Source organism: Salmo trutta, chromosome 7, assembly GCF_901001165.1.
Source record: "Salmo trutta chromosome 7, fSalTru1.1, whole genome shotgun sequence".
Classification (NCBI taxonomy): domain Eukaryota; kingdom Metazoa; phylum Chordata; class Actinopteri; order Salmoniformes; family Salmonidae; genus Salmo; species Salmo trutta.
Window position 1 is genome coordinate 43,076,749 of NC_042963.1, and position 120,763 is coordinate 43,197,511.

The window sequence follows — 120,763 nt, forward strand, 5'->3', positions numbered from 1 at the left end:
CTGTTACTCAGGCCCAGAAGCTAGGATATGCATATAATTGGTAGTATTGGATAGAAAACACTCTAAAGTTTCCAAAACTGTTAAAATAATGTCTGTGAGTATAACAGATATGGAAGGCAAAAACCCGAGGAGAATCCTTCCGGAATTTGTTTGTTTGAGCTCAGCACTCATTGAAATGACTGTATGGGAAAATCAATGGAATACCTCCCAGATTGCAGTTCCTAAAGCTTCCAGTGGATGTCAACAGTCTTTAGAAAGAGTTTCAGGCTTGTTTTTTGAAAAATGAGCTAGAATTTGTAGTTTTTCTAGGTGGCTCCCATTTTGGCTGTAGTATTGTGGCACGCGTGGATGAGGGCGCGCACTTCGTTATTTATCTCCGGTAATGAACATACTATTCTCCGTCTTAAATGTTATAGTTTATTTATGCATTGTGGACAAAGTTAATTGTTGTTTGGACAAAGTTAATTGGTAACTTTTGGGATTCATTTGTATGCATTTTGAACAAGGGAAACCGGTGGATTACTGAATGAAGCGCGCCAACTAAACTGACTTTTTGGGGGTATAAAGAAGGACTTTATTTAACAAAACAACCATTTGTTATGTAGCTGGGACCCTTGGGATTGCAAACACAGTAAGATCTTCAAAGGTAAGGGATTTATTTTATAGCTATTTCTGACTTTCGTGATGCCTCTGCTTGTTTGGAAAATGTTTAATGCTTTTGTATGCGGGGCGCTGTCCTTAGATAATCGCATGGTATGCTTTCGGCGTAAAGCCTTTTTGAAATCTGATAAAGCGGCTGGATTAACAAGAATATACGTTTTTAAACGATGTAAGACACTTGTATTTTCATGAATGTTTTGTATTTTGAATTTCGCACTCTGCAATTTCACCGGATGTTGGCGAGTCGCCTGATCCGCAAGAATTAACAGCCTTTATATCTATTATCGACATGTTTGCGCAGAAGCGAACCTATAGGCATTCAGTGTGTGACAGGTTGGTGATTCTGAAAGGACCACCACTGTAATACCAGCACACTCATTTAGGAGAGTGCACTTTTTGTAAAACACAAAGGGCCAGTAGTGAAGTGGAGGGTATACGCAGGTATAAACCGTATACCCACTATTTTTTCACTGGGCATTCCGTATAGTTAAGCAATAAGGCACGAGGGGGTGTGGTATATGGCCAATATACCACGACTAAGGGCTGTTCTTAGGTACCACGCAAAGTGCCTCAGAACAGCCCTTAGCCCGTGGTATATTGGCCATATATCACAAACCCCAGAGGTGCCTTATTGCTATTATAAACTAGTTACCAACATAATTATAGAACAGTAAAAATAAATGTTTTGTCATACCTGTGGTACAGGTCTGATATACCACAGCTGTCAGCATTCAGGGCTAGAACCACCCAGTTTATAATCACTTCTTAATCCCTACTGATGTGTACCAAAGAAGTGTAGTGGAGGTATACGACTTATTAATTATTTAGTACAATAGAGAAATCAAGCACAATATAGCCTATACAATCGCAAAGCACATTAAATATATTAACCTCTAGGGGACACCTTCAAGATATCAATCCCGTTAACGGGATTCTTTGACAACATCCGGCGAAATGTAACGTTAAACATTCTTGAAAATACAAGTGTCTTACACCATTCAAAAGATTAGAATCTTGGTAATCAAACTCCGTTGTCCGATTTAAAATAGCTAATACAGAGGAAAAAATGGCATGCTTTTCTTTGAGAAGAGCGAACAACAACAACAAACTTTTTCCACCATGACAGGTATGACACATTCACATCCGACGGTAAAAATATGACTTACATTCTGATATCTTGCTCTTATTTCTCATCCTGGGGGTCCCAGTGATCAAATTAAGTGCCGTTTTCTTTGATAAAATCAATTTTTATAGCCTAACACGAAACATTTTGTAAACCGCTTGTGTCGTGAATTCCGTATCTAACAACTTTTGACGAAGCATTCGATGTAATTACACACACTAAACATACGTTTATCTAGTCATGGTTGGTTTCATTGCAATCCTCTGGATGTTTGTAACACAGCCAAACTTAATGGTTCTTTTTGTAGGGCATATTGACCGAAAGGAACTGATTTGAAGACATCGAGCAATGACGTCATTGCGCACCAATAATATTAGCGATGTTTCGTTGATTGACTGTATTTCTGTCCAATGGTCACTGACCTTCTTGAAATCTAGCTTGGTAGATAGCCAATGAGCTGAGGTAAACACCAGTATGTGATGGTTATGGGTTGGAACACCAGCCCTTGTCAGTAAACGCACGCGTAACGAACTTCATTCGCCACTGAAGATCAGACTTGTTGAAGGCACACGCCATTACGTACAGTTGTATTTTGTGAAGAGTAGTTTCAGGGATTGTATAGAAAACATTATGGCGAATAAATCTGGAAAAGCGAAGTCGAAGGCTAAGTATACAAATTTGCAAAACATTTTAGAAGAAATAGATAGGGAGAGTGAGACAGAATATTTACTTGATGATGAATCTTTGAGTGACCATAGCTTTGATTCGGAGGCTGAGGAAATGTTTCTGCAAGGAGAGGACATTCTTCTGGACTGGTAGGTGCTAATGCCGTTGTTTGAAATCTAAATCATTTGATATTTTTGGGCGAAATATATTTTTTGGTGGAATTTATAGAAATATAATCAGTAATGAAATGTGTAACACACTGTATTTCCAACGTACACATTGGCAATACATAGTGTGTGTATGACCCATAACCTGTGTGTTTGTTTGGGTGGATGTGTGTATGTATGTATTCAATTTTTTATAAAAATGGACTGGAGTAGAACAGCAAACACACACATGGCCACTGTTGGGGGAGGGCAGGCAGGCCCACAACAATGGCCGTAGTTGAATGGAACAGCACTTCACCATAGTGACTCTGCTCTATATAATACATATCTGTTTATTTTATGTGATGATACAAGGCTCATACATAACAAATATTTTTTAAATGTTTTCACTCACAGTGGTTGCGACTCCGACTGGGAGCCCCCGGTGCCAAGGTGCCCATCCCCCGATGAAGCTGGTTCATCCAGCCAGACAACTGCTATCTCCGGCGCCACACCTACCCCCGGCTGGCCATCTAGAGGTGGGAAGACGTCAAAGAAGCGGAGGAAGGGAAGCGTGGAGAGGTAGATGGGCGTTGGCACAGAGAGGTAGATGGGCGTTGGCACTCTGTGCTGGAGGAGGATGTAGATCAAATTCCACCAGTATTTTGGCCGAAAAGGCAGCCAGGGCCGCAACTAGACATTACAGCGAAGTACAGCCCCCTTCAACTATTTCAGCTGTTTTTCACCCTGTCAGTTATTGATTCACTTGTATCTAACACCAACAAGTATGGAGCAAAAAAGCAAGCAGGCAAGAAAGATGCATGGAAGCCCATTTTCATGCAACACCTTTTCTGCTTCCTTTCGATTGTCATTTACATGGGGCTGGTGAAGCTGAAATCCCTCAAGGCTTACTGGAAAACAGCCCCGCTCTATCAACTGCCTTTCCCCCCCCCACTGTCATGTCCTGTAAAAGGTTTTTATCTATCTTACGGGCGCTTCACATCAGTGACCCTAAAGTTGATGAGGCCAATGACAAGAGGAGAGGCACCGCAAGGTTTGATAGGCTCTGTAAAATTAAACCTCTCTACCCCAGCATGGTTGAGGCCTGCAAGACTTATTCTCAGCCCGCCCAGAACTTGTCAATAGATGAGGATGGTAGCCTCAAAGGCCAGAATCGGTCTAAAACAATACATGCGGAACAAACCAACAAAATGGGGATACAAGCTGTTTGTTTTGGCCGATTCTGTGTGTGCGTACACCTGCAATTTTTTTGTTTATGGGGGGGAAAGCAGTTTTGCGACCAGTAAGGGACTAAGTTATGATTCTGTCATGGAGCTGTTGGATTTTAAACTTCTGGGGAGTGGCTTCAAACTCTTTGTCAACAATTTTTACACAAGCCCTACCCTGTTCACAGACCTCAGGAAGCTGAATGTGTGGGCTTGTGGCACCATTCGTACCAACAGAGTGGGCTTTCCGAAGACGAAGGTAAACGACATGCCTAAGCGGGCTACGATGCGATGGATTCGTGAAGATGGCCTGCTCTTCGTGAAGTGGATGGATACCAGAGAGGTGGTGATGTGCAGTACTATCCACAAGTCCTTCAGTGGAGATCACGTCATCAGGCGTGTGAAGGGCGCTACTGGGACATGGACCACAAAAAATGTCCCCATTCCTGGTGCTATCAAGGACTACAACAAGGGCATGGGAGGTGTGGACCTTTCAGACGCACTGATAGGATATTAGAATGTTCTCCACAAGACCATGAAATGGTACAAGACATTGTTTTATCACTTCATCGACATTGCTGTGGTCAATTCCTTCATCCTCCAGAAGGAAATGGCTAAGAGCTGTGGACAGCCCCCCCATCTCCCAGCTAGCCTTCAGGGAGCAGCTCATCCAGGAGCTTGCTGGCTATAGCACAAAGTCCACTGCATCACCTTCTGCCCCCTCTACCTCTGCCCCCAGTGGTGCTCACATGCCAAAGTTCATAACTGCAGGCATGAATGTGCCTCGCGGCCAAAAGGGCACAGCATGAAGGCGTCGTTGTGTTCTTTGCCGCATGAAGTCGGCAGAGGACTGAGGGTCTACCACTGTTATTTTTTTAGTATATTTTTTTTTAATATATTTTTTCATCCTCTTTTGCATTTAGTGTAGTTATTTGCACAAAAAATGTACCTTTTTTGACACATTTTTTGACCAATATTTTTTGCACTTTTTTATTAAAAAAAGTGTTTGTTGGAATTGCATTTTGTTACTTTGTATATAGTTATTTGCACTATAAATGTACCTTTTTTTGACCAATATTTTCTGACCAATATGTTTTGCACTTTATAAAAAAAATGTGTTGTTGGAATTGCATTTTGTTATGTTTTTATATAGTTATTTGCATAAAAATGTATAAAAAATATAAAAAACTGCTACATTTTTATAAAAAGTGTTTTTTTGTGTGTTAGAATTGCATATTGTTATGTTGTATATAGTTATTGGCATAAAAATGAATCACTTCACCAATTCGGACACTTGGATACATTTGGGCAACTTGTGTGGGACACCTGGGTGACTTCATGCTAAATGTCATGTAGCTCACTCATTCCTGAAGTTATCAGTCTGAAACTTTGCACAACTACAGTTGCCCTCTTGTGTTCTCCAACTAAATTGTCCCCAGCATCCTATCTGACTGTTTGGCATTTGTTGTACATTGAAAGATGATGCTACAACAATCACAAAACAGAAAACGTATGCTCTTTCTTTCTCTTTTCTTCTACCAGATCTATTGTGTTATATTCTCCTACATTCAAATTAACATTGCCACAAACTTCAGAATGTTTCCATTCAAATGATACCAAGAATATGCATATCCTTGCTTCTGGGCCTGAGCTACAGGCAGTTAGATTAGGGTATGTCTTCAGGCAGAAATTGAGAAGAAGGGGGGGTAGGTAAAGACTTAAAACTCAGGATTCTGTGAAAGCCTATCCCATTGACAACGTGTGTCGATTTTAAGCTTCCTGGAGCAACCGGAAGTTGTTAAAAACACCCTAAAGGTGTTTTGATATAACCAACCTACAGATTGTGAAATTGGACTCTATGTAAACTGGAAACCATACATCCTGAGGCTGCATTGTAGCTGGGGATTTTAACAAAGCTAACCTGAGAACAAGACTTCCTAAATTCTATCAGCATATCGAATGCGCGACACGAGCTAGTAGCATTCTGGATCATAGCTACTCTAACTTCCGCAATGCATACAAAGCCCTCGCCAAATCTGACCATGAGTCCATTTTGTTGCTCCCAGCCTATAAACAGAAACTAAAACAGGAAACGCCCGTGCTCAGGTCTATCCAACGCTGGTCTGACCAATCGGATTCCACGTTTCAAGAATGCTTCGATCACATGGACTGGGATATGTTCCGGATAGCTTCAGACAACAACATTGATGTATACGCTGACTCGGTGAGCGAGTTTATTAGCAAGTGCATCAGAGATGTCATACCCACTTGACTTAAAACCTTTCCTAACCAGAAACCCTGGATTGATGGGAGCATTCGCGCAAAACTGAAAGCTCGAACCATCGCTTTTAATCATGGCAAGGCGACTGGAAACATGACTGAATACAAACAGTGCAGCTATTCCCTCCGCAATGCAATCCAACAAGCAAAGCGTCAGTGTAGAGACAAAGTAGAGTCAAAATTCAACGGCTCAAACATGCATGAGACCTATGTGGCAGGGTCTACAGTCAATCATGGATTACAAAAAGAAAACCAGCCCCGTTGCGGGCACCGACGTCTTGCTCCCAGACAGATTAAACAACTTTTTTGCTCGCTTTGAGGACAACACAGTGCCACTAACACAGCCCGCTATAAAAGCCTGTGGGCTCTCCTTCTCCGTGGCCAATGTGACTAAAACATTTAAACGTGTTATCCCTCGCAAAGCTGCCGGCCCAGACGGCATCCCTAGCCGCGTCCTCAGAGCATGCCCAGACCAGCTGGCTGGTTTGTTTACGGACATTATTATTTATTTATTTTGGTTTATCAATTCAACCATTTAAAAAAAAAACAAGTACACATAAAATTTGAAAAAGCCATACATGCACATGAATAAAATCATTGAGGATAACACATAATAAAGTCTGGGACTTATTTCCATTGTGGTCCTCTTGAGACAAGATGGCTATACAAGATCGAACACGGTATGGCAGTGAAATAATAAAACAAAAACATCTCTCCCATCATTCCATTTACATCATAGGGGTTATTCATTTGGGCACAGAAGACAGCAAACATTTTCACTTTATTTTTAAAGCTGCCCAGAGAGGATGTTGTTTTTATTGGCAGAGGCAACTCATTCCATTCTGAGGCTACAGTATACAGAAAGTACCTTTCCCAGCATTACTCCGGAACCTGTATAAGCACACATCCGCAACACCTGATCTGGTGCTGTGATTGTGTGCCTCCCTAACACGAGGAAAGTAATCAGTTAGATATCTAGGCGCAGGACCATAAATACTCCTGTAAACCAAACCTAGTCTAATCTGGGACACCCTAGCCTCAACAGGCAGCCAGTTAAGTTCCTGAAAGCAGCTCCTGCCTATGTGAGTACGTAGACTCACCTTCAATACTACCCCGATCAGCTTATTCTGGGCTATCTGGAGCTTCCCATTCATAAGTTTAGATAAGCCCCCAAACCAGCAAGTACTAGCATAGTCAAAATTGCATTGAATGAGGGCAGTAGCTAGCACTTTCATGGAGTCCTTATCAAGCAGCTTGGACTTTCTAGCCAAAAACTTAGTCCTGGCATTAACCTTCCCTAGCACTTTATTGGCCATGCTCACACCTCCCAAGCTTCCATCAAGGATACATCCCAAGTAGCTAACCGAGGTTTTAATAGTCAGCACCTCGCCCCACAATCCCATACTGATTTCAGACGATCTACTCAATTTAGGTCTGGATCCAAAAGTAATTGCTTCAGTTTTCCCTAAGTGCAGAGATAGCTTATTATCTCCAAGCCATTTGCTAATGTTAGTAAGCTCTGTGCTAAGTATACTCTCCAACATAGTTTTACTTTTGTGAGACACCATGTAGCAGTATTTATTAGAGAGGGGTAAAGATAAAGATTTTGTTGGGGCGCCAGGCAGGTATTAACCATGCCGAAAGGAAAAGAGTAGAATAGAGAGAGTACCACTACCAGACCCACACACATCAACAGAAGAGACTGCCTAGAGTGTAGCCTGTTTGCCAGATAGCCAGTGGAGAGAAAAGAGAAGACACACCATATAAACCCATGTCACAGCACAGGGGTAACCCCACCAATAATACCTCATACGATAATAATGGCAGAGCAATTGAACGGCAACTTCATAGAAACAATTTACAAAAAGAACCCAGTAATCAACAGAGGATTTGCAATAATCTGTATTACCTTCCAGTGGAGGAGTGCAGAGGGTATGAATGTGGGGGGTGTTCATAGGCAAAACAAAGGCCTTAAAAATGTCCACAATCTTCTCGGCCACATATCATTAGTACACCCCACCTCAATACAGTTCAAATAACAATCCACAACTTGCAAGCAACCTCCCTTTTAACTAAAATGTCAACCCAAATACTTCTGGCAGGGCAATAATAGTCCAGAACCAATGAACATCAACGGGAAGTGCATTTAAAAAATAGAAAGTCTGCTGCAGTGTAAAGCACTGGAACAATAGAGGGAAGAAAAAGAGAGAGAGAGCAAGAGAGATCTTAGCTGTGGTCTTCAGGCTTGCAGTTGTCCTGTCTGACCGTCCAATGGTTTGTATGTCAAAGCTTCGCAACAATGTTGCTACTAATCCATGCGATCCATAACCGGTACAGTCCCAAACTATAACAACCACGACCTAGAGCGGTCACACAGATGATTGAGTTAAATACTTTATAAACTACACACGCTGAAAATAAACAAGGACGTCTGCAGCATAGCACACACAATCAAACTGTCGCGCCAACCAAGAGCTCCTCCCAGAGAGCTTAAAGAGCCATCTTTATTTCCTCCTTCCTTACTGCTGATGCACTCTTAAAGTGGCAGCGCACGGTGAAGGCTCCGTGCAGGATTTCGCCACAACCAGAAGTGTAGAGTCATCCGCATAAAGAAAAAGACGGCAAGAACAAGCATCTTTCATATTGTTAATATACAATAAAAAGAGCAGAGGCCCAAGCACGCTCCCCTGCGGAACGCCACAACTCATTGGTTTTGCCTGAGACAGTGAACCATTAACCTCTACTACTTGCTCCCTTCCTGATAACTAAGCATACAGACTCAAATCTCTGGCCACTTTAATAAATGGACTTAACCTGTTAGGGCTAGGGGGCAGTATTTACACGGCCGGATAAAAAACGTACCCGATTTAATCTGGTTACTACTCCTACCCAGTAACTAGAATATGCATATAATTATTGGCTTTGGATAGAAAATCTAACTGTTTGCTAAGAGCTGATTGGTACCAATAAAGTCCGCTTTACCACTCTTGGGTAGCAGAATGCCTTTGGCTTCCTTCCAGGCCTGAGGACAAACGCCTTCCTCTAGAGTCTAGACTCAGATTAAAAATATGACAGATAGGAGTAGCCATAGAGTCAGCTACCATCCACAGTACCCTTCCATCTAAATTGTCATTATTGATCGATAACAATAATTCCACCTGTCCCTCATTATCTTTATAAAATTCTAACTGACAATGTTTTATTTCATTATTATTATACATGCGTACAAAGGCATTTCCAGCTTAAGTTTGCCCACTTTGCCAATGAAGTACGCATTAAGTTTAGTCACATCATTTCTCAATTTGCAGTCAGCCAGTCAGATGTGCAGCCAGACTTATTAGCCACTCCTTTTGCCCCGTCTCTTTCAACCATACAGTTTTTCAATTCCGCAATCAATGGAGCCTTAACAGTTCTAACAGTCAGTTTTTTAACAGGTACATGTTTATCAATAATTGGTAGAAGCAATTTCATAAAGTGCAACATCTGGATGTTCCTTATTAATCACATCAGACCAAAAAAATTGAAATATGGTGGACTGAAGATGGCAGACTGAACGTAGTTATGTAGAGCACCTCAAGATAAAAACGTAATCAATATCGGTAAGTTAGACTAAATATTAGCACTACACAATCTGGTGGGTGATAACCTTCAATCTGGATAATAACACAAAACAAATCTTAAGGCTAGAGAAATTTATCGACAAATATTACGAAAACAAGCAACACCCAAACATGATGGAGAGTAAGACAGGGGAACCTATTTCAAAACGAAAACGTGACTTCTACAAACACAGACAATTTAATATTTCCACCACTGGGAATGGTAAAGGTCAAAACCAATCTGTTAAAATCAATAAATGACAAACTGGGTATACTTGAATTAGTCAGTAAGGGTATAAAAGAGTTGAAGGCAAGCCTTGATATGAGTGATGAAAAAGCATTGACATTGGAGAAAGATACAAACAAGCTAAAAGGGACAGTCAATAATATTGAAACCGAAGTGAATGAACTTAAAAAGGAGAACACCGTTCTGAGAGAAACCTTACTTGACATACAGACTAGATCCATGAGAGAAAATCTGGTACTTACAGGTATCCAAGAGAAATAAGGAGAAGTTCCTGAATCTGTAGTTAGAGAGTTCCTCCTGACAGCGCTTCAGATTCCACGCGAAGCGATCGACAAAATCCAACTCGAACGTGTACACCGCTTCGGACAGAGGGCAGAGGTATGAACGCCCAATCGTTGCCAAATTTGCTTCCTTTAAAGATAAAATAATGGTTAAAAGCCTGGGTAAAAGACTTGCTGGGACCCAAATTGGCATGAATGACCAGTTCCCGAAGGAAATTGCAGAACGGTGTAAAGTTCTGTATCCAATTTAAGGAAAATAGATTAAAAGGGAAACGAGAAGCTCTCATCATCGATAACCAGTTGTTCAGAAACAAAGACAAACTATTTTAAAAATTACAAAGTTCTTATAGACGAGGAAAATAATGAAACAATTCTAGCCTGGTTATGGATTGTAATAATACAACAAAAATATAGCTATTCTATATATCTTCAAATATAACTAATTGGAACACAAAAACACTAATTCAACATGGTGAAGATAAAAACTCAGTAAACAGAAGGCACAGTATATGTGGATGGTGTGGTGTGTGTTTTTTTAATGTTTGGGAAAGTGTGGCGTTGAGCGAGAAAGGCAATGGTTGCATATCACAGAACCAATGTATTGCTGTGAGCGGGGTGTGAGGGAGCTTTCAATGTTGTTCAGATGATGGATATACTTTTTATAATGAATTATACATCTTATTTATTTATTGTCCTATCATGGTGGAACAGCGTTTTAAAATAAATGATACATTTCATTTATTTATTGTCATCATGGGGAACTACATTTTTTAAATAAATTATACATCTAATTTATTTATTTATGATCCTATATTGATGGAACGGTCCACAACCCTATACCCTAGACACCCACCTGAATGACCCAGATACTATGAGAAGTCCCTAACTGTTTTTTGGGCCTGCTGTAAGCGGTCTGTATGCAGCCAAAATGCGGTCAGAGACCTAGAGCAGCACTGCCCCCTCAAGATTCTGAGCCTGCTTGGCAGGGTTGGTCCTGCAAAGCCAAAGCCCCCTAAATTGAAAGCACAATAAACAAGGAAATTCTGAAAGCGCTAATGAGAAACTTGACGACAATGTACCTAGCCGGTGGGGATTCTGGTGGGGTGCCCCCACCCAGGCAGTGGCAGTGCTGGCAACACTAGCTGCAGTAACCCATGGGGAGAGCGTCACACACTGACATTCAGAGAGGGGGTATATTACCATGGCCCTGGTTACACAGAATCAAAAGTGTGACTTTATGGAGATGCTTGGGAATATGGTCAATACGGGGGACCGTGTTGTGGGTGTTTAAGGGGAAAGGGGTACATTTGACCTCCATCATCTAGGACGTGACAAATGTTAATAAAATCTCCCCATTTCTGCCCATTTTTTTTGCACAGTTTTGCAAAGTCTGCTGCCTCAGTGTCTTTAGATATTTTAGTCAGATGTTACTATGGAATACTGAAGTATAATTACAAGCATTTCATAAGTGTCAAAGGCTTTTATTGACAATTACACAAAATTGATGCAAAGAGTCAATATTTGCAGTGTTGACCCTTCTTTTTCAAGACCTCTGCAATCCGCCCTGGCATGCTGTCAATTAACTTCTGGGCCACATCCCGACTGATTTCAGCCCATTCTTGCATAATCAATGCTTAGAGTTTGTCAGAATTTGTGGGTTTTTGTTTGTCCACCCGCCTCTTGAGGATTGACCACAAGTTCTCAATGGGATTAAGGTCTGGGGAGTTTCCTGGCCATGGACCCAAAATATCGATGTTTTGTTCCCCGAGCCACTTAGTCATCACTTGTGCCTTATGGCAAGGTGCTCCATCATGCTGGAAAAGGCATTGTTTGTCACCAAACTGTTCCTGGATGGTTGGGAGAAGTTTCTCTCAGAGGATGTGTACCATTCTTTATTCATGGCTGTGTTCTTAGGAAAAATTGTGAGTGAGCCCACTCCCTTGGCTGAGAAGCAACCCCACACATGAATGGTCTCAGGATGCTTTACTGTTGGCATGAAACAGGACTGATGGTAGCGCTCACCTTGTCTTCTCCGGACAAGCTTTTTTTCCAGATGCCCCAAAAAATCGGAAAGGGGATTCAGAGAAAATTACTTTACCCCAGTCCTCAGTAGTCCAATCCCTGTACCTTTTGCAGAATATCAGTCTGTCCCTGATGTTTTTCCTGGAGAGAAGTGGCTTCTTTGCTGCCCTTCTTGACACCAGGCCATCCTACAAAAGTCTTCGCCTCACTGTGCATGCAGATGCACTCACACCTGCCTGCTGCCATTGCTGAGCAACTCTGTACTTGTGGTGCCCCGATCCCGCAGCTGAATCAACTTTAGGAGACGGTCCTGGCACTTGCTGGACTTTCTTGAGTGCCCTGACAGAGGAAGAACAATGATTCCAAGCACCACCCTCCTTTTGAAGCTTCCAGTCTGTTATTCGAACTCAGTCAGCATGACAGAGTGATCTCCAGCCTTGTCCTCGTCAACACTCGCACCTGTGTTAACGAGAGAATCACTGACATGTCAGCTGGTCCTTTTGTGGCAGGGCTGAAATGCAGTGGAAATGTGTTTTTGGGATTCAGTTAATTTGCATGGCAAAGAGGGACATTGCAATTAATCTGATCACTCTTCATAACATTCTGGAGTATATGCAAATTGCCATCATACAAACTGAGGCAGCAGAATTTGTGAAAATGAATATCTGTCATTCTCAAAACTTTTGGCCACGACTGTATATGCATTCGTAAATCAAGACCTTTCTTGAGTTGGGCTCTGGGATGGTGCAACTGTTGAGAATGTGAACCTATGGTTGTGTGGTGGAAAAAGGGTTGTGTGTATGGATGTATGTGCTTATCCCAAAACTGTTGTGAAGGAGTATAAGATGTTAGGGACAATATAGGATGATTCACAATAATTGTTTGCTAATATAATAATTGCTTGCAATAATGTAATTTTGGTAATGGCGAGACAGGTGAGAGGTAAAATCCTTTGCATAAATGTCCTACATTACTACAAATATTAATAGCTAATTATGGAAAATATATATATAATACAAATCGAGGTGAGGGCGATGGAAATGCATTTGGCGGTTAATCTACTTTTGTTCTGTAAATGGCACTGTATGCTCTTTTCGAAGGATGGATCCCAGTCTCTTCAGGGCTATGGGATACGGGGGGGGGGGTCTACTGGGCATTGACAACCCAACTCGGGATGAGTAGGGCTTTTAGCGGGTGGAATAGCGGGGACCAATTGGAGGTTTACTTAGTAGCAATGCAAATATCATGGTTCAGCTATAGAGACACCCAATCATGTTACTTTTTAATGGTACGTTTACAAACATATATTTTGCTAAATATATTTGAAAGTTGTGTCTCATTATGGTAAGTGGTGAAATAAGTATAGCCAGTTACAATTGTAATGGCTTAGCAGATAATTAGAAAAGACAATCCGTATTTACCTGGCTAAAAGAAAATAAATATATCTATTGTTTACAGGAAACTCATTCAACAATTTTAGATGAAGTTTTGAGGAAAAAGGACTGGGGGGGCAAAATATATTTCTCCCATGGGCAAAGAAATTCAAAAGGGGTGATGGTATTAACAGTAATTTTGATCCAAATGTGCAAATTGTCCAAACAGATCATCAAGGTAGATGGATTATTTCAAATATGTTATTGGACAGTAAACAGATATGGCTTATTAACCTATACGGTCCAAATAATGATGATCCAAGCTTCTTTGAAAATATAAGAATTTATCAACTCTACAAGCAACACTAGACTCTACTATTATGGTGGGAGATTTTAATACGGCCTTAAATACCTCTATGGACCGGAAAGGAAATCACACTACAAACTATCATCCTCAGACACTTAAGGAACTCATGAATGTCATGGATATATTGGAATTAGTGGATATATGGAGGCTTAAATACCCTGACCTAGTGAGATATACATGGCGGAGGCTTAATCAAGCTAGTCGTCTTGACTACTTTCTTATTCCATTCTCTCTGGCACCAAAAGTTTAAAAAAGTGTTGATAGGGGACAGAATGCGGTCGGATCATCACATACTTGGCATATATATTACTCTTACAGGATTTCCACAGGGGCGAGGATATTGGAAATTTAATCAAAGCCTACTAGATGGTAAATTGTTTAGAACTAGGACAGAAGAATTTATAACTGACTTTTTCCACGAGTACCAACAGCTTTACGCTATGGAGGAACAACATACTCCATCATGGAAAGATCCGACCACCTCACAAAATAACTTTAGCACAACAAAAAAAAGAAGAACGGATTAATCTACAGACACGGACGATTGACTTACCATTGAGGTAGAGGCTAGTGCTCTGGCTGGAATCCATGCAACACTGGAAAAGTTGTGTGAGGAGGTAGCAGGGCTGAGGGGGAGTTTGGAGTTCAGTCAGAGTGAAATTCTCACACTCCAAAGAGAAAACAAGACACTCACAGCCAAGGTAAAAATCCACGATTCCAACATGGATTGTCTACTCATCACCCTGTTTTGGGTGATGAAGGAGTCGCTACTAGACATACAAAGTCGTAGGATGAGTGAAAATCAATTTTTTTCGGGGATTCCTGAGGACGCATTTAATAATCCAGAGGGCGTGATCAGAGAATTCATGCAATACGCTTTGAAACTTTCTATAGAGACTGTAAACAAAGTGGCTTTCCACCGAGTACACAGACTTGGAGCTCGGAGCGACAAGACCAAGGGTCCCCGACCGATCATCGCAAAATTTGAACACTACCAACAAAAGGAGCTGATCAAAAGCAGGGGAAGGGAGCTTAAATTCACCAAATTTCCAAGGGAGATAAATGAACGTCGTAAGCGACTGTATCCGGTACAAAGACAACAAAGGGAGAATGGTAAGCGTGCCTTTATCATTGTGGACAAACTCTTTATAGATGGACAGCTATTCCGAGACAACTCCATAACACTGTGGTTGTACTAAATTCTACAGGGACTTCAGGTTATGAAAAAAAAGAAGATATGGGAACTGTAAAAATATCTGAACATTATGAAGTGGATATGAACACACACATACTCAATTACATGCTTGCTTACAGTTACGTCCATTTAGCAGACGCTCTTATCCAGAGCGACTTACAAATTGGTGCATTCAGCTTATGATATCCAGTGGAACAACCACTTTACAATAGTACATCTATATCTTTATTTGTATTTTTTTTATTTTTTTGGGGGGTAGGGGGGGTGGGTTAGAAGGATTACTTTATCCTATCCCAGGTATTCCTTAAAGAAGTGGGGTTTCAGGTGTCTCCGGAAGGTGTCTTCCCTGTAGCTCAGTTGGTAGAGCATGGTGTTTGCAATGCCAGGGTTGTGGGTTCGATTCCCACGGGGGGCCAGCACAGAAAAAATAATAATAATGTATGAAATTGTATGAAATGTATGCATTCACTACTGTAAGTCGCTCTGGATAAGAGCGTCTGCTAAATGACTAAAATGTAATGTAATGTAAATGTGATGATTGGCGTCGTGAGGGAGCTTGTTCCACCATTGGGGTGCCAGAGCAGCGAACAGTTTTGACTGGGCTGAGCGGGAACTGTGCTTCCGCAGAGGTAGGGGGGCCAGCAGGCCAGAGGTGGATGAATGCAGTGCCCTTGTTTGGGTGTAGGGACTGATCAGAGCCTGAAGGTACGAAGGTGTTGTTCCCCTCACAGCTCTGTAGGCAAGCACCATGGTCTTGTAGCAGATGCGAGCTTCAACTGGAAGCCAGTGGAGTGTGCGGAGGAGCGGGGTGACGTGAGAGAACTTGGGAAGGTTGAACACCAGACGGGCTGCGACGTTCTGGATGAGTTGTAGGGGTTTAATGGCACAGGCAGGGAGCCCAGCCAACAGCGACTTTCAGTAATCCAGACGGGAGATGACAAGTGCCTGGATTAGGACCTGTGCCGCTTCCTGTGTAAGGCAGGGTCGTACTCTGCGAATGTTGTAGAGCATGAACCTACAGGATCGGGTCACCGCCTTGATGTTTGCGGAGAACGACAGGGAGGAGGACACAATGGAGTTGTCAACCGTGATGGCGAGATCATGGAACGGGCAGTCCTTCCCCGGGAGGAAGAGCAGCTCCGTCTTGCCAAGGTTCAGCTTGAGGTGGTGATCCGTCATCCACGCTGATATGTCTGCCAGACATGCAGAGATGCGATTCGCCACCTTGTTATCAGAAGGGGGAAAGGAGAAGATTAATTGTGTGTCGTCTGCGTAGCAATGATAGGAGAGACCATGTGAGGATATGACAGAGCCAAGTGACTTGGTGTATAGCGAGAATAGGAGAGGGCCTAGAACTGAGCCCTGGGGGACACCAGTGGCCTGGGGGACACCTGGTAGGAGCGACCTGTCAGGTAGGATGCAATCCAAGAGTGAGCCGCGCCGGAGATGCCCAACTCGGAGAGGGTGGAGAGGAGGATCTGATGGTTCACAGTATCAAAGTCAGCAGATAGGTCTAGAAGGATGAGAGCAGAGGAGAGAGAGTTAGCTTTAGCAGTGCGGAGGGCCTCCGTGACACAGAGAAGAGTAGTCTCAGTTGAATGACCAGTCTTGAAACCTGATTTGGATCAAGAAGGTCATTCTGAGAGAGATAGCAAGAGAGCTGGCCAAGGACGGCACGCTCAAGAGTTTTGGCGAGAAAAGAAAGAAGGGATACTGGTCTGTAGTTGTTGACATCGGAGGGATCGAGTGTAGGTTTTTTGAGAAGGGGTGCAACTCTCGCTCTCTTGAAGATGGAAGGGACGTAGCCAGCGGTCAAGGATGAGTTGATGAGCTTGGTGAGGTAAGGGAGAAGGTCTCCGGAAAATGTCTGAAGAAGAGAGGAGGGGATAGGGTCAAGCGGGCAGGTTGTTGGGCGGCCGGCCGTCATAAGTCGCAAGATTTCATCTGGAGAGAGAGGGGAGAAAGAGGTCAAAGCATAGGGTAGGGCAATGTGAGCAGGACCAGCAGTGTCATTTGACTTAACAAACGAGGATCGGATGTCGTCAACCTTCTTTTCAAAATGGTTGACGAAGTCATCCGCAGAGAGGGAGGGAGGGGGAGGAGGATTCAGGAGGGAGGAGAAGGTGGCAAAGAGCTTCCTCGGGTTAGAGGCAGATGCTTGGAATTTAGAGTGGTAGAAAGTGGCTTTAGCAGCAGAAACAGAGGAAGAAAATGTAGAGAGGAGGGAGTGAAAAGATACCAGGTCTGCAGGGAGGCTAGTTTTCCTCCATTTCCGCTCAGCTGCCTGTAGCCCTGTTCTGTGAGCTCGCAATGAGTCGTCAAGCCACGGAGCAGGAGGGGAGGACCGAGTCGGCCGGGAGGATAGGGGACATAGAGAGTCAAAGGATGCAGAAAGGGAGGAGAGGAGGGTTGAGGAGGCAGAATCAGGAGATTGGTTGGAGATGGATTGAGCAGAGGGAAGAGATGATAGGATGGAAGAGAGAGTAGCGGGAGAGAGTGTGTGTATGCTTACACATTCACACGCACACCTGATCTCGCTCTCTTCTCTCCCTCTCTCTCCATTGTCGAGAACTCTTTTATAATTTAATGTGTTTATTGTTTGGCTATCTTTTTTATATATTTGTCTACAAGTTTATATGTTTACAACAAGCAAGGGGAAGATATCAGAATAGGGGCATTGGGGAATAATAACATATATGGAATACATTTGTACTGTAGTGAAGCCGTCTCTAGAGTAATGCAAGGTCTCTTTCATGATCGTGTGAAACCTCAATTGCTATGGAAATGCTGGGATATGTTTTTCAATTATGTTAAAGGTAATTATGATGCAACTATGATGGTGATATGATATGGATTACAATTATCATGAATATTAAGGCTACACGCACTACATGTTACACATATAGACACTCAACCATGCAAATTGGCAGAGTTATTATTTATTTGGACATCACACATTGTCTTACTCTTATACAGACATTGTACACACTCTCACTATATCACATCCAATATCATACACATCCACCTACTCAGATTTGCTACACACATAATATCTTGTCTCAATTTTCTAACATCTGTGGCATTGGCTCACAGGCAAACAGGCAAGGGAATAAAACAATTATTGCTAGACCCTATTTCTTGATTTCTAAATAGACATTTGAAAGCTCTAGTTTTGACCTTCATAATACCTCTAAATGGCAGTAACTTTACAAGCACTAATTACGGTCAATTTAGACTGAGAATAGTATCTAGTTATGGTAAGGGGTGAATTGAGTATAGCCAGTTATAATTGAAATGGTTTGGCAGATTATAAAAAAGATCTCTTTACATGGCTAAAAGAAAAGGAATATAACATATACTGTTTACAGGAAACTCACTCTACATCCTTAGATGAAGTTGGGTGGAAAAAGGAATGGGGTGGTGAAATAATTTTCTGTCATGGACAAAGGAACTCAAAGGGTGTGAGGATATTAATGAACAAAAATTTCGATCTGAATGTGCAAATAGTCAGGAATGATTCGCAAGGAAGTTGGATCCTTTTGAATATGAAAGTGGACAAAAAAAAGAGATTTGGCTCATTAATCTATATGGTCCAAATCAGGGTGATCCGCACTTCTTCGAAAGCATTTATACCAATTTATTGAACTTACAGGCAACAAATGATCTAATCATCATGGTAGGAGACTATCACACAGTGTTAACTACCTCAATGGACCGTAAAGGTAATCACTCTACAAACTATCATCACCGTGCACTTAAGGAAATAAAATATTATGGACACATTAGAAATAGTGTATATTTGGAGACTAAAAAACCCCGACCTAGTGAGATATACACGGAGGAGACTTAATCAAGCTAGTCGTCTTGACTACTTTCTTGTCTCTTTCTCTCTTGCATCAAAGGTTAAAAAAAGTTTTAATAGGAGACAGAATGCGATCGAATCATCATCATCTAATTGGCATTCACATAACTCTTATAGATTTTCCACGTGGACAGGGATATTGGAAATGTAATCAAAGTTTACTGGAGGACAACTTATTTTTAACTAAGACAAAATAATTTAACTGAATTTTTCCAGTATAATATAGGTTCAGCAAATCCCATTATTGTTTGGAGTACCTTTAAATGTACCTTCAGGGGTCATTCAATTCAAGATTCATCAATTATAAAAAAGCCGTTTCTTTAGTCAGAGTCATCTATGATTCTCCAAATTATATTTTAAAAGAGGAAGCTAATTATTTTAGGCAGATTCTCTTTTCCATCTCATCCTTTTCCACTGAATGAAGATTATGGTAAGGAATTCTTTCCAAATAATATAAAAGAATTGAAAATTAACAGATGTACAGAAAGATCAGTGCGAAGGCCAAATTACAGAGGAAGAACTTTGAGGCTATTAAATCCTTTCAGTCTGAAAAAACCCCAGGGCTTGATGGCATACCGGTAGAGGTATATCAAGTATTTTTTGATATTCTAAAAGCTCCATTGTTTTAACTACTCCTATAGAAATGGTAGTCGCAGGATTTGTCAAGAGGAGTTAAACAAGGGTGTCCGCTTGCACCATATCTATTCGTTATGGCCATCGAAATGCTAGCTATTAAATTCAGATCCAATAACAACATTAGAGGATTGAAATCCAAGGTTTTTAAACAAAAAGGTGTCCATGTATGCCGATGACTCAAGTTTTATATTAAGTCCGCAAGCTAGATCCCAGCAATCTCATTGAAGATCTAGATAACTTTTCTGGACTAAAACCGAATTATGAGAAGTGTACAATTTCACGTATTGGATCCTTAAAAAAGACAACTTTTACATTACCCTGCAGTTTACCTATAAAATGGGCTGATGGTGAAGTAGACCTACTCGGTATTCATATCACAAAATATATTGGAACGGCTGTCGTAGAGAGGGGACCAAAGCGCAGCGTGTTGATTACTCATGATGAATATTTATTTTAACTCAGAACACTAAAGAAAAAATAACAAAGCAAAAAAGAAAGCGCACAGTTCTATCAGGTACAGAAAACTAAACAGAAGACAATTACCCACAAACACAGGTGGAAAAAAACCCTACTTAAGTATGATCTCCAATTAGAGACAACGAGGACCAGCTGCCTCTAATTGGAGATCATCCCAAAAAAAACATAGAAACAGAAAACTAGACCCTAAACATAGAACTACAAAACATAGAAAAACTAAAAACACCCCCTGTCACGCCCTGAGCAACTCTACCATAGAAAATCTTACTATGGTCAGGACGTGACATATAAATAAGCTCTCTACAATGAATTGCAATTGAACACTTGTAAAAATAGACAAGAACCTGCAACCATGGAGAGGCAAATACCTGTCTATTTATGGGAAAATTGCCCTGATTAACTCCTTAGTCATATCTCAGTTTACTCACTTACTTATGGCGCTGCCTACTCCTGATGATTCGTTTTTCAAATCATATGAGCAAAAATATTTTGCTTTATCTGGGAATGCTAAACCAGACAAAATAAAACATGCCTATCTATATAATGAATATTAATTGGGTGGGTTGAGATTATTAAATATAAAAGCACTAAACCTCTCTCTAAAAGCTTCACTCATTCAAAAGTTATTTGAACCCTAAATGGTTCTCAAGTAGATTACTAATTAATTGAAAATTATACTTTTTTCAAAGTATCTCTCTTTTTAAACAGGCATTGCAGAGCTGGCTCCAATTTCAATTTCATCCCCCTGAAAAGATAGAACAAATATTACAACAAATATTATGGCTGAACTCAAATGTGCTGGTTGATATAATACCTGTATTTATGAGAAAGATGTTTGAAAAGGGTACATTGTTCTTAAATTATATTGTAAATTGGAATGGTAGAGTTATGTCCTTCATGGAGTTATCAGAATTGTACGGAAAGGTCTGCTCAATCCAAGAGTACAACCAATTGATTACAGCATTACCCCAAAAATGGAGGAGGCAGGTGACAGCGGGAGGAGGTAGGGAACTGGTCTGTCTGCCCAATATAAAGGATCAAAACTGGCGGAGGAATAAAAATAGCAAGGTACACCAGTTACATTTGAGGACCAGGATGTTGACAACTGTGCCATAGAGATTGCAAAATAGTTGGGAAGAGATTATTGATGTACCGATTCCATGGTACAGGGTGTATGAGTTGATATATAAAACAACGCAAGATTCAAGACTTTGTGCTTTTCATCTCAAATGATTATTATTATGATTATGATTATATAAAATTCTTGCCACCAACAAAATGTTGAATATTTGGGGCATAAAATCCTCGAAACGCAGCAGATTTTGTTGTGAAGATCCAGAATCAATAGACCATTTATTTTGGTATTGCCCTCAGGTAGCCCGTTTCTGGTCTCAGGTTCAGGAATGGCTGAAAATGCATAGCATTGTTCTAAAATTGACCCTAGAAACCGTACTGTTAGGAGATCTGAAGAGACCGGGTCAGTCAATTACTAATATACTAATACTCTTAGTAAAAGTATTTCTCTTCAACTCGCAATCTGTGGATTCTATTCGATTAGATAGATTGAAATTGTACATCACAGCATAGTTGAAGATATGTGTTGCATAGAAACCTGAAGTGGGTGGCCAGCAGAGATAGATGGGATGGGCTGAGGGAAGCTGAGGGTTGGTATGTGGAATTGGAGACCAGTGGGAGTGGAGTTGCTGTGTGGGAGATAGAATGCTGGTCAAAGATAAAAGTAAAACCATTTAAATAAATAATCAAAATATAACATAATAAAAAGCACATTTGAATGATACTAAGTGGCAGTGTTTTTACTAGAGGTTCGACCGATTCATCGGAATGGCCGATTAATTAGGGCCGATTTAAAGTTTTCATAACAATCGGTAATTGGCATTTTTGGACACTGATCATGGCCGATTACATTGCACTCCACGAGGAGACTGCGACCTGTTACGCGAGTGCAGCAAGGAGCCAAGGTAAGTTGCTAGCTAGCATTAAACTTATCTTATAAAAAACAATCAATCAATCTTAACATAATCACTAGTTAACTACACATGGTTGATGATATTGCTAGTTTATGTAGCTTGTCCTGCGTTGCATATAATCTCCTGTTAATTTATCATTGAATCACAGCCTACTTTGACAAAATTCGCGAAAAAAACAATGTCGTTGCACCAATGTGTACCTAACTATAAACATCTATGCCTTTCTTAAAATCAATACACAAGTATCTATTTTTAAACCAGCATATTTAGTTAATATTGCCTGCTAACATGAATTTATTTTAACTAGGGAAATTGTGTCACTTCTCTTGCATTCTGTGCAAGCAGAGTCAGGGTATATGCAGCAGTTTGGGCTGACTGGCTCGTTGCGAACTGTGTGAAGACCATTTCTTCCTAACAAAGACTAAATTAATTTGCCGGAATTGTACATAATTATGACATAATATTGAAGGTTGTGCAATGTAACAGCAATACTTATACTTAGGGATGCCACCCATTAGATAAAATACGAAACGGTTCCGTATTTCACTGAAAGAATAAACGTTTTGTTTTCGAAATGATAGTTTCCGGATTTGACCATATTAATGACCTAAGGCTCGTATTTCTGTGTGTTTATTATAATTAAGTCTATGATTTGATAGAGCTGTCTGACTGAGCAGTGGTAGGCAGCAGCTGGCTCGTAAGCATTCATTCAAACAGCACTTTCCTGCATTTGCCAGCAGCTCTTCGCTGTGCTTCAAGCATTGTGCTGTTTATGACTTCAAGCCTATCAACTCCCGAGATTAGGCTGGCAATACTATAGTGCCTATAAGAACATCCAATAGTCAAAGGTATATGAAATACAAATGGTATAGAGAGAAATAGTCCTATAATTCTAACAACCTAAAACTTCTTAACTGGGAATATTGAAGACTCATGTTAAAAGGAACCACCAGCTTTCATATGTTCTTATGTTCTGAGCAAGGAACTTAAACGTTATCTTTTTTACATGGCAAATATTGCACTTTTACTTTCTTCTCCAACACTTTGTTTTTGCATTATTTAAACCAAATTGAACATGTTTCATTATTTATTTGAGACTAAATTGATTTTATTGATGCATTAAGTTAAAATAAGTGTTCATTGTTCATTCAGTATTGTTGTAATAGTTATTATCACAAATATATATAAAAAAGCATATTTTTTAATCCCCCCCAAAAATCATCCGATTAATCGGTATCGGCGTTGAAAAATCATAGTCGGTCGACCTCTAGTTTTTACAACTAATGCCAGTTTGCCTGAGGCTGATGCCGTCCAGGTGTTTGTACACATGCATATATATATATACACACACACACACACACACTCTTTCAAATAAACACATACAAGAACACACACATACATGTAATAGTGCCAGACATGCACACAAACATATACAGTTGGCATTGCTGTTATGATTTTAGTTGTCCTTGATGTCCTTTGTTTTAAATTTGTTTGCTGTTTTCTTCGGTCTTTTCCTTTTTTCTCTTTAGTTCATTATCTTGGTTGTTGGTGCATTGGGGGGGTTCTTGGGGGTGGGGACTGTGGGAGGGGTCTCAAATGGTTGAGGGACAGCTATTGGGGAACCTTGGAGGGTTCGGGTTCACGTTTTTTGGCCTGGTGGTAGATCGGTCAACGTGCCCTTGAGCGGGGCATTGCCCCTGGATGTCGCTCTGAATGGGAATCTGTTGGATGACTGGTATGATGTAGTTGTTGAGCGTCTTCACTACAAGTATATTGTATGTTTAGAATATTCAATAAAATTAAAGAAAAAAAATATTACATTTTATTTGGAATGGCAAGCCAGACAAAATTAAAAGGGCCTATTTATATAACGAATATGAATTCGGAGGGCAGAAATGATTAATTATTAAAGCATTAGACCTCTCACTAAAGGCATCAGTCATACAAAAGTTGTACTTAAATCCAAACTGGTTCTCTAGTAAATTGGTAGGAATGTCTCATCCTATGTTCAAGAACAGCCCTTTTCCCTTCATTCAGATTACAACTGCTCACTTTCGGTTGTTTGAAAAGGAAATAATGTCCCAAATATCATTTTTTAAACAAGCCTTAGAAAGTTGGTTGCAATTTCAGTTTAATCCACCTGAAAAGACAGAACAAATAATACAACAAATACGTATGGAAATGTCTGCTCTACGCAAAATTACAACCTACTAATTGCAGCATTACCACAAAAATGGAAGAGGCAAGTGGAAGGAGAAAAAAGTAAGGAACTTGTATGTTGGCCCTGCATTAAAGAACATAAATGGTTAAAGAAAAGTGTGATAAATAAAAACATACACCAATTTCATTTAAGGAACAAAAAAACTGACAGCTGTGTCATATAAATTGCAAAATACTTGGGAAGAGATTTGATGTACCCATAAACATGGTTTATGAATTGATACGCAAAACAACGCCGGGTTCAAAACTTTTTTCAGTTTAAATTACTATACAAAATTCTTGCAACCAATATAATGTTTTTATATATATATGGGGGATACAATCTTCCCAGCTCTGCAGAGTTTGCTGTGAGGAGGCAGTCATTAGATCATTTATTTTGGTATTGTCCATATGTAGCTCGTTTTTTGTCACAGGTCCAGGAATGGCTGAAGAATTGCAACATTTGCCTAGAACTAAAGCTGCAGATAGCAATACTGGGTGATTTGAAAAGCCATAGCCAATCAATCAATAATACATTTTAATTTTTTATTTACAATCTGTAGAAGCTATGAGAATAGAAAGGTTCAATACTTTTGTGAAGTATCACAGCACAATTGAAAAACATATGGCAAATAGAAATCCAAAATGGAGGGTGTTGAGCGATAGATGGGAGGGGTTGAAAAGAGCTGAAGGGTGGGACTAATAACAAGAACCAATGTAAAACATACGGGGTCTGTAAAATGTATATAGGTTCAGAAATGTTATGAAAAAGCACAGTTACAAATATAAATCAAACTGGATGGACATCAGAAATAGAGGAAGGACTAAAAACTAAATATAACTATTGTAAAATAGATTGTGTCTGTAAAATGTGTATAAGATGTATAAACTGAAGGTGACAGCCTAAGTGTTATTGTTTATTAGTTTACTCCAATTGGGGGAAGGGTGATAGGTTTCCAGGAAATAAAGGTATATTCTTACAAAAAAAGTATGTATATCTATGTAGGTATGTGTATGTATACACAGTGAGGGGAAAAAAGTATTTGATCCCCTGCTGATTTTGTACATTTGCCCACTGACAAAGAAATTATCAGTCTATAATTTTAATGGTAGGTTTATTTGAACAGTGAGAGACAGAATAACAGAGCGAGTGACGTCACTGATTGAAATGCTATTAGCGCGCACCACCGCTAACTAACTTGCCATTTCACATCGGTTACACTCATCCCCCCCCCCTTTGACCTCCTTTTCCGCAGCAACCAATGATCCGGGTCACGGCACCAATGTAACAGTGTAGGTTCCGTCCCTCTCTTCGCCCCAACCCGGGCTCGAACCAGGGACCCTTGCACACATCAACAACTGACACCCCACGAAGCATCGTTACCCATCGCGCCACAAAAGCCGCGGCCCTTGCAACGCAAGGGGAAACCCTACTTCAGGTCTCAGAGCGAGTGACGTCACTGATTGAAATGCTATTAGCGCGCACCACCGCTAACTAACTAGCCATTTCACATCGGTTACACAGGCATAGTACCGCAGTCTGAGTCATTAAAGCAGGTGAGTACAGGCTCAATAAGCTCCTTCAGGTACAGCCCAGAGTCCTGTAAGACACATATACATCAACACACACAAGGATGCAAGCACAACTTATAATTTCAAAGGTGAGTCTTTTAAAAGACAGTCTTCTAAAAACGTTTACTTCCAGTAGACTCAATGATTACAAACAACCCAGTGTAATGTGCTCTAATGTGTTACAGAACTGTTACAGACTGTATGTAATCTTGATGCCCAGAGCGATGGAGCATGCTGCCAGGCTGATGAGGTCTCCTTTGCGGCTGTGAGGGTGCTGGGACAGGGCAAAATCTGTGGCCAGGATCTGGATAACATGTCTGATCTGGGTAGAGTTGTTCTGAGCCACAAACTCCCTCACCAGTCTGTGGATTAAGGCAACAGACACAGGTTAAGCTCATGTACACAAACAAAATGTCTAGACAGATGAACACACTAAAATCAGAGTAGACTTCAATCCTGGTCCTGGAGAAGCACATGGTGAGCAATGCAGGCTATTGTCTTAGCCCAACACATTTGCCTCCTCCACTGATCAACTAGACCTAATCATCAAGTCATTGAGTTTAATCAAACAAAGCCTGCTTACATGTCACACAAATTAAAATACCAGTATCATCTGCCTGAAAGAAGGCATGTTTCCCCATTTTTAATGTAACTTTCAAGTTTGCCTCCACTTTCAAAATCCAAAGCAATTGATCATTTGATGACAGTCACGTGGTTTCATATATACACACACACACACGTCAGTTAAGAAAACAATGACGGCCAACCAAATGGCCTCCAGCTGGGACGTGGGCTGGAATTACTAAATATATATCATAAATTAAATTTTAAAAAGGACAAAACACACATCACAACAATTTCTCAGGAGATTAGTCAGCATATACATTGCCTACATCCAAACCCATGCAGTTTGGATGTAGGCAATTCTATAGAGTATGTCGTGATGCTCACAAACACTTCCTACTCAGCTGAGTCATACAAACTGTCAGTCATGTAGACAGACAAACAGCCTAATTTTGGGTGGAAAAATACATAAAGTTTTAGAAGGCTGCCACTTCCTGAGTGGCACTGTGGTCTAAGGCACTGCATCTCAATGCAAGAGGCGTCACTACAGTCCCTGGTTCAAATCCAGGCTGTATCACATCCGGCAGTGATTGGGAGTGCCATAGGGCGACGCACAATTGGCCCAGCATCATCCAAGTTTGGCCAGGGTAGACCGTGATTGTAAATTAGAATTTGTTCTTAACTAACTTGCCTAGTTAAATAAGTCAACAAAAGGCAACACAGACTTCCACCAGAATCATGTGCAAGGAAGAAGACGTACATTTCAATCTCTAGAACAGCAATCTTCCTCTTTTCATAGAGCTCGTCTGGAGGCAAAGGCGAGACGTTTCTGTGTTCATTTTCAGAGTTGTTAAATGGGAACTTGACAGCTCGGGTAATAATCAGGTGCACGTTTTTTCATAAACTCGCCCTAAATCTATTTTAATAACGATACAGGTCACTTAAATAATGAAAATAACGAATACAATCATTTAAAATCGTAAGACTCAAACTCCATATTTTTCAATTGTATATAACGCAGACGTTTCCTACATATTCTGCTTTCGTTCAAATGAAGCGCATTTTCTCCTCCAAATAGAACACAAGCCAAATTGAATACACAACGTTGTAGCCAGCATTCTTAGCGAGCAGGGGATCGGTGCACTGGTTTAGGTGATTAAAGTGTACTTGCTATTTAAATTCACCCTATAACCCGGCGATACCCAAACTAAGAATAGCAGCCTTCGAAGCCGAATTATATTTCAAAGCTATCGTTTTTATTGTCATAACCTGTTACGACTGCGCATGGAAAGTAATGTTTTTCGTCGCGACGATAGCTATTAACAATATGCAGCGCTTCGTCCTAACAGGCTTGCTCATGTAGCCATACTACCCGGCTCGCATGACTTCCTTGAAGGGCGGCTAGTCAAGCGCCGATCTGGAGATCTGTTTTGAACAGCACGTGCAAATAAATGTGAGCGCTGTAAAATATGTGGAATGACGTCTCACATAGGCAACGCGCACACACGCATAGAAACGTTTCACTACATTATCTAGAGTAGACAACTCAAAAATAGTTTCCCCCCACGTTTACATTTGAAATTGGATGCCACGTGTGCAATACCCGTAATCACTAGCGAGGTTTCCATCTAATTTGCGACATATTTTCATGGGAATATTCTAAAATGTGCTTAATTTTTTTTTTGTATTTCCCAAAAGAAATGCATTTCTATCAATCGGATTTATTGCGGATAAAAGTCTGTGAGCGATGGTGTAAAAATTACTTTTGTCGTTAAATTCCCATGTTCAGTTTTAAAAATACAAGTTAAATGGGTTTCCATCGATGGTTTTATCACAAAAACTGTTATATAGCAAATGGGGTCTTGGCACATGCGTACCAGACAACAGCTCATAAATACAGTTCAGACAGGCTCACTACATTATGAAATTACGTATAAGAGCGATGGTCGGCCCAAGTGAGGTTGTATGTACATGAATGTATAGTTAAAGTGACTATGCATATATGATAAATAGAGAGTAACAGCAGCGTAAAAAGAGGGGTTGGTGGGGGCAAACAATGCAAATAGTCCGGGTAGCCATTTGATTACCTGTTCAGGAGTCTTATGGCTTGGGTGTAAAAACTGTTGAGAAGCCTTTTTGTCCTAGACTTGGCACTCCGTTACCGCTTGCCATGTGGTAGTAGAGAGAACAGTCTATGACTGGGGTGGCTGGGGTCTTTGACAATTGTTAGGTCCTTCCTCTGACACCGCCTGGTGTAGAGGTCCTGGATGGCAGGCAGCTTAGCCCCAGTGATGTACTGGGCCATACGCACTACCCTCTGTAGTGCCTGGCGGTCGGAGGCCGAGCAATTGCCGTACCAGGCAGTGATGCAACCAGTCAGGATGCTCTCGACATTGCAGCTGTAGAACCTTTAGGAGGATCTCAGGACCCATGCCAAATATTTTTAGTTTCCTGAGGAGGAATAGGCTTTGTCGTGCCCTCTTCACAACTCTCTGGTCGTGTTTGGACCATTCTAGTTTGTTGGTGATGTGGACACCAAGGAACATGAAGCTCTCAACCTGCTCCACTACAGTCCCGTCGATGAGAATGGGGGCGTGCTCGGTCCTCCTTTTCCTGTAGTCCACAATCATCTCCTTAGTCTTGGTTATGTTGAGGGATAGGCTGTTATTCTGGCACCACCCGGCCAGGTCTAACCTCCTCCCTATAGGCCGTCTCGTCGTTGATCAGGCCTACCACTGTTGTGTCATCTGCCAACTTAATGATGGTGTTGGAATCGTGCCTGGCCATGCAGTCGTGGGTGAACAGGGAGTACAGGGGACTGAGCACGCACCCCTGTGGAGCTCCAGTGTTGAGGATTAGCGTGGCAGATGTGTTGCTACCTACCCTCAGCACCTGGGGGCGGCACATCAGGAAGTCCAGGATCCAGTTGCAGAGGGAGGTGTTTAGTCCCAGGATCCTTAGCTTAATGATGAGCTTTGAGGGTACTATGGTGTTGAACGCTGAGCTATAGTCAATGAATAGCATTCTCACATAAGTGTTCCTTTTGTCCAGGTGGGAAAGGGCAGTGTGGAGTGCAATAGAGATTGCATCATTTGTGGCTCTGTTTGTATTTATAAAATTGTACCAGCGTTTCCTGTTTCTATCAGCCCAGCATTACTTAAAAAAAGAAATAGTGTCAGGTAATTCAGCCACATGAAATGGTTGGATGGAAACTTGGTTAGTGTTGCAAAAATGCATAGGCCATCTACAGGAGTGTGGCCTATGCTATCCACTGGTGATGACTAGGCTTACAGCCCGCCCCGTATAGATTCAGGAAAGGCAAGATTGCTTCATTTTATCTGAAGAAAGTTTATTTAAACAGGGACAAGGGCTAAGTTAACTACTTTATCAATATTTTTTGGGGGGGGGGGGGTAGTAGCCTAGCAGAGCTATAGCCTATGCCTATTCAGACTAGTAGGCCTAGGCCATCTCCATTGGAAGACCATCAAAAATTGAGAAAAAAAAACAACTAAATTATCAACCTCTATTAAATCCTAAAGAAACTTTACCACTTTCGAAATGAGTGCAATTAGCATGCAACCATAATGTTAACAGGATGCTAATACGTGGAATGAAAATGCTAATGCTCACTTTTTAAAAACAGACCAAAAACCTCTCAACTCATGAGAAGTTTGTAATAAAGCACTTACAGTTTGATAACCAATTAACATTGAACGGCGAGGTTTCAATATGTTGGAGACAGGCCTCGCCCAACTAACACCTGAAATGTTCGTCAAAGCGGAGGAAGCCATGTCTCTCCCTGCAATGTTCGGTCTTCTGATTAGGGGGGGTTCAGCAATTGACTGGAGAAATTAGGTTACTGATAGGCTGGGAAATATGGGGTGACTTCATTTCTGTGCTTGGCCAATGAGGTTACTGATGGAAGTTGGGGCGCTCCGAGGGAAATTAAGGTGCGTCACTGGGGGTAGGCTTATTGCTCAGATACAAATTAAACAGGTGTTTTACATTCAGGTAATCACCTAGGTCTATGGTAATTGCTGCTGCAGGCCTTTTGATCTGTTGAGTATATAAGGCTACATTTTTTGTGTGTGTTCTTCAGGCAGGACTATGTTACTTTGACCTTCCAGTAGTTTGAGTCAGTACAAAAATAAGTAAATATATTTTGGAAACAGATTGCAAATAACCGATGGCGCTCAAATTCAACTTGAAGGTGTGTAGATACTGTTATGCTTGTATTGAAACAAAAGGACACATTTAGAAACTACAATGTAGAAAATGTGTTAAATGTTATGTAGGTTAATTGCTGTGGAATTTACCAGGTATTTTTGGTCCTCGTGGTCATTTTCTGCTGTGACTGTGTCCTTGGTGAGAAACATATTTGTCTGATTTTCTATAGATTGCCAGTATTTACTTGATCATTGTGAGTGGCCTCCATTGATGTCATGTTTTCTCTCAGGAATATGCAATGTCACACACTGCACTGACACAACCAAGTGTTTGATATCCCTCGACAAAAGCAATTGCAAATGTGCTGTTGGCTACTATGGAGACCTGTGCGACAAAGGTTTAAACATTTTGGTAGACCAGAATAACTACAGTAGTTCTGTTGGAATTTGTTCTAAAACTGTTTATTTATTTTAGTTGCGACCATCAATGTCATGTGTGGCAAAGACTACATTACTATCATGGTGAATGAGGACTTTTTCCAGTACTACAAAGTACCGGTGGAATCTCTGCACTTGAAGAATGAGTCTTGTCGTGCCCAAAAGGACGTTATTTCTGATGTCCCATACTACATAGTGCGGATATCAAAGGATCAGTACATTTCCTGTGGTGGTAAACCACTGGAGGTAAGTATGATTCATCCACACTTCATATTATCCTTTGATAATCCTGTTTCAAAGGCCTAATCTCAAGACTCAACACACTGATCTATAGTTGTCACCTGTCATGCATCGATTTTGAGGGCAGAAGTTCTTGCCCTTGTTATCGCAGCAAGTCCAAGTGATATTTATGAAGCTGGAAGTTTGTTTTTACTGGCATTGTGCTTTCTCTTTTTACAACAGAAAAACATCACTCACATCGCATATGCCTTAACGCTCATGTCGGCCCCTCAAGTTTATGGAAATATAATAAGAGATCCAATGATAAAAATTGAGTACACGTGTATCTACCCATACATCCGCACTGTCAGTTTGCCGTACCCCATCATCCCCTTCTCTAGGTAAGGCCCACTCTCTAAAATTGACTTGATCACAACTTAATATACTTTATAAGGTAGTCTTGGTCTATTACTGGAACGGCCTAACAAGTAGACTCACTTGAGATGCAATTTGTCACATTGCCTTATTACTTGATACTCAGGGGGTTCCTCTCCAGGAACAATTCTGGCCTCTAGTTTGAGCCTATACAATAGGTTTAGGAGTTATTCTTGCAGGTCTGACATTACTAGGTGTTCCAGATGGCTGTGGATGGTGTTAAGGGTAAGCAAAATGTTATACTAATCCTGGTTATATTTCCTCAATTCCCTATGTGAAAGCCACCACTGTCTTGTAACCCTCCATGGCTAGTTGCATTTGGTTGGAGTTTAGAAAATGCTGTTTATTTCACTTTTGCCATGTGAAGCAATATGCTGCAATCTTGATTTCAATTATTCTCATTGATTGAGACAGGTGGGTGTCCACCCCAAGTGCTGCATGTCATGAGTGTGACTCAGAAATCAAGCTTTGTGTTGAATGACACTCGCTTGTCTGGCTCAATGGGAGAAGATTAGAAATGGAAAAGACGGCGGCGTACATTGTTGTTGCGTTACTTCATTGAGGATAATGTATTGACTTTAACTGGGCATTTTCTAAATTCCAACAAACCACCTGCACCTAGCCATGGACTTTTAGACAGTTGTAGCTTTCAAGTGGGGCATTGAGGAATTTTCACTTAGTGAGTGTTGGTAGAATATCTTGCTTACCCTTAACACTACCTAGGTAGCAACGGCTATCCGCCAGCTGGGACAGCTAGTAATGTCGGACTGACTTACAAGCAGGAGTTCTTCCAGTTCAGGTAATGTGGATATGACAAGCATTTCTCTCACAGTAATTCTGTGCTGTTTTGGTTCAGTGAGACTGTGATGCGGATGGGTGAGTTGGATGCCAAGGTGGAGATGGCCCTCTTCACAGATCACACCTACACAGAGGTGTTCCAAAGCTCACCGCTGATACACCTCCGGGACAGGGTGTATGTGGAGATCAAGGTCGTGGAGCTGGAGGACGTCTTCCACCTGAGGGTGAATGAATGCTGGGCCACACAGTCCCCCAAACCCAACCAGACAGACGGCTCTGTTCACACCCTGCTGCGCAATGGGTGAGTGGACAATCAACATTAATCCCTGGGAACATGTACGCCTACTTTTGCTCTTGAAACATGGCATGAACAATTCATTTAGCAAGCTGTGAGCAATGTGGCATGTCAGACTAATTGTAACAGATCCAGTGTTAAATTCGATGATGCCGGTCTTGGATTTATTCAACCAAGACACTCCCCCCTCACAGGTGTGTGAATGATGAAACTGTCACCTTTCTCAATACGACAATGGGCGCGAATGGAGAGGCCTCAACCATCCGGTACAGCTTTGACATGTTCCGCTTTGTTGTGGAGCCTCATGACCTGTACCTGCACTGCAGAGTGCGTTTGTGCTCCCTGGATGATGACGAACCCTGCATTCCTGTAAGTTCACTGGCCTTTGGTGCAGCGGTCTAAGGCACTGCATCGCGGTGCTAGCTGTCACTACAGATCCTGGTTCGATTCTAGGCTTTGTCGCCACGAACGGGAGACCCATGAGGCGGCGCACAATTGGCCCAGTGTCGTCCGGGTTAGGGGAGGGTTTGGCCGGGTTGTCCTTGTCCCATTGCGCTCTAGCGACTCCTGTGGCAGGCCAGGTGCAATGCCCACTGTCGCCAGGTGCAATGCCCACTGTCGCCAGGTGCAATGCCCACTGTCGCCAGGTGCAATGCCCACTGTCGCCAGGTTGGTGCGGCTGGTTTCTGGTTTAAGTAAGTATTGTCAAGAAGCAGTGCGGCTCGGCGGGGTTGTGTTTTGGAGGACGCACGGCTCTCGCCCTTCGCCACTCCCCAGTTCGTACGGGAGTTGCCGCAATGGGACAAGACTAACTACCACTTGGATACAATGAAAAGGGGTTTAAAATGCACATTATTTCTATTCATGAAGAGAATGCATTTTCTAAAGTTGGCATGGCATACAAGATTTTGTCTTTTATTAATGATACATCTCTGCTTTACTGCTACAGGAGTGCAAATCTATAACCAAGAGGGCAGCAGTGCGTGGAGACCCAACTCAAGGTCTACTGTCATATGGACCAATCAGGATTGACATACCAGACCGACCCCAATCTAGTAAGGATTTGTGTTTTATCCTTTGTGTGCGTTTCGTTATCTACGTAAGATTGAAATGTATTTTGTTGCCCTTGCTCACTCTACTTGCATGCACGTTTTTTATGATTGTGACATAGACCAGAGGGCTATACTACAAAGCTCAACTTGGGTATGCATTTTTGGTGTAGGCATTTTCTTTCAGTTTTCAAAATAAATGGCTGTAAGACTTAGGCACATTAACTGGCTAAATCATTGATCCTGCTTTGTAGTATACCCCTCTGGGCTCATGTTGCAGCTTAGGGCAGGGTGAGGTGTTTTCAACAGTCTTGACTATGTTCTAGATCTTCTGCTGATGATGGTTCCTGTGGCTGGCATCTGGGTCCTGGGCCTCTTCCTCCTCGCCCTAATCACCATCGCCAAGGCAGGAAACCGACGACTGTCACAGCTAGCAAACCGCTGACATCCAACAACTTGAATAAAACATTTATTCATTTCTATGACAATTAAATGAGCCCCTCTCTGCAGGAATGTTGTGCCTTTGACATTTTATGAACATGTCTGTACCACAGAACTCTGAGCATTCAGCCGTGTAGTTCAATAATGTGGGTTACAAACAAGTTCAAACATCAGTTACTGGTTTAAATCATTAATGGGTCTTATCAAACACCAACTCCTATTATAGTGTCAATCGATTTGGTCAAATGGTAGTGATTCTTAGTTATCAGCAGATGGCAATAGGAGCCTTCTGAGGGCTCAGTCTATAATTCATCCCCAGGGGGAGGGGAGTTTACTTTCCAGAGAAATTGCTTTGTCTAATAGACTTCACACGGTATGTAGGCTACGTTGCTTGATCTCTCTAGCAGAAAGTCACTGCTCTCTGTATTCTCAAAAGGAAGTGAGTTTATTGGAATATCAATCTAGGGCAGCCTGCAAGAGGCATGTGGTGGTTGAACTAAAATCTAACAGACCTTCTGGATACTTGGAAGTAATTTGTAAGAAAATTGTATTTTGTTCGAGGGTATCCTCCACAATTACGTTTAGAGTATAGTACGGATACACCTTACCACCAAGAACAGAACATGATGCTTGTTGACATTCTTTTTTTTCTCTACTCTTCCCTCATAGGTGTACTTTATTGTGCAGGAAAGCTATTGACTGAAGGGGAAGTAGTTAACATACACTAATATGCCAGAAATGCTGTTTTTACCTTTAGCTCATGTGGGCCATTAAGAACTGGGCATAAATAGAAAACTGACTCGGGCCTTATAACACATGATCACATATTTGTGGATAATTTCTACCAGTTCTAAACCGAGCTGTTTCGCAAAGATCTGATTTCAGCGCGCCACGACCCAGTGGTTGAACTGCAGAGAGAATTTGAACTCAACCAAGGCGTTTGACTATGTTGTCACATAGCAGTTCACTCATCACTTGATGGCAATTTCCAGTCACATTGACTGACAGTCCATTGCACGGCGAACGAGGGCGCATAAAGATGGCATCTCTCTGGAGAAGCGCTTCTCCGGGGCTGTGGAAACAAATAATGGCCTCAATCGTCTTGCTCTTGTGCAACAGGCTTGTTGCCAATGCGGACGAAGACCCTTTAAACGCAGAGGTACAGTATGTTGCATACGTGTGTCCTTTAATGTTAAAATATGGACGTTTTTTTATGGTGCGTAAATATGTGGAATTGTGGCAGTCGCCTGATGAATTTAGTTTCCTTTAACTGAAACGTTGCATGATCTCTATTATCCTGGTGGTCAGGTAATCTAAACTGATCTTGCATTTTATGTGATCTAATGACTTCCAATTTTCTCATCATTGATCATGAGGACATGGGCAGATTCATGGACATATTTGATGCACACATGTATGACCCTTGACCTTTCCAATAATGGCTATTGGGCAACATTCCCCCTTCATGCATGGCAGGCTTATTAGGAGTAATTATGTGTTGTGTAAAAGTTTGACCTCTAGGGTAAAACCCTATTTACATGCTTGTAAACCACAATGTGTTCCTCACCTACTGTACTGCTTATCCTGCAGGCATGTTGTGCAAGATATCCAGATTGAGCACTCTGAGTCGCATTTTGGTGGCCTGAAGCTGCTTTATTTATTTGTGTCTCTTGCCCTCTCTCTGTTTGTGTGTGTGTGTATGGGTCTATGTGTGCAGGTGTGCAGTGCATGCTTGTTTACAGAGAAAGCATGAGCTCTCTGGTTGTGCTCAGTGGGCCCATTTGTTTTTAAATTCCCCTGTCAAGGCTTTTGCAAGGCAAGCTCTCTGCTGTCTTGGTTGGGTCTCTGTTGTTTCCATTGGATTATCAATGGTATATTAATATTGTACGCCAGACTTTACAGCCAGACACACGTCTGCTTGTGGCTATATTAATGGTATATATAGTACAGTCAAATTTAGACGGTTTATGTAGAATTTTTGTTGTAATTTACATTGATTAAAATCTGTATATCAGTGCTTTGTTTTGGGTTAAATGCTTACAAAGCTTTTACTCTTATACCCAATGACGTCTGCTCTATCCTATCATCTGTTGGGCTGACCCTGTGGTTATCTAAACTGCCAATAAGAAGGTGTGACTCAAAGAGTAATGCCATGAAGTAATAGAAACCATCTGTTTCTCTGTCCTCTCTCTATATATTTTAACTGCTCTCCCTTTGATGTTGCTCTCAATCTCTCAATTCTCTTGTCTCTATTTGTCTCTCTTTCTCTGGCTCTCGCGCCATCTATCTATCTCTGTTGTATAATTGTAGTTGTGGTTGCGGAGGTTTGGCTACCTGTCTCAAACCAGCAGACAGATGTCAACCATGCAGTCCTCTCAAATCTTGTCCAATGCCGTCAGTGACATGCAGCGCTTCTATGGCCTAGAGGTCACTGGAGAGATGGACCCTGCCACACTGAAGTATGGATGCCACTGGCAGCCTCAGTTATACTATACAGACTGATAGAAACTAAAGTGATAATGATGTCAAGATAATGTAATAATGTAAGGTCATGGTTACATTATAGAGCTATTCTGAGACAGAGAAAAGTTGCACCTCCTGGTCTAGCACTGTGGAACCACTCTCTAGCCTTAAATGAACAATGTATCTGATCCTATATATCTATGTGGTTATCTGGGATTTATTCAACTGTGTTTTTCACTCCCCTTTTAGGGCCATGAGAAGGCCTCGCTGTGGAGTCCCAGACAAATCTGTTGAGCAGGCTGAGAACGGTGTGAGGCGGAAACGCTACGCTCTCACTGGCCAGAAGTGGGACAAGAACCTTCTGACTTACAGGTGTGTGGTAGGCCTATGTATGCTGGGGGATTCTAAGAAAACCATGTTGGGAATCTCAAACAGATTTCCCCTGACTGGCATGTAAAGTGTCAGTATAAACAACACTGCAAAGAGACCTGAATTCCCATATGTGTATAGACCACTGACAACATATGTCATTTGTAATGACCCTCTGTATATACACTACCGGTGAAAAATATTTTATATTTTAGATTCTTCAAAGTAGCCATCAATTGCCTTGATGACAGCTTTGCACACTCTTGGCATTCTCTCAACCAGCTTTACCTGGATTGCCTTTCCAAGGAGTTCCCACATATGCTGAGCACATGTTGGCTGCTTTTCCTTCACTCTGCGGTCCGACTCATCCCAAACCATCTCAATTTGGTTGAGGTCGGGGGATTGTGGAGGCCAGGTCATGTGATTCAGCACTCCATCACTCTCCTTCTTGGTAAAATAGCCCGGAGGTGTGTTGGGTCATTATCCTGTTGAAAAACAAATTAGAGTCCCACTAAGCCCAAACCAGATGGGATGGCGTATCGCTGCAGAATGCTGTGGTAGCCATGCTTGTTAAGTGTGCCTTGAATTCTAAATAAATCACAGACAGTCTCACCTCCAAAGCACCCCCACACCATAACACCTCCTCCTCCATGCTTTACGGTGGAAAATACACATGCGAAGATCATCCATTCACCCACACCGCGTCTCACAAAGACACGGCTGTTGGAACCAAAAATCTCCTATTTGCGCTTTAAACCACATTTCTTCTTATTATTGCTGTCCTTTAGTAGTGGTTACTTTGCAGCAATTCAACCATGAATAACTGATTAACACAGTCTCCTCTGAACAGTTGATGTTGAGATGTGTCTGTTACTTGAACTCTGTGAAGCATTTATTTGGGCAGCAATTTCTGAGGCTGGTAACTCTAATGAACTTATCCTCTGCAGCAGAGGTAACTCTGGGTCTTCCATTCCTGTGGCAGTCCTCATGATAGCCAGTTTCATCATAGCGCTTGATGCTTTTTGCAACTGCACTTGAAGAAACTTTCAATGTTCTTGAAATTTTCCATATTGACTGAGCTATTGACCTATATTCCGTATTTACTGACAGTAATGATGGACTTTCATTTCTCTTTGCTTATTTGAGCTGTTCTTGCCATAATATGGACTTGGTCATTTACCAAATAGGGCTATCTTCTGTTTCCCCCCCCCTACCGTGTCACAACACAACTGATTGGCTCAAATGCATTAAGAAGGAAAGAAATTCCACAAATGAACTTTTAAGAAGGCACACCTGTTAATTGAAATGTATTCCAGGTGACTACCTCATGAAGCTGGTTGAGAGAATGCCAAGAGTGTGCAAAGCTGTCAAGGCTAAGGGTGGCTATTTGAAGAATCTCAAATTTAAAATATATTTTGATTTGTTTAAACACTTTTTTGGTTACTACATGATTCCATATGTGTTATTTCATAGTTTTGATGTCTTTACTATTATTCTACAATGAAAATAGTAAAGAAAATGGTAAAGAAAATAGTAAAAATAAAGAAAAACCCTTGAATTAGTAGGTGTTCTAAAACTTTTGACCGGTAGTATATGTGCTAAGAATATTTTGTCCTATACTCAACCCCCTCTCCCAGCATTATGAACACCACCCCAAAGGTTGGTAAGGTTCGGACACTGGAGGCCATCCGCAGAGCTTTCGAGGTGTGGGAGCGCGTGACTCCATTGAGCTTTGAAAAGATCGCTTTCCAAGACATCACCAACAGCAGCCAGGACACGCTAGATATCATGCTGTTGTTTGCCTCTGGTTTCCATGGAGACATGTCTCTGTTTGAGGGCGAGGGGGGGTCTCTGGCTCATGCCTACTACCCAGGGCCCGGGATGGGCGGAGACACGCACTTTGACGCAGATGAATCCTGGACCCTTGACAACCACGATCCATCAGGTTAGATAGACATTTTGTTCCGTTTGCCCCAATTTCCCCCTCAATCACTATTACTGCTACTATTTCCTTGTTCAAAATGAATATCCGATTTGATATCTTTTGATATTCATTTTCTTTCTCCTCTTCCTATCTTTTTTTCTCCCTCTCTCCCATTTCTCTCCCTCCAGGCATTGACCTCTTCCTTGTTGCGGTGCATGAGCTGGGCCATGCTCTGGGTCTGGGGCACTCTGATAATGCCATCATGGCTCCCCTTTACCAGTACATGGACACAAAGATCTTCTCACTCCCAGAGGATGATAGGAATGGAATACAGATGATATATGGTGAGGAGCCTGCCCTCAGGCCCCCACAGCCATCACACACGCACGGATAAACATGCACACACATGCATACACTACCGTTCAAAGGTTTGGGGATACTTAGAAATGTCCTTGTTTTTGACAGAAATGCACATTTTTGGTCCATTAAAATAACATTAAATTGATCAAAAATACAGTGTAGACATTGTTAGTGTTGTAAATGACTATTGTAGCTGGAAATGGCATATTTTTGATGGAATATCTACATAGGCGTACAGAGGCCCGTTATCAGCAACCATCACTCCTGTGCTCCAATGGCACGTTGTGTTAGCTAATCCAAGTTTATCATTTTAAATGGCTAATTAATCATTAGAAAACCCTTTTGCAATTATGTTAGCACAGCTAAAAACTGTTTTCCTGATTAAAGAAGCAATAAAACTGGCCTTCTTTAGACTAGTTGAGTATCTGGAGCATCAGCATTTGTGGGTTCGACTACAGGCTCAAAATGGCCAGAAACAAAAAACTTTCTTCTGAAAGTCATCAGTCTATTCTTGTTCTGAGAAATGAAGGCTATTCCATGTGAGAAATTGCCAAGAAACTGAAGATCTTGTACAATGCTCCCTTCACAGAACAGTGCAAACTGGCTCTAACCAGAATAGAAAGAGGAGTGGGAGGCCCCGGTGCACAACTGAGAAAGAGGGCAAGTACATTAGTGTCTAGTTTGAGAAACAGACGCCTCACAAGTCCTCAACTGGCAGCTTCATTAAATAGTACCCGCAAAACACCAGTATCAATGTCAGCAGTGAAGAGGCGACTCCGGGATGCTGGCCTTCTAGGCAGAGTTCCTCTGTCCAGTGTCTGTGTTCTTTTGCCCATCTTAATCTTTGGTTTTTATTGGCCCGTCTGAGATTTGGCTTTTTCTTTGCCACTCTGCCTAGAAGGCTCTTCATTGTTGATGTTGAGACAGGTGTTTCTTCTTTACCCCTTTCTCCTGCTGACACCTCTCTGTAGACAAGGGCATATAGAGGCACAGTTACTGAGTAAGATAATGAACGTATAAACTGTGGCATACAGCAGGTCAGCCACCAGGGGGAGACTCGTCGAGGCCTGGTGACAGACGGAGTATACATTGAGGCAATGGCTCCATCTGCTGGACGTACCAGGTCTCGACGGGCTCGCCGCCCAGGACGAATCGGGGCTGATTGGGGAGTTGGTGAGTAATCAAGGGCTGATTGCTCACCAGCTGTACAAGTCCCATGAAGCTGCCAGAAGGGCAGCACACAGGAGAGGACTGGGGGAAGTGAGGTGACTTCCATGTAGGTGTAGACGGTTACCCGAGCTAAGACGAGGGAGTTGTGTTTGTGTGCCCGACAGGATACAGCAAGACCCGGAGCCCAGAAGACAGTATCCCGGAGAGGGTCTCATGGGGGAGACCTATCCTTTTCCTTTTGATTTATTATTTAATAAACACCCTTGAAACCGAGCTAATTATACTCTGTCCGTGTCTGATCTGTGTAAACGTCTTGACCAAACCCCCTGGTCTGCCACAAAACACTAATTAATTGTTTAAGCTATAATATTTCAATTATTTCAAGGCTATAGCCTACAAAGAAATACATTGTGAAGCATTTGTGAGTGTGACACTAGGCTGGTAGGAACATAAAAGGCTCAGCATTTAAACATTTCATTGTAGTCTAGAAATTGCTCATATAGGCTGTGACTTACTTAGAATTAAATACAAATTAAACAAATCCCTTATTAGGCTCAGTCTACAGTGCCTTTGCATTAATTTTTAGAAACATGAGTTTGGCCAGAGTCTGACTTCAGGCTCATGCAATGGTGCCTGGAGAACAGGCCAGCAGCGGAGAATATACTCTCCACACTTGCAGAGCCACTGGGGATGCTAGACACCCTTTGGGCCACTCTTGCCAGAGTTGTTTATATTTATATAGGTAGGCCTAATCAAAACAGAAAGCTCCTTGAAAGTGGGAATATGCCAGGCCTATTTGGCAAAAATCAATTATGGCCTATTGTATAGACAATATAAAAACATTTACAAAACTTTGAAGATATCTGATTTTTACTTTAGAAATACTTTTCTATAATGATATTTGTTAGCTACCCCTTTCAGATTCCTGAATGATTCTGTAGTTGTGGACACTACATCACTACACTCCCTCTCTTGCTTTTGGTCCTTTGTAAGTCACCTTGATTTTGCGCCTGTGTGTTTTATCAGTTTATTTATGAAAATATTTAGCGAATTTCATGACAGTAGCTAAAGCAGGGGGCTATAGCAGCACACAAGCAGACTACAAATGCATGCTGGGCCAAGCATGCCCTGAGCTCATGAAGTGAGCGCTACTGAAGCGGGCGAGAAGGCCGATGCTCCAGCCTTTGTGAATCTTGCTCTGTGCTCCAGTCAAATTGGTTCCGCACGCTCCGATTCTCACTCCGCTCCAGCTCCGCTCAGCTCAGCTCACATACTCTGACCTAGTGTTGTAGTAGCCAGTCCGGTCTCAAGACCACATATTGAGTGTTTCGGTCTTGTCTCTGTGTCGTATACTTTAGTACTCAGTCTTGACTCTGTGTCGGACAGTGAGAATTCCTAATGACTTCCTGAGACCAGCCGAGACCAGCAGAGTAAAAAACTCATTATCAGCTTCCATACAGTCAGCGCATAAGACTGCTTCTTGAAACAGTATCTTAAAAACTTCTTAGGGATGGGGGGCAGTATTTGGAAGTTCGGATAAATGAGGTGCCCAAAGTAAACTGCCTGTTACTCAGGCCCAGAAGCTAGGATATGCATATAATTGGTAGTATTGGATAGAAAACACTCTAAAGTTTCCAAAACTGTTAAAATAATGTCTGTGAGTATAACAGATATGGAAGGCAAAAACCCGAGGAGAATCCTTCCGGAATTTGTTTGTTTGAGCTCAGCACTCATTGAAATGACTGTATGGGAAAATCAATGGAATACCTCCCAGATTGCAGTTCCTAAAGCTTCCAGTGGATGTCAACAGTCTTTAGAAAGAGTTTCAGGCTTGTTTTTTGAAAAATGAGCTAGAATTTGTAGTTTTTCTAGGTGGCTCCCATTTTGGCTGTAGTATTGTGGCGCGCGTGGATGAGGGCGCGCACTTCGTTATTTATCTCCGGTAATGAACATACTATTCTCCGTCTTAAATGTTATAGTTTATTTATGCATTGTGGACAAAGTTAATTGTTGTTTGGACAAAGTTAATTGGTAACTTTTGGGATTCATTTGTATGCATTTTGAACAAGGGAAACCGGTGGATTACTGAATGAAGCGCGCCAACTAAACTGACTTTTTGGGGGTATAAAGAAGGACTTTATTTAACAAAACAACCATTTGTTATGTAGCTGGGACCCTTGGGATTGCAAACAGAGTAAGATCTTCAAAAGTAAGGGATTTATTTTATAGCTATTTCTGACTTTCGTGACGCCTCTGCTTGTTTGGAAAATGTTTGTAATGCTTTTGTATGCGGGGCGCTGTCCTTAGATAATCGCATGGTATGCTTTCGGCGTAAAGCCTTTTTGAAATCTGACAAAGCGGCTGGATTAACAAGAAGATAAGCTTTTAAACGATGTAAGACACTTGTATTTTCATGAATGTAATGTAATTCAGACTAATTGTGCGCCGCCCTATGGGACTCCCAATCACAGCCGGATGCGATACAGCCTGGAGTCGAACCAGGAACTGTAGAGTAGTATATGTTGAGTGCCCTTCTATATAAGCATGTTGAAAGTCTGTTGTCAATTTGTTTACAGAGAAATAGCATTGCATTTGGTCCCCCCCCCAAAAATCTAACTGTTTGCTAAGAGCTGATTGGTACCAATAAAGTCCGCTTTACCACTCTTGGGTAGCAGAATGCCTTTGGCTTCCTTCCAGGCCTGAGGACAAACGCCTTCCTCTAGAGTCTAGACTCAGATTAAAAATATGACAGATAGGAGTAGCCATAGAGTCAGCTACCATCCACAGTACCCTTCCATCTAAGTTGTCAATGCCAGGAGGTTTGTCATTATTGATCGATAACAATAATTCCACCTGTCCCTCATTATCTTTATAAAATTCTAACTGACAATGTTTTATTTCATTATTATTATACATGCGTACAAAGGCATTTCCAGCTTAAGTTTGCCCACTTTGCCAATGAAGTACGCATTAAGTTTAGTCACATCATTTCTCAATTTGCAGTCAGCCAGTCAGATGTGCAGCCAGACTTATTAGCCACTCCTTTTGCCCCATCTCTTTCAACCATACAGTTTTTCAATTCCGCAATCAATGGAGCCTTAACAGTTCTAACAGTCAGTTTTTTAACAGGTACATGTTTATCAATAATTGGTAGAAGCAATTTCATAAATTCATTAAGTGCAACATCTGGATGTTCCTTATTAATCACATCAGACCAAAAAATAGAAATATGGTGGACTGAAGATGGCAGACTGAACGTAGTTATGTAGAGCACCTCAAGATAAAAACGTAATCAATATCGGTAAGTTAGACTAAATATTAGCACTACACAATCTGGAGGGTGATAACCTTCAATCTGGATAATAACACAAAACAAATCTTAAGGCTTGAGAAATTTATCGACAAATATTACGAAAACAAGCAACACCCAAACATGATGGAGAGTAAGACAGGGGAACCTATTTCAAAACGAAAACGTGACTTCTACAAACACAGACAATTTAATATTTCCACCACTGGGAATGGTAAAGGTCAAAACCAATCTGTTAAAATCAATAAATGACAAACTGGGTATACTTGAATTAGTCAGTAAGGGTATAAAAGAGTTGAAGGCAAGCCTTGATATGAGTGATGAAAAAGCTTTGACATTGGAGAAAGATACAAACAAGCTAAAAGGGACAGTCAATAATATTGAAACCGAAGTGAATGAACTTAAAAAGGAGAACACCGTTCTGAGAGAAACCTTACTTGACATACAGACTAGATCCACGAGAGAAAATCTGGTACTTACAGGTATCCAAGAGAAATAAGGAGAAGTTCCTGAATCTGTAGTTAGAGAGTTCCTCCTGACAGCGCTTCAGATTCCACGCGAAGCGATCGACAAAATCCAACTCGAACGTGTACACCGCTTCGGACAGAGGGCAGAGGTATGAACGCCCAATCGTTGCCAAATTTGCTTCCTTTAAAGATAAAATAATGGTTAAAAGCCTGGGTAAAAGACTTGCTGGGACCCAAATTGGCATGAATGACCAGTTCCCGAAGGAAATTGCAGAACGGTGTAAAGTTCTGTATCCAATTTAAGGAAAATAGATTAAAAGGGAAACGAGAAGCTCTCATCATCGATAACCAGTTGTTCAGAAACAAAGACAAACTATTTTAAAAATTACAAAGTTCTTATAGACGAGGAAAATAATGAAACAATTCTAGCCTGGTTATGGATTGTAATAATACAACAAAAATATAGCTATTCTATATATCTTCAAATATAACTAATTGGAACACAAAAACACTAATTCAACATGGTGAAGATAAAAACTCAGTAAACAGAAGGCACAGTATATGTGGATGGTGTGGCGTGTGTTTTTTTAATGTTTGGGAAAGTGTGGCGTTGAGCGAGAAAGGCAATGGTTGCATATCACAGAACCAATGTATTGCTGTGAGCGGGGTGTGAGGGAGCTTTCAATGTTGTTCAGATGATGGATATACTTTTTATAATGAATTATACATCTTATTTATTTATTGTCCTATCATGGTGGAACAGCGTTTTAAAATAAATGATACATTTCATTTATTTATTGTCATCATGGGGAACTACATTTTTTAAATAAATTATACATCTAATTTATTTATTTATGATCCTATATTGATGGAACGGTCCACAACCCTATACACCCACCTGAATGACCCAGATACTAAGGAGAAGTCCCTAACTGTTTTTTTGGGCCTGCTGTAAGCGGTCTGTATGCAGCCAAAATGCGGTCAGAGACCTAGAGCAGCACTGCCCCCTCAAGATTCTGAGCCTGCTTGGCAGGGTTGGTCCTGCAAAGCCAAAGCCCCCTAAATTGAAAGCATAATATACAAGGAAATTCTCAAAGCGCTAATGAGAACCTTGACGACAATGTACCTAGCCGGTGGGGATTCCGGTGGGGTGCCCCCACCCAGGCAGTGGCAGTGCTGGCAACACTAGCTGCAGTAACCCATGGGGAGAGCGTCACACTCTGACATTCAGAGAGGGGGTATATTATCATGGCCCTGGTTACACAGAATCAAAGTGTGACTTTATGGAGATGCTTGGGAATATGGTCAATACGGGGGACCATGTTGTGGGTGTTTCAGGGAAAAGGGGTACATTTGACCTCCATCATCTAGGACGTGACAATAGTTAATAAAATCTCCCCATTTCTGCCCATTTTTTTGCACAGTTTTGCAGGCCTTCTCATACAGCTGCAACTGTACAGTCGTGGCCAAAAGTTTTGAAAATGACAAATATTAATTTTCACAAAGTCTGCTGCCTCTGTGTCTTTAGATATTTTAGTCAGATGTTACTATGGAATACTGAAGTATAATTACAAGCATTTCATAAGTGTCAAAGGCTTTTATTGACAATTACACGAAGTTGATGCAAAGAGTCAATATTTGCAGTGTTGACCCTTCTTTTTCAAGACCTCTGCAAACCGCCCTGGCATGCTGTCAATTAACTTCTGGGCCACATCCCGACTGATTTCAGCCCATTCTTGCATAATCAATGCTTGGAGTTTGTCAGAATTTGTGGGTTTTTGTTTGTCCACCCGCCTCTTGAGGATTGACCACAAGTTCTCAATGTGATTAAGGTCTGGGGAGTTTCCTGGCCATGGACCCAAAATATCGGTGTTTTGTTCCCCGAGCCACTTAGTCATCACTATTGCCTTATGGCAAGGTGCTCCATCATGCTGGAAAAGGCATTGTTCGTCACCAAACTGTTCCTGGATGGTTGGGAGAAGTTGCTCTCGGAGGATGTGTTGGTACCATTCTTTATTCATGGCTGTATTCATGGCTTTTTTCCAGATGCCCCAAAAAATCGTAAAGGGGATTCAGAGAAAATTACTTTACCCCAGTCCTCAGTTGTCCAATCCCTGTACCTTTTGCAGAAAATCAGTCTGTCCCTGATGTTTTTCCTGGAGAGAAGTGGCTTCTTTGCTGCCCTTCTTGACACCAGGCCATCCTACAAAAGTCTTCGCCTCACTGTGCATGCAGATGCACTCACACCTGCCTGCTGCCATTCCTGAGCAACTCTGTACTGGTGGTGCCCCGATCCCGCAGCTGAATCAACTTTAGGAGATGGTCCTGGCACTTGCTGGACTTTCTTGAGCGCCCTGAAGCCTTCTTCACAACAACTGAACCGCTCTCCTTGAAGTTCTTGATGATCCGATAAATGGTTGATTTAGGTCCAATCTTACTGGCAGCAATATACTTGCCTGTGAAGTCCTTTTTGTGCAGAGCAATGATGACGGCATGTGTTTCCTTGCAGGTAACCGTGGTTGACAGAGGAAGAACAATGATTCTAAGCACCACCCTCCTTTTGAAGCTTCCAGTCTGTTATTCGAACTCAGTCAGCATGACAGAGTGATCTCCAGCCTTGTCCTCGTCAACACTCACACCTGCGTTAACGAGAGAATCACTGACATGTCAGCTGGTCCTTTTGGGGCAGGGCTGAAATGCAGTGGAAACGTGTTTTTGGGATTCAGTTAATTTGCATGGCAAAGAGGGACATTGCAATTAATTACAATTCATCTGATCACTCTTCATAACATTCTGGAGTATATGCAAATTGCCATCATACAAACTGAGGCAGCAGACTTTGTGAAAATTAATATCTGTCATTCTCAAAACTTTTGGCCACGACTGTATATGCATTTGTAAATCAAGACCTTTCTTGAGTTGGGCTCTGGGATGGTGCAACTGTTGAGAATGTGAACCTATGGTTGTGTGGTGGAAAAAGGGTTGTGTGTATGGATGCATGTGCTTATCCCAAAACTGTTGTGAAGGAGTAAAAGATGTTAGGGACAATATAGGATGATTCACAATAATTGTTTGCTAATATAATAATTGCTTGCAATAATGTAATTTTGGTAATGGCGAGACAGGTGAGAGGTAAAATCCTTTGCATAAATGTCCTACATTACTACAAATATTAATAGCTAATTATGGAAAATATATATATAATACAAATCGAGGTGAGGGCGATGGAAATGCATTTGGCGGTTAATCTACTTTTGTTCTGTAAATGGCACTGTATGCTCTTTTCGAAGGATGGATCCCAGTCTCTTCAGGGCTATGGGATACGGGGGGGGGGGGGTCTACTGGGCATTGACAACCCAACTCGGGATGAGTAGGGCTTTTAGCGGGTGGAATAGCGGGGACCAATTGGAGGTTTACTTAGTAGCAATGCAAATATCATGGTTCAGCTATAGACACTCAATCATGTTACTTTTTAATGGTACGTTTACAAACATATATTTTGCTAAATATAATTGAAAGTTGTGTCTCATTATGGTAAGTGGTGAAATAAGTATAGCCAGTTACAATTGTAATGGCTTAGCAGATAATTAGAAAAGACGATCAGTATTTACCTGGCTAAAAGAAAATAAATATATCTATTGTTTACAGGAAACTCATTCAACAATTTTAGATGAAGTTTTGTGGAAAAAGGACTGGGGGGGCAAAATATATTTCTCCCATGGGCAAAGAAATTCAAAAGGGGTGATGGTATTAACAGTAATTTTGATCCAAATGTGCAAATTGTCCAAACAGATCATCAAGGTAGATGGATTATTTTAAATATGTTATTGGACAGTAAACAGATATGGCTTATTAACCTATACGGTCCAAATATTGATGATCCTAGCTTCTTTGAAAATATAAGAATTTATCAACTCTACAAGCAACACTAGACTACTATTATGGTGGGAGATTTTAATACGGCCTTAAATACTTCTATGGACCGGAAAGGAAATCACACTACAAACCATCACCCTGAGACACTTAAGGAACTCATGAATGTCATGAGCTCCTGATGATTCGTTTTTCAAATCATATGAGCAAAAAATATTTTGCTTAATCTGGGAATGCTAAACCAGACAAAATAAAACATGCCTATCTATATAATGAATATTAATGGGGTGGGTTGAGATTATTAAATATAAAAGCACTAAACCTCTCTCTAAAAGCTTCACTCATTCAAAAGTTATTTGAACCCTAAATGGTTCTCAAGTAAATTACTAATTAATTGAAAATTATACTTTTTTCAAAGTATCTCTCTTTTTAAACAGGCATTGCAGAGCTGGCTCCAATTTCAATTTCATCCCCCTGAAAAGATAGAACAAATATTACAACAAATATTATGGCTGAACTCAAATGTGCTGGTTGATATAATACCTGTATTTATGAGAAAGATGTTTGAAAAGGGTATTTTGTTCTTAAATTATATTGTAAATTGGAATGGTAGAGTTATGTCCTTCATGGAGTTATCAGAATTGTACGGAAAGGTCTGCTCAATCCAAGAGTACAACCAATTGATTACAGCATTACCCCAAAAATGGAGGAGGCAGGTGGCAGCGGGAGGAGGTAGGGAACTGGTCTGTCTGCCCAATATAAAGGATCAAAACTGGCGGAGGAATAAAAATAGCATAAATAGGAAGGTACACCAGTTACATTTGAGGACCAGGATGTTGACAACTGTGCCATAGAGATTTCAAAATAGTTGGGAAGAGATTTTTGATGTACCGATTCCGTGGTACAGGGTGTATGAGCTGATATATAAAACAACGCAAGATTCAAGACTTTGTGCTTTTCAGCTCAAATGATGATTATTATGATTATGATTATATAGAATTCTTGCCACCAACAAAATGTTGAATATTTGGGGCATAAAATCCTCAAAACGCAGCAGATTTTGTTGTGAAGATCCAGAATCAATAGACCATTTATTTTGGTATTGGCCTCAGGTAGCCCGTTTCTGGTCTCAGATTCAGGAATGGCTGAAAATGCATAGCATTGTTCTAAAATTTACCCTAGAAACCGTACTGTTAGGAGATCTGGAGAGACCGGGTCAGTCAATTACTAATATACTAGTACTCTTAGTAAAAGTATTTATCTTCAACTCGCAATCTGTGGATTCTATCCGATTAGATAGATTGAAATTGTACATCACAGCATAGTTGAAAGATATGTGTTGCATAGAAACCTGAAGTGGGTGGCCAGCAGAGATAGATGGGATAGGCTGAGGGAAGCTGAGGGTTGGTATGTGGAATTGGAGACCAGTGGGGGTGGAGTTGCTGTGTGGGAGATAGAATGCTGGTCAAAGATAAAAGTAGAACAATTTAAATAAATAATCAAAATAAAACATAATAAAAAGCACATTTGAATGATACCAAGTGGCAGTGTTTTTACTAGAGGTCGACCGATTAATCGGAGCGGCCGATTAATTAGGGCCGATTTAAAGTTTTCATAACAATCGGTAATTGGCATTTTTGGACACTGATCATGGCCGATTACATTGCACTCCACGAGGAGACTGCGACCTGTTACGCGAGTGCAGCAAGGAGCCAAGGTAAGTTGCTAGCTAGCATTAAACTTATCTTATAAAAAACAATCAATCAATCTTAACATAATCACTAGTTAACTACACATGGTTGATGATATTGCTAGTTTATGTAGCTTGTCCTGCGTTGCATATAATCTCCTGTTAATTTATCATTGAATCACAGCCTACTTTGACAAAATTCGCGAAAAAACAATGTCGTTGCACCAATGTGTACCTAACTATAAACATCTATGCCTTTCTTAAAATCAATACACAAGTATCTATTTTTAAACCAGCATATTTAGTTAATATTGCCTGCTAACATGAATTTATTTTAACTAGGGAAATTGTGTCACTTCTCTTGCATTCTGTGCAAGCAGAGTCAGGGTATATGCAGCAGTTTGGGCTGACTGGCTCGTTGCGAACTGTGTGAAGACCATTTCTTCCTAACAAAGACTAAATTAATTTGCCGGAATTGTACATAATTATGACATAATATTGAAGGTTGTGCAATGTAACAGCAATACTTATACTTAGGGATGCCACCCATTAGATAAAATACGAAACGGTTCCGTATTTCACTGAAAGAATAAACGTTTTGTTTTCGAAATGATAGTTTCCGGATTTGACCATATTAATGACCTAAGGCTCGTATTTCTGTGTGTTTATTATAATTAAGTCTATGATTTGATAGAGCTGTCTGACTGAGCAGTGGTAGGCAGCAGCTGGCTCGTAAGCATTCATTCAAACAGCACTTTCCTGCATTTGCCAGCAGCTCTTCGCTGTGCTTCAAGCATTGTGCTGTTTATGACTTCAAGCCTATCAACTCCCGAGATTAGGCTGGCAATACTATAGTGCCTATAAGAACATCCAATAGTCAAAGGTATATGAAATACAAATGGTATAGAGAGAAATAGTCCTATAATTCTAACAACCTAAAACTTCTTAACTGGGAATATTGAAGACTCATGTTAAAAGGAACCACCAGCTTTCATATGTTCTTATGTTCTGAGCAAGGAACTTAAACGTTATCTTTTTTACATGGCAAATATTGCACTTTTACTTTCTTCTCCAACACTTTGTTTTTGCATTATTTAAACCAAATTGAACATGTTTCATTATTTATTTGAGACTAAATTGATTTTATTGATGCATTAAGTTAAAATAAGTGTTCATTGTTCATTCAGTATTGTTGTAATAGTTATTATCACAAATATATATAAAAAAGCATATTTTTTAATCCCCCCCAAAAATCATCCGATTAATCGGTATCGGCGTTGAAAAATCATAGTCGGTCGACCTCTAGTTTTTACAACTAATGCCAGTTTGCCTGAGGCTGATGCCGTCCAGGTGTTTGTACACATGCATATATATATATACACACACACACACACACACTCTTTCAAATAAACACATACAAGAACACACACATACATGTAATAGTGCCAGACATGCACACAAACATATACAGTTGGCATTGCTGTTATGATTTTAGTTGTCCTTGATGTCCTTTGTTTTAAATTTGTTTGCTGTTTTCTTCGGTCTTTTCCTTTTTTCTCTTTAGTTCATTATCTTGGTTGTTGGTGCATTGGGGGGGTTCTTGGGGGTGGGGACTGTGGGAGGGGTCTCAAATGGTTGAGGGACAGCTATTGGGGAACCTTGGAGGGTTCGGGTTCACGTTTTTTGGCCTGGTGGTAGATCGGTCAACGTGCCCTTGAGCGGGGCATTGCCCCTGGATGTCGCTCTGAATGGGAATCTGTTGGATGACTGGTATGATGTAGTTGTTGAGCGTCTTCACTACAAGTATATTGTATGTTTAGAATATTCAATAAAATTAAAGAAAAAAAATATTACATTTTATTTGGAATGGCAAGCCAGACAAAATTAAAAGGGCCTATTTATATAACGAATATGAATTCGGAGGGCAGAAATGATTAATTATTAAAGCATTAGACCTCTCACTAAAGGCATCAGTCATACAAAAGTTGTACTTAAATCCAAACTGGTTCTCTAGTAAATTGGTAGGAATGTCTCATCCTATGTTCAAGAACAGCCCTTTTCCCTTCATTCAGATTACAACTGCTCACTTTCGGTTGTTTGAAAAGGAAATAATGTCCCAAATATCATTTTTTAAACAAGCCTTAGAAAGTTGGTTGCAATTTCAGTTTAATCCACCTGAAAAGACAGAACAAATAATACAACAAATACGTATGGAAATGTCTGCTCTACGCAAAATTACAACCTACTAATTGCAGCATTACCACAAAAATGGAAGAGGCAAGTGGAAGGAGAAAAAAGTAAGGAACTTGTATGTTGGCCCTGCATTAAAGAACATAAATGGTTAAAGAAAAGTGTGATAAATAAAAACATACACCAATTTCATTTAAGGAACAAAAAAACTGACAGCTGTGTCATATAAATTGCAAAATACTTGGGAAGAGATTTGATGTACCCATAAACATGGTTTATGAATTGATACGCAAAACAACGCCGGGTTCAAAACTTTTTTCAGTTTAAATTACTATACAAAATTCTTGCAACCAATATAATGTTTTTATATATATATGGGGGATACAATCTTCCCAGCTCTGCAGAGTTTGCTGTGAGGAGGCAGTCATTAGATCATTTATTTTGGTATTGTCCATATGTAGCTCGTTTTTTGTCACAGGTCCAGGAATGGCTGAAGAATTGCAACGTTTGCCTAGAACTAAAGCTGCAGATAGCAATACTGGGTGATTTGAAAAGCCATAGCCAATCAATCAATAATACATTTTAATTTTTTATTTACAATCTGTAGAAGCTATGAGAATAGAAAGGTTCAATACTTTTGTGAAGTATCACAGCACAATTGAAAAACATATGGCAAATAGAAATCCAAAATGGAGGGTGTTGAGCGATAGATGGGAGGGGTTGAAAAGAGCTGAAGGGTGGGACTAATAACAAGAACCAATGTAAAACATACGGGGTCTGTAAAATGTATATAGGTTCAGAAATGTTATGAAAAAGCACAGTTACAAATATAAATCAAACTGGATGGACATCAGAAATAGAGGAAGGACTAAAAACTAAATATAACTATTGTAAAATAGATTGTGTCTGTAAAATGTGTATAAGATGTATAAACTGAAGGTGACAGCCTAAGTGTTATTGTTTATTAGTTTACTCCAATTGGGGGAAGGGTGATAGGTTTCCAGGAAATAAAGGTATATTCTTACAAAAAAAGTATGTATATCTATGTAGGTATGTGTATGTATACACAGTGAGGGGAAAAAAGTATTTGATCCCCTGCTGATTTTGTACATTTGCCCACTGACAAAGAAATTATCAGTCTATAATTTTAATGGTAGGTTTATTTGAACAGTGAGAGACAGAATAACAGAGCGAGTGACGTCACTGATTGAAATGCTATTAGCGCGCACCACCGCTAACTAACTTGCCATTTCACATCGGTTACACTCATCCCCCCCCCCTTTGACCTCCTTTTCCGCAGCAACCAATGATCCGGGTCACGGCACCAATGTAACAGTGTAGGTTCCGTCCCTCTCTTCGCCCCAACCCGGGCTCGAACCAGGGACCCTTGCACACATCAACAACTGACACCCCACGAAGCATCGTTACCCATCGCGCCACAAAAGCCGCGGCCCTTGCAACGCAAGGGGAAACCCTACTTCAGGTCTCAGAGCGAGTGACGTCACTGATTGAAATGCTATTAGCGCGCACCACCGCTAACTAACTAGCCATTTCACATCGGTTACACAGGCATAGTACCGCAGTCTGAGTCATTAAAGCAGGTGAGTACAGGCTCAATAAGCTCCTTCAGGTACAGCCCAGAGTCCTGTAAGACACATATACATCAACACACACAAGGATGCAAGCACAACTTATAATTTCAAAGGTGAGTCTTTTAAAAGACAGTCTTCTAAAAACGTTTACTTCCAGTAGACTCAATGATTACAAACAACCCAGTGTAATGTGCTCTAATGTGTTACAGAACTGTTACAGACTGTATGTAATCTTGATGCCCAGAGCGATGGAGCATGCTGCCAGGCTGATGAGGTCTCCTTTGCGGCTGTGAGGGTGCTGGGACAGGGCAAAATCTGTGGCCAGGATCTGGATAACATGTCTGATCTGGGTAGAGTTGTTCTGAGCCACAAACTCCCTCACCAGTCTGTGGATTAAGGCAACAGACACAGGTTAAGCTCATGTACACAAACAAAATGTCTAGACAGATGAACACACTAAAATCAGAGTAGACTTCAATCCTGGTCCTGGAGAAGCACATGGTGAGCAATGCAGGCTATTGTCTTAGCCCAACACATTTGCCTCCTCCACTGATCAACTAGACCTAATCATCAAGTCATTGAGTTTAATCAAACAAAGCCTGCTTACATGTCACACAAATTAAAATACCAGTATCATCTGCCTGAAAGAAGGCATGTTTCCCCATTTTTAATGTAACTTTCAAGTTTGCCTCCACTTTCAAAATCCAAAGCAATTGATCATTTGATGACAGTCACGTGGTTTCATATATACACACACACACACGTCAGTTAAGAAAACAATGACGGCCAACCAAATGGCCTCCAGCTGGGACGTGGGCTGGAATTACTAAATATATATCATAAATTAAATTTTAAAAAGGACAAAACACACATCACAACAATTTCTCAGGAGATTAGTCAGCATATACATTGCCTACATCCAAACCCATGCAGTTTGGATGTAGGCAATTCTATAGAGTATGTCGTGATGCTCACAAACACTTCCTACTCAGCTGAGTCATACAAACTGTCAGTCATGTAGACAGACAAACAGCCTAATTTTGGGTGGAAAAATACATAAAGTTTTAGAAGGCTGCCACTTCCTGAGTGGCACTGTGGTCTAAGGCACTGCATCTCAATGCAAGAGGCGTCACTACAGTCCCTGGTTCAAATCCAGGCTGTATCACATCCGGCAGTGATTGGGAGTGCCATAGGGCGACGCACAATTGGCCCAGCATCATCCAAGTTTGGCCAGGGTAGACCGTGATTGTAAATTAGAATTTGTTCTTAACTAACTTGCCTAGTTAAATAAGTCAACAAAAGGCAACACAGACTTCCACCAGAATCATGTGCAAGGAAGAAGACGTACATTTCAATCTCTAGAACAGCAATCTTCCTCTTTTCATAGAGCTCGTCTGGAGGCAAAGGCGAGACGTTTCTGTGTTCATTTTCAGAGTTGTTAAATGGGAACTTGACAGCTCGGGTAATAATCAGGTGCACGTTTTTTCATAAACTCGCCCTAAATCTATTTTAATAACGATACAGGTCACTTAAATAATGAAAATAACGAATACAATCATTTAAAATCGTAAGACTCAAACTCCATATTTTTCAATTGTATATAACGCAGACGTTTCCTACATATTCTGCTTTCGTTCAAATGAAGCGCATTTTCTCCTCCAAATAGAACACAAGCCAAATTGAATACACAACGTTGTAGCCAGCATTCTTAGCGAGCAGGGGATCGGTGCACTGGTTTAGGTGATTAAAGTGTACTTGCTATTTAAATTCACCCTATAACCCGGCGATACCCAAACTAAGAATAGCAGCCTTCGAAGCCGAATTATATTTCAAAGCTATCGTTTTTATTGTCATAACCTGTTACGACTGCGCATGGAAAGTAATGTTTTTCGTCGCGACGATAGCTATTAACAATATGCAGCGCTTCGTCCTAACAGGCTTGCTCATGTAGCCATACTACCCGGCTCGCATGACTTCCTTGAAGGGCGGCTAGTCAAGCGCCGATCTGGAGATCTGTTTTGAACAGCACGTGCAAATAAATGTGAGCGCTGTAAAATATGTGGAATGACGTCTCACATAGGCAACGCGCACACACGCATAGAAACGTTTCACTACATTATCTAGAGTAGACAACTCAAAAATAGTTTCCCCCCACGTTTACATTTGAAATTGGATGCCACGTGTGCAATACCCGTAATCACTAGCGAGGTTTCCATCTAATTTGCGACATATTTTCATGGGAATATTCTAAAATGTGCTTAATTTTTTGGGGGGATTTCCCAAAAGAAATGCATTTCTATCAATCGGATTTATTGCGGATAAAAGTCTGTGAGCGATGGTGTAAAAATTACTTTTGTCGTTAAATTCCCATGTTCAGTTTTAAAAATACAAGTTAAATGGGTTTCCATCGATGGTTTTATCACAAAAACTGTTATATAGCAAATGGGGTCTTGGCACATGCGTACCAGACAACAGCTCATAAATACAGTTCAGACAGGCTCACTACATTATGAAATTACGTATAAGAGCGATGGTCGGCCCAAGTGAGGTTGTATGTACATGAATGTATAGTTAAAGTGACTATGCATATATGATAAATAGAGAGTAACAGCAGCGTAAAAAGAGGGGTTGGTGGGGGCAAACAATGCAAATAGTCCGGGTAGCCATTTGATTACCTGTTCAGGAGTCTTATGGCTTGGGTGTAAAAACTGTTGAGAAGCCTTTTTGTCCTAGACTTGGCACTCCGTTACCGCTTGCCATGTGGTAGTAGAGAGAACAGTCTTTGACAATTGTTAGGTCCTTCCTCTGACACCGCCTGGTGTAGAGGTCCTGGATGGCAGGCAGCTTAGCCCCAGTGATGTACTGGGCCATACGCACTACCCTCTGTAGTGCCTGGCGGTCGGAGGCCGAGCAATTGCCGTACCAGGCAGTGATGCAACCAGTCAGGATGCTCTCGACATTGCAGCTGTAGAACCTTTAGGAGGATCTCAGGACCCATGCCAAATATTTTTAGTTTCCTGAGGAGGAATAGGCTTTGTCGTGCCCTCTTCACAACTCTCTGGTCGTGTTTGGACCATTCTAGTTTGTTGGTGATGTGGACACCAAGGAACATGAAGCTCTCAACCTGCTCCACTACAGTCCCGTCGATGAGAATGGGGGCGTGCTCGGTCCTCCTTTTCCTGTAGTCCACAATCATCTCCTTAGTCTTGGTTATGTTGAGGGATAGGCTGTTATTCTGGCACCACCCGGCCAGGTCTAACCTCCTCCCTATAGGCCGTCTCGTCGTTGATCAGGCCTACCACTGTTGTGTCATCTGCCAACTTAATGATGGTGTTGGAATCGTGCCTGGCCATGCAGTCGTGGGTGAACAGGGAGTACAGGGGACTGAGCACGCACCCCTGTGGAGCTCCAGTGTTGAGGATTAGCGTGGCAGATGTGTTGCTACCTACCCTCAGCACCTGGGGGCGGCACATCAGGAAGTCCAGGATCCAGTTGCAGAGGGAGGTGTTTAGTCCCAGGATCCTTAGCTTAATGATGAGCTTTGAGGGTACTATGGTGTTGAACGCTGAGCTATAGTCAATGAATAGCATTCTCACATAAGTGTTCCTTTTGTCCAGGTGGGAAAGGGCAGTGTGGAGTGCAATAGAGATTGCATCATTTGTGGCTCTGTTTGTATTTATAAAATTGTACCAGCGTTTCCTGTTTCTATCAGCCCAGCATTACTTAAAAAAAGAAATAGTGTCAGGTAATTCAGCCACATGAAATGGTTGGATGGAAACTTGGTTAGTGTTGCAAAAATGCATAGGCCATCTACAGGAGTGTGGCCTATGCTATCCACTGGTGATGACTAGGCTTACAGCCCGCCCCGTATAGATTCAGGAAAGGCAAGATTGCTTCATTTTATCTGAAGAAAGTTTATTTAAACAGGGACAAGGGCTAAGTTAACTACTTTATCAATATTTTTTTGGGGGGGGGGGGGGTAGTAGCCTAGCAGAGCTATAGCCTATGCCTATTCAGACTAGTAGGCCTAGGCCATCTCCATTGGAAGACCATCAAAAATTGAGAAAAAAAAACAACTAAATTATCAACCTCTATTAAATCCTAAAGAAACTTTACCACTTTCGAAATGAGTGCAATTAGCATGCAACCATAATGTTAACAGGATGCTAATACGTGGAATGAAAATGCTAATGCTCACTTTTTAAAAACAGACCAAAAACCTCTCAACTCATGAGAAGTTTGTAATAAAGCACTTACAGTTTGATAACCAATTAACATTGAACGGCGAGGTTTCAATATGTTGGAGACAGGCCTCGCCCAACTAACACCTGAAATGTTCGTCAAAGCGGAGGAAGCCATGTCTCTCCCTGCAATGTTCGGTCTTCTGATTAGGGGGGGTTCAGCAATTGACTGGAGAAATTAGGTTACTGATAGGCTGGGAAATATGGGGTGACTTCATTTCTGTGCTTGGCCAATGAGGTTACTGATGGAAGTTGGGGCGCTCCGAGGGAAATTAAGGTGCGTCACTGGGGGTAGGCTTATTGCTCAGATACAAATTAAACAGGTGTTTTACATTCAGGTAATCACCTAGGTCTATGGTAATTGCTGCTGCAGGCCTTTTGATCTGTTGAGTATATAAGGCTACATTTTTTGTGTGTGTTCTTCAGGCAGGACTATGTTACTTTGACCTTCCAGTAGTTTGAGTCAGTACAAAAATAAGTAAATATATTTTGGAAACAGATTGCAAATAACCGATGGCGCTCAAATTCAACTTGAAGGTGTGTAGATACTGTTATGCTTGTATTGAAACAAAAGGACACATTTAGAAACTACAATGTAGAAAATGTGTTAAATGTTATGTAGGTTAATTGCTGTGGAATTTACCAGGTATTTTTGGTCCTCGTGGTCATTTTCTGCTGTGACTGTGTCCTTGGTGAGAAACATATTTGTCTGATTTTCTATAGATTGCCAGTATTTACTTGATCATTGTGAGTGGCCTCCATTGATGTCATGTTTTCTCTCAGGAATATGCAATGTCACACACTGCACTGACACAACCAAGTGTTTGATATCCCTCGACAAAAGCAATTGCAAATGTGCTGTTGGCTACTATGGAGACCTGTGCGACAAAGGTTTAAACATTTTGGTAGACCAGAATAACTACAGTAGTTCTGTTGGAATTTGTTCTAAAACTGTTTATTTATTTTAGTTGCGACCATCAATGTCATGTGTGGCAAAGACTACATTACTATCATGGTGAATGAGGACTTTTTCCAGTACTACAAAGTACCGGTGGAATCTCTGCACTTGAAGAATGAGTCTTGTCGTGCCCAAAAGGACGTTATTTCTGATGTCCCATACTACATAGTGCGGATATCAAAGGATCAGTACATTTCCTGTGGTGGTAAACCACTGGAGGTAAGTATGATTCATCCACACTTCATATTATCCTTTGATAATCCTGTTTCAAAGGCCTAATCTCAAGACTCAACACACTGATCTATAGTTGTCACCTGTCATGCATCGATTTTGAGGGCAGAAGTTCTTGCCCTTGTTATCGCAGCAAGTCCAAGTGATATTTATGAAGCTGGAAGTTTGTTTTTACTGGCATTGTGCTTTCTCTTTTTACAACAGAAAAACATCACTCACATCGCATATGCCTTAACGCTCATGTCGGCCCCTCAAGTTTATGGAAATATAATAAGAGATCCAATGATAAAAATTGAGTACACGTGTATCTACCCATACATCCGCACTGTCAGTTTGCCGTACCCCATCATCCCCTTCTCTAGGTAAGGCCCACTCTCTAAAATTGACTTGATCACAACTTAATATACTTTATAAGGTAGTCTTGGTCTATTACTGGAACGGCCTAACAAGTAGACTCACTTGAGATGCAATTTGTCACATTGCCTTATTACTTGATACTCAGGGGGTTCCTCTCCAGGAACAATTCTGGCCTCTAGTTTGAGCCTTTACAATAGGTTTAGGAGTTATTCTTGCAGGTCTGACATTACTAGGTGTTCCAGATGGCTGTGGATGGTGTTAAGGGTAAGCAAAATGTTATACTAATCCTGGTTATATTTCCTCAATTCCCTATGTGAAAGCCACCACTGTCTTGTAACCCTCCATGGCTAGTTGCATTTGGTTGGAGTTTAGAAAATGCTGTTTATTTCACTTTTGCCATGTGAAGCAATATGCTGCAATCTTGATTTCAATTATTCTCATTGATTGAGACAGGTGGGTGTCCACCCCAAGTGCTGCATGTCATGAGTGTGACTCAGAAATCAAGCTTTGTGTTGAATGACACTCGCTTGTCTGGCTCAATGGGAGAAGATTAGAAATGGAAAAGACGGCGGCGTACATTGTTGTTGCGTTACTTCATTGAGGATAATGTATTGACTTTAACTGGGCATTTTCTAAATTCCAACAAACCACCTGCACCTAGCCATGGACTTTTAGACAGTTGTAGCTTTCAAGTGGGGCATTGAGGAATTTTCACTTAGTGAGTGTTGGTAGAATATCTTGCTTACCCTTAACACTACCTAGGTAGCAACGGCTATCCGCCAGCTGGGACAGCTAGTAATGTCGGACTGACTTACAAGCAGGAGTTCTTCCAGTTCAGGTAATGTGGATATGACAAGCATTTCTCTCACAGTAATTCTGTGCTGTTTTGGTTCAGTGAGACTGTGATGCGGATGGGTGAGTTGGATGCCAAGGTGGAGATGGCCCTCTTCACAGATCACACCTACACAGAGGTGTTCCAAAGCTCACCGCTGATACACCTCCGGGACAGGGTGTATGTGGAGATCAAGGTCGTGGAGCTGGAGGACGTCTTCCACCTGAGGGTGAATGAATGCTGGGCCACACAGTCCCCCAAACCCAACCAGACAGACGGCTCTGTTCACACCCTGCTGCGCAATGGGTGAGTGGACAATCAACATTAATCCCTGGGAACATGTACGCCTACTTTTGCTCTTGAAACATGGCATGAACAATTCATTTAGCAAGCTGTGAGCAATGTGGCATGTCAGACTAATTGTAACAGATCCAGTGTTAAATTCGATGATGCCGGTCTTGGATTTATTCAACCAAGACACTCCCCCCTCACAGGTGTGTGAATGATGAAACTGTCACCTTTCTCAATACGACAATGGGCGCGAATGGAGAGGCCTCAACCATCCGGTACAGCTTTGACATGTTCCGCTTTGTTGTGGAGCCTCATGACCTGTACCTGCACTGCAGAGTGCGTTTGTGCTCCCTGGATGATGACGAACCCTGCATTCCTGTAAGTTCACTGGCCTTTGGTGCAGCGGTCTAAGGCACTGCATCGCGGTGCTAGCTGTCACTACAGATCCTGGTTCGATTCTAGGCTTTGTCGCCACGAACGGGAGACCCATGAGGCGGCGCACAATTGGCCCAGTGTCGTCCGGGTTAGGGGAGGGTTTGGCCGGGTTGTCCTTGTCCCATTGCGCTCTAGCGACTCCTGTGGCAGGCCAGGTGCAATGCCCACTGTCGCCAGGTGCAATGCCCACTGTCGCCAGGTGCAATGCCCACTGTCGCCAGGTGCAATGCCCACTGTCGCCAGGTGCAATGCCCACTGTCGCCAGGTGCAATGCCCACTGTCGCCAGGTTGGTGCGGCTGGTTTCTGGTTTAAGTAAGTATTGTCAAGAAGCAGTGCGGCTCGGCGGGGTTGTGTTTTGGAGGACGCACGGCTCTCGCCCTTCGCCACTCCCCAGTTCGTACGGGAGTTGCCGCAATGGGACAAGACTAACTACCACTTGGATACAATGAAAAGGGGTTTAAAATGCACATTATTTCTATTCATGAAGAGAATGCATTTTCTAAAGTTGGCATGGCATACAAGATTTTGTCTTTTATTAATGATACATCTCTGCTTTACTGCTACAGGAGTGCAAATCTATAACCAAGAGGGCAGCAGTGCGTGGAGACCCAACTCAAGGTCTACTGTCATATGGACCAATCAGGATTGACATACCAGACCGACCCCAATCTAGTAAGGATTTGTGTTTTATCCTTTGTGTGCGTTTCGTTATCTACGTAAGATTGAAATGTATTTTGTTGCCCTTGCTCACTCTACTTGCATGCACGTTTTTTATGATTGTGACATAGACCAGAGGGCTATACTACAAAGCTCAACTTGGGTATGCATTTTTGGTGTAGGCATTTTCTTTCAGTTTTCAAAATAAATGGCTGTAAGACTTAGGCACATTAACTGGCTAAATCATTGATCCTGCTTTGTAGTATACCCCTCTGGGCTCATGTTGCAGCTTAGGGCAGGGTGAGGTGTTTTCAACAGTCTTGACTATGTTCTAGATCTTCTGCTGATGATGGTTCCTGTGGCTGGCATCTGGGTCCTGGGCCTCTTCCTCCTCGCCCTAATCACCATCGCCAAGGCAGGAAACCGACGACTGTCACAGCTAGCAAACCGCTGACATCCAACAACTTGAATAAAACATTTATTCATTTCTATGACAATTAAATGAGCCCCTCTCTGCAGGAATGTTGTGCCTTTGACATTTTATGAACATGTCTGTACCACAGAACTCTGAGCATTCAGCCGTGTAGTTCAATAATGTGGGTTACAAACAAGTTCAAACATCAGTTACTGGTTTAAATCATTAATGGGTCTTATCAAACACCAACTCCTATTATAGTGTCAATCGATTTGGTCAAATGGTAGTGATTCTTAGTTATCAGCAGATGGCAATGGGAGCCTTCTGAGGGCTCAGTCTATAATTCATCCCCAGGGGGAGGGGAGTTTACTTTCCAGAGAAATTGCTTTGTCTAATAGACTTCACACGGTATGTAGGCTACGTTGCTTGATCTCTCTAGCAGAAAGTCACTGCTCTCTGTATTCTCAAAAGGAAGTGAGTTTATTGGAATATCAATCTAGGGCAGCCTGCAAGAGGCATGTGGTGGTTGAACTAAAATCTAACAGACCTTCTGGATACTTGGAAGTAATTTGTAAGAAAATTGTATTTTGTTCGAGGGTATCCTCCACAATTACGTTTAGAGTATAGTACGGATACACCTTACCACCAAGAACAGAACATGATGCTTGTTGACATTCTTTTTTTTCTCTACTCTTCCCTCATAGGTGTACTTTATTGTGCAGGAAAGCTATTGACTGAAGGGGAAGTAGTTAACATACACTAATATGCCAGAAATGCTGTTTTTACCTTTAGCTCATGTGGGCCATTAAGAACTGGGCATAAATAGAAAACTGACTCGGGCCTTATAACACATGATCACATATTTGTGGATAATTTCTACCAGTTCTAAACCGAGCTGTTTCGCAAAGATCTGATTTCAGCGCGCCACGACCCAGTGGTTGAACTGCAGAGAGAATTTGAACTCAACCAAGGCGTTTGACTATGTTGTCACATAGCAGTTCACTCATCACTTGATGGCAATTTCCAGTCACATTGACTGACAGTCCATTGCACGGCGAACGAGGGCGCATAAAGATGGCATCTCTCTGGAGAAGCGCTTCTCCGGGGCTGTGGAAACAAATAATGGCCTCAATCGTCTTGCTCTTGTGCAACAGGCTTGTTGCCAATGCGGACGAAGACCCTTTAAACGCAGAGGTACAGTATGTTGCATACGTGTGTCCTTTAATGTTAAAATATGGACGTTTTTTTATGGTGCGTAAATATGTGGAATTGTGGCAGTCGCCTGATGAATTTAGTTTCCTTTAACTGAAACGTTGCATGATCTCTATTATCCTGGTGGTCAGGTAATCTAAACTGATCTTGCATTTTATGTGATCTAATGACTTCCAATTTTCTCATCATTGATCATGAGGACATGGGCAGATTCATGGACATATTTGATGCACACATGTATGACCCTTGACCTTTCCAATAATGGCTATTGGGCAACATTCCCCCTTCATGCATGGCAGGCTTATTAGGAGTAATTATGTGTTGTGTAAAAGTTTGACCTCTAGGGTAAAACCCTATTTACATGCTTGTAAACCACAATGTGTTCCTCACCTACTGTACTGCTTATCCTGCAGGCATGTTGTGCAAGATATCCAGATTGAGCACTCTGAGTCGCATTTTGGTGGCCTGAAGCTGCTTTATTTATTTGTGTCTCTTGCCCTCTCTCTGTTTGTGTGTGTGTGTATGGGTCTATGTGTGCAGGTGTGCAGTGCATGCTTGTTTACAGAGAAAGCATGAGCTCTCTGGTTGTGCTCAGTGGGCCCATTTGTTTTTAAATTCCCCTGTCAAGGCTTTTGCAAGGCAAGCTCTCTGCTGTCTTGGTTGGGTCTCTGTTGTTTCCATTGGATTATCAATGGTATATTAATATTGTACGCCAGACTTTACAGCCAGACACACGTCTGCTTGTGGCTATATTAATGGTATATATAGTACAGTCAAATTTAGACGGTTTATGTAGAATTTTTGTTGTAATTTACATTGATTAAAATCTGTATATCAGTGCTTTGTTTTGGGTTAAATGCTTACATTCCAAAGCTTTTACTCTTACACCCAATGACGTCTGCTCTATCCTATCATCTGTTGGGCTGACCCTGTGGTTATCTAAACTGCCAAAAAGAAGGTGTGACTCAAAGAGTAATGCCATGAAGTAATAGAAACCATCGGTTTCTCTGTCCTCTCTCTATATATTTTAACTGCTCTCCCTTTGATGTTGCTCTCAATCTCTCAATTCTCTTGTCTCTATTTGTCTCTCTTTCTCTGGCTCTCGCGCCATCTATCTATCTCTGTTGTATAATTGTAGTTGTGGTTGCGGAGGTTTGGCTACCTGTCTCAAACCAGCAGACAGATGTCAACCATGCAGTCCTCTCAAATCTTGTCCAATGCCGTCAGTGACATGCAGCGCTTCTATGGCCTAGAGGTCACTGGAGAGATGGACCCTGCCACACTGAAGTATGGATGCCACTGGCAGCCTCAGTTATACTATACAGACTGATAGAAACTAAAGTGATAATGATGTCAAGATAATGTAATAATGTAAGGTCATGGTTACATTATAGAGCTATTCTGAGACAGAGAAAAGTTGCACCTCCTGGTCTAGCACTGTGGAACCACTCTCTAGCCTTAAATGAACAATGTATCTGATCCTATATATCTATGTGGTTATCTGGGATTTATTCAACTGTGTTTTTCACTCCCCTTTTAGGGCCATGAGAAGGCCTCGCTGTGGAGTCCCAGACAAATCTGTTGAGCAGGCTGAGAACGGTGTGAGGCGGAAACGCTACGCTCTCACTGGCCAGAAGTGGGACAAGAACCTTCTGACTTACAGGTGTGTGGTAGGCCTATGTATGCTGGGGGATTCTAAGAAAACCATGTTGGGAATCTCAAACAGATTTCCCCTGACTGGCATGTAAAGTGTCAGTATAAACAACACTGCAAAGAGACCTGAATTCCCATATGTGTATAGACCACTGACAACATATGTCATTTGTAATGACCCTCTGTATATACACTACCGGTGAAAAATATTTTAGATTTTAGATTCTTCAAAGTAGCCATCAATTGCCTTGATGACAGCTTTGCACACTCTTGGCATTCTCTCAACCAGCTTTACCTGGATTGCCTTTCCAAGGAGTTCCCACATATGCTGAGCACATGTTGGCTGCTTTTCCTTCACTCTGCGGTCCGACTCATCCCAAACCATCTCAATTTGGTTGAGGTCGGGGGATTGTGGAGGCCAGGTCATGTGATTCAGCACTCCATCACTCTCCTTCTTGGTAAAATAGCCCGGAGGTGTGTTGGGTCATTATCCTGTTGAAAAACAAATTAGAGTCCCACTAAGCCCAAACCAGATGGGATGGCGTATCGCTGCAGAATGCTGTGGTAGCCATGCTTGTTAAGTGTGCCTTGAATTCTAAATAAATCACAGACAGTCTCACCTCCAAAGCACCCCCACACCATAACACCTCCTCCTCCATGCTTTACGGTGGAAAATACACATGCGAAGATCATCCATTCACCCACACCGCGTCTCACAAAGACACGGCTGTTGGAACCAAAAATCTCCTATTTGCGCTTTAAACCACATTTCTTCTTATTATTGCTGTCCTTTAGTAGTGGTTACTTTGCAGCAATTCAACCATGAATAACTGATTAACACAGTCTCCTCTGAACAGTTGATGTTGAGATGTGTCTGTTACTTGAACTCTGTGAAGCATTTATTTGGGCAGCAATTTCTGAGGCTGGTAACTCTAATGAACTTATCCTCTGCAGCAGAGGTAACTCTGGGTCTTCCATTCCTGTGGCAGTCCTCATGATAGCCAGTTTCATCATAGCGCTTGATGCTTTTTGCAACTGCACTTGAAGAAACTTTCAATGTTCTTGAAATTTTCCATATTGACTGAGCTATTGACCTATATTCCGTATTTACTGACAGTAATGATGGACTTTCATTTCTCTTTGCTTATTTGAGCTGTTCTTGCCATAATATGGACTTGGTCATTTACCAAATAGGGCTATCTTCTGTTTCCCCCCCCCTACCGTGTCACAACACAACTGATTGGCTCAAATGCATTAAGAAGGAAAGAAATTCCACAAATGAACTTTTAAGAAGGCACACCTGTTAATTGAAATGTATTCCAGGTGACTACCTCATGAAGCTGGTTGAGAGAATGCCAAGAGTGTGCAAAGCTGTCAAGGCTAAGGGTGGCTATTTGAAGAATCTCAAATTTAAAATATATTTTGATTTGTTTAAACACTTTTTTGGTTACTACATGATTCCATATGTGTTATTTCATAGTTTTGATGTCTTTATTATTCTACAATGAAAATAGTAAAGAAAATGGTAAAGAAAATAGTAAAAATAAAGAAAAACCCTTGAATTAGTAGGTGTTCTAAAACTTTTGACCGGTAGTATATGTGCTAAGAATATTTTGTCCTATACTCAACCCCCTCTCCCAGCATTATGAACACCACCCCAAAGGTTGGTAAGGTTCGGACACTGGAGGCCATCCGCAGAGCTTTCGAGGTGTGGGAGCGCGTGACTCCATTGAGCTTTGAAAAGATCGCTTTCCAAGACATCACCAACAGCAGCCAGGACGCGCTAGATATCATGCTGTTGTTTGCCTCTGGTTTCCATGGAGACATGTCTCTGTTTGAGGGCGAGGGGGGGTCTCTGGCTCATGCCTACTACCCAGGGCCCGGGATGGGCGGAGACACGCACTTTGACGCAGATGAATCCTGGACCCTTGACAACCACGATCCATCAGGTTAGATAGACATTTTGTTCCGTTTGCCCCAATTTCCCCCTCAATCACTATTACTGCTACTATTTCCTTGTTCAAAATGAATATCCGATTTGATATCTTTTGATATTCATTTTCTTTCTCCTCTTCCTATCTTTTTTTCTCCCTCTCTCCCATTTCTCTCCCTCCAGGCATTGACCTCTTCCTTGTTGCGGTGCATGAGCTGGGCCATGCTCTGGGTCTGGGGCACTCTGATAATGCCATCATGGCTCCCCTTTACCAGTACATGGACACAAAGATCTTCTCACTCCCAGAGGATGATAGGAATGGAATACAGATGATATATGGTGAGGAGCCTGCCCTCAGGCCCCCACAGCCATCACACACACACGCACGGATAAACATGCACACACATGCATACACTACCGTTCAAAGGTTTGGGGATACTTAGAAATGTCCTTGTTTTTGACAGAAATGCACATTTTTGGTCCATTAAAATAACATTAAATTGATCAAAAATACAGTGTAGACATTGTTAGTGTTGTAAATGACTATTGTAGCTGGAAATGGCATATTTTTGATGGAATATCTACATAGGCCCGTTATCAGCAACCATCACTCCTGTGCTCCAATGGCACGTTGTGTTAGCTAATCCAAGTTTATCATTTTAAATGGCTAATTAATCATTAGAAAACCCTTTTGCAATTATGTTAGCACAGCTAAAAACTGTTTTCCTGATTAAAGAAGCAATAAAACTGGCCTTCTTTAGACTAGTTGAGTATCTGGAGCATCAGCATTTGTGGGTTCGACTACAGGCTCAAAATGGCCAGAAACAAAAAACTTTCTTCTGAAAGTCATCAGTCTATTCTTGTTCTGAGAAATGAAGGCTATTCCATGTGAGAAATTGCCAAGAAACTGAAGATCTTGTACAATGCTCCCTTCACAGAACAGTGCAAACTGGCTCTAACCAGAATAGAAAGAGGAGTGGGAGGCCCCGGTGCACAACTGAGAAAGAGGGCAAGTACATTAGAGTGTCTAGTTTGAGAAACAGACGCCTCACAAGTCCTCAACTGGCAGCTTCATTAAATAGTACCCGCAAAACACCAGTATCAATGTCAGCAGTGAAGAGGCGACTCCGGGATGCTGGCCTTCTAGGCAGAGTTCCTCTGTCCAGTGTCTGTGTTCTTTTGCCCATCTTAATCTTTGGTTTTTATTGGCCCGTCTGAGATTTGGCTTTTTCTTTGCCACTCTGCCTAGAAGGCTCTTCATTGTTGATGTTGAGACAGGTGTTTCTTCTTTACCCCTTTCTCCTGCTGACACCTCTCTGTAGACAAGGGCATATAGAGGCACAGTTACTGAGTAAGATAATGAACGTATAAACTGTGGCATACAGCAGGTCAGCCACCAGGGGGAGACTCGTCGAGGCCTGGTGACAGACGGAGTATACATTGAGGCAATGGCTCCATCTGCTGGACGTACCAGGTCTCGACGGGCTCGCCGCCCAGGACGAATCGGGGCTGATTGGGGAGTTGGTGAGTAATCAAGGGCTGATTGCTCACCAGCTGTACAAGTCCCATGAAGCTGCCAGAAGGGCAGCACACAGGAGAGGACTGGGGGAAGTGAGGTGACTTCCATGTAGGTGTAGACGGTTACCCGAGCTAAGACGAGGGAGTTGTGTTTGTGTGCCCGACAGGATACAGCAAGACCCGGAGCCCAGAAGACAGTATCCCGGAGAGGGTCTCATGGGGGAGACCTATCCTTTTCCTTTTGATTTATTATTTAATAAACACCCTTGAAACCGAGCTAATTATACTCTGTCCGTGTCTGATCTGTGTAAACGTCTTGACCAAACCCCCTGGTCTGCCACAAAACACTAATTAATTGTTTAAGCTATAATATTTCAATTATTTCAAGGCTATAGCCTACAAAGAAATACATTGTGAAGCATTTGTGAGTGTGACACTAGGCTGGTAGGAACATAAAAGGCTCAGCATTTAAACATTTCATTGTAGTCTAGAAATTGCTCATATAGGCTGTGACTTACTTAGAATTAAATACAAATTAAACAAATCCCTTATTAGGCTCAGTCTACAGTGCCTTTGCATTAATTTTTAGAAACATGAGTTTGGCCAGAGTCTGACTTCAGGCTCATGCAATGGTGCCTGGAGAACAGGCCAGCAGCGGAGAATATACTCTCCACACTTGCAGAGCCACTGGGGATGCTAGACACCCTTTGGGCCACTCTTGCCAGAGTTGTTTATATTTATATAGGTAGGCCTAATCAAAACAGAAAGCTCCTTGAAAGTGGGAATATGCCAGGCCTATTTGGCAAAAATCAATTATGGCCTATTGTATAGACAATATAAAAACATTTACAAAACTTTGAAGATATCTGATTTTTACTTTAGAAATACTTTTCTATAATGATATTTGTTAGCTACCCCTTTCAGATTCCTGAATGATTCTGTAGTTGTGGACACTACATCACTACACTCCCTCTCTTGCTTTTGGTCCTTTGTAAGTCACCTTGATTTTGCGCCTGTGTGTTTTATCAGTTTATTTATGAAAATATTTAGCGAATTTCATGACAGTAGCTAAAGCAGGGGGCTATAGCAGCACACAAGCAGACTACAAATGCATGCTGGGCCAAGCATGCCCTGAGCTCATGAAGTGAGCGCTACTGAAGCGGGCGAGAAGGCCGATGCTCCAGCCTTTGTGAATCTTGCTCTGTGCTCCAGTCAAATTGGTTCCGCACGCTCCGATTCTCACTCCGCTCCAGCTCCGCTCAGCTCAGCTCACATACTCTGACCTAGTGTTGTAGTAGCCAGTCCGGTCTCAAGACCACATATTGAGTGTTTCGGTCTTGTCTCTGTGTCGTATACTTTAGTACTCAGTCTTGACTCTGTGTCGGACAGTGAGGATTCCTAATGACTTCCTGAGACCAGCCGAGACCAGCAGAGTAAAAAACTCATTATCAGCTTCCATACAGTCAGCGCATAAGACTGCTTCTTGAAACAGTATCTTAAAAACTTCTTAGGGATGGGGGGCAGTATTTGGAAGTTCGGATAAATGAGGTGCCCAAAGTAAACTGCCTGTTACTCAGGCCCAGAAGCTAGGATATGCATATAATTGGTAGTATTGGATAGAAAACACTCTAAAGTTTCCAAAACTGTTAAAATAATGTCTGTGAGTATAACAGATATGGAAGGCAAAAACCCGAGGAGAATCCTTCCGGAATTTGTTTGTTTGAGCTCAGCACTCATTGAAATGACTGTATGGGAAAATCAATGGAATACCTCCCAGATTGCAGTTCCTAAAGCTTCCAGTGGATGTCAACAGTCTTTAGAAAGAGTTTCAGGCTTGTTTTTTGAAAAATGAGCTAGAATTTGTAGTTTTTCTAGGTGGCTCCCATTTTGGCTGTAGTATTGTGGCGCGCGTGGATGAGGGCGCGCACTTCGTTATTTATCTCCGGTAATGAACATACTATTCTCCGTCTTAAATGTTATAGTTTATTTATGCATTGTGGACAAAGTTAATTGTTGTTTGGACAAAGTTAATTGGTAACTTTTGGGATTCATTTGTATGCATTTTGAACAAGGGAAACCGGTGGATTACTGAATGAAGCGCGCCAACTAAACTGACTTTTTGGGGGTATAAAGAAGGACTTTATTTAACAAAACAACCATTTGTTATGTAGCTGGGACCCTTGGGATTGCAAACAGAGTAAGATCTTCAAAAGTAAGGGATTTATTTTATAGCTATTTCTGACTTTCGTGACGCCTCTGCTTGTTTGGAAAATGTTTGTAATGCTTTTGTATGCGGGGCGCTGTCCTTAGATAATCGCATGGTATGCTTTCGGCGTAAAGCCTTTTTGAAATCTGACAAAGCGGCTGGATTAACAAGAAGATAAGCTTTTAAACGATGTAAGACACTTGTATTTTCATGAATGTAATGTAATTCAGACTAATTGTGCGCCGCCCTATGGGACTCCCAATCACAGCCGGATGCGATACAGCCTGGAGTCGAACCAGGAACTGTAGAGTAGTATATGTTGAGTGCCCTTCTATATAAGCATGTTGAAAGTCTGTTGTCAATTTGTTTACAGAGAAATAGCATTGCATTTGGTCCCCCCCCCAAAAATCTAACTGTTTGCTAAGAGCTGATTGGTACCAATAAAGTCCGCTTTACCACTCTTGGGTAGCAGAATGCCTTTGGCTTCCTTCCAGGCCTGAGGACAAACGCCTTCCTCTAGAGTCTAGACTCAGATTAAAAATATGACAGATAGGAGTAGCCATAGAGTCAGCTACCATCCACAGTACCCTTCCATCTAAGTTGTCAATGCCAGGAGGTTTGTCATTATTGATCGATAACAATAATTCCACCTGTCCCTCATTATCTTTATAAAATTCTAACTGACAATGTTTTATTTCATTATTATTATACATGCGTACAAAGGCATTTCCAGCTTAAGTTTGCCCACTTTGCCAATGAAGTACGCATTAAGTTTAGTCACATCATTTCTCAATTTGCAGTCAGCCAGTCAGATGTGCAGCCAGACTTATTAGCCACTCCTTTTGCCCCATCTCTTTCAACCATACAGTTTTTCAATTCCGCAATCAATGGAGCCTTAACAGTTCTAACAGTCAGTTTTTTAACAGGTACATGTTTATCAATAATTGGTAGAAGCAATTTCATAAATTCATTAAGTGCAACATCTGGATGTTCCTTATTAATCACATCAGACCAAAAAATTGAAATATGGTGGACTGAAGATGGCAGACTGAACGTAGTTATGTAGAGCACCTCAAGATAAAAACGTAATCAATATCGGTAAGTTAGACTAAATATTAGCACTACACAATCTGGAGGGTGATAACCTTCAATCTGGATAATAACACAAAACAAATCTTAAGGCTTGAGAAATTTATCGACAAATATTACGAAAACAAGCAACACCCAAACATGATGGAGAGTAAGACAGGGGAACCTATTTCAAAACGAAAACGTGACTTCTACAAACACAGACAATTTAATATTTCCACCACTGGGAATGGTAAAGGTCAAAACCAATCTGTTAAAATCAATAAATGACAAACTGGGTATACTTGAATTAGTCAGTAAGGGTATAAAAGAGTTGAAGGCAAGCCTTGATATGAGTGATGAAAAAGCATTGACATTGGAGAAAGATACAAACAAGCTAAAAGGGACAGTCAATAATATTGAAACCGAAGTGAATGAACTTAAAAAGGAGAACACCGTTCTGAGAGAAACCTTACTTGACATACAGACTAGATCCACGAGAGAAAATCTGGTACTTACAGGTATCCAAGAGAAATAAGGAGAAGTTCCTGAATCTGTAGTTAGAGAGTTCCTCCTGACAGCGCTTCAGATTCCACGCGAAGCGATCGACAAAATCCAACTCGAACGTGTACACCGCTTCGGACAGAGGGCAGAGGTATGAACGCCCAATCGTTGCCAAATTTGCTTCCTTTAAAGATAAAATAATGGTTAAAAGCCTGGGTAAAAGACTTGCTGGGACCCAAATTGGCATGAATGACCAGTTCCCGAAGGAAATTGCAGAACGGTGTAAAGTTCTGTATCCAATTTAAGGAAAATAGATTAAAAGGGAAACGAGAAGCTCTCATCATCGATAACCAGTTGTTCAGAAACAAAGACAAACTATTTTAAAAATTACAAAGTTCTTATAGACGAGGAAAATAATGAAACAATTCTAGCCTGGTTATGGATTGTAATAATACAACAAAAATATAGCTATTCTATATATCTTCAAATATAACTAATTGGAACACAAAAACACTAATTCAACATGGTGAAGATAAAAACTCAGTAAACAGAAGGCACAGTATATGTGGATGGTGTGGCGTGTGTTTTTTTAATGTTTGGGAAAGTGTGGCGTTGAGCGAGAAAGGCAATGGTTGCATATCACAGAACCAATGTATTGCTGTGAGCGGGGTGTGAGGGAGCTTTCAATGTTGTTCAGATGATGGATATACTTTTTATAATGAATTATACATCTTATTTATTTATTGTCCTATCATGGTGGAACAGCGTTTTAAAATAAATGATACATTTCATTTATTTATTGTCATCATGGGGAACTACATTTTTTAAATAAATTATACATCTAATTTATTTATTTATGATCCTATATTGATGGAACGGTCCACAACCCTATACACCCACCTGAATGACCCAGATACTAAGGAGAAGTCCCTAACTGTTTTTTTGGGCCTGCTGTAAGCGGTCTGTATGCAGCCAAAATGCGGTCAGAGACCTAGAGCAGCACTGCCCCCTCAAGATTCTGAGCCTGCTTGGCAGGGTTGGTCCTGCAAAGCCAAAGCCCCCTAAATTGAAAGCATAATATACAAGGAAATTCTCAAAGCGCTAATGAGAACCTTGACGACAATGTACCTAGCCGGTGGGGATTCCGGTGGGGTGCCCCCACCCAGGCAGTGGCAGTGCTGGCAACACTAGCTGCAGTAACCCATGGGGAGAGCGTCACACTCTGACATTCAGAGAGGGGGTATATTATCATGGCCCTGGTTACACAGAATCAAAGTGTGACTTTATGGAGATGCTTGGGAATATGGTCAATACGGGGGACCATGTTGTGGGTGTTTCAGGGAAAAGGGGTACATTTGACCTCCATCATCTAGGACGTGACAATAGTTAATAAAATCTCCCCATTTCTGCCCATTTTTTTGCACAGTTTTGCAGGCCTTCTCATACAGCTGCAACTGTACAGTCGTGGCCAAAAGTTTTGAAAATGACAAATATTAATTTTCACAAAGTCTGCTGCCTCTGTGTCTTTAGATATTTTAGTCAGATGTTACTATGGAATACTGAAGTATAATTACAAGCATTTCATAAGTGTCAAAGGCTTTTATTGACAATTACACGAAGTTGATGCAAAGAGTCAATATTTGCAGTGTTGACCCTTCTTTTTCAAGACCTCTGCAAACCGCCCTGGCATGCTGTCAATTAACTTCTGGGCCACATCCCGACTGATTTCAGCCCATTCTTGCATAATCAATGCTTGGAGTTTGTCAGAATTTGTGGGTTTTTGTTTGTCCACCCGCCTCTTGAGGATTGACCACAAGTTCTCAATGTGATTAAGGTCTGGGGAGTTTCCTGGCCATGGACCCAAAATATCGGTGTTTTGTTCCCCGAGCCACTTAGTCATCACTATTGCCTTATGGCAAGGTGCTCCATCATGCTGGAAAAGGCATTGTTCGTCACCAAACTGTTCCTGGATGGTTGGGAGAAGTTGCTCTCGGAGGATGTGTTGGTACCATTCTTTATTCATGGCTGTATTCATGGCTTTTTTCCAGATGCCCCAAAAAATCGTAAAGGGGATTCAGAGAAAATTACTTTACCCCAGTCCTCAGTTGTCCAATCCCTGTACCTTTTGCAGAAAATCAGTCTGTCCCTGATGTTTTTCCTGGAGAGAAGTGGCTTCTTTGCTGCCCTTCTTGACACCAGGCCATCCTACAAAAGTCTTCGCCTCACTGTGCATGCAGATGCACTCACACCTGCCTGCTGCCATTCCTGAGCAACTCTGTACTGGTGGTGCCCCGATCCCGCAGCTGAATCAACTTTAGGAGATGGTCCTGGCACTTGCTGGACTTTCTTGAGCGCCCTGAAGCCTTCTTCACAACAACTGAACCGCTCTCCTTGAAGTTCTTGATGATCCGATAAATGGTTGATTTAGGTCCAATCTTACTGGCAGCAATATACTTGCCTGTGAAGTCCTTTTTGTGCAGAGCAATGATGACGGCATGTGTTTCCTTGCAGGTAACCGTGGTTGACAGAGGAAGAACAATGATTCTAAGCACCACCCTCCTTTTGAAGCTTCCAGTCTGTTATTCGAACTCAGTCAGCATGACAGAGTGATCTCCAGCCTTGTCCTCGTCAACACTCACACCTGCGTTAACGAGAGAATCACTGACATGTCAGCTGGTCCTTTTGGGGCAGGGCTGAAATGCAGTGGAAACGTGTTTTTGGGATTCAGTTAATTTGCATGGCAAAGAGGGACATTGCAATTAATTACAATTCATCTGATCACTCTTCATAACATTCTGGAGTATATGCAAATTGCCATCATACAAACTGAGGCAGCAGACTTTGTGAAAATTAATATCTGTCATTCTCAAAACTTTTGGCCACGACTGTATATGCATTTGTAAATCAAGACCTTTCTTGAGTTGGGCTCTGGGATGGTGCAACTGTTGAGAATGTGAACCTATGGTTGTGTGGTGGAAAAAGGGTTGTGTGTATGGATGCATGTGCTTATCCCAAAACTGTTGTGAAGGAGTAAAAGATGTTAGGGACAATATAGGATGATTCACAATAATTGTTTGCTAATATAATAATTGCTTGCAATAATGTAATTTTGGTAATGGCGAGACAGGTGAGAGGTAAAATCCTTTGCATAAATGTCCTACATTACTACAAATATTAATAGCTAATTATGGAAAATATATATATAATACAAATCGAGGTGAGGGCGATGGAAATGCATTTGGCGGTTAATCTACTTTTGTTCTGTAAATGGCACTGTATGCTCTTTTCGAAGGATGGATCCCAGTCTCTTCAGGGCTATGGGATACGGGGGGGGGGGGTCTACTGGGCATTGACAACCCAACTCGGGATGAGTAGGGCTTTTAGCGGGTGGAATAGCGGGGACCAATTGGAGGTTTACTTAGTAGCAATGCAAATATCATGGTTCAGCTATAGACACTCAATCATGTTACTTTTTAATGGTACGTTTACAAACATATATTTTGCTAAATATAATTGAAAGTTGTGTCTCATTATGGTAAGTGGTGAAATAAGTATAGCCAGTTACAATTGTAATGGCTTAGCAGATAATTAGAAAAGACGATCAGTATTTACCTGGCTAAAAGAAAATAAATATATCTATTGTTTACAGGAAACTCATTCAACAATTTTAGATGAAGTTTTGTGGAAAAAGGACTGGGGGGGCAAAATATATTTCTCCCATGGGCAAAGAAATTCAAAAGGGGTGATGGTATTAACAGTAATTTTGATCCAAATGTGCAAATTGTCCAAACAGATCATCAAGGTAGATGGATTATTTTAAATATGTTATTGGACAGTAAACAGATATGGCTTATTAACCTATACGGTCCAAATATTGATGATCCTAGCTTCTTTGAAAATATAAGAATTTATCAACTCTACAAGCAACACTAGACTACTATTATGGTGGGAGATTTTAATACGGCCTTAAATACTTCTATGGACCGGAAAGGAAATCACACTACAAACCATCACCCTGAGACACTTAAGGAACTCATGAATGTCATGAGCTCCTGATGATTCGTTTTTCAAATCATATGAGCAAAAAATATTTTGCTTAATCTGGGAATGCTAAACCAGACAAAATAAAACATGCCTATCTATATAATGAATATTAATGGGGTGGGTTGAGATTATTAAATATAAAAGCACTAAACCTCTCTCTAAAAGCTTCACTCATTCAAAAGTTATTTGAACCCTAAATGGTTCTCAAGTAAATTACTAATTAATTGAAAATTATACTTTTTTCAAAGTATCTCTCTTTTTAAACAGGCATTGCAGAGCTGGCTCCAATTTCAATTTCATCCCCCTGAAAAGATAGAACAAATATTACAACAAATATTATGGCTGAACTCAAATGTGCTGGTTGATATAATACCTGTATTTATGAGAAAGATGTTTGAAAAGGGTATTTTGTTCTTAAATTATATTGTAAATTGGAATGGTAGAGTTATGTCCTTCATGGAGTTATCAGAATTGTACGGAAAGGTCTGCTCAATCCAAGAGTACAACCAATTGATTACAGCATTACCCCAAAAATGGAGGAGGCAGGTGGCAGCGGGAGGAGGTAGGGAACTGGTCTGTCTGCCCAATATAAAGGATCAAAACTGGCGGAGGAATAAAAATAGCATAAATAGGAAGGTACACCAGTTACATTTGAGGACCAGGATGTTGACAACTGTGCCATAGAGATTTCAAAATAGTTGGGAAGAGATTTTTGATGTACCGATTCCGTGGTACAGGGTGTATGAGCTGATATATAAAACAACGCAAGATTCAAGACTTTGTGCTTTTCAGCTCAAATGATGATTATTATGATTATGATTATATAGAATTCTTGCCACCAACAAAATGTTGAATATTTGGGGCATAAAATCCTCAAAACGCAGCAGATTTTGTTGTGAAGATCCAGAATCAATAGACCATTTATTTTGGTATTGGCCTCAGGTAGCCCGTTTCTGGTCTCAGATTCAGGAATGGCTGAAAATGCATAGCATTGTTCTAAAATTTACCCTAGAAACCGTACTGTTAGGAGATCTGGAGAGACCGGGTCAGTCAATTACTAATATACTAGTACTCTTAGTAAAAGTATTTATCTTCAACTCGCAATCTGTGGATTCTATCCGATTAGATAGATTGAAATTGTACATCACAGCATAGTTGAAAGATATGTGTTGCATAGAAACCTGAAGTGGGTGGCCAGCAGAGATAGATGGGATAGGCTGAGGGAAGCTGAGGGTTGGTATGTGGAATTGGAGACCAGTGGGGGTGGAGTTGCTGTGTGGGAGATAGAATGCTGGTCAAAGATAAAAGTAGAACAATTTAAATAAATAATCAAAATAAAACATAATAAAAAGCACATTTGAATGATACCAAGTGGCAGTGTTTTTACTAGAGGTCGACCGATTAATCGGAGCGGCCGATTAATTAGGGCCGATTTAAAGTTTTCATAACAATCGGTAATTGGCATTTTTGGACACTGATCATGGTCGATTACATTGCACTCCACGAGGAGACTCAAATGGTTGAGGGACAGCTATTGGGGAACCTTGGAGGGTTCGGGTTCACGTTTTTTGGCCTGGTGGTAGATCGGTCAACATGCCCTTGAGCGGGGCATTGCCCCTGGATGTCGCTCTGAATGGGAATCTGTTGGATGACTGGTATGATGTAGTTGTTGAGCGTCTTCACTACAAGTATATTGTATGTTTAGAATATTCAATAAAATGTAAGAAAAAAAAATATTACATTTTATTTGGAATGGCAAGCCAGACAAAATTAAAAGGGCTTATTTATATAACGAATATGAATTCGGAGGGCAGAAATGATTAATTATTAAAGCATTAGACCTCTCACTAAAGGCATCAGTCATACAAAAGTTGTACTTAAATCCAAACTGGTTCTCTAGTAAATTGGTAGGAATGTCTCATCCTATGTTCAAGAACAGCCCTTTTCCCTTCATTCAGATTACAACTGCTCACTTTCGGTTGTTTGAAAAGGAAATAATGTCCAAAATATCATTTTTTAAACAAGCCTTAGAAAGTTGGTTGCAATTTCAGTTTAATCCACCTGAAAAGACAGAGCAAATAATACAACAAATATTGTGGTTAAAGTCAAATATACTAACTGATTAAAAAAAGTATTTTTGAAGAAATGTTTATAAAAAGGTATAATTTTAGTGAATGATCTCATATATACGACTGGTGGAGTTATGTCACACATGCAGCTAACACAGACGTATGGAAATGTCTGCTCTACGCAAAATTACAACCTACTAATTGCAGCATTACCACAAAAATGGAAGAGGCAAGTGGAAGGAGAAAAAAGTAAGGAACTTGTATGTTGGCCCTGCATTAAAGAACATAAATGGTTAAAGAAAAGTGTGATAAATAAAAACATACACCAATTTCATTTAAGGAACAAAAAAACTGACAGCTGTGTCATATAAATTGCAAAATACTTGGGAAGAGATTTGATGTACCCATAAACATGGTTTATGAATTGATACGCAAAACAACGCCGGGTTCAAAACTTTTTTCAGTTTAAATTACTATACAAAATTCTTGCAACCAATATAATGTTTTTATATATATATGGGGGATACAATCTTCCCAGCTCTGCAGAGTTTGCTGTGAGGAGGCAGTCATTAGATCATTTATTTTGGTATTGTCCATATGTAGCTCGTTTTTTGTCACAGGTCCAGGAATGGCTGAAGAATTGCAACATTTGCCTAGAACTAAAGCTGCAGATAGCAATACTGGGTGATTTGAAAAGCCATAGCCAATCAATCAATAATACATTTTAATTTTTTATTTACAATCTGTAGAAGCTATGAGAATAGAAAGGTTCAATACTTTTGTGAAGTATCACAGCACAATTGAAAAACATATGGCAAATAGAAATCCAAAATGGAGGGTGTTGAGCGATAGATGGGAGGGGTTGAAAAGAGCTGAAGGGTGGGACTAATAACAAGAACCAATGTAAAACATACGGGGTCTGTAAAATGTATATAGGTTCAGAAATGTTATGAAAAAGCACAGTTACAAATATAAATCAAACTGGATGGACATCAGAAATAGAGGAAGGACTAAAAACTAAATATAACTATTGTAAAATAGATTGTGTCTGTAAAATGTGTATAAGATGTATAAACTGAAGGTGACAGCCTAAGTGTTATTGTTTATTAGTTTACTCCAATTGGGGGAAGGGTGATAGGTTTCCAGGAAATAAAGGTATATTCTTACAAAAAAAGTATGTATATCTATGTAGGTATGTGTATGTATACACAGTGAGGGGAAAAAAGTATTTGATCCCCTGCTGATTTTGTACATTTGCCCACTGACAAAGAAATTATCAGTCTATAATTTTAATGGTAGGTTTATTTGAACAGTGAGAGACAGAATAACAGAGCGAGTGACGTCACTGATTGAAATGCTATTAGCGCGCACCACCGCTAACTAACTTGCCATTTCACATCGGTTACACTCATCCCCCCCCCCTTTGACCTCCTTTTCCGCAGCAACCAATGATCCGGGTCACGGCACCAATGTAACAGTGTAGGTTCCGTCCCTCTCTTCGCCCCAACCCGGGCTCGAACCAGGGACCCTTGCACACATCAACAACTGACACCCCACGAAGCATCGTTACCCATCGCGCCACAAAAGCCGCGGCCCTTGCAACGCAAGGGGAAACCCTACTTCAGGTCTCAGAGCGAGTGACGTCACTGATTGAAACGCTATTAGCGCGCACCACCGCTAACTAACTAGACATTTCACATCGGTTACACAGGCATAGTACCGCAGTCTGAGTCATTAAAGCAGGTGAGTACAGGCTCAATAAGCTCCTTCAGGTACAGCCCAGAGTCCTGTAAGACACATATACATGAACACACACAAGGATGCAAGCACAACTCACACAAGGATGCAAGCACATGCTGATGCGTTCTCCTTTGCGGCTGTGAGGGTGCTGGGACAGGGCAAAATCTGTGGCCAGGATCTGGATAACATGTCTGATCTGGGTAGAGTTGTTCTGAGCCACAAACTCCCTCACCAGTCTGTGGATTAAGGCAACAGACACAGGTTAAGCTCATGTACACAAACAAAATGTCTAGACAGATGAACACACTAAAATCAGAGTAGACTTCAATCCTGGTCCTGGAGAAGCACATGGTGAGCAATGCAGGCTATTGTCTTAGCCCAACACATTTGCCTCCTCCACTTATCAACTACACCTAATCATCAAGTCATTGAGTTTAATCAAACAAAGCCTGCTTACATGTCACACAAATTAAAATACCAGTATCATCTGCCTGAAAGAAGGCATGTTTCCCCATTTTTAATGTAACTTTCAAGTTTGCCTCCACTTTCAAAATCCAAAGCAATTGATCATTTGATGACAGTCACGTGGTTTCATATATACACACACACACACAAGTCAGTTAAGAAAACAATGACGGCCAACCAAATGGCCTCCAGCTGGGACGTGGGCTGGAATTACTAAATATATATAATAAATTAAATTTAAAAAAGGACAAAACACACATCACAACAATTTCTCAGGAGATTAGTCAGCATATACATTGCCTACATCCAAACCCATGCAGTTTGGATGTAGGCAATTCTATAGAGTATGTCGTGATGCTCACAAACACTTCCTACTCAGCTGAGTCATACAAACTGTCAGTCATGTAGACAGACAAACAGCCTAATTTTGGGTGGAAAAATACATAAAGTTTTAGAAGGCTGCCACTTCCTGAGTGGCACTGTGGTCTAAGGCACTGCATCTCAATGCAAGAGGCGTCACTACAGTCCCTGGTTCAAATCCAGGCTGTATCACATCCGGCAGTGATTGGGAGTGCCATAGGGCGACGCACAATTGGCCCAGCATCATCCAAGTTTGGCCAGGGTAGACCGTGATTGTAAATTAGAATTTGTTCTTAACTAACTTGCCTAGTTAAATAAGTCAACAAAAGGCAACACAGACTTCCACCAGAATCATGTGCAAGGAAGAAGACGTACATTTCAATCTCTAGAACAGCAATCTTCCTCTTTTCATAGAGCTCGTCTGGAGGCAAAGGCGAGACGTTTCTGTGTTCATTTTCAGAGTTGTTAAATGGGAACTTGACAGCTCGGGTAATAATCAGGTGCACGTTTTTTCATAAACTCGCCCTAAATCTATTTTAATAACGATACAGGTCACTTAAATAATGAAAATAACGAATACAATCATTTAAAATCGTAAGACTCAAACTCCATATTTTTCAATTGTATATAACGCAGACGTTTCCTACATATTCTGCTTTCGTTCAAATGAAGCGCATTTTCTCCTCCAAATAGAACACAAGCCAAATTGAATACACAACGTTGTAGCCAGCATTCTTAGCGAGCAGGGGATCGGTGCACTGGTTTAGGTGATTAAAGTGTACTTGCTATTTAAATTCACCCTATAACCCGGCGATACCCAAACTAAGAATAGCAGCCTTCGAAGCCGAATTATATTTCAAAGCTATCGTTTTTATTGTCATAACCTGTTACGACTGCGCATGGAAAGTAATGTTTTTCGTCGCGACGATAGCTATTAACAATATGCAGCGCTTCGTCCTAACAGGCTTGCTCATGTAGCCATACTACCCGGCTCGCATGACTTCCTTGAAGGGCGGCTAGTCAAGCGCCGATCTGGAGATCTGTTTTGAACAGCACGTGCAAATAAATGTGAGCGCTGTAAAATATGTGGAATGACGTCTCACATAGGCAACGCGCACACACGCATAGAAACGTTTCACTACATTATCTAGAGTAGACAACTCAAAAATAGTTTCCCCCCACGTTTACATTTGAAATTGGATGCCACGTGTGCAATACCCGTAATCACTAGCGAGGTTTCCATCTAATTTGCGACATATTTTCATGGGAATATTCTAAAATGTGCTTAATTTTTTTGGGGGATTTCCCAAAAGAAATGCATTTCTATCAATCGGATTTATTGCGGATAAAAGTCTGTGAGCGATGGTGTAAAAATTACTTTTGTCGTTAAATTCCCATGTTCAGTTTTAAAAATACAAGTTAAATGGGTTTCCATCGATGGTTTTATCACAAAAACTGTTATATAGCAAATGGGGTCTTGGCACATGCGTACCAGACAACAGCTCATAAATACAGTTCAGACAGGCTCACTACATTATGAAATTACGTATAAGAGCGATGGTCGGCCCAAGTGAGGTTGTATGTACATGAATGTATAGTTAAAGTGACTATGCATATATGATAAATAGAGAGTAACAGCAGCGTAAAAAGAGGGGTTGGTGGGGGCAAACAATGCAAATAGTCCGGGTAGCCATTTGATTACCTGTTCAGGAGTCTTATGGCTTGGGTGTAAAAACTGTTGAGAAGCCTTTTTGTCCTAGACTTGGCACTCCGTTACCGCTTGCCATGTGGTAGTAGAGAGAACAGTCTATGACTGGGGTGGCTGGGGTCTTTGACAATTGTTAGGTCCTTCCTCTGACACCGCCTGGTGTAGAGGTCCTGGATGGCAGGCAGCTTAGCCCCAGTGATGTACTGGGCCATACGCACTACCCTCTGTAGTGCCTGGCGGTCGGAGGCCGAGCAATTGCCGTACCAGGCAGTGATGCAACCAGTCAGGATGCTCTCGACATTGCAGCTGTAGAACCTTTAGGAGGATCTCAGGACCCATGCCAAATATTTTTAGTTTCCTGAGGAGGAATAGGCTTTGTCGTGCCCTCTTCACAACTCTCTGGTCGTGTTTGGACCATTCTAGTTTGTTGGTGATGTGGACACCAAGGAACATGAAGCTCTCAACCTGCTCCACTACAGTCCCGTCGATGAGAATGGGGGCGTGCTCGGTCCTCCTTTTCCTGTAGTCCACAATCATCTCCTTAGTCTTGGTTATGTTGAGGGATAGGCTGTTATTCTGGCACCACCCGGCCAGGTCTAACCTCCTCCCTATAGGCCGTCTCGTCGTTGATCAGGCCTACCACTGTTGTGTCATCTGCCAACTTAATGATGGTGTTGGAATCGTGCCTGGCCATGCAGTCGTGGGTGAACAGGGAGTACAGGGGACTGAGCACGCACCCCTGTGGAGCTCCAGTGTTGAGGATTAGCGTGGCAGATGTGTTGCTACCTACCCTCAGCACCTGGGGGCGGCACATCAGGAAGTCCAGGATCCAGTTGCAGAGGGAGGTGTTTAGTCCCAGGATCCTTAGCTTAATGATGAGCTTTGAGGGTACTATGGTGTTGAACGCTGAGCTATAGTCAATGAATAGCATTCTCACATAAGTGTTCCTTTTGTCCAGGTGGGAAAGGGCAGTGTGGAGTGCAATAGAGATTGCATCATTTGTGGCTCTGTTTGTATTTATAAAATTGTACCAGCGTTTCCTGTTTCTATCAGCCCAGCATTACTTAAAAAAAGAAATAGTGTCAGGTAATTCAGCCACATGAAATGGTTGGATGGAAACTTGGTTAGTGTTGCAAAAATGCATAGGCCATCTACAGGAGTGTGGCCTATGCTATCCACTGGTGATGACTAGGCTTACAGCCCGCCCCGTATAGATTCAGGAAAGGCAAGATTGCTTCATTTTATCTGAAGAAAGTTTATTTAAACAGGGACAAGGGCTAAGTTAACTACTTTATCAATATTTTTTTTGGGGGGGGGGGGGTAGTAGCCTAGCAGAGCTATAGCCTATGCCTATTCAGACTAGTAGGCCTAGGCCATCTCCATTGGAAGACCATCAAAAATTGAGAAAAAAAAACAACTAAATTATCAACCTCTATTAAATCCTAAAGAAACTTTACCACTTTCGAAATGAGTGCAATTAGCATGCAACCATAATGTTAACAGGATGCTAATACGTGGAATGAAAATGCTAATGCTCACTTTTTAAAAACAGACCAAAAACCTCTCAACTCATGAGAAGTTTGTAATAAAGCACTTACAGTTTGATAACCAATTAACATTGAACGGCGAGGTTTCAATATGTTGGAGACAGGCCTCGCCCAACTAACACCTGAAATGTTCGTCAAAGCGGAGGAAGCCATGTCTCTCCCTGCAATGTTCGGTCTTCTGATTAGGGGGGGTTCAGCAATTGACTGGAGAAATTAGGTTACTGATAGGCTGGGAAATATGGGGTGACTTCATTTCTGTGCTTGGCCAATGAGGTTACTGATGGAAGTTGGGGCGCTCCGAGGGAAATTAAGGTGCGTCACTGGGGGTAGGCTTATTGCTCAGATACAAATTAAACAGGTGTTTTACATTCAGGTAATCACCTAGGTCTATGGTAATTGCTGCTGCAGGCCTTTTGATCTGTTGAGTATATAAGGCTACATTTTTTGTGTGTGTTCTTCAGGCAGGACTATGTTACTTTGACCTTCCAGTAGTTTGAGTCAGTACAAAAATAAGTAAATATATTTTGGAAACAGATTGCAAATAACCGATGGCGCTCAAATTCAACTTGAAGGTGTGTAGATACTGTTATGCTTGTATTGAAACAAAAGGACACATTTAGAAACTACAATGTAGAAAATGTGTTAAATGTTATGTAGGTTAATTGCTGTGGAATTTACCAGGTATTTTTGGTCCTCGTGGTCATTTTCTGCTGTGACTGTGTCCTTGGTGAGAAACATATTTGTCTGATTTTCTATAGATTGCCAGTATTTACTTGATCATTGTGAGTGGCCTCCATTGATGTCATGTTTTCTCTCAGGAATATGCAATGTCACACACTGCACTGACACAACCAAGTGTTTGATATCCCTCGACAAAAGCAATTGCAAATGTGCTGTTGGCTACTATGGAGACCTGTGCGACAAAGGTTTAAACATTTTGGTAGACCAGAATAACTACAGTAGTTCTGTTGGAATTTGTTCTAAAACTGTTTATTTATTTTAGTTGCGACCATCAATGTCATGTGTGGCAAAGACTACATTACTATCATGGTGAATGAGGACTTTTTCCAGTACTACAAAGTACCGGTGGAATCTCTGCACTTGAAGAATGAGTCTTGTCGTGCCCAAAAGGACGTTATTTCTGATGTCCCATACTACATAGTGCGGATATCAAAGGATCAGTACATTTCCTGTGGTGGTAAACCACTGGAGGTAAGTATGATTCATCCACACTTCATATTATCCTTTGATAATCCTGTTTCAAAGGCCTAATCTCAAGACTCAACACACTGATCTATAGTTGTCACCTGTCATGCATCGATTTTGAGGGCAGAAGTTCTTGCCCTTGTTATCGCAGCAAGTCCAAGTGATATTTATGAAGCTGGAAGTTTGTTTTTACTGGCATTGTGCTTTCTCTTTTTACAACAGAAAAACATCACTCACATCGCATATGCCTTAACGCTCATGTCGGCCCCTCAAGTTTATGGAAATATAATAAGAGATCCAATGATAAAAATTGAGTACACGTGTATCTACCCATACATCCGCACTGTCAGTTTGCCGTACCCCATCATCCCCTTCTCTAGGTAAGGCCCACTCTCTAAAATTGACTTGATCACAACTTAATATACTTTATAAGGTAGTCTTGGTCTATTACTGGAACGGCCTAACAAGTAGACTCACTTGAGATGCAATTTGTCACATTGCCTTATTACTTGATACTCAGGGGGTTCCTCTCCAGGAACAATTCTGGCCTCTAGTTTGAGCCTTTACAATAGGTTTAGGAGTTATTCTTGCAGGTCTGACATTACTAGGTGTTCCAGATGGCTGTGGATGGTGTTAAGGGTAAGCAAAATGTTATACTAATCCTGGTTATATTTCCTCAATTCCCTATGTGAAAGCCACCACTGTCTTGTAACCCTCCATGGCTAGTTGCATTTGGTTGGAGTTTAGAAAATGCTGTTTATTTCACTTTTGCCATGTGAAGCAATATGCTGCAATCTTGATTTCAATTATTCTCATTGATTGAGACAGGTGGGTGTCCACCCCAAGTGCTGCATGTCATGAGTGTGACTCAGAAATCAAGCTTTGTGTTGAATGACACTCGCTTGTCTGGCTCAATGGGAGAAGATTAGAAATGGAAAAGACGGCGGCGTACATTGTTGTTGCGTTACTTCATTGAGGATAATGTATTGACTTTAACTGGGCATTTTCTAAATTCCAACAAACCACCTGCACCTAGCCATGGACTTTTAGACAGTTGTAGCTTTCAAGTGGGGCATTGAGGAATTTTCACTTAGTGAGTGTTGGTAGAATATCTTGCTTACCCTTAACACTACCTAGGTAGCAACGGCTATCCGCCAGCTGGGACAGCTAGTAATGTCGGACTGACTTACAAGCAGGAGTTCTTCCAGTTCAGGTAATGTGGATATGACAAGCATTTCTCTCACAGTAATTCTGTGCTGTTTTGGTTCAGTGAGACTGTGATGCGGATGGGTGAGTTGGATGCCAAGGTGGAGATGGCCCTCTTCACAGATCACACCTACACAGAGGTGTTCCAAAGCTCACCGCTGATACACCTCCGGGACAGGGTGTATGTGGAGATCAAGGTCGTGGAGCTGGAGGACGTCTTCCACCTGAGGGTGAATGAATGCTGGGCCACACAGTCCCCCAAACCCAACCAGACAGACGGCTCTGTTCACACCCTGCTGCGCAATGGGTGAGTGGACAATCAACATTAATCCCTGGGAACATGTACGCCTACTTTTGCTCTTGAAACATGGCATGAACAATTCATTTAGCAAGCTGTGAGCAATGTGGCATGTCAGACTAATTGTAACAGATCCAGTGTTAAATTCGATGATGCCGGTCTTGGATTTATTCAACCAAGACACTCCCCCCTCACAGGTGTGTGAATGATGAAACTGTCACCTTTCTCAATACGACAATGGGCGCGAATGGAGAGGCCTCAACCATCCGGTACAGCTTTGACATGTTCCGCTTTGTTGTGGAGCCTCATGACCTGTACCTGCACTGCAGAGTGCGTTTGTGCTCCCTGGATGATGACGAACCCTGCATTCCTGTAAGTTCACTGGCCTTTGGTGCAGCGGTCTAAGGCACTGCATCGCGGTGCTAGCTGTCACTACAGATCCTGGTTCGATTCTAGGCTTTGTCGCCACGAACGGGAGACCCATGAGGCGGCGCACAATTGGCCCAGTGTCGTCCGGGTTAGGGGAGGGTTTGGCCGGGTTGTCCTTGTCCCATTGCGCTCTAGCGACTCCTGTGGCAGGCCAGGTGCAATGCCCACTGTCGCCAGGTGCAATGCCCACTGTCGCCAGGTGCAATGCCCACTGTCGCCAGGTGCAATGCCCACTGTCGCCAGGTGCAATGCCCACTGTCGCCAGGTGCAATGCCCACTGTCGCCAGGTGCAATGCCCACTGTCGCCAGGTTGGTGCGGCTGGTTTCTGGTTTAAGTAAGTATTGTCAAGAAGCAGTGCGGCTCGGCGGGGTTGTGTTTTGGAGGACGCACGGCTCTCGCCCTTCGCCACTCCCCAGTTCGTACGGGAGTTGCCGCAATGGGACAAGACTAACTACCACTTGGATACAATGAAAAGGGGTTTAAAATGCACATTATTTCTATTCATGAAGAGAATGCATTTTCTAAAGTTGGCATGGCATACAAGATTTTGTCTTTTATTAATGATACATCTCTGCTTTACTGCTACAGGAGTGCAAATCTATAACCAAGAGGGCAGCAGTGCGTGGAGACCCAACTCAAGGTCTACTGTCATATGGACCAATCAGGATTGACATACCAGACCGACCCCAATCTAGTAAGGATTTGTGTTTTATCCTTTGTGTGCGTTTCGTTATCTACGTAAGATTGAAATGTATTTTGTTGCCCTTGCTCACTCTACTTGCATGCACGTTTTTTATGATTGTGACATAGACCAGAGGGCTATACTACAAAGCTCAACTTGGGTATGCATTTTTGGTGTAGGCATTTTCTTTCAGTTTTCAAAATAAATGGCTGTAAGACTTAGGCACATTAACTGGCTAAATCATTGATCCTGCTTTGTAGTATACCCCTCTGGGCTCATGTTGCAGCTTAGGGCAGGGTGAGGTGTTTTCAACAGTCTTGACTATGTTCTAGATCTTCTGCTGATGATGGTTCCTGTGGCTGGCATCTGGGTCCTGGGCCTCTTCCTCCTCGCCCTAATCACCATCGCCAAGGCAGGAAACCGACGACTGTCACAGCTAGCAAACCGCTGACATCCAACAACTTGAATAAAACATTTATTCATTTCTATGACAATTAAATGAGCCCCTCTCTGCAGGAATGTTGTGCCTTTGACATTTTATGAACATGTCTGTACCACAGAACTCTGAGCATTCAGCCGTGTAGTTCAATAATGTGGGTTACAAACAAGTTCAAACATCAGTTACTGGTTTAAATCATTAATGGGTCTTATCAAACACCAACTCCTATTATAGTGTCAATCGATTTGGTCAAATGGTAGTGATTCTTAGTTATCAGCAGATGGCAATAGGAGCCTTCTGAGGGCTCAGTCTATAATTCATCCCCAGGGGGAGGGGAGTTTACTTTCCAGAGAAATTGCTTTGTCTAATAGACTTCACACGGTATGTAGGCTACGTTGCTTGATCTCTCTAGCAGAAAGTCACTGCTCTCTGTATTCTCAAAAGGAAGTGAGTTTATTGGAATATCAATCTAGGGCAGCCTGCAAGAGGCATGTGGTGGTTGAACTAAAATCTAACAGACCTTCTGGATACTTGGAAGTAATTTGTAAGAAAATTGTATTTTGTTCGAGGGTATCCTCCACAATTACGTTTAGAGTATAGTACGGATACACCTTACCACCAAGAACAGAACATGATGCTTGTTGACATTCTTTTTTTTCTCTACTCTTCCCTCATAGGTGTACTTTATTGTGCAGGAAAGCTATTGACTGAAGGGGAAGTAGTTAACATACACTAATATGCCAGAAATGCTGTTTTTACCTTTAGCTCATGTGGGCCATTAAGAACTGGGCATAAATAGAAAACTGACTCGGGCCTTATAACACATGATCACATATTTGTGGATAATTTCTACCAGTTCTAAACCGAGCTGTTTCGCAAAGATCTGATTTCAGCGCGCCACGACCCAGTGGTTGAACTGCAGAGAGAATTTGAACTCAACCAAGGCGTTTGACTATGTTGTCACATAGCAGTTCACTCATCACTTGATGGCAATTTCCAGTCACATTGACTGACAGTCCATTGCACGGCGAACGAGGGCGCATAAAGATGGCATCTCTCTGGAGAAGCGCTTCTCCGGGGCTGTGGAAACAAATAATGGCCTCAATCGTCTTGCTCTTGTGCAACAGGCTTGTTGCCAATGCGGACGAAGACCCTTTAAACGCAGAGGTACAGTATGTTGCATACGTGTGTCCTTTAATGTTAAAATATGGACGTTTTTTTATGGTGCGTAAATATGTGGAATTGTGGCAGTCGCCTGATGAATTTAGTTTCCTTTAACTGAAACGTTGCATGATCTCTATTATCCTGGTGGTCAGGTAATCTAAACTGATCTTGCATTTTATGTGATCTAATGACTTCCAATTTTCTCATCATTGATCATGAGGACATGGGCAGATTCATGGACATATTTGATGCACACATGTATGACCCTTGACCTTTCCAATAATGGCTATTGGGCAACATTCCCCCTTCATGCATGGCAGGCTTATTAGGAGTAATTATGTGTTGTGTAAAAGTTTGACCTCTAGGGTAAAACCCTATTTACATGCTTGTAAACCACAATGTGTTCCTCACCTACTGTACTGCTTATCCTGCAGGCATGTTGTGCAAGATATCCAGATTGAGCACTCTGAGTCGCATTTTGGTGGCCTGAAGCTGCTTTATTTATTTGTGTCTCTTGCCCTCTCTCTGTTTGTGTGTGTGTGTATGGGTCTATGTGTGCAGGTGTGCAGTGCATGCTTGTTTACAGAGAAAGCATGAGCTCTCTGGTTGTGCTCAGTGGGCCCATTTGTTTTTAAATTCCCCTGTCAAGGCTTTTGCAAGGCAAGCTCTCTGCTGTCTTGGTTGGGTCTCTGTTGTTTCCATTGGATTATCAATGGTATATTAATATTGTACGCCAGACTTTACAGCCAGACACACGTCTGCTTGTGGCTATATTAATGGTATATATAGTACAGTCAAATTTAGACGGTTTATGTAGAATTTTTGTTGTAATTTACATTGATTAAAATCTGTATATCAGTGCTTTGTTTTGGGTTAAATGCTTACATTCCAAAGCTTTTACTCTTACACCCAATGACGTCTGCTCTATCCTATCATCTGTTGGGCTGACCCTGTGGTTATCTAAACTGCCAAAAAGAAGGTGTGACTCAAAGAGTAATGCCATGAAGTAATAGAAACCATCGGTTTCTCTGTCCTCTCTCTATATATTTTAACTGCTCTCCCTTTGATGTTGCTCTCAATCTCTCAATTCTCTTGTCTCTATTTGTCTCTCTTTCTCTGGCTCTCGCGCCATCTATCTATCTCTGTTGTATAATTGTAGTTGTGGTTGCGGAGGTTTGGCTACCTGTCTCAAACCAGCAGACAGATGTCAACCATGCAGTCCTCTCAAATCTTGTCCAATGCCGTCAGTGACATGCAGCGCTTCTATGGCCTAGAGGTCACTGGAGAGATGGACCCTGCCACACTGAAGTATGGATGCCACTGGCAGCTTCAGTCATACTGTACAGACTGATAGAAACTAAAGTGATAATGATGTCAAGATAATGTAATAATGTAAGGTCATGGTTACATTATAGAGCTATTCTGAGACAGAGAAAAGTTGCACCTCCTGGTCTAGCACTGTGGAACCACTCTCTAGCCTTAAATGAACAATGTATCTGATCCTATATATCTATGTGGTTATCTGGGATTTATTCAACTGTGTTTTTCACTCCCTTTTAGGGCCACGAGAAGGCCTCGCTGTGGAGTCCCAGACAAATCTGTTGAGCAGGGGTGAGAACGGTGTGAGGCGAAAACGCTACGCTCTCACTGGCCAGAAGTGGGACAAGAACCTTCTGACTTACAGGTGTGTGGTAGGCCTATGTATGCTGGGGGATTCTAAGAAAACCATGTTGGGAATCTCAAACAGATTTCCCCCTGACTGGCGTGCAAAGTGTCAGTATAAACAACACTGCAAAGAGACCTGAATTCCCATATGTGTATAGACCACTGACAACATATGTCATTTGTAATGACCCTCTGTATATACACTACCGGTGAAAAATATTTTATATTTGAGATTCTTCAAAGTAGCCTTCCTTTGCCTTGATGACAGCTTTGCACACTCTTGGCATTCTCTCAACCAGCTTTACCTGGAATGCCTTTCCAAGGAGTTCCCACATATGCTGAGCACATGTTGGCTGCTTTTCCTTCACTCTGCGGTCCGACTCATCCCAAACCATCTCAATTTGGTTGAGGTCGGGGGATTGTGTAGGCCAGGTCATGTGATTCAGCACTCCATCACTCTCCTTCTTGGTAAAATAGACCTTACACAGCCTGGAGGTGTGTTGGGTCATTATCCTGTTGAAAAACAAATTAGAGTCCCACTTAGCCCAAACCAGATGGGATGGCGTATCGCTGCAGAATGCTGTGGTAGCCATGTTTGTTAAGTGTGCCTTGAATTCTAAATAAATCACAGACAGTCTCACCTCCAAAGCACCCCCACACCATAACACCTCCTCCATGCTTTACGGTGGAAAATACACATGCGAAGATCATCCATTCACCCACACCGCGTCTCACAAAGACACGGCTGTTGGAACCAAAAATCTCCTATTTGGACTCCAAACCAAAGGACAAATTTCCACTGGTCTAATGTCCATTGCTCGTGTTTCTTGGCCCAAGCACGTTTCTTCTTATTATTGGTGTCCTTTAGTAGTGGTTACTTTGCAGCAATTCAACCATGAATAACTGATTAACACAGTCTCCTCTGAACAGTTGATGTTGAGATGTGTCTGTTACTTGAACTCTGTGAAGCATTTATTTGGGCAGCAATTTCTGAGGCTGGTAACTCTAATGAACTTATCCTCTGCAGCAGAGGTAACTCTGGGTCTTCCATTCCTGTGGCAGTCCTCATGATAGCCAGTTTCATCATAGCGCTTGATGCTTTTTGCAACTGCACTTGAAGAAACTTTCAATGTTCTTGAAATTTTCCATATTGACTGAGCTATTGACCTATTTTCCGTATTTACTGACAGTAATGATGGACTGTCATTTCTCTTTGCTTATTTGAGCTGTTCTTGCCATAATATGGACTTGGTTGTTTACCAAATAGGGCTATCTTCTGTATCCCCCCTACCGTGTCACAACACAATTGATTGGCTCAAATGCATTAAGGATAGAAATTCCACAAATTAACTTTTAAGAAGGCACACCTGTTAATTGAAATGCATTCCAGGTGACTACCTCATGAAGCTGGTTGAGAGAATGCCAAGAGTGTGCAAAGCTGTCAAGGCTAAGGGTGGCTATTTGAAGAATCTCAAATTTAAAATATATTTTGATTTGTTTAACACTTTTTTGGTTACTACATGATTCCATATGTGTTATTTCATAGTTTTGATGTCTTTACTATTATTCTACAATGAAAATAGTAAAGAAAATGGTAAAGAAAATAGTAAAAATAAAGAAAAACCCTTGAATTAGGTGTTCTAAAACTTTTTACTGGTAGTGTATGTGCTAAGAATATTTTGTCCTGTACTCAACCCCCTCTCCCAGCATTATGAACACCACCCCAAAGGTTGGTAAGGTTCGGACACTGGAGGCCATCCGCAGAGCTTTCGAGGTGTGGGAGCGAGTGACTCCACTGAGCTTTGAAGAGATCGTTTTCCAAGACATCACCAACAGCAGCCAGGACGCGCTAGATATCATGCTGTTGTTTGCCTCTGGTTTCCATGGAGACATGTCTCTGTTTGAGGGCGAGGGGGGGTCTCTGGCTCATGCCTACTACCCAGGGCCCGGGATGGGCGGAGACACGCACTTTGACGCAGATGAACCCTGGACCCTTGACAACCACGATCCATCAGGTTAGATAGACATTTTGTTCCGTTTGCCCCAATTTCCCCCTCAATCACTATTACTGCTACTATTTCCTTGTTCAAAATGAATATCCGATTGATATCTTTTGATATTCATTTTCTTTCTCCTCTTCCTATCTTTTTCTCTCCCTCTCTCCCATTTCTCTCCCTCCAGGCATTGACCTCTTCCTGGTTGCGGTGCATGAGCTGGGCCATGCTCTGGGTCTGGGGCACTCTGATAACCCCAATGCCATCATGGCTCCCCTTTACCAGTACATGGACACAAAGATCTTCTCACTCCCAGAGGATGATAGGAATGGAATACAGATGATATATGGTGAGGAGCCTGCCCTCAGGCACCCACAGCCATCACACACACACGCACGGATAAACATGCACACACATGCATACACTACCGTTCAAAAGTTTGGGGATACTTAGAAATGTCCTTGTTTTTGACAGAAATGCACATTTTTGGTCCATTAAAATAACACCAAATTGATAAAAAATACAGTGTAGACATTGTTAGTGTTGTAAATGACTATTGTAGCTGGAAATGGCAGATTTTTAATGGAATATCTACATAGGCGTACAGAGGCCCGTTATCAGCAACCATCACTCCTTTGCTCCAATGGCACGTCGTGTTAGCTAATCCAAGTTTATCATTTTAAATGGCTAATTGATCATTAGAAAACCCTTTTGCAATTATGTTAGCACAGCTGAAAACTGTTTTCCTGATTAAAGAAGCAATAAAACTGGCCTTCTTTAGACTAGTTGAGTATCTGGAGCATCAGCATTTGTGGGTTCGACTACAGGCTCAAAATGTCCAGAAACAAAGAACTTTCTTCTGAAAGTCATCAGTCTATTCTTGTTCTGAGAAATGAAAGGTTATTCCATGTGAGAAATTGCCAAGAAACTGAAGATCTCGTACAATGCTCCCTTCACAGAACAGTGCAAACTATCTCTAACCAGAATAGAAAGTTGAGTGGGAGGCCCCGGTGCACAACTGAGAAAGAGGGCAAGTACATTAGAGTGTCTAATTTGAGAAACAGAAGCCTCAAAAGTCCTCAACTGGCAGCTTCATTAAATAGTACCCGCAAAACACCTGTATCAACGTCAACAGTGAAGAGGCGACTCCGGGATGCTGGCCTTCTAGGCAGAGTTCCTCTGTCCAGTGTCTGTGTTCTTTTGCCCATCTTAATCTTTTGTTTTTATTGGCCCGTCTGAGATATGGCTTTTTCTTTGCCACTCTGCCTAGAAGGCTCTTCATTATTGACATTGAGACTGGTGTTTTGCGGGTACTATTTAATGAAGCTGCCAGTTGAGGACTTGTGAGGCGTCTGTTTCTCAAACTAGAGACACTAATGTACTTGTTTTCTTGCTCATTTGTGCCTTGGGGCCTCCCACTCCTCTTTCTATTCTGGTTAGGGCCAGTTTGCGCTGTTCTGTGAAGAGAGTAGTACACAGAGATCTTCAGTTTCTTGGCATTTTCTCGCATGGAATAGCCTTCATTTCTCAGAACAAGAATAGACTGACGAGTTTCAGAAGGAAGTTGTTTGTTTCTGGCCATCAAGGACATTTCTAAGTGACCCCAAACTTTTGAACGGTAGTGTACATGCATAGTAGAACCTCTTTAATTGACGTCTTCCCTCACAGGGTCATTCCATACATGCCTTTACAATGATCATACTCTCTCCGTGACTGAATAGATGTCATTGAGCCTTTGTGTGTCATACAACTAGTGAATGTTTGTATGTGCACTGCCGACACACTGATGACAGTATTTAGTGATCATTATCACAGTTCACACTCATAGTTAAAGGTTGTAAGTCTTGTGTAAGTGTACTGTATGTCTGTTTTTCTCATGTTTCAAGTCGTATTAGTTTTATGTACAGGATACACAGTCCAACGAAATGCTTACTTGCAGGTTCCTTCTCGACAATGCAACAACAATAAGAAATTATAAAAGATAACATATGTTATATGTAAATGGCTCAGTAGTACCTTCTCTTGTTAGGGTTCTTTCTTTCTCTTTCACTCACACACTCACCACTCCCCCCCCCCCCTAACAAGAGAAGGCGCTATTCTACTGAGCCATTTACTTTATGTTATCTTTTATAATTTCTTATTGTTGTTGCAGGGTCGAGCAGGTACCTGCAAGTAAGCATTTCGTTGGACTGTGTATCCTGTACATACGACTAATACAACTTGAAACATGAGAGGGGTGGGGGCAGAGAAAACATGTAGGGATATATGTGAGGTTCATTGTCAAACCCATAGCATTTATAATGTCATCATCTTGGATTGTGCAGGATCTCCAGACAATGCTCCCACTCAGGACCCACCCGCCACCGCTGATGATGACACCGCCCCAAACCAAGATCCCACCACCACTGCTCCTCCAGACCGAGACCCCACCACCACTGCTCCTCCAGACCGAGACCCCACCACCACTGCTCCTCCAGACCGAGACCCCACCACCACTGCTCCTCCAGACCGAGACCCCACCACCACTGCTCCTCCAGACCGAGACCCCACCACCACTGCTCCCCCAGACCGAGACCCCACCACCACTGCTCCTCCAGACCGAGACCCCACCACCACTGCTCCTCCAGACCGAGACCCCACCACCACTGCTCCTCCAGACCGAGACCCCACCACCACTGCTCCTCTAGACCGAGACTCCACCACCACTGCTCCTCTAGACCGAGACCCCACCACCACCCCTGACAGTCCCCTTGAGACAGACCCTCTCAGCCCTACCTATACCCCAGACCAACCAGAACCAGATCCCACCTACGTACATCCCCTCCCTCCGATACCCGACCCAGACCCCACCATCCCCTGGCCTGATCCAGTGCCGGTGACCCCCTACATCAGGAGGGATGAGCCTCATCGCCCCCCAAAGCAGCCAGACCACACTGCCCCCAACATCTGTGACGGGGACTTTGATACGGTCACCATGCTGCGAGGGGAAATGTTCGTCTTCAAGGTGAGAAGCAGGGCTAGTCTAAGAATACACTGTTTTGTATAGTTGTATTACTTCATACTCCATTCTAATCTCCCATTAGAGGATGATGTTGGTGATTATGTTCTGATGGTATCTTCTGTCCTCGCCAGGGTCGCTGGTTCTAGAGAGTTAGAAGGAACCGTGTCCTGGACAACTACCCAATGCCCATCTCGGTCTTCTGGGCTGGACTACCTGATGATATAGACTCTGGTTATGAATGGCATGATGGAAAATTTGTCTTTTTTAAAGGTCTGTATTTTATTTTATTCTCATATATTACGTTTATTTTATGTGTAATAGTTTAAATCTAATGGGTGCTGTTGTGTCTTTTCTATGCCGGATTAAGTGATATGACATGCTATTTTATAAAGTCATTTCTCTATAATTAATATTACCTGATTAAACTAATCATGTTAATGTAATTAACTAGAAAGTCGGGGCACCACGGAAGAATGTTTATAGAGCCGTTGTCTTCCAAATAAACTCTTAAAGACCTGGTAATCTTTTATATCAATAGCAGTCAATTATTAATCCTCACCTTATTCAGTCTCATCTGAACGTCGTAAAATTCTTGGTTATCTTCACAAACCCTGGCTAACAAGTTGAATCAGCAATACAAATGTTGGTTTAATTATTTATTTACCAAATACCTAAATAATCACACAGAATTACATATACACAGGCTGGATCATACATTGATTACTAATTATGTCATACAAGAAAATGTCCCTAGCGGACGGAACCGATATTTCGGCTGGTTACACAAAGAAAGGGGGTTGGGTTTGAATGAAAGCACGGGAAGACTGAGGAACAAAAGGATTGGGTCTCTATCGGACCTTATTAAGCTATGCTATCGTAAATGCAGTGTCTTATGCGTTCTAAATAACCGGCCATTTGGAAAAGGAAAATGCAAGAAATATTTACTGAGCTCCGCTTCGATAGATTGGTCATAGATGGAAGGCTGGGTTGCCCAGCAGAGATCTGTCTTGTCCTTTGAAGAATGTCTTGTGGTAGAACGGATACGTTGTAGTACCCTGTCTTTACGTTTAAAGCTGCTGCTGCTAACTCGATGTCTAGGATGTATCACTTCTTTAATGAATAAGAGTTCAAAGTTCATACCAAGTTGCCATACTATAAGATCATGCTATATTCTGGCTGGAAAAGTCAAAATTCATCCTTCCAGCGAGTTGATCGTCACCTCTACGTTGAAATTAGCCCTTTTAAACGTATGGACAGCAGTCCTCACGTTATCGGCAACACAATGTTAATTTCGTTAGGTTGTAGTCATTCAACCATTCGCAACAATAGCTCACGCTGAGGTTGGCTTAGTTCTGTAGTTGATATTAGCCCTTTTAAACTTATGGACAGCAGTCCTCACTTCATCGGGAACACAATGTTCATTTTCGTCAATGGGCTTTTGTCGTGGTGGAGAGAAGGGCGTGTTCCATAGTTCACTTCGGTAGGGCCACTGAGTGAGCATAGTTCACTTATGAAAACAATTCTCTCATTTAGAAGCTAAAATTACGTTTAATATTTTCACAAATAGTTTCATATTTAAACATTTAAATTGCACACCAATTCCATGTGAACTAGAATGTGTAGACTTTCCAAGATACAGTTTGTCATCCTATCATCAGTAATAATGTCTCAGATGACAACTGATCTGACATATTCTTTAAGTATCAACGGATATTTTCAACTGGTTGGATTACCGAAATATGGTTCCGTTCCCCAACCTTTTGATGTTACCAGAATCTCTATGTTAACAAAGGGCTTTCTAAGAGTCCAATCTGTAGAGTAGAGAGAGAAAAGGGAGAAAGGTATCGATGGGGGTCATAAACCTCACCAACAGGGCAATGCATACACTCCATAACACAGTGACCAAGATACCGTCCTTCTCCGCTGCATCCCTCATCTTTAAAACTAGTGTCAATCCCCTGTTTATCAGGTACTCTCACCCCAAACTTTAACGGCTGATTTTTCACCTACTGTATAACTGGTTGAGAGTTTTAAATAATCAAAACAGCTCTGTCCCTTTAACACGTCTGTATCCACTGTTAAAAACAACTCTTCTGGCCAAATTATGTCTCTACATAAACACTCTGAAATGTGGATGTCGATATTTGGGGTGGGGGAGAAATGAGGCTCATGGGGCACAGCTAGCAGCAGTAGAAAGCAGCTGGTAGGCCTGCTAGCCCTGGCTTGGATGGATTGCACCAGCCACTGCTCCAGATGCTGACTGCTAAGGTTTAACTTTGAGCAGAGAATAACACTTGGAGGGCATAAAGTAGAGCAGGGGTACAGGCTACACCATTTATGTGTCCTGACTCTTTTGACTTTTCTGTGTGTTCTCACATGAAGAAGAGCCAATAGTTACAGTGAGGGAAAAAAGTATTTGATCACCTGCTGATTTTGTAAGTTTGCCCATTGCCAAAGAAATTATCATTCTATAATTTTAATGGTAGGTTTATTTGAACAGTGAAAGTCAGAATAACAACAAAAAAATCCAGAAAAACGCATGTCAAAAATGTTATAAATTGATTTGCATTTAATTGAGGGAAATAAGTATTTCACCCCTCTGCAAAACATGACTTAGTACTTGGTGGCAAAACCCTTGTTGGCAATCACAGAGGTCAGACGTTTCTTGTAGTTGACCACCAGGTTTGCACACATCTCAGGAGGGATCTCCTCTTTGCAAATCTTCTCCAAGTCATTAAGGTTTCGAGGCTGACATTTGGCAACTCGAACCTTCAGCTCTCTCCACAGATTTTCTATGGGATTAAGGTCTGGAGACTGGCTAGGCCACTCCAGGACATTAATGTGCTTCTTCTTGAGCCACTCCTTTGTTGCCTTGGCTGTGTGTTTTGGGTCAATGTCATGCTGGAATACCCATCCATGACCCATTTTCAATGCCCTGGCTGAGGTTCTCACCCAAAATTTGACGGTACATGGCCCCGTCCATCGTCCCTTTGATGTGGTGAAGTTGTCCTGTCCCCTTAGCAGAAAAACACCCCCAAAGCATAATGTTTCCACCTCCATGTTTGACGTGGCGATGGTGTTCTTGGGGTCATAGGCAGCATTCCTCCTCCTCCAAACACGGCGAGTTGAGTTGATGCCAAAGAGCTCCGTTTTGGTCTCATCTGACCACAACACTTTCACCCAGTTGTCCTCTGAATCATTCAGATGTTCATTGGCAAACTTCAGACGGGCATGTATATGTGCTTTCTTGAGCAGGGGGACCTTGCAGGCGCTGCAGGATTTCAGTCCTTCACGGCGTAGTGTGTTACCAATTGTTTTATTGGTGACTGTGGTCCCAGCTGCCTTGAGTTCATTGACAAGATCCTCCCGTGTAGTTCTGGGCTGATTCCTCACTGTTCTCATGATCATTGCAACTCCACGAGGTGAGATCTTGCATGGAGCCCCAGGCCGAGGGAGATTGACAGTTATTTTGTGTTTCTTCCATTTGCGAATAATCGCACCAACTGTTGTCACCTTCTCACCAAGCTGCTTGGCGATGGTCTTGTAGCTCATTCCAGCTTTGTGTAGGTCTTTAATCTTGTCCCTGACATCCTCGGAGAGCTCTTTGGTCTTGGCCATGGTGGAGAGTTTGGAATCTGATTGATTGATTGATTCTGTGGACAGGTGTCTTTTATACAGGTAACAAGCTGAGATTAGGAGCACTCACCTTTAAGAGTGTGCTCGTAATCTGAGCTCATTACCTGTATAAAAGACACCTGGGAGACAGAAATCTTTCTGATTTGAGAGGGGGTCAAATACTTATTTCCCTCATTAAAAAGCAAATTAACATTTTTGACATGCGTTTTTCTGGATATTTTTGTTGTTATTCTGTCTCTCACTGTTCAAATAAACCTACCATTTAAATTATAGACTGATCATTTCTTTGTCAGTGGGCAAACGTACAAAATCAGCAGGGGATCAAATACTTTTTCCCTTCACTGTATATCAATGGGTCAGTAGTATGTTTAAAGCAGTTACAATGTTGTTTGCAGTGGTTTTACAAGTGTATTTTTTTGGCTCTGTTAGTGGAAACTTTTTGTTTAATGTGATATAGTGATACATCAAACAAGATACACAGGTATAAAATCTTGCAAATCTTTCCTCACATCTTCCCCTTCCTGATGGTCCTCTATTGTTCTTATTTCCCTCTCTTTTGCCCTCTACCCTGTCCTCTGTCCTCCCTCTGTGTAGGGGAAAGGTACTGGGTATTCAGGGAGGCTGACATGGTGCCTGGTTACCCCAGCCCCTGGTAGAGTACGGTCAGGGCATCCCCACAGACAGGATCGATACAGCCATCTGGTGGGAGCCCACCGGCTACACATACTTCTTCAGAGGAGACAGGTGACCATATGCCCCCAAAGGCCTTTATTTTACTTATTAGATTTGTGTTTATTGTTGACTATTGTTAGATATTACTGCACTGTTGGAACTAGGAACACAAGCATTTCGCTACACCCGCAATTACATCTGCTAAATATGTGTATGTGACCAATACCATTTTATTTCATTTTATTTACCCTACCATAGCTCATCAGTCAGTCAGTTGAGATCAGTTATCTTTTTAAATCTGAAATGTTATTGATAAATATCATTCATCTAGTCAAGGGAAAACAGATTTAGCCCTGAGTGTTGAAAGACCGAGAACTGAAGAAAAAGGAGTTTCTTGTGAGAGTCATCAGTCCTTTGTACCACACGGTTTCATGATCCGTCTTGTCATCGTTCTCTCCTGCAGATACTGGCGTTTTAATGAAGAGTCCCGCACCGGTGACAGAGACTACCCGAAACCTGTCTCCAGGTGGGGCAAGTTCCCATCCTCTCCTAAAGGAGCCTTCCTCAGCGATGATGGCGGTGAGTGAGTTGTTATAGGGGATAATGGCTGTAAAAAATGGAGGGAGGCAATAGATACTGAGCTGAGAGGGGAAAGGGTTTGGACACATGGAATGCCTGGCAAAGGTTGTCTAATGCAGACATCTCATAATTCCTCCTCTCCCACCAAAGTCCCACCCCAGCTAATGCTTTTCAAAGCTGTTTCCTGTAGTGAAAAACAACTGATGGTCAAACGTCTTCCAGATAAGTAGTTTCATCAAAAGGGATAGGTACTTGTGAAGGAGAATTAAAAATAGTCTCTAGTCCAAGTGAAGGCTTCTCCTTCACAGTACTGTAACGATTACTAATTGTGAACAGGACTAGCAAAGCTCTGCAATGACAGTATCCTGTGAAATGTGATTAACTTGTCAAGAGTTGGAGCAGAAGATGCATGCCCAATGAAGGTTAACAGACTGACTGCAGACTAATGACTCAAACTTGAAAAAACGAACAAATAGCATTTCCACAGTAAATTCCCTCTGTGCTTTTCAACATTTGCATCAACAATATTTGTCTTCCCTACCCAGCTTACACATATCTCTACAAGGGCTCCAAGTACTGGAGGTTTGATAACCAGAAGATGAAGGACGACCCAGACTACCCCAGATCCATCCTTAAAGACTTTATGGGCTGTGATGGAGTCCCGGGCATGGACCCAGATACAGATGACACAGTTACAGGCCGCAAGTGGCCAACAGTGGACCAGCCAAAACCACAACCACCAGTTGGCTCAGACCCGGATGAGGTGGACAGCGAGACCAATAAGGATTACACCAACGATGTCGATTATGAACCTGATGCGAAGGACAAAGAGGTGGATGTGGTGGTGAGGATGGCTGAGAACGAGGCCAAGGTTATGACCCTGATCATAGTGACCGTGCCCCTGGTCCTGGTGCTGTTCATCCTACTATTGATCTATGCTATTATCAACACCCTGCAGAAGAAAGAGGCGCCCAGACTTTTGGTCCACTGCAAACGATCCCTGCAGGAGTGGGTTTGATCTGCTCCAGAAATGGATTCACACACTCGCAAACACATACACACACACACACACACACACACACACACACACACACACACCATACATAGGCACATTCCGTTTGAACACATATATACACACAGACATTACATAAAAATACAAGCACACAGTTTCCCAATCTTTCCTCCATGGTGCTTTACCCGATCTTGATTTTAGCCTGTTTACAAAAAATAATATGCACTTTTATGCCCGTGTTTAGATTTGTTTTGTTAGTTGCGGTTGTAGTTTTAAGCGTGTTTAGTTAAAGATTTTTGTGAATGTCCTTATAAAACAGAGTGGTGGTGCGTGAATGTCCTTATAAAACAGAGTGGTGATGCGTGAATGTCCTTATAAAACAGAGTGGTGATGCGTGAATGTCCTTATAAAACAGAGTGGTGGTGCGTGAATGTCCTTATAAAACAGAGTGGTGATGCGTGAATGTCCTTATAAAACAGAGTGGTGGTGCGTGAATGTCCTTATAAAACAGAGTGGTGGTGCGTGAATGTCCTTATAAAACAGAGTGGTGGTGCGTGAATGTCCTTATAAAACAGAGTGGTGATGCGTGAATGTCCTTATAAAACAGAGTGGTGATGCGTGAATGTCCTTATAAAACAGAGTGGTGGTGCGTGAATGTCCTTATAAAACAGAGTGGTGGTGCGTGAATGTCCTTATAAAACAGAGTGGTGATGCGTGAATGTCCTTATAAAACAGAGTGGTGGTGCGTGAATGTCCTTATAAAACAGAGTGGTGGTGCGTGAATGTCCTTATAAAACAGAGTGGTGATGCGTGAATGTCCTTATAAAACAGAGTGGTGGTGTGTGAATGTCTAACAGTTTTGTGTGCTGTAAACACAAGACCACCATCTCCCACTGTGTCTTTCCTCTAGTCTACACCCTCGACCACAACAGCCCAGACTTTATTCACAAAGGTGACAATTTAGGTAGACTCCCTCGGGAGAGATTAAATGCAGGGGTTATTATTATATACATCGTGCACATATTTAGAAAGGCTTAAAGCCTGCTAGAACAGAGCTGGGTCTGGGTTACATTTCCCAGATGTTGCTGATTTAGTTGTTTTGGGTGCAGATCCAGGCAGTGGTTAGGAGCCCTGCCAGCATTTCCTTTGCCCGAGTTAGAGTTCTCTTCTCTTAGGGGGGAGGAAAGGAGGTGGGATGAAGGGGAGGGAGGGAGGTGGCACGAAGGGAAGGGTCGGAGCTCCATTGGCATTGTGCTTCATGAACTAGATTAACGAGCCCCACTCCTATTTTTTCAAACTTTTTTCTGGAGCGGTTTGGCTGGAGATATCTTCCTGTGGGACTCCCCTTCTCCCATGCTGCCATGTTTCACTGTAGACATACTCCATCTGCAGTCTCTATTTATCTGGGAGTCTGCCCTCCACTGTCTGCCTAGGAGAGGCTTTAATGCTAATCTGTGATGATATGTCACATGGGTTTGTGATGAGAACAGGGCTCCCCCTGACTCAACTAAACTCCCCATAAGCCCCCCAAAAAAATATTTTTGGGGCTGCCTCCTCTCCTCCTGAAATGGAGGATATAATGCCTCATGCCTCCGTCGTTCCCTTTTAGCTTCCTCCAGCTCCTCCTTCGGGCGCTTGTACTCCCCAGCCTGGTGCCATGGTCCTTTACCATCCAGGATCTCCTCCCATGTCCATGACTCCAAGTAGCTCTCCTGCTGCTCCTTCCTCCGCTGCTTGGTCCTTCTTTGGTGGGTGGTTCTGTCACATGCGTCGTTGTAGGGAGTGGACCAAAATGCAGCTGGTATGTTGATCATTATCTTTCATTTATTAAAGAAAAAACACTTAAACAAAACAAACGACGAAAACAGTCCCGTAAGGTGCACAGACTATACAGGCAACAACCACCCACAAAACACAAGAGAGAACTAACCCAACTAAATATGGCCTCCAATTAGAGGCAATGACAACCAGCTTCCTCTAATTGGAGGTCCTACCAAAACCAACAGACATAGAAAAGCTAGATAGAAACATAGCCCAAAAACCCCGAATCACACAAACCAAACACCCCCTGCCACGCCCTGACCAAACTACAGTAACAAATAACCCCTTTTACTGGTCAGGTAGTGACACTTACTATAGATACAACCTCTGACATCAAATTACTTTAAACACAGCTTGATTTTAAAATTAAATAGCCTAATATGGTCTGAAACATGTGAAAGAGTACCTCATTCAAATCTTAAAGACATCCTCTGGAACTTTGGTGACTAGTAAGTATTTTTTTTACCTCCCGCTTTGGGCTGGTAATGTCAATGTGTAATTCATACATCCCTACTCTATGAACAGAATTACTGTCTTACCTCAATTAGCCACAAATCCCTAGTTTGAAAGCAACTGTTTACTGGAAGCTGTGCAGCGCAATTTTCCTTACATTTTCCCCCAAGTGTGCCAGCCCCCTAGCAATTTGAGTTCCAGTTAGGGCTGTGGTAGTCATGAAATGTTGTCAGCTGGTGATTGTCTCACGGTAATTGACCTTAATTAACATAAACACTTTTAGCATCTCCAGCTTCCATGCATAGCCTACAAGCCACTGATGCTGACATTTGGAACACCTACGTTTTAAATAGTCTAATAAATCACTTGAATATAGTATACACCATAACAATAAATCCATCATTTATTTTATGCAGGTCTAAAGAGACATGATATGAAGAAAATGTAGCCTATTTCAGAAGAACAGAATAGCATATTCCGTGTCGTCCTTAGGTTAGGCAGTGGGCTACACTAGTTAATTTAGCAGGCAAGATTTGCTTATAATTCCTGTGGCATTATTTTATATTAAGAACAATACAATTGAACATGGCTGAATAAAATAGAGAGTATATTTTTCTCAAAACAATTTTCGTGGGAGTGCGCACATGTGGCTATTCTGTAACAAGCATTATACTACACCCACAATAACATCTGCTAAACACGTGTGTGACCAATTAAAATTCGATTTGAATCACATTTGGTTTGATTTGATATGATGAGCAGTTAACAATGAAACAGGTCCTCCTATATGCTTAATTGGAACATATTTATGCAACTTTAGTTGTGATACAAACAGTAGGCTGGCTATATGTTTTGATTTCTAATAGGCCTACATTCTAAGGCTGCATGATGCGACCAATGATGATTTGAAAAAAGTCGCATGAAAGGGTAGCGCTCTGCTCTGTTTCATGTGCAGGCTGCACACACTTCATCCGTCTCTCATTCACAATTCTACAAGCACTTGATATAATGCTCACGCATTATTCTCAATTTAATCTGGTCTATACAAATAGCCTACTAATATGTGTGTAATATTTTTTTTATTTAGGATGGCCCACAAAAAAAATGTCATCCATAGCCTGCACTGGAATAGCGAATGGAGTTTATGTGCAGTTACTTTTTTAATATGCCAGGTATGCTACACTGTTTATAAAGTGGATTAATGTGCTTAATTTTTAACAATTGAGCAATAAATTTAGCAGCACGAGAAAGCTAGTATCCGCTTTTATTATATATTGGCCAGTCAACTCTGCTTTCACACGCAATTGCTCAATGACTGGGCTTGTAAATTGAATACATTTGCCAACGTTATAGAATTACTGCTGCCTGTTCAGAAAGAAATGAAATCATTCTGAATATCCTACTACACCATGAGAAGGCCTATAATTTAGCCACAGAGGATCAATAGCTTATTTTAAAAAATTGCCTACCTGTGGATTGTGTGTAGCCCAATAACAAGGCATAACCTACAGTCGGGAACGCACAGACAAAAACAGGCTTTTCGCAATATTTAAAATACAATCGTGGGAAAACACAGGTTGGAAAGCAAATGGCTCCTGATGAAAAGAGAAGAGTCTAATACATATATTTTATTAACTTCCAAATATTGTTTTAGAAAGAGAGGCTTTTGGCACAAGTGCATCGGTCATCACCGGCGAGTGAGCTGTGCATCATTGGGTGAGTCAGTGACAATGGAAACATTTCTAGGACTATCATTTTCTCATAATGTACAATATGTGCATCTCCACACACCTAGGTCTAGGTTATTGTTGGATTGAAGACAAGGTCGTTTTTATTGATCTCAGATTGCCAGTGTCAAAGTAGCCTGTCATTTCAATAATTTGTGCCGTATTAAAAATGATTCTGCCAGTCTCCAGTCATGTAAAATAACTTAGAATTGCATGAAGTGGCCTCTTGAGTAGCACAGCGGTCTATGTCACTACAGATCCTGGTTCAATCACAGACTGTGTCGCAGCCGGCCGCGAGAGGGAGACCCATGAGGCGGCACACAATTGGCCCAGCGTCGTCCGGGTGAGGGGAGGGTTTGGCCGGCCGGGTTATCCTTGTCCATCGCGCTCTAGCGACTGTTGCGGGATGGGCGCAATGCACGCTGAGACGGTGGCCAGGTGTACGGTGTTTCCTCCGACACATTGGTGCGGCTGGCTTCTGGGTTAAGCGAGCATTGTGTCAAGAAGCAGGGTTTGTTTCAGAGGACACACGGCTCTCGACCTTCGCCTCTCCCGAGTCTGTATGGGAGTTGCAGCGATGGGACAAGACTGTAACTGCCAATTGGATATCACGAAATTGGGGAGAAAAAGGAGGTACATTTTTTTTTTAATTACCACCCAAAAGAATAGGAATTGCATGAAGTGAGTTTATAAAAGGACACATTTTTCCCGGGATCCTAGGCTACTAAAAATGTTACCAATGTGTGCAACTTCTGTAAGTACCTCAACTCTACTTCTATATGCCACTAAGCAAATGCAATGATATGCATGCAATGCTTAATTATAAAGGTGATTTCTTTTTTTTTTCTCGGTACCAGGTTACTCCCCTCTCAAGCTCACTTTTTGTTCCAGCACCTCCTGATTTACAAATTAAGCACTGGTCTTTACATATACTAAATAATATGTGTTAAATTAGTTTTAATTTAGAATGAGCCATTATCCTGCACCTGTCGGAACAGGGGCACAGTAAAAAATGAAGAATTTTTTTTTTTGCTATTCATAGACATGAATAGTAAATGGAGGACACTTTTCATTTTCATGCCAGCCAGGTAGACTACTCTGGTTGTAAGCGAAGCAATGTACTTAATATATGTAAAGTTGGAAAATAAATATTTTTAGGCCTAGCCTATAGAAATCTGATGGGATCCTCTTTTTAATAAAGGCCATCAAAACTCAGTTTTCTCATGCAATTCCATCGCATAGCCTATAGAAATATTGCTCAACAGGAACACTTATTTTATTCCATGCATCAACCAGCTATGAGGAGCTGGCTCTCACTGCACAAAAGCTCAAACTCTAAATGCCAGGTTTCTCATAAAGTGTTTGATTTTCAATCACATTTGCATTAATGTCAAAGTGATTAGAGGGACAATAGAGCACTTAGTACTGGCCATTAGCGACTGGCTATTAGAAAGTTTGGAAGGCTACTAATGACCATCAGAGGTATCAGAGCGTAGTTTTGGAGAAGCCTAGTTACCGTGACTCATCAGTCACATGGAATTTGACTGCGGTCATGACTCCTGACTGCCGGTGTGGCGGTAATATGGTCACCGTAACAGCCCTAGTTACAGCCAATAAGGTTCAGCCCCTCGCCATTTGAGTGACAGCTAGAAAGGGGCACACACAGCAGAACAAGTGAGAGAGAGCAATGACGTTTTGTACATAAACTATATGTACAAAAGTATGTGGACACCCCTTCAAATTAGTGGAGTCGGCTATTTCAGTCACATGTATAAAATCGAGGACACAGCCATGCAATCTCCCTAGACAAACATTTGCAGTAGAATGGCCTTCCTGAAGAGCTCAGTGTCTTTCAATGTGGCACTGTCATAGGATGCCACCTTTCCAACAAGTCAGTTTGTCAAATTTCTGCCTAACTAGAGCCAGGCCTAATTGCCCAACATCAGTGCCCGACCTCACTAATGCTCTTGTGGCTGAATGGAAGCAAATCCCTGCAGCAATGTTCCACATCTAGTGGAAAGCCGTCCCAGAAGAGTGGAGACTGTTGAAGCAGCAAAGGGGCGACCAACTCCATATTAATGACCATGATTTTGGAATGAGATATTATACGGGCAGATGTTCACATACTTTTGTCAATGTAGTGTATCTGCACATATGTGACATAGTATGCAATTTTCCAGGACCACTTTTGGCTTGTGAGCGCTACTTTCAGAACTACTCGCTAAAAAGTATACAAAAGTAGCAGATAATCTCTTTAATGCCACAGTGAATCAGGATTTGCTTCGGTCTCACAAATCACCAAGCTCAGGCGCGCCAGCCCCTTTCTCTTTCCGTACTTTACAGATCACATATCCACTTTCTCTCGCTCTCTCGCTCTCTCTCTCGCTCTCTCGCTCTCTCGCTCTCTTTCTCTCTCTCGTGTGTGTCCCTTTCTGGGATTTTTCCCATATTTAATGGAACTGGCCAACGGTATCCTGTCTCCACTACATGTTATCCAATCAGATTCAAGGACAGTATTGCACCACCATGTTCGTTCTTCCATTCTGGTCATGACCCAGAGGTTGTGTCATAGCCTTATTCCTCCTGGCTTATCCTTTCTTTATCTCTTTATGGGATCTCCTGCCTTTTAGCTGCTCAGTCCTATACAACTCCACCTAGGGACAGATGCATAGAGAAGAGTTTCTCATCTTCTCCACTTGTGGATACTCCGCAAGTTTGCACAAGATCCAGCCATTTGAGATTGCTGTGTCAAACTCATTCCACGGAGGGCCGAGTATCTGTGGGTTTTCGCTCAACCCTTGTACTTGATTGATGAACTAAGGTCACTAATTCGTAAGAAACTCCCCTCATCTGATTGTCTAGGTCTTAATTGAAAGGAAAAAACAAAAACCTGCAGACACTCGGCCCTCCGTAGAACCGCAACTTCAAAATACTCTCCTCACCCAATGTGCTGTGGATCTGTTTTTTCTAAAGTATTTTTATTCACCTCGGAACCGGAATCCCCCAACAGAAGCTAGCCAGCTCACTAGCTACTAGATAGTAGTCAGCTAACCACTGCTAGCGGTCATCAGCTAACCTTTAGCTCAGAAAGTTCTCGCCAGTTTGTACAACGCAACACAAACCAGAGCATACTGGACCTATTTTCTCTCCATATCCCCGGATTCCAACCGCAAGCTCTGGATCTTTTCACCTGGATCATCACAGCTAGCTAGCTGCTATCCGAGTGACTACTCCTGGCTTATCATCTGTCCCGAAGCAAGCACCAATTAGCCTGGAGCTAGCCCATGCTAGGCCCATTCTTCCGGCTAGCTGAAGAGGCCCATCAGCCACTCCTGGGCTACAATACCCGGACCCCTTCTATTGCTGGTACGGGGCACGGAACCCCACCGATCCTTCACGACTGGACTACGACGTAATCTGCTGGAGGGGGTACTCAACTGGCCCCTACATCGCAACGTCCCATGAATGCCCATCTGCTAGCCTGCTAGCCGCGGCCCACTACCTGTCTAGAGCATATTGGACTGTTAGCTGAATAGATCCATCGGCTAATTTCTTGGTCCACTAAACCTATTTTGCCAATTAGACTTGGACCCCTCTGCTATTCGTAACCCTACTAATCCATCACGACTGGTCTATCAACGTCACTGCACGTGGAGGCTAAAACAGACTTTCCTCCATCGAGACTTCCCTCTAAGGCCCTGCTAGCTTGCTAGCCCCGGCCAGCTAGCTGTCTGAATCTCCGTGTCTCCAGCCAGCCCAACCACTCTCTGGACCCCTATGATCACCCGGCTACGCATGCCTCTCCCTAATATCAATATGCCTTGTCCATTACTGTCATGGTTAGTGATTATTGTCTTATTTTACTGTAGAGCCTCTAGCCCTGCTCAATATGCCTTAACCAACCATTTAGTTCAACCTCCCACATATGCGGTGACATCACCTGGTTTAAACGTCTCTAGAGACAATATCTCTCTCATCATTACTCAATGCCTAGGTTTACCTCCAATGTACTCACATCCTACCATACCTTTGTCTGTACATTACGCCTTGAAGCTATTTTATCGCCCCCAGAAACCTGCTCCTTTTACTCTCTGTTCCGAACGTACTAGACGACCAGTTCTGATAGCCTATAGCCGTACCCTTATCCTACTCCTCCTCTGTTCCTCTGATAGTGTAGAGGTTAATCCAGGCCCTGCAGTGCCTAGCTCCACTCCTACTCCCCAGGTGCTCTCATTTGCTAACTTCTATAACCGTAAAATCCTTGGTTTCATGCATGTTAATATTAGAAGCCTCCTCCCTAAGTTTGTTTTATTCACTGCTTTAGCACACTCTGCCAACCCGGATGTCCTAGCCATGTCTGAATCCTGGCTTAGGAAGACCACCAAAACCCCTGAAAGTTCCATCCGTAACTATAACATTTTCCGACAAGATAGAACTGCCAAAGGGGTCAGTGTTCCAATCTACTGCAGAGAAAGCCTGCAGAGTTCTGTCTTACTATCCAGGTCTGTACCCAAACAATTCAAGCTTCTACTTTTAAAGATCCACCTTTCCAGAAACAAGTCTCTCACCGTTGCCGCTTGCTATAGACCACCCTTTGCCCCCAGCTGTGCCCTAGACATCATATGTGAATGGATTGCCCCCCATCTATCTTCAGAGCTCGTGCTGCTAGGTGACCTAAACTGGGACATGCTTAACACCCCGGCCATCCTACAATCTAAGCTTGATGCCGTCAATCTCACACAAATTATCAATGAACCCACCAAGTACAACCCCAAATCCGTAAACACGGGCACCCTCATAGATATCATCCTAACCAACTTGCCCTCCAAATACATCTCTGCTGTTTTCAACCAAGATCTCAGCGATCACTGCCTCATTGCCTGCATCTGTAATGGGTCTGCGGTCAAACGACCACCCCTCATCACTGTCAAACGCTTCAGCGAGCAGGCCTTTCAAATCGACCTGGCCCGGGTATCCTGGAAGGATATTGACCTCATCCCGTCAGTAGAGGATGCCTGGTTATTCTTTAAAAGTGCATTCCTCACCATCTTAAATAAGCATGCCCCATTCAAAAAAAATCGAACCAGGAACAGATATAGCCCTTGGTTCTCTCCAGACCTGACTGCCCTTGACCAGCACAAAAACACTCTGTGGCGTTCTGCATTAGCATCGAATAACCCCCGTGATATGCAACTTTTCAGGGAAGTTAGGAACTAATATACACAGACAGTTAGGAAAGCTAAGGCTAGCTTTTTCAAGCAGAAATTTGCATCCTGTAGCACAAACTCAAAAAATGTCTGGGACATTGTAAAGTCCATGGAGAATAAGAGCACCTCCTGCCAACTGCGCTGAGGCTAGGAAACAATGTCACCACCGATAAATCCACTATAATTGAGAATTTCAATAAGCGTTTTCCTACGGCTGGCCATGCTTTCCACCTGGCTACCCCTACCCCGATCAACAGCCCTCCACCCCCCACAGCAACTCGCCCAAGCCTCCCCCATTTCTCCTTCAACTAAATCCAGATAGCTGATGTTCTGAAAGAGCTGCAAAATCTGGACCCCTACAAATCAGCCGGGCTAGACAATCTGGACCCTCTCTTTCTAAAATTATCTGTCCCGAAATTGTTGCAACCCCTATTACTAGCCTGTTCAACCTCTCTTTCATCTCGTCTGAGATTCCCAAAGATTGGAAAGCTGCTGTGGTCATTCCCCTCTTCAAAGGGGCAGACACTCTAGACCCAAACTGCTACAGACCTATATCTATCCTACCCAGCCTTTCTAAGGTCTTCGAAAGCAAAGTTAACAAACAGATTACCGACCATTTCGAATCACACCGTACCTTCTCCGCTATGCAATCTGGTTTCAGAGTTGGTCATGGGTGCACCTCAGCCACGCTCAACGTCCTAAACGATATCATAACCGCCATCGATAAGAGACATTACTGTGCAGCCGTATTCATCGACCTGGCCAAGGCTTTCGACTCTGTCAATCACCACATTCTTATCGGCAGACTCAACAGCCTTGGTTTCTCAAATTATTGCCTCACCTGGTTCACCAACTACTTCTCTGATAGAGTTCAGTGTGTCAAATCGGAGGGCCTGTTGTCCGGACCTCTGGCAGTCTCTATGGGGGTGCCACAGGGTTCAATTCTCGGGCCGACTCTCTTCTCTGTATAGATCAATGATGTCGCTCTTGCTGCTGGTGATTCTCTGATCCACCTCTACACAGACAACACCATTCTGTATACCTCTGGCCCTTCTTTGGACACTGTGTTAACTAACCTCCAGACGAGCTTCAATGCCATACAACTCTCCTTCCGTGGCCTCCAACTGCTCTTAAATGCAAGTAAAACTAAATGTATGCTCTTCAACCGATTGCTGCCCGCACCTGCCCGCCCGTCCAGCATCACTACTCTGGATGGTTCTGACTTAGAATATGTGGACAACTACAAATACCTAGGTGTCTGGTTAGACTGTAAACTCTCCTTCCAGACTCACATTAAGCATCTCCAATCCAAAATTAAATCGAGAATCGGCGTCCTATTTCGCAACAAAGTATCCTTCACTCATGTTGCCAAACATACCCTCATGAAACTGACTATCCTACCGATCCTCGCCTTCGGCGATGTCAGCTACAAAATAGCCTCCAACACTCTACTCAGCAAATTGGATGCAGTCTATCACAGTGCCATCTGTTTTGTCCCCAAAGCCCCATATACTACCCACCACTGCGACCTGTACGCTCTCGTTGGCTGGCCCTCGCTTCATACTCATCGCCAAACCCACTGGCTCCAGGTCATCTAGAAGTCTCTGCTAGGTAAAGCCCCGCCTTATCTCAGCTCACTGGTCACCATAGCAACACCCACCTGTAGCACGCGCTCCAGCAGGTATTTCTCACTGGTCACCCCCAAAGCCAATTCTTCTTTTGGCCGCATTTCCTTCCAGTTCTCTGCCGCCAATGACTGGAACGAACTGCAAAAACCACTGAGGCTGGAGACTCATATCTCCCTCACTAGCTTTAAGCACCAGCTGTCAGTGCAGCTCACAGATCACTGCACCTGTACATAGCCCATCTGTTAAAAGCCCATCCAACTACCTCATCCCCATACTGTATTAATTTATTTATCTTGCTCCTTTGCACCCCAGTATCTCTACTTGCACATTCATCTTCTGCACATCTACCTTTCCAGTGTTTAATTGCTATATTGTAATTACTTCGCCACCATGGCCTATTTATTGCCTTATCCTACCTCATTTGCACGTACTGTATATAGACTTGTTCTACTGTATTATTGACTGTATGTTTGTTTATTCCATGTGTAACTCTGTTGTATGTGTTGAACTGCTTTGCTTTATCTTGGTCAGGTCGCAGTTGCAAATGAGAACTTGTTCTCAACTAGCCTACCTGGTGAAATAAAATACATTTTTAAAAATTAGTTTGACACCCCTGTCTTATGTGTTCTAGATTGTTCTGGGTTTAACCTGGCTGCTCAATCCCCTGTTTTTCTGATGATGAAGGTTCCCTCGTGATGCACCTGTGATTTGTCGTGTCTGGTTTATCATTAAATGTGAAAACGTATTTATATCAAATCAGTTCTCTAGGTTTAATTATTCTGTGATTCAACTAATCATGTAAACATTAAGTAACTAGGAAGTCGGGGCACCACGGGCAAATGTTTAGAGTTACAGAGTTATAATTTCCCGACTATAACTCTTCAGTTTTTTAAATATTTTTTTCAATTACAGTCTTCCATTAATGATTATTAATTGTTACCTTCGTTAGTCTCATTCCAAACGTCGTAAAATTCTTGGTTATCTGCACGAACCCTAGTTTCCATAATGAATCAGCAATAAACAAATTGGCTTAATTATTTATTTACTAACTAACTAATAACAGAAATACATAACAAACAAACAGTAGATATTGGTTACTAACAATGATAGAAAAGTCCCTAGTGGGCTAAGGCGATATGACGGCATGGTAGAAAAAGGAAAGGGGTGGGGACTGAAAGAGCGGGAAAGACAAAATGGATTCACTACACACAGTCTATAATTATATTAATTGAAATGCTAATCCAATCATGCGCTATCATGCATGAATTTATTTTGTCCCCCTACACCAAACGCGATCATGACACGCAGGTTAAAATATCAAAACAAACTCTGAACCAATGACATTAATTTGGGGACAGGTCGAAAATCATTAAACATGTATGGCAATTTAGCTAGTGTCACGTCCTGACCAGTAAAGGGGTTATTTGTTCTTATAGTTTGGTCAGGACGTGGCAGGGGGTATTTGTTTTATGTGGTTCAGGGTGTGTTTGAGAATGTGTTCATGTAGAGGGGGTATTTGGTTTATATGGTTCGGGGGTTTGGTTATTGTTCTATGTTAGTTTATTTCTATGTTCTGTCTAGGCGTTTGTATTTCTATGTTTTGGTAATGGGATTGGGGCCTTCAATTGGAGGCAGCTGTATATCGTTGCCTCTGATTGAAGGTCCTATATTTAGGAGTGTGTTTGTTTTGGGAATTGTGTGAGATTGTTTCTTGTTTTGCTGTGTGCCTGACGAGACTGTCTAGTTCGTTTGTTTTTTTGTATACGTTGTTTGTTTTTTCCTTCTTCACTAAATAAAAAGATGAGTATACATTTTCCACTGCGTTTTGGTCTACACCCTACGACACCCGTGACAGCTAGTTAGCTTGCACTTGCTTGCTAATTTGTCCTATTTAGCTAGCTTGCTGTTGCTAGCTAATTTGTCCTGGGATATAAACATTGAGTTGTTATTTTACCTGAAGTGCACAAGGTCCTCTACTCCGACAATTAATCCACACATAAAATGGTCAACCGAATCGTTTCTAGTCATCTCTCCTCCCTCCAGCTTTTTCATATTTGAACTTATATGGTGATTGGCATCTACACTTAGTATTACCACGACGACCGGCAAAACATTTAGTCTTTCAATCACCCATGTGGATATAACCAATGAAGAGATGGGAGAGGCAGGACTTGCAGCGCGATCTGCGTCAGAAATAGAAATGACTTCTATTTTAGCCCTTGGCAATGCAGACGCTCGTTGGCGCACGCGAGCAGTGTGGGTGCAATATTTGAATAACATGGATTTTTAAATCTATTTTGCGACACTCGCGCACATGACATGTCCGGTCTGGTCAGCATGTTAGCGTATGTAAACTTCTGACCCACTGGAATTGTGATACAGTGAATTATAAGTGAAATAATCTGTCTGTAAACAATTGTTGGAAAAATTACTTGTGTCATGCACAAAGTAGATGTGCTAACCGACTTGCCAAAACTATAGTTTGTTAACAAGAAATTTGTGGAGTGATTGAAAAACAAGTTTTAATAACTCCAACCTAAGTGTATGTAAACTTCCGACTACAACTGTATTTCCGCCCGTATGTCGTTGTTGTCTTCTCTGTTGGAATCCTCGATTGTCCTGTAGAGTTCATCAGGGTCTCTGGATAACTTTCCCAGAAGACACAATGTATTTTGTGGTTGTAGGTGGTAAGAATGGATACTTCAGAGTACCATTCAAAAATGTTGTCATGGAATAAATGCTTCAGCGGTTGTCGGTATTCTCGTTCTAGACTTACAGAATTTCTAGCTGCAGACTAGTAATTATACGTCTAAGATTTGCTCTTATTCTGTACTGATCGATAGTCTCAGAGTTGAACCATTTGCAGCCATGTAACTACAGCTGCATGGTCTCCGTGGCCTATATAGAATTGTAGCCATTCCAACGTGGGGACTCTGTCCCGGCGTTCTCTGACTTAATGTATATTTTGTAGGATTGTGTTTTAAACTCGTGGAAGAAGTGGCGGTTCTATGAGGCCTAATGTGATGTCTGGGCTCACGGGGGTCTGGCCACTGACTAGTTAATCTTTATATGAAACTCCATACTCTCATTTGGAAGGTTAACATCACATTACATTTTTTCACAAATAATTTCATGTTTAATCACATAAGTTTCACAATATTTAGATGTAAACCTGACAGCTGGGAAATGTACACTTTAAGAGATACAGTTATGTGTGTTTCCTGCCCTTCATGAGATCACCAAATAAAACACACTTGTCATGAATGTCCCTTAAGTGTCCACGGACCATTCCCACATTCTCAAGCAGGTATTTATAGGGGCGGAGCCATAGGGATGTCCGGGGTGGCACAACCCTGACATCTGATTAGCCACCCCGGGAGCCACCCCAAAATTTAATTCGCTTTTGGCAGTTTAATGCTGATTGACATCACATTTAAGCTTTTGTTGAAAGAAGCATTTATTTAGACGTTTTCAAATAGAGAACGAGGAAGATAGAATATTAACATTGGTTGCGAGATACAGAAGAATGAGAAGAACATACAGAAGAAGAAAAGATAATATGTCCACAGCTCCACAAGCACTTTTCGCGATTGGCGAAAGCATCATATTTAAAGTACGTTTTAAGGTTTAGCATTGGGTTTAGGTTTCCTGAAAAACTTTTACGAAAGTTGAGTCGCTGTGTAAGTTAACGTTTGACCTTTGGCTCCATTAACAGACAGTTAATCAAATAAGAGAGTTCGGTTCCCAATTTAGCCTAACATTATGTTTACATCTGTGCTAGTAATAATATGCAGTGTCGTAAGTAACAGTATACGAATGTTTAGCTTATGTGGGGTAACGAGTAGGCTACAGCTGTCAGTGTTCGACAAGTTAACATTCAGCAATTTGAAATCCATTAATTCAGTTAGATTTTCGTACTTGAACTCAAAACGAACAATTGTTATTATCAATCTGTTAACGTTACTCCAAAGATTACTACAAGTTGCAGATAGCCTGTTTGCTATCGTAAAGGTGTAAGAAATTATAGCTAGCTAAGTTACTTACTGCAGAGTAGGGCTAGCTGTCACGTCCTGACCAGTAAAAGGGGTTATTTGTCATTGTAGTTTGGTCAGGGCGTGGCAGGGGGTATTTGTTTTGTGTGTTTCGGTGTTTTTGGTTTATGTTCTATATTTTCTATTTCTATGTGTATATCTAGTTTTCTATTTCTATGTTGTGTTTTTGGCAATGACCTCCAATTAGAGGCAGCTGGTTGTCGTTGTCTCTAATTGGAGGCCATATTTAGTTGGGTTTGTTTTCACTTGTGTTTTATGGGTGGTTGTTTTCCTGTATAGCCTGTGTTGCCTTATGGAACTGTTTCGTTGTTTTGTTTATTTTGTTCAAGTGTTATCTTTAAATAAATTAAGATGAGCACTTTACCCGCTTTGTCCAATCCTTACGACGCCTGTGACAGAACCATCCACCAAAAAAGGACCAAGCAGCGGAAGAAGGAGCAGCAGGAGAGATATTTGGAGTCATGGACGTGGGAGGAGATCCTTGATGGCAAGGGTCCATGGAGCCAGGCTGGGGAGTACCAGCGACCGAAGGAGGAACTGGAGGCAGCAAAGGCAGAACGACGTTTCTGGGAGAGGAAAGTAAGGGAGCAACATGAGGCCGAGAGGCATCCCCCCAAAAAATGGGGTGGGGGGGGCACACGGGAAGTTGGGCAGAGTCAGAGTGGAGACCTGAGCCAACTCCCCGTGCTTATTATGGAGAGCGACGGCTCAAGCATGCACCTTGTTACGCAGAAATGCGCACGGTGTCGCCCATACGCACGCACAGTCCGGTACGGCCAATAAGGGCTCCACAGCGTTGCCGGGTGAGAGTTGGCCGGCAGCCAGGAAGAAGTGTGCCGGCACAACGGATCTGGTCTCCAGTGCGTCTCCTCGGCCCAGTTTACCTTGCGCCTGCTCTACGCACGGCAGCCCTCATTCCCCAGCACAGCCCAGTTCGCCCTGTGCCAGCGCTCCGCCCGTGCCGGGCTACAGTGACTATCCAGCCAGGACGGGTTGTGCAGGCCGTGTGCTCCAGACCTCCAGTACGTCTCCAAGACCCAGTGTGCCTGTGCCTGTTCCTGCTCTCCGCACTAGCCCTGAGGTGCGTGTTACTAGTCTGGCGCCTCCTATCCCAGTCCCACGCATCAGGCCTCCAGTGCGACTGCCCAGCCCGGGGTGTCCTGTTCCAGAAAAAGAAAGTGGAGGTAAACTGTACTTACATTAAAACAATTGCAGATGTGCTCCTATTAACTGCCACTCAAAATATAGAGTAGAGAGGTCATCGAGAGTCTGATGACTCTCTGATGACTCTCACAACAAGGGACATTTTTTGACAATCCTCCTCTCATAGAGAAAAGTATGAATGCATGGGTCTTCTTTCTCAGATTTACATTTCATAGGGCTTTTGGTTACCTTTTGTAAAGTGCTTGGTGATGCCAAATGTCTTTCTGACATGCTCCAATCAAGCTCTCTTGACCTAGCAAGGGCTGTGGATCTAGTAGGTGCCCTTACAGACACATTACAGGACTACAGAAGTGAGGGTTACTTTGGAGAACTATGGAAAGAGGTTGAAGAGATCACAGAGCGCTGAAAAGAAGTGTACAAACAGTGTGTAAAAGACAGCCTAAAATAAGCTTAAAGATTTCACGACTCATTGATGATGAGCACTGTAGAACAGAAAAATAGTCACCAAAATGATGGTGAGAGCTTCCAAAGCTCTATCTTTTATCAGGTGCTTGACAGTCTCACAGCAGAGCTGCAGAGGTGTTTTTCAAGAAGAATTGTGAGATAATGCATGGGGTCCAGTCTCTCAACCCAAAGAGCACAACATTCTTGAATGAGGAGCCTCTGTTTGCCTTTGCTCAGACCTTTGAGTCCGATTTAGAGGACCTCAAACATGAGGTTCATCAAACCAAGAGCTTCTTGATAGGAGAGAGAAAAGTGAAAGGGACAGACCGTCTACTCTCCCTGACTTTGTTGTGTTTCTAGAACCTTATAAAGAGGTCTTCCATGAGCTATTTCAACTTTGTAAGATTTCTGTTGTTACACCAATCAGCAGTGCTTTTTGCGAGAGAAGCTTCTCAGCTTTAAAACTGATTAAAACCCACCTTAGGACAACAATGGTTGATGACAGGTTAAGTTTCCTCGGAATTCTCAGTGTTGAGTCAAGGAGGGCACGCTCCCTCAACATGGATGAGTTTGAAACATTTAGCCAGTTCTCACCAGAACTGCAGTATTATGCTGTTTTAAATATACCTAGGATATTTTGGCAGTTACGCGCGGTCCCTCTGGTCATGATTAAAACCTGCACTGTGTACTAACTATTACACTGACATTCTAAAATTATTAATCCAAAGGGTATCATGTCACATAGATTTAATTTGGTCTTGATTAGGCCAATTCCAAAACTTTTCTTTGCTATTAGTTAACATAATATATATGAGCATAAATATGATACTCTTTGTAATGGGTACCAAAATAAAACAAACATTTCAAGTCTGCTTGATACCTGGTATGTCAAATTGCAGTTTTTTTTTTGGTTGTAAATTATATTTTTTGTAAGTAAACTATGCAATTTATGTAACACACTTGCTATCTTATCTCCTTGGTGCTTGAGCTTTTTTTACTGAAAATATTTTGGATGTTCAACACTTATAGACCCAGATTATATTTATAAATATATATATATATATAATATTTTTTTATATTTTAATTTTTTTGCCCCTTTTTTCTCCCCAATTTCGTGGTATCCAATTGGTAGTAGTTACAGTCTTGTCTCATTGCTGCAACTCCCGTTCGGACTCGGGAGAGGCGAAGGTCGAGAGCCATGCGTCCTCCGAAACACAACACAACCTAGCCGCACTGCTTCTTGACACAACGCACATCCAACCCGGAAGCCAGCCGCACCAATGTGTCGGAGGAAAAATCATACGCCGGGCCGGGCGCAGCGTGCACTGCGCCCGGCCCGCCACAGGAGTCACTAGTGAGTGATGAGACAAGGATATCCCTGCCGGCCAAACCCTCCCTAACCCGGACAACGCTGGGCCAATTGTGCGTCGCCCCATGGACCTCCCGGTCGCGGCCGGCTGCGACAGAGCCTGGGCTCACACCCAAAGTCTCTGGTGGCACAGCTAGCACTGCGATGCAGTGCCTTAGACCACTGCGCCACCCGGGAGCCACCAGATTATATATTAATGAAAACAGAGTGACCCACGTCTCTCGTGTGTGTGTGTGTGTGTGTGAGAGAGAGAGAAAGAAAGAAATTGAGCTGCAGTTCCGAGGTAGAGACACTGACTTCATAGTATGTTAAAGAATTCTAGTGAAGTAACCCTTTTGGACCACACCATCTGCCTCATTGAAGAACTCTGGGTTAAGTGAATTATCACTTCTACCTCTAATCAGCAATCATATGGTTCATTCATGCTCCTTAGATGCCAGGTTAGGGTTACACACACATTTTCTGTCATGCTCTATGGACCCCCTGAAGTAGCCTGGGCCACATCCTGGCCACCTCATTTCTAAAACTCTAGTTCCGGCACTGGGTATTTATGACCTGTCATAAAACTTGTGGTGGGGAGATTGAGAGAGAGGGGGAGCCACGATATACACCCCTAAAGGGCCACGTCGTGACAGACTCATTCTATGGTAATCTTCCTGGAAACACAGTATTAAACTACCAGGGACCAATGGCCATTCATTTGCCTAAGGCAAACCTAGTGTAATGCCGTGTTGAGT

General features: G+C 42.0%; 4 protein-coding genes and 1 pseudogene across 4 annotated transcripts; all 5 read left to right on the forward strand.

The window, feature by feature from the left end:
- Positions 1-30,514: 30,514 nt before the first annotated feature.
- On the forward strand, positions 30,515-34,376 carry LOC115197450 (uromodulin-like). Its single transcript, XM_029758995.1, has 9 exons — positions 30,515-30,693; positions 30,803-30,848; positions 30,940-31,047; positions 31,125-31,333; positions 31,550-31,707; positions 32,598-32,840; positions 33,029-33,203; positions 33,784-33,889; positions 34,210-34,376. The coding sequence occupies exons 1-9, from the start codon at positions 30,670-30,672 to the stop codon at positions 34,326-34,328; spliced, it is 1,188 nt and encodes a 395-aa protein (XP_029614855.1). The 5' UTR covers positions 30,515-30,669; the 3' UTR covers positions 34,329-34,376.
- A 929-nt stretch (positions 34,377-35,305) lies between these two features.
- Positions 35,306-40,425, forward strand: LOC115196611 (matrix metalloproteinase-16-like). The gene is made up of 7 exons (XM_029757465.1): positions 35,306-35,483; positions 36,635-36,783; positions 37,037-37,159; positions 38,794-39,101; positions 39,269-39,424; positions 40,030-40,059; positions 40,412-40,425. The coding sequence occupies exons 1-7, from the start codon at positions 35,364-35,366 to the stop codon at positions 40,423-40,425; spliced, it is 900 nt and encodes a 299-aa protein (XP_029613325.1). The 5' UTR covers positions 35,306-35,363.
- Positions 40,426-58,331: 17,906 nt separating this feature from the next.
- LOC115197451 (uromodulin-like) lies at positions 58,332-62,237 on the forward strand. Its single transcript, XM_029758996.1, has 9 exons — positions 58,332-58,510; positions 58,620-58,665; positions 58,757-58,864; positions 58,942-59,150; positions 59,367-59,524; positions 60,415-60,657; positions 60,846-61,020; positions 61,645-61,750; positions 62,071-62,237. Exons 1-9 carry the CDS (start codon positions 58,487-58,489, stop codon positions 62,187-62,189), a joined length of 1,188 nt encoding a protein of 395 aa, XP_029614856.1. The 5' UTR covers positions 58,332-58,486; the 3' UTR covers positions 62,190-62,237.
- A 929-nt stretch (positions 62,238-63,166) lies between these two features.
- Positions 63,167-102,239, forward strand: LOC115196612 (matrix metalloproteinase-15-like; annotated as a pseudogene).
- Positions 84,571-88,498, forward strand: zpd (zona pellucida glycoprotein d). The gene is made up of 9 exons (XM_029758997.1): positions 84,571-84,749; positions 84,859-84,904; positions 84,996-85,103; positions 85,181-85,389; positions 85,606-85,763; positions 86,654-86,896; positions 87,085-87,259; positions 87,906-88,011; positions 88,332-88,498. Exons 1-9 carry the CDS (start codon positions 84,726-84,728, stop codon positions 88,448-88,450), a joined length of 1,188 nt encoding a protein of 395 aa, XP_029614857.1. The 5' UTR covers positions 84,571-84,725; the 3' UTR covers positions 88,451-88,498.
- Positions 102,240-120,763: the final 18,524 nt, after the last annotated feature.

What these genes read in the sequence shown, in the direction of transcription:
- LOC115197450 (XM_029758995.1), top strand. Translation starts at nt 30,670, where the DNA reads ATGGCGCTCAAATTCAACTTGAAG. An exon ending in CGCTCAAATTCAACTTGAAG is followed by an intron (nt 30,694 to 30,802) that starts GTGTGTAGATAC and finishes GGAATTTACCAG; the next exon opens with GTATTTTTGGTCCTCGTGGT. An exon ending in ATGACGAACCCTGCATTCCT is followed by an intron (nt 33,204 to 33,783) that starts GTAAGTTCACTG and finishes TTACTGCTACAG; the next exon opens with GAGTGCAAATCTATAACCAA.
- LOC115196611 (XM_029757465.1), top strand. Translation starts at nt 35,364, where the DNA reads ATGGCATCTCTCTGGAGAAGCGCTTCTCCGGGGCTGTGGAAACAAATA. An exon ending in ATGGACCCTGCCACACTGAA is followed by an intron (nt 36,784 to 37,036) that starts GTATGGATGCCA and finishes CTCCCCTTTTAG; the next exon opens with GGCCATGAGAAGGCCTCGCT. An exon ending in AAGAACCTTCTGACTTACAG is followed by an intron (nt 37,160 to 38,793) that starts GTGTGTGGTAGG and finishes CCCCTCTCCCAG; the next exon opens with CATTATGAACACCACCCCAA.
- LOC115197451 (XM_029758996.1), top strand. Translation starts at nt 58,487, where the DNA reads ATGGCGCTCAAATTCAACTTGAAG. An exon ending in TGGAGACCTGTGCGACAAAG is followed by an intron (nt 58,865 to 58,941) that starts GTTTAAACATTT and finishes TATTTATTTTAG; the next exon opens with TTGCGACCATCAATGTCATG. An exon ending in CACACCCTGCTGCGCAATGG is followed by an intron (nt 60,658 to 60,845) that starts GTGAGTGGACAA and finishes CCCCCCTCACAG; the next exon opens with GTGTGTGAATGATGAAACTG.
- zpd (XM_029758997.1), top strand. Translation starts at nt 84,726, where the DNA reads ATGGCGCTCAAATTCAACTTGAAG. An exon ending in CTGCTGTGACTGTGTCCTTG is followed by an intron (nt 84,905 to 84,995) that starts GTGAGAAACATA and finishes GTTTTCTCTCAG; the next exon opens with GAATATGCAATGTCACACAC. An exon ending in CCCATCATCCCCTTCTCTAG is followed by an intron (nt 85,764 to 86,653) that starts GTAAGGCCCACT and finishes GTTTTGGTTCAG; the next exon opens with TGAGACTGTGATGCGGATGG.